Source organism: Biomphalaria glabrata, chromosome 9 (assembly GCF_947242115.1).
Source record: "Biomphalaria glabrata chromosome 9, xgBioGlab47.1, whole genome shotgun sequence".
NCBI lineage: Eukaryota > Metazoa > Mollusca > Gastropoda > Planorbidae > Biomphalaria > Biomphalaria glabrata.
This window is the reverse complement of record NC_074719.1, coordinates 7,116,788-7,228,655: the sequence shown is the minus strand read 5'-3', so window position 1 is coordinate 7,228,655 and position 111,868 is coordinate 7,116,788. Positions and strand designations below refer to the sequence as shown.

Genomic DNA, 111,868 nt, shown 5'->3' with positions numbered 1-111,868 from the left:
CTTTACTTCAGAATTCCATGAAGGATTGAAAAAAAAAAGAAACCAAAATCTGTTGTGTCTTTTCAATGGTAGGGATATTTTTTTTTCTTTTAAAACTTGTAAAACGAATTGCGTATCGTGTGTGTGTGTGGGGTATGCAATATACATAACATGCTCCTTTAACCCTCATAAAAACTTTATTTTAGATATGGATCTCTAACCCTCCCTTTCCGGCAATCTGTTGTATGTCAATTCTATATTCGCCACTGTTGCTTCTTTCTCGTCACTTTCCTGTGTGAAGTCAAGGTGTGCTGGGTTATCATGACCCCTTTTCTAGCACTTCTCCTGAGATAAAGTTCCAGAGGTTTTTTTTTGTTTTTTTTTTATAGGGTTGTAATATAAAGAAGAAAAAACAAATCCAAACACAGAGGTACATCTTGACCTTTGGCCAGTCCAGTTGAAATGCTTTAAAAAAATATTAATTCAAACCAAATGACCTTTCCGAAGACTGCTACTGTAGTTATTACCTTAACAAAGTGAGTTAGTATACACTAGCGGTCACTTTAACAGGGTGAGTTGGTATGCACTAGCATTCACCTTAACAAAGTGAGTTAGTAAGCCTACACTAGCAGTAACCTTTACAGGGTGAGTTAGTATAGACTAGCAGTAACCTTAACAAAGTGAGTTAGTATAAGCCTACACTAGCAGTAACCTTTACAGGGTGAGTTAGTATACACTAGCAGCCACCTTAACCGGCACCTTCGATATGGGATCGCGGAGGTCACGCCTTAACAACTTAAAAAAGTGAGTATAAGCCTACATTAGCAGTAACTTTTACTAAGTAAGTTACTTATAGACCAGCTGTCACCATAACAAAATAAGTTAGTTATAGACCAGCTGTCACCATAACAAAGTAAGTTAGTTATAGACCAGCTGTCACCATAACAAAGTAAGTTAGTTATAGACCAGCTGTCACTGTGACAGGTGGGGAAATGTGACGTGTGTTTGGCACGTTTTATGTCTAGGGGATGATTATTTTTAAAGCTATCACACCCCCCACTTATCAGCATATGAATCGGGAGCAGACACGCAACGAGACAAAGCAATGAAAGATAGATACAAAAGTTAAAATAAAGGATATTTATTTACATAAATATACATATAATAATAAAAAGGGGGAGGGTTTGCATCTATCTCTAGTATATTCTATGTTTAATCATCACTCTTACACATAATAAGAGAGTATGTCACTTTGTCCTCCGACTTAGCTGGTTTTCCTGTTGATGTCGCAGCTGGCTGTGTCCTGGCTTGAGGTTCTGCAGCTGGAGGTGGCGCTCTAGCGGATAGAGGGACGCCGGCGATATAGCTCTTGTGGAGTCTCAGTCCCAAGTTCTAGTATCTGTAGTGGGCACAGTATGGCGGGTGGCCGGATACCGTGGGCACAAGGTTACTGCGGGCAGAGCTGATCTGCCGTGGGCAGCGTAGTTGACAGGATATGTCCAGTGAGTTGCAGAGGGTTGGCGTAGCTATGACGTCTCACACAGAGCTGATCTATAGGGACGTCGCACCTAATAGCTTGACAGGTGGGCTGTCGAATAGGCGGGCAATGCCGATAGCGCCAAGTGGTAGAGTTGAGTAGATCTCCGCAGGCAAATGCAGCGCTGAATAGCACTAAGCACAACTGCAGGTAAATAGATCGTTGATCCAATAACTAGGCAATAGGTGATTCTTGATGGCAACTAGGCAAGTGCAGCGCTGATTAGCACTAAGCACATAGATAGGCCAGTAGGCAAATAGGCAGATAAGTAATCCGATAAATAGGCAGACACCTGAGGGAGGCTGCGGATAAATAAAGACAAGTTAGGACATGTCTCTCATACATCTTATCGATGCCCTCGACTGAGGTGCATTCGTCAGATTGGTAAAATTGCTTTAGAGCATAAAGGGGAGATGATGACAAAGGGGATTTGGAAAATAGATGGCTGATAGTAGCAATATAAAAGGGTACATAAAAGGTAAAGTAATAATATAAAAATGTACATAGCAGGGGAAATAATAATCTCAAATAAACACCACAGGTGGATAGAGAAAGAAAAGGGGGGGGGGGGTGAGTTGGGCGGTGGTCAGTGACCGAGACGCTTTGTTTGCATATGACCGTGGGTCGAGAACAATGGAGCGTGCTTGAATGTCCCTTCAAGCGGCGCAACTCTCCTTAGAGTAAAAGGAGTAAAGGGGAGATAATTCATATATCTTCTCTAAACGCAGTATCAGTGCGCTAGTAAAATTATCACGGTTGTCAGCCGAGATAAAGAAAATAAAATAAGATGTACAAATATATACATGGTTGCATCAATGATCAATTGAGCAACGTAGCATTAATAGATTAATGCAATACTAAAATATATACATAGCACATGTTTATGTTTTCTACTTACGCCAGTGAGAAATACACAATGCACTAATTAAATATAAATGAACTAAGCAAAATACACATGATAAAAATCCAATTGAAATATACACAGAGTAATTAAGATGGAACTTGTGATTAAGTTCGGCTTACCACCAGGTATTCCTCTAGGAGAAAGAATAAGTGATATAGTCCAGACTCGATAGCTCAGCTCGAATGCGAAAGAGAGGGTGATTTGAGTTGGTTTACTATATATATATGCCTGAAAAGTGTGGGCGGACACCGGAAACGTCCTAGGCTAAGAATTAGCTTACACGTGGGTGAAGTCCGACAAGCGACGCACCTTGGTGTATCACGCGGTATGTTGACCCGTGTAATCTCTTAGATCAAAGAGAGGCGTGAGAGAAGGGGGGGGGGGAGAAGGATTAGCTTGCATTCAAACCAAGGTGGGGTCAACCGCGACCGTCCTTCAGACATCCGGCGGGCAAGACAAAAGAGATTGTGTGTCTACCTTTCCCCGATCAAGGGCAGATAAATGAAAGGACGCGCCTTAGCTATCTCCAAGGTGGTCAACTAAGTCTAGCCTGGAGCGGAAAGGTGTGGCGGGTGAATAATTTAGGGGTAGGATGGGGAAATAATTAAAATAAAATAAATAAATAATGAAAAATAATAATTAATGCTGTGATAATTTTGAGTGACTCTGACAGCGAGTTTTTGACTTGTCACATACGCCGCCGCCAAGATGGATCTATCGCAGAAAGATCCATAAAGTGCGAGCAGACTGATGTCACTCTAACTTTAAGATCAGTTGTTATCACAGCATTAGAAAAAAAAATCCGGAAAAATAAGGGGTAGCCATGCCAGGAGGAGAGTCTGTCCAAGTCTGTCCGTGGTCTACTTTCCGTCCCTGAATATGTAGTCACCTGGGTGAAACATGTGGGGCTGCTCGGGAGAGTAGATTGGGCGATTGGATGAGTTATATTTTCTTCCTGGGGCGGATTGGGGAGGGTGATTGGGGCTTAGGCGGGGTGCCCAAGGCACGTGTGCCCGTTGGGGCTTACCTCCGAAGCCGCTGTGAGGCGCTCCTTCACAAGAGTAAGTGGTCAGCTTACCTCGGTATCGTCTGACGCGATCAATGTCAGGGAAGAGTGGCCTGATAAAGAATGTGGAGTTCTGCCGGAGAACGTCCCCACGAGTGCGATAAGTCGGCTTACATCGTGGCTTCCTGACACAGTCAATGCCAGGGGAGGGTTGATTTCGCATGGGGGCTGAGGAGCCATAGTGAGAAGTGTTTTCACGAGCGCGATGGTTCGGCTTACCTCGTGACTTCCTGACACTATCAATGCCAGGGTGAGGTTGATTCGGAGTGGTGGCTGAGGAGCCATGAAAAGGAGTGAGACCACGAGAGCAAGGGTTCATCTTACCTCGGGGCATCCTGACACTGTCAATGTCAGAGGAATGTTGCTTAATTTTGGCTGAGTAGCCTGGGTCAAGTAGACCCTCACGAGTGCGCGGGCACACTTTAACTCGTGACTTCCTAGCAGTGTCAATGCCTGGGCGGAGTGGTTTGAGCTTCGCTGATGAGTCGGGACTAGGCGTATTAGTGTGGCGACCAGGGCTTCCAACCGGCTGGTTGCTGCCACGTTTCTGCTTCGTCGATCTACCGACGGGCAGAGAGAAGTATGGCTTGTTGACTACTCCAAGAGGAACATATTTTGAGCCTAGAATGAAGTCATACACTGGCGTGTCCATGACGGCTGCGTCAATGGTGCCATGCACGTACTTGCATTCTACGTGGACTCTAGCAATAGGAAGAATCTTTGGAGGAATCTCACGGTCAAGGGACTGAATCGTCACAGTTCTATCTGTAAGATCAGCCTGATCAACCAGTGCTTTGCAGATAACTGAACTTACCGCACAGCCTGTGTCAAATAAGGACCGGACGTACCGCCCGTTAACCAGAATGGTCTCTATCCCAGGGGAAGATGAGACAGGGTGAGGAAGTGCCGGTAGGACTCCCGTTTTCGTTGGACCAAGAGCAGTGTGTTCAGGGGCCACAGTCAGTATTGATATGACGTATGGGTCGCCCGCTGTTCTATCAGTACGTGTTTGCTGATTAGACACAGAGGGTTTGGGGACCGCGGTCATTACTGAAATGCGCTGTGAGGCCTGCTGCTTTTGGCGGTTGGGTTTGTGGCTACGCATGCTGTCGTTGCAGTCACGGTGGGCTTGGTTGTTCTGGTCATGACGAGGCTTACGTGCTGGGTAGTGGCAGTTTTTGTGCAAGGCTGGTTGTTGGGCTGGTGCCTTTCTATGTTGGGATTTGCTTGAGGGCAGGGGCTGGAATGGAGCGTCGCAGTTTGCAGAACTATTAGACTGAGCTGGAGGGTTGGGCTGGGTAGACAAGGTGGACTGGTCGAGAGAAGGGGCATCAGGTGTGGTAGTTTCACCTTTATTAGCAACGTCTGTGTCTGATGGGGCGGTGTGCTCTGTTTCGACATGAGTCATGATTCCACTCTCCTCTGCTTCCTGGTCTTGTCTTGCGGGTGTGCTGTTCAGCTCCAAATTCTGCGGTCTATAGCGCTGTCTGATTTCTAGTATTTCCTGCCTAATCGCATTCATTTTTAGTTCATGGGCTTTGTGCAATTCTTCCATTCTTTGTGCCCTTTCAATCTGTCTTCGTACGTAGTCTTCTAACTCGAGACCTTCAAATCCCAATAATATTCCTTCAGCCTCGAAATCGGAAGCTAATTCCGCTAAGTCCATGGTCATAGAGGCTGGATTAGGAAGAGGATGAGGTGGAAGATAGTGAGAGGTAAATTGTAGAAAGGAGCCGCTGAATGTAAGAAAAAGTAAAAAGGGGAATGTGGTGTCTGCCTACGTTAATCACAAAATTCCTGCAATGAAATATTACAAATTAAATACAGTTGTAATGATAATATAAAAATATGACAGAAGTGACACTCTTGATAATGCGAAGTGATGATACTTATAAATATTTTTAGAGAAAAAAAAATATTGATATGGAATTTAGTTATTGCTGCCTGTTCGTGCCTGCTGTACTAATGGGTTAAATCCAGGACGGGCTCGCCAAAATGTGACAGGTGGGGAAATGTGACGTGTGTTTGGCACGTTTTATGTCTAGGGGATGATTATTTTTAAAGCTATCACACCCCCCACTTATCAGCATATGAATCGGGAGCAGACACGCAACGAGACAAAGCAATGAAAGATAGATACAAAAGTTAAAATAAAGGATATTTATTTACATAAATATACATATAATAATAAAAAGGGGGAGGGTTTGCATCTATCTCTAGTATATTCTATGTTTAATCATCACTCTTACACATAATAAGAGAGTATGTCACTTTGTCCTCCGACTTAGCTGGTTTTCCTGTTGATGTCGCAGCTGGCTGTGTCCTGGCTTGAGGTTCTGCAGCTGGAGGTGGCGCTCTAGCGGATAGAGGGACGCCGGCGATATAGCTCTTGTGGAGTCTCAGTCCCAAGTTCTAGTATCTGTAGTGGGCACAGTATGGCGGGTGGCCGGATACCGTGGGCACAAGGTTACTGCGGGCAGAGCTGATCTGCCGTGGGCAGCGTGGTTGACAGGATATGTCCAGTGAGTTGCAGAGGGTTGGCGTAGCTATGACGTCTCACACAGAGCTGATCTATAGGGACGTCGCACCTAATAGCTTGACAGGTGGGCTGTCGAATAGGCGGGCAATGCCGATAGCGCCAAGTGGTAGAGTTGAGTAGATCTCCGCAGGCAAATGCAGCGCTGAATAGCACTAAGCACAACTGCAGGTAAATAGATCGTTGATCCAATAACTAGGCAATAGGTGATTCTTGATGGCAACTAGGCAAGTGCAGCGCTGATTAGCACTAAGCACATAGATAGGCCAGTAGGCAAATAGGCAGATAAGTAATCCGATAAATAGGCAGACACCTGAGGGAGGCTGCGGATAAATAAAGACAAGTTAGGACATGTCTCTCATACATCTTATCGATGCCCTCGACTGAGGTGCATTCGTCAGATTGGTAAAATTGCTTTAGAGCATAAAGGGGAGATGATGACAAAGGGGATTTGGAAAATAGATGGCTGATAGTAGCAATATAAAAGGGTACATAAAAGGTAAAGTAATAATATAAAAATGTACATAGCAGGGGAAATAATAATCTCAAATAAACACCACAGGTGGATAGAGAAAGAAAAGGGGGGGGGGTGAGTTGGGCGGTGGTCAGTGACCGAGACGCTTTGTTTGCATATGACCGTGGGTCGAGAACAATGGAGCGTGCTTGAATGTCCCTTCAAGCGGCGCAACTCTCCTTAGAGTAAAAGGAGTAAAGGGGAGATAATTCATATATCTTCTCTAAACGCAGTATCAGTGCGCTAGTAAAATTATCACGGTTGTCAGCCGAGATAAAGAAAATAAAATAAGATGTACAAATATATACATGGTTGCATCAATGATCAATTGAGCAACGTAGCATTAATAGATTAATGCAATACTAAAATATATACATAGCACATGTTTATGTTTTCTACTTACGCCAGTGAGAAATACACAATGCACTAATTAAATATAAATGAACTAAGCAAAATACACATGATAAAAATCCAATTGAAATATACACAGAGTAATTAAGATGGAACTTGTGATTAAGTTCGGCTTACCACCAGGTATTCCTCTAGGAGAAAGAATAAGTGATATAGTCCAGACTCGATAGCTCAGCTCGAATGCGAAAGAGAGGGTGATTTGAGTTGGTTTACTATATATATATGCCTGAAAAGTGTGGGCGGACACCGGAAACGTCCTAGGCTAAGAATTAGCTTACACGTGGGTGAAGTCCGACAAGCGACGCACCTTGGTGTATCACGCGGTATGTTGACCCGTGTAATCTCTTAGATCAAAGAGAGGCGTGAGAGAAGGGGGGGGGGGAGAAGGATTAGCTTGCATTCAAACCAAGGTGGGGTCAACCGCGACCGTCCTTCAGACATCCGGCGGGCAAGACAAAAGAGATTGTGTGTCTACCTTTCCCCGATCAAGGGCAGATAAATGAAAGGACGCGCCTTAGCTATCTCCAAGGTGGTCAACTAAGTCTAGCCTGGAGCGGAAAGGTGTGGCGGGTGAATAATTTAGGGGTAGGATGGGGAAATAATTAAAATAAAATAAATAAATAATGAAAAATAATAATTAATGCTGTGATAATTTTGAGTGACTCTGACAGCGAGTTTTTGACTTGTCACAACCATAACAATGTAAGTTAGTATAGACCAGCTTTCACCATAACAAAGTAAGTTAGTATAGACCAGCTGTCACCATAACAAAGTGTCTGCTTCACTTTTAGTCATCACCTTAACATTGTAAAACTGAAAGTTGAAAATGGAAAGAAAGTGCAGATAACCGAATAACTTTTAGTTAGCAAATCTTCACTTGAATCTTGCACGGGCAATTGAACAAACGATTGTTTATATATGGCTCTAGCTGTACTGATGCCATGTACAAAACGTGACGTCACACTCTCACGTCTCAGAATGTTGAGTTGAAGACACTGGAAGTATCAGACAGACTTAGCAGTGGGGGTATAATAAACGCTGACATTGGAATGATTAGTTTGTTGGACGCATATTTTATCATCAACCAACTTTACATGTCACGGCCTCTCAGATGAGCGTCTTATCTCTTACAAGGCTCTAATCGTGATTGGCGCTGACAGGACGGTTCTAAATTTGTGTCAAGTAGTTTCAATTGTAGGGTGTTAGGGAAACACATTTTACTGGTACTTTCATACAGAATGCAGTACTGTAGTTTTATGTAATCTACTCAGTGTTGGATAATGTTTGATGATCCAAATAGTTGCCACCCTAGTCATCCTCTTGAAAACTTCAATTACACAATTCAACAGTTAAAAAAAAAAAGCTTAAACATGCATATACCTAAGACTTAATCTTTAAACGTGGCTATTTTGATGTTTGTTTTTTGATGGTATGCTAAAAAAAAAGATACATTCTGCTATTTAAAATACAAGAAACAAAGATCAGATATTGAACTTTGAAAGGTCCAATGTCTGTTTAACAGGCTGGCTCAATATTATTGGACAGGATCGGTCTAACACGAATAATGGGGAGTCGGCTTCGTGAATACATATATAGACTGTATAGATCTTGTTACTCTTCTAGTAACCTAATGTCTTTTTTTTAGCGGCCCCCGAAAGGGGAAAAGACGCTATTAGTTTTTTGTGGCCTGTCTGTCCGTCCGTCCGTCCCGTTTAGATCCCAAAAACTAGAAGAGAAAATGAAAATTAGACATCATGATATTTTAGATCATTCAAAATTCTGATGCAACGGCTACTCTTGACTTTTCCGAAAGTGAACCATCTAATTTTTAAAATTATATATGCAAGCAGATTTTTTAAAACAATTACACCACTTTTAAATGAAAAACTTCAGGGGAAGTAAGTCTTATTAAAAAGTTCACAGGCTTCTTCATTGATAAATCAAACTTCAGTCATAGATTCGCGCATTGGTACAAAAAAATTGCATCTAAGGTCACAATTGAAAAAGTATCAATGGATCATTATAAAATAGATTTTCCATTTATTAATTAATTCATAGAATAGAAAACTGATTCAAATGTTGTTTTTCAAAAGAATTTTAATACGAACTTCGTTTCAATAGTACGTTCAAAAAAAAAAAAAACGACCTACTCTTATAGCGCGCAGTTTTCACATATCCCCATTAGGCTATACACTTGACAACAATCTTAATTACAGTATATAGAGGCCAGACATAGATCTAGATTTAAATTTAATAGTATTAAACAATTTGAAAAAAATTACATTTATAATCCATTAAGAAAATAGTTTATGTCTCTTATAGCTTAGGGGTGCAGATTTATTTTTTATGTAAGCAGTAGTTTCACATCAAGAAGTGAATCTGATGCGAACAGCATAAGTGCACTGTAACCCAGTATAAGGCCTATTATCCTGATCATAAAATTGACCTAGGTCTAGCTCTAGATCTAGATCAATAACTAGTCTAGAGATCTAGTCTAGATGTAGACTAGATCTATATCATATCTAGAACTAGTCAAGAAATTTAGATTTTGTTTAGATCTATGTCTAGATTTCTAGATCTAGTCTAGATTGTAGACTGTAGTCTAGGCTATAGATTTAGTTATAGATCTTTATCTAGCGTCTATTTAGTCTAGACCTAAACCTAGTCTAGATCTAGTCTAGATCTAGCTTCAAGATCTAGAACTCTGTTATCTCAAAATAAAACATCGCCTCAGTCATTATCTGATAGTTCTGACACCCGTATTTCTTGGAAACATGGCTTCATTCAATAGAACACATAAAGATAAGGCCTACTCTATAAACATCTACAAATATCTTATTAAAATCCATGGGCATTTAATTTGTCCTTCCTTCTTAATACAGATATCTTTGATCACCGCCTGGGCTCTTGCTATGGTCTCGGCCATTCCTTATTCTAATTCCTCTCATTAGCGTTAGACTAGTGTCATGTGATGCCGGTCTTATATCTAGATGCTTTTTTTTTTTTTTAACTGATTAAAGGATTTACATTTCGGCATAAACAGTTCCAAAAAACTGGCCTACAGCCTGGCTAATAGATAATTACTGACTTGGAGTTTTTGAAGCCACGCGGAGATAGCTGGAAAAATGAAGCCAACAATTTTCTCTAATTAAAAGATGTAAACTAGATTTAGATGCGACACGAAAGTAGTATGCTAAATCTGGCTTCTTGCGGATGTGAAGATTGGCTTCGTTAACAAACCTGGTCGCTTGTCAAGTTTCTTTTTAAACTCGGTCAGTTATTACAGTAGTAATTAGTTTTTTTTTTCATCATCTCATTGATAAGTCTTGTATCACCCCAAGAGACAGTGCAATTAACACATTGGATCAACTTTCTGTGTTACTTTTTTTCTGTATGAATTCACTAGCATTGCCCACCGGCTACGCCCGTTGATTAGTTCCCAGGCTATATATTGTTGTCCCCTTCCGTTAGATTTGAACTGAATACAAAATGTTGTAGCCTTTGATGTTTAACAAAGATTGACTAACCCGGGGGCAATCGAGTCGACATGGCCAGGCAGTCAACCAGGTTTCATCCAATGGTACTTTGTTTCGGTTGATCTTTGGATTACACTTAAATAGTCAATAGAGTATGTCCCACGTCTAGAACTCGTACATTAAGTTTTACGGGCATGAACCTGATTTTTTTAGCGGCCCCCGAAATGGGAAAAGACGCTATTAGTTTTGTGTGGAATGTCTGTCCGTCCCGTTTAGATCTCGTAATCTAGAAAAGATATTTAAAATCTGATATCATGATATTTTAGACCTTTCAAAGTTCTGATGCAACGGCTACTTTTTTCTTTTCTGAAAGTGAAAAATTAAATTTTGTAAATCAACTATGCAAGCAGTTTTTTTTTTTCATAAAAATAGACAATTTTTTACAACTATTCACTATTAATAGTAACAAACACAGGAGGATATTTAGTAAGGGAGATGGTTATTCACAATATTTTAAACACATTTATGCAAACGGTTTTAGATTTTTTGTCAAATTTTTTTTTTTTTTACAAATGTATTGCTACGTTATATAAGCGCTGTCATACTAACTACTACGTTTACAAATATATTTTTTTACTTTTTTTTTCAGAGAAAAATCTATTAAATATCAGTGGAACATGATTTAAAACAACAATTAATAAGTATTTTTTCATATAATCGCGTGAACTGCAGGGCAGTACAGCATTTATAAAACACCTAACTAAGGATTTTTAAAAATATTTTTTTTTTATGAGGCTTTGAATAAGAGATTGGCCCTCTACAAAACAATCAGATCATTATATGAAATCAGTTAAGCCAGGTTCACATCTAACTTCACCTTCACTTTCACCTATCCCTTGGTCTGCTGAATCGTTGGGGCACCACACAGGATCTGTCAACCTTCTTTCTCCATTCTTCTCTGTCATTTGCCTTTGATAGAATTTCATTCAGGTATTCTTTCTGAAAATATTGAAACCTGCCTTTTTTACCTGCCTGGATGGACCACTTCGGGGGCCGATTTTGAGTTTGTGTTTTGTTGAATAGTTCAATTCTTGATCTTCCCCCTCCTTTTTTTCCAAATGGATTTTCATCTCAAAGATATAAGAATATTTGCCATTGGTTGAAATAGCTCGTTGGATTACTCAAACATCGCTTGGGGTTACATTTTTTTTTAGGCCACCAAGTAGTCTTGATTGTTGGCATGCTTTTTGTTTTTTTTAAACTTACTCAACTTTGTCGTCATCAACTTTGTGTGTGTTCTATTTTCAGAGCGAGCAGTTTTAAAGCTTCAAGGAGACCGTGGCAACGTGTCTAGCAAGTGGAACACATATTTTGATGACGTAAGTATGGCTATTTATTCCGTTCGGAGTTTAACTGTAATGGACTTTTATAAGTTATCGACTATACCAAACATCACTTTACCTTCGAAGTTTGCTTACCGCTTTCTTGTCCATACAGACGTCTGTTTTGAACAGAAGATAATGACGTGTTACGCGTACTCAGGTGTCAGTCTAGTCAGGCTTGAGAATTAGAGATTTACACTCTGATATGATTGATTTTCGGGGCTGATTCAGGAAACCCGTACTACTGAAGAAGAAGCAGTTGTACGGATTCGTCCTAGCATATGGAAAAAGAAATGCGCTTTTATCTATGTCTCCTCTCTATTTTATTAGGTTGTGCTTCTGTATTTGTAAGTTATAGTTCAGTGTTTTATGTATTATTGCTAGTTTACTTTTAAGTCTTCTGTACTGAAGTGTCTCTAAATGTAACGATTCTACTAATGGTGTTATTCTAGTCAAATGTGATTATTTATTTAAAATATCACGGCTCTATTCTGCGTCTATTCTAGTTTCTTAAGTTTTCTAGAGTTGAGGGGTCCCATACAGACCCAAACATATTCTTATATTGGTCTAATCAGGTTAGCATTTTAGTTTTATGTTCATATTTGATTTGTAGAATTAAAAAAACAACAACACTGATGCTTTGTTTGATTTTATAATCATGTCATCAATATTGGGATTCTATAATTTTCATTTAACTTAAGTTTTTAGTTTGTGTATCTGGTTAACCATGAATAAAATAAGTAGTTTTTATTTGTTTAAAGTTTTTTTTTTGTTTACTCTTAATAACTGGATGTTTTTTTTTGTTGGAAAAAGATGCTTTAATTTGATTTCCATTTCTGTCATTCTTCTAATTCTCTTTGAAATTCCAGTATGTTGTTTTTATTGTTCGATAAATTATGCAACCCTCTGCTAATAATCTGACATTTGTTCAAAAACTAATGCAACTAGGTCATTTATGTAAATTAGAAACTTTAGTGTGCCCTCAGACTGTTCTTTCATGCCCTCAGACTGCCTCAGACTGTTCCTTCATGCCCTCAGACTGTTCCTTCATGTACATGTGATTTTACTATTATTAATATTGATATGGAGCTATTTGTTATTACGGTTTGTTCTATCTGTCAGGAAATCCTGACTCCATAGCTAAAGGTCTTTAATAAAGTTTTTTTTTTTTGTCGCATATAACATACAAATTGGATTCTTGTCATTGATTTGTTTCCATCATTCATGAAATATATGATATATATGTGCCTGAAAAAACTTAATTAGCGAGATCCTAATAAACTTTTTCAAAGGTTTTGTTTCAATTCTGTTCATCAATACTAAGATCTAGAAATCTTGATTGGTCTATGTAATGGTGTGTGTGTGTGTTTCAAAAATGATTCTGAAAAAAAGGGAGCATTAATTGTTAGATGCTGAAGAAAGGGAGCATTAATTGTTAGATGCTGAAGAAAGGGAGCATTAATTGTTAGATGATGAAGAAAGGGAGCATTAATTGTTAGATGATGAAGAAAGGGAGCATTAATTGTTTGTTTTGTTGAATCATGCAAGATAAGCGGCTCTGTCATAATCTCTGTTAAGATCGAGAGACCATTCCAGCATGCCATAGTGTAAGGATGTGTTTTGATAGTGAGTTATGTACATTTAAATATATCACTTTAGTTCATCTCAAGTGAATTTGTCTATATTGTTATAAAAGTTACATTTAGTTTTGTTTAAAAAAAAAAAAGAAGTTTGTTCAAGTTATTTGAAGTTCTATATTAAGAATTGTATACGTCTACATCGTTGTAGTTGTACTAGCAATCTGGTGCTACAGGTCAACGACCTTCAACAACACTTGGTTCACATGACCTTATCAGACATCTAGGAATGACATTTTATCCTGTTTGATAGTACTGCAACACAGTTTTTGAATTAGTTTAGTAGGTCATAATCTTTACGTCTAAAACAAGGCGCCGAAGCGACTTCATTGAACACTTATCTTATACCAACTTGAATTCTTGAGTGTAAGACTAGTTAGTACATTGGTTTAGATCTATTGACATAGACATAAATGTGTAGGATTGGCCAAAGTCTTATTTAGAGTCTAAGATTGTCTAAAGTTTCTTACTTTATAATGGTCATGTAGGTAACTGTTGTCCAATACTTTGTTAATGCTCCATGCGTACTGTCTCCACATGACCAAGGTCCCTCTATCCAACTCTAAATAAGGGTTCTCAAATATTTGAATTCTTTGAAGACATCGGAGTGGCTATTTTATGCAGGTGTTATGTCGTCGCTCAATAAAGACAAAAGTAAAAAAAAAAAAAAAAGTGATCTAGATGTTCAGGGAAAAAACAAAAACGAATGAATGAAGGAGCCGAGTTCTTTGTTGCGAAATGTCTTCCGAGTGTCGGTTTGACCGTGAACCTGGCAGTCTGGCGGCCAATGGTTCGGACTCATGCTGTGTATATTTACTTAGTGAAAGGAAAGCTTTTTGGTTTTTGATATGATGGGTGCTGACATGGGAAAAAGCGTTTCAAGTAAATGAAACGGGGGGGGGGGGGGGGAGATCGAATGGAGAGTCTCATGGAAAAATGGAACAAGGAACACAATATATGTAGTGTAGGCCATTTAAAAACAAATTCACATGATGAATACATTATTAATGTGACAGATCAGTCCGCTACAACATTTTCCCACCACATGGCCGTTCTAGTCTTCTTCATAGTGTTGAACATGTGTCAACCTTTCATCCCACTATATCACAAGCACTATAGCACGATTGACCAGTCTATGATTTTTATTGCACTGGACTTGTTGATTCCACGGTACCAATGCGACATACCAAATGACCGTTTAGTATTTGAAGCTTAACCTTTGCAGAACTCGCAGAACTATATATGTCTCAATGTCAGTGTTTTCTACATGAAGTATTTACTCTGTCTGGAACATTTTCAACGCAACGCTGGTTTCACTAGTCTCTGGCTTCACTAGTCTCTGGCTTCACTAGTCTCTTGCTTCACTAGTCTCTTGCTTCAATAGACTTTTGCTTCCATAGACTCTTGCTTCACTACTTTCTTGCTTCACTAGTCTCTGGCTTCAATAGTCTCTGGCCTCACTAGTCTCTGGCTTCACTAGTCTCTGGCTTCACTAGTCTCTGGCTTCACTACTTTCTTGCTTCACTAGTCTCTGGCTTCACTACTTTCTTGCTTCACTAGTCTCTGGCTTCACTAGTCTCTTACTTCACTAGTCTCTAGGTTCACTAGTCTCTGGCTTCACTAGTCTCTGGCTTCACTACTTTCTTGCTTCACTAGTCTCTGGCTTCACTACTTTCTTGCTTCACTAGTCTCTGGCTTCACTAGTCTCTTACTTCACTAGTCTCTAGGTTCACTAGTCTCTGGCTTCACTAGTCTCTGGCTTCAATAGTCTCTGGCTTCAATAGTCTCTGGCTTCACTAGTCTCTTGCTTCACTAGTCTCTGGCTTCAATAGACTCTTGCTTCCATAGACTCTTGCTTCACTACTTTCTTGCTTCACTAGTCTCTGGCCTCACTAGTCTCTGGCTTCACTAGTCTCTGGCTTCACTACTTTCTTGCTTCACTACTTTCTTGCTTCACTAGTCTCTGGCTTCACTACTTTCTTGCTTCACTAGTCTCTGGCTTCACTAGTCTCTGGCCTCACTAGTCTCTGGCTTTACTAGTCTCTGGCTTCACTACTTTCTTGCTTCACTAGTCTCTTGCTTCACTAGTCTCTAGGTTCACTAGTCTCTGGCTTCATTAGTCTCTGGCTTCACTAGTCTCTTGCTTCCCTAGTCTCTGGCTTCACTAGTCTCTGGCTTCACTACTTTCTTGCTTCACTAGTCTCTTGCTTCACTAGTCTCTGGCTTCACTACTTTCTGGCTTCACTAGTCTCTGGCTTCACTAGTCTCTGGCTTCACTAGTCTCTGGCTTCACTAGTCTCTGGCTTCACTACTTTCTGGCTTCACTACTTTCTGGCTTCACTAGTCTCTGGCTTCACTAGTCTCGGCTTCACTAGTCTCTGGCTTCACTACTTTCTTGCTTCACTAGTCTCTTGCTTCACTAGTCTCTTGCTTCACTAGTCTCTTGCTTCACTACTTTCTGGCTTCACTACTTTCTGGCTTCACTAGTCTCTGGCTTCACTACTTTCTTGCTTCACTACTTTCTTGCTTCACTACTTTCTGGCTTTACAAGTCTCTGGCTTCACTAGTCTCTGGCTTCACCAGTCTCTAGCTTCCTGACACGACATGTCAATCTAGACTTGGCCGTAGACTTGCTGTTAGTACAAGTAGCATCCATTATGTGTTGGGCAGACGATAGGTAGAGTTACCGCTAGGCATCCAAGCAGGGACAGGCAACTCTCTACAGTCAGTACTCACTAAGCAGTAGACGTTAATCACTCTTCTGTGTAGAGTGTAGAGTCTAACAACGGGCTTGCTTAGAGTACATCACTTACATAGGTCTCTAATACTTTCCCGGCTAGTACGTACGACACTGGCGAATAAAATGGTTGTTTATAGTGATTGATGCTTTATACTTGGCTTCAGTACATTTTTGTTTGGGCCTAGATCGTCTCTCTATGCTCTGTTTTTCCATATCTCTATCAATTTATTCCAACAGCCTCAAAGTTTCACACAGTCAACTATCATATTAAAACTAGGTTATTCTTGGGAAACTTTAAAGTATAATCTATCTTTAAAAAATGAAAGGCGGTAGATTTATTCAATTTATTATATATATATATATATATATATATATATATATATATATATATATATATATATATATATATATATATATATATATATATATATATATATATATATATATATATATATATATATATATATATATATATACACAATTTTAAAGAGAGTGCTTTGTTCAGAATGTAACTACAGACCTTTTATATCATTGGATATACACGACGTTTTGAGTAACGTAGGTTGAAATATGACATATCTTTTATATATTAGATGGCGGATTTGATTAATATAAAAGTTATCTAAATATATTGGGAATCAATGAAGTAGAACATGACTTATTGATAGAATGGAATAATGTAGAATATGCATGATTTATTGATAGCGTGGGATAGTATTGATGTAAGATACATGACTTATTGATAGAATGGAATAAGTCAGAAGTAATGCTACTACGAGACTTTACATCTTCTTGAGGATTGCATTGAATGATGAAATGTGAGGTATCCTCTCCACCTGGTTCGTAATGTTCGCATCACCTGTCATGACCTGATAACTTCGTAGCTAAGACCTATCATGAATGTTGTCAACGACGAGGGAAGGGGAGAGAACAGAAAATCAGTAGTCTCCTGCCATGAGTTGTGAACAAGATTTGTCGGACCTGTTTCCCTTGCTAGATATTCTACATGCTTAATTTTTTAAATTATTTTTTAATACTCTTATTAAAGGAACAGACACACAATAAAGCAGTGAGATTCATAACAAACGAATATTCACATGTGATTAGACTAACACCATTCGTAAAATCGTTAATGTTAAAGGTACCCTTCAGGAAAGAAGACTTTAAAGTAGCAATGGAACATAAAACACTGAACCATAATCTTCAAATACAAAAACAAAACCTAATAAAATACTCAGAAAGACACAAAGATAAAGGCACATTTCTCGTTCCATGTGCTAGGACAAATGTATACAAATGCTCCTTCTTCCCTAGTGTTATTAGAGCATGGAATGGGTTGCCTAAGTCAACCAGGAAAACTAATGACTTGGCAGAATCGAACTCATTGATTAACATGCATGACTAGATCGACCTACGGACACGTCTTCTTTTGAAGCAACGTCTGTATTTTATAAGATAAGATATGAATGTCGGACATTTTAATACCGAACAATTAGAGTTTGATCATACAGATAACCAAAAAAAAAAAAAAATAAATAAAAAAATTGAGTTTTCCACATGTAGACTATATTGTCCAAGTTTCTTGCTCCTATTCTGACAAGCCTCTTGCTATTGTATACATCAGTTCTCATTCGGTTATTTCATCTTCATACTATAGAACTAGGTTGTTACTGAGCCCATGAGCTAGGAATGAGAAGAAGTATACAGTGCTGCTAAATTAGGTCATCCGCCCCCCCCCCCAGTCATTGAGTGAAAAATCCTGCGCCATTACTTTTTGCTTTATTTACGATTCCGAATAAATAAAAGCGTTGGGTCACTCTGGAAATAAATCGTGCAAATGACGTCATGCCTTTGTGAGCGTAAACAAATGAGCTGGTGAAGTTCACGCTATTCCCGTTGGACCTGTTCGTGAGGCTTACATTCCTAACGACATTCGTGATTAGTCAATAGAAGTCAAATTATAGTCACTTTCAGTATGTGGTTGTAGAAAATCGTTGGACTAGTATTTATTATCCCGAAGAAAACTTTGTTTTACAGTACCGTTGTGTGTTATAATGGACCTCATTCACCAATCGTAAACAAACACCATTTAGCCACGTGGTGCTTTATCTCTTCTATATAATTTACGATCTCATGTTTAATTCATGATGGTTGTCACGTGACAGTTTTTCCCCCCATTGTTTTATCAATAAGATCACGTGACTAAATGTTGTTTGTTTACGATTGGTGAATGAGGTCCATTGTCAGTTCAACATTACAAGAAGAAAACAAAATGAAAGACGGTACTTTATAAAAAAAAAAAAAACAAAGCTTATAAGTATAATTGTATCAGTTTGTTTGGATCAGTCATTTAATGAAATGTGCACTAGATCTAGACCAGTGGTCTTCAACGGGGGCGATATCGCCCCCTAGGGGGCGTTTTCGAGATTTTGGGGGGCGCTGAGAGCCAAAGGGGCGGTAGGGGGGCGCTGGGCACACAATGGGGCGGTAAGGGGGCGCTGGGCATAAAGGCGGAAAGAAGAATCTAAAGGTGCTCTGAAACAAAACAAATTTAAAAGTTCTTGAACATTATAGCTGGGAAACTAAATATAGACAAATTATAGTTAACTTGCTTTTAATTTAAGAACAGAAACAGCGTTAGAAATTGAGTTCGGGAATCCCATTTTCTATTTTTAGCGGCCCCCGAAAGGGGAAAAGACGCTATTAGTTTTGTGCGAAATGTCTGTCCGTCTGTCCGTCCGTCCCGTTTAGATCTCGTAAACTAGAAAAGATATTGAAAATCCGACATCACAATATTTGAGACCATTCAAAGTTCTGATGCAACGGCTACTTTTTTTTTTCTGAAAGCGAAAAATCTAATTTTTAAAATCAGTTATGCAAGCAGTTTTTTTTAAAGAGAAAAAGCTAATTAGTATGCATGATAAGTTAGACCTAACTTAAAACGAATAGTAATCTTGTAAACTTCATTTTTGTGGATTTTTATTCTCCATCGCGAATTTTCATCATTCGAATAAGAGATTCGGCCTTTTCAAAACAATTACATCAATTATAAGACTTCAGTTAGGCCACAAAAACAGATGAACTTTACATCATCTGCCCTATAGACCACAAGGTCTGAAAGGGGAAGTAGTTAGGCCAGGTTCACATCTAACTTTGCATTCACTTGTACCTATCCTTTTATCTGCTGTACCGTTGGGGCACTACACAAGATCTGTCAACCTTCTTTCTCCATTCTTATCTCTCATTTGTCTTTGATATAATTTCATTTGGATGTTCTTTCTGAAAATATTGAAGCCTGCCTGGGTGGACCACTTCGGCGGCCGATTTTGAGTTTGTGTTTCCACACAAACTGTCTTTGTAATCTTGTTAAATTCTTACTCTTTTGCTGTGATTAGTGAATATTTATTGTCCTAGGATTTCGCGCGTATAAACATTTAAGATTTGAGAAACAAAGTAGGTAATACGCCTTTTAGATTATATTTTATTTTATCTACATATGTTAATATATTGATATGTAAATGTTATTTGCAAAAAAAAAAACATTAAAGGTAACATTTAACAGAATAACTTAACTTTTTAAAAACAAAAAACATTGATAAAATGTTGTTACGAAAACTCACTGGTATGTCATGTAATATTTCCTTGAGATTTAGTGAATTGCCACTAGAATAAAAGTAAGTTCTACTTTGATGGCATTTTCAGATGAGGTTATGAAACCAAGTCGACTTCACGAACTTATAGCGATATCCAAAAATAATTTAAGAATATTCCTGAACAATTATAAAAATCTACAATTAAAACAATATTAAAAACAAAAAAAAAACCGGTAAAGCAGGATATGTTTTAATGGCTTCTTATAGCTTTTAAAAATTTTTATGACATTGTTGAAAAATTGATTAAAACTAAATTTATTTTAAAACATATGTAACACAAATAGACTTTTTTTTCTGTTAGAGATGAAATATTATTTCAAAATTGTCTAGTTATGTAGCTTATGAGGACATATAGAAAACCATCAGTGGTTGGATGCTACAATGACTTCATAGGTAATATAGAATAAAGAACAAATCTATTCACTATTCACATTGTGAGTTATGATACACAAGAAAAGTTTAGCCCGCAATTTCATTTCTATTTGAATCTAATTATACAACTGTAAATAAAATACAAATCCATGCCTAAAATAAGCGCATCTTTCAATAGTTTTATGAAACAAATGATAAAAAAGGTGTTAGACTCTTGTTGTAAAATGAAGTTCGCTGGATTTCGAAATGGGTTTGTTAATTGTTATGGCTCGTTTTTTTAAGCTCTTAAATAATTATTTTGTTTTTGAGAAACGGGAAGATTCAATGGATGGCGATGACTTAAAGCAGGCTAAAAAAAAAATTGTTTTACATGGTAGGCATCTAACGCAAATGAATGAAACGAACCTCCGACTGCTAGGAAAGAGATTGACTTTTATTGATAATATCATTTTCTCTTTTATCGTGATATTAAATCTATTTTACAGAGTTTTACAATCTCACATAACTTGTTTGTTGACAAATGAATTACTGCCTAATGACACCGATATCTATGCAATTCACATAACAATGCTCTATGAAAAATAAGATTCGCTTCTAAAAATTAAACATATATATATATATATATATATATATATATATATATATATATATATATATATATATATATATATATATATATATATAAATGACAATTATTAAACATCTGTTACTGATGTTCAAATTGAGTTGCATGAAAAATTAGATTTACAAAACTATGTCTTCAGTAAAAAGAATGTAAACATAGGAGGCACACTGTGGCGTAGCTCGGGTGGGGGAAGTTTAAAAATCCCCCGGGCCCCCATTTAAGGAAGGGGGCCAAATATAAAGCAAAATGCAGCGGCTCCCAAAGATGTCAAGCCCCCTAGCCCCAAACGATGAAAATTCCTTGTTACGCCCCTGGAGGCACAACAAAGATGTGGCTGCATTTAAATGTTTCAGTAAAATTCCAAAACTGTGGTCGAAATTGGAATTATGTTTTAGCTTTTCAGTAAACCTAGATTTAGTACGTTACAAAGTTAATGAATAAGCAAAGAAATAGACTGGATGTAGCCACTAGAAGAGACCTTTGCCTTACTTTGGCAAATTTAAAGCTTAAAATTCCTAATATTGTCAGATTGCATGGGGCACAAGGTATCCATTAGCTTGATTTCTTTTTGTAGTGAATTCAGCAATAATAATATTTATATTAAAAAATAAAACTAAATTTACTATTAAACCTAAAAACAGTAGGCCCTAATATTCAAAAAATTAAACGGAGACTATTCTTAGGATTTTAAAGAAAGTCTTTACAATTTTTGTGTGTAATCACTGCAAATTATTTGATATAATTTTTGTATAATGATAATATTGGCTGTTTTTGCCTTTAATTCCGAAGATTACGGCTGAGTCCAGTGTTTTACATAACTACACAAACCCAACTGCGACCTACATATTTTCCCGAATATTATGCAGACAAAGCCGTTGTATGCTGGTGTTCTATTTAAGTTTTCTTTCCGTCTTTTGTCTTCAATAATGGCTTTTCTTTGAGTTTCAAATGTTTGTCCCGCAGTTTTTGTAAGAGCTCTCCAACTGTTTCTCTCAGAGGCTATCTCCTGCCAGAGAATGCTGCCAGGTACTTTCCTCTATGCCAGTGAGAGCGAAATGGCGCCTGAATAAATCTTTATGGCGCTCACGGGGGAGGGGGGCACCTCTGTAACTCAGTCCTCCTCAAAGTTCGTCAGTCATAGGCCAAGGAGTTCACAACAATCGCCTTTGGCATGCGGTCGTCTTTCAAGCGGGATAAGTGACAGCATAAAATTAATAAATAGATGATATTTTGTTCAAATTTGCCTTCTCACGCTTCTTTATAAGTGTTTTTCTTAGAGGGGGGCGCTTGCGGATTTTTTTAAAGAAATAATTCGAAAAAGGGGGCGGTAGGCCAAAAAAGGTTGAAGACCACTGATCTAGACCAACAATAACATATCTGTGTGATTAGAAATAGTTTTACCAATAGTTTTTTGTTTAGCGCAATTTCATGCCTTTAGCTTTCTGAATGCGCTATGATCCTACCACTTAACATATCTGTGTGATTAGAAATAGTTTTACCAATAGTTTTTTGTTTAGCGCAATTTCATGCCTTTAGCTTTCTGAATGCGCTATGATCCTACCACTTAACATATCTGTGTGATTAGAAATAGTTTTACCAATAGTTTTTTGTTTAGCTCAATTTCATGCCTTTAGCTTTCTGAATGCGCTATGATCCTACCACTTAACATATCTGTGTGATTAGAAATAGTTTTACCAATAGTTTTTTGTTTAGCTCAATTTCATGCCTTTAGCTTTCTGAATGCGCTATGATCCTACCACTTAACATATCTGTGTGATTAGAAATAGTTTTACCAATAGTTTTTTGTTTAGCTCAATTTCATGCCTTTAGCTTTCTGAATGCGCTATGATCCTACCACTTAACATATCTGTGTGATTAGAAATAGTTTTACCAATAGTTTTTTGTTTAGCTCAATTTCATGCCTTTAGCTTTCTGAATGCGCTATGATCCTACCACTTAACATATCTGTGTGATTAGAAATAGTTTTACCAATAGTTTTTTGTTTAGCGCAATTTCATGCCTTTAGCTTTCTGAATGCGCTATGATCCTACCACTTAACATATCTGTGTGATTAGAAATAGTTTTACCAATAGTTTTTTGTTTAGCTCAATTTCATGCCTTTAGCTTTCTGAATGCGCTATGATCCTACCACTTAACATATCTGTGTGATTAGAAATAGTTTTACCAATAGTTTTTTGTTTAGCTCAATTTCATGCCTTTAGCTTTCTGAATGCGCTATGATCCTACCACTTAACATATCTGTGTGATTAGAAATAGTTTTACCAATAGTTTTTTGTTTAGCGCAATTTCATGCCTTTAGCTTTCTGAATGCGCTATGATCCTACCACTTAACATATCTGTGTGATTAGAAATAGTTTTACCAATAGTTTTTTGTTTAGCGCAATTTCATGCCTTTAGCTTTCTGAATGCGCTATGATCCAACCACTTAACATATCTGTGTGATTAGAAATAGTTTTACCAATAGTTTTTTGTTTAGCGCAATTTCATGCTTTTAGCTTTCTGAATGCGCTATGATCCAACCACTTAACATATCTGTGTGATTAGAAATAGTTTTACCAATAGTTTTTTGTTTAGCGCAATTTCATGCTTTTAGCTTTCTGAATGCGCTATGATCCAACCACTTAACATATCTGTGTGATTAGAAATAGTTTTACCAATAGTTTTTTGTTTAGCGCAATTTCATGCTTTTAGCTTTCTGAATGCGCTATGATCCAACCACTTAACATATCTGTGTGATTAGAAATAGTTTTACCAATAGTTTTTTGTTTAGCTCAATTTCATGCTTTTAGCTTTCTGAATGCGCTATGATCCAACCACTTAACATATCTGTGTGATTAGAAATAGTTTTACCAATAGTTTTTTGTTTAGCGCAATTTCATGCTTTTAGCTTTCTGAATGCGCTATGATCCAACCACTTAACATATCTGTGTGATTAGAAATAGTTTTACCAATAGTTTTTTGTTTAGCTCAATTTCATGCTTTTAGCTTTCTGAATGCGCTATGATCCAACCACTTAACATATCTGTGTGATTAGAAATAGTTTTACCAATAGTTTTTTGTTTAGCGCAATTTCATGCTTTTAGCTTTCTGAATGCGCTATGATCCAACCACTTAACATATCTGTGTGATTAGAAATAGTTTTACCAATAGTTTTTTGTTTAGCGCAATTTCATGCTTTTAGCTTTCTGAATGCGCTATGATCCAACCACTTAACATATCTGTGTGATTAGAAATAGTTTTACCAATAGTTTTTTGTTTAGCTCAATTTCATGCTTTTAGCTTTCTGAATGCGCTATGATCCAACCACTTAACATATCTGTGTGATTAGAAATAGTTTTACCAATAGTTTTTTGTTTAGCGCAATTTCATGCTTTTAGCTTTCTGAATGCGCTATGATCCTACCACTTAACATATCTGTGTGATTAGAAATAGTTTTACCAATAGTTTTTTGTTTAACGCAATTTCATGCTTTTAGCTTTCTGAATGCGCTATGATCCTAGCACTTAACATATCTGTGTGATTAGAAATAGTTTTACCAATAGTTTTTTGTTTAGCTCAATTTCATGCCTTTAGCTTTCTGAATGCGCTATGATCCAACCACTTAACATATCTGTGTGATTAGAAATAGTTTTACCAATAGTTTTTTGTTTAGCGCAATTTCATGCTTTTAGCTTTCTGAATGCGCTATGATCCTACCACTTAACATATCTGTGTGATTAGAAATAGTTTTACCAATAGTTTTTTGTTTAGCGCAATTTCATGCTTTTAGCTTTCTGAATGCGCTATGATCCTACCACTTAACATATCTGTGTGATTAGAAATAGTTTTACCAATAGTTTTTTGTTTAGCGCAATTTCATGCTTTTAGCTTTCTGAATGCGCTATGATCCTACCACTTATCAGAATCAGTTGGGGAAAAGGGATGGGATGTGAATGATTCCTTGATCGCTTTTTAAATGCACGACTTGAATTCGAATTCGAGGGCTCAAGCCACCTCAAGCCAAAACACTAACCACTGCGCCAGCAAAGTGATTATGAAGTAGGTTTTATAGTGATCTAGTGTTAGTTTCAAACTATTAAGCGACGACCTAATTCTCTACACAAAGTAAAATTGGGAATGATTCTGTCGAGTACAATTTCTTTCCCTTGTTCGCTACCAAACACACTAATTAATTACCAATAGTTAATTAACTATTTTTTTAATATTGTTTCTCGTTTTGTCAGAGAAGAATGTGAATGATAGCTTGATCGCTTTTTAAATGCACGACTTGAATTCGAATTCGAGGGCTCAAGCCACCTCAAGCCAAAACACTAACCACTGTGCCAGCAAAGTGATTATGAAAATAAGTTTTATAGTTATCTATCGTTAGTTTCAAACTATTAAGCGACGACCTAATTCTCTACATAAAGTAAAAATGGGAATGATTCTGTCGAGTACAATTTCTTTCCCCTGTTCGCTACCAAACACTCTAATTAATTACCAATAGTTAATTAACTATTTTTTTTATATTGTTTCTCGTTTTGTCAGTGCCAAGAAATAATTGTGCAAAGTCTCAACTTGATGCGAGATTGGGTCTGGAAGAAATCATGTGCACCAACTGTTTACCAGACAGACATACAGACAGACAAAATGAGTTGATACAAGCTTTGTTAAAATACAATGACATGTTCATCTCACATTTCTCCCAACACCAAGCGAACTCATGTCAAAGTCTTCAATAAACTGAGTTCTTGGCCCTGTCAATTTGAGATGTTTTTTTTGTTGTTGATTGTTGAGATGTGCAAGTCACTGGGTATTGAAGTAAAAATTGTGCCTCAAAACAATGTTGGCGGTATCTGCTTAATGTGATATTAAGACTCTAAGTATTCTCCACGCCACTGACCGTCCGATCTGAGTTGCTGTTGGCCCCATTCTAATGTTGGCTTACTGTTTCAGTCAAGCCTGAAGGAGGACGAGGTCGTCCTGATCTACAACCGTGTGCCCAAAACTGGGAGCACCTCCTTCGCTGGCATCGCCTACGACCTGTGTACCATCAACAAGTTCCATGTGATACACGTCAACATCTCAAAGAACCAGAGAGTTCTGGGATTATCAGACCAGGTGAGTCCACGATGGTGATGTACTATAAAACTATTGGCTCGTTTATTTGATTCCATTTGACACTTAGATCTAGACTAGTTATGTACTTATGTGTCCAAGAAAGTGCAGACTGCAATCTTGTAAGCCAGGGGTTTGCTTTCTTCTCACACGTGACAGAAATAAGCTCAAGGGATTGGACAGTGTTCTGGCCAAATAAAAATGTTTACATTTATTTTGGAGATTCTCATCTATAGCGGAAAGACTATAAATAGCTAGCACTTTGGTATATCCGGTGCCAGAAGAAAGAACGTGATGTGTTAAGGTTTCTTTAAGTTCTATGAGAATTTTGTTGCACTTTTTAGAACTGCACTCGCCGATTTCTAAGCTCATTTATTTATAGCTCATTTTTTTTTTAAAGTTGGCAAAATTAAAATTCAGGTTTACGCCTTTGAATCGTTTAGTTTATTTTTTAAATCCCCCAATATTACAATTATCGAGACAGGATATATATACAGAAAAAAAAAGGCGTAGAAAAAAAAAAGGGGTCAGGGGTTCACACTATTGGTCAGTTGTATAACATTACCTTTCGTGAGCATTAAAGCTACGAGTCCTTTCTACAACATTTGGTCTATTTAACCAACAAGGTCCAGAGAACGTTTGTACCTTAGACTTGAGTTTTAAAAATACGTTTATATAATTGTGTCATTAACACGCTCTGTAATCACTTGAGCCCAGTTAAAAGTCACGTGATCGCCGCTCCAAAAAGTATTGTTCAGAATCCCGAAACGAACTCGTAAGACATGTTTCAATGATCGAGTCCTGTATTCTGAAAGTACTATTTCAAAAAGAACCAAGTACTTTTGACGAAGTCTGTGTCTTATTAAGAAGAAAGAGAGAGACTCTTCAAGCCTTGTCTGGCTCCAAGACTAGCCCGAGTACAATCATCATAAACTTGACATTTACGGCCCGGTCTTTGTCCGGCCTAGCACGTGATCAGATTGACTAGCGACGTTGTTCGCGTTCAAATCACTGGCGGGTTTGGTCTATGTACTGGGCTGACCTCTTAGGATCGTCTCCTCGTGCAAGCCGTTTTTATGTTAGTAGCCCTTAAACTCACACCACAGCAAGCACCTGAGACTGGAAAAACAATCACAGTTTAAAACTGTGCGCTAGACATAGTAAGGTGGTGGCTGGGTAGCTGGATGCTATACATTAAAACTTTAAAGCAGCGGTTCTCAACCTTTTATGCTCGGCGACCCCTTTTTACAATCCACCTTGTGCCGCGACCCCCCCCCCCCCCAACACACACACATACAGCAATAGAATAGTAGACCCCTGGCAAATCGTCATTCGACCCCCAAGGGGGTCGCGACCAACAGGTTGAGAACCCCTGCTTTAAAGGCTATGCATGCTTTATTTGGTTCGCGCGCACTTTAACAAAGACGATCAACACAAGGTTATCAGAAGACAAGAATCCCTGAACAAATACTTTCCCCCCAAGCGTAAACGGGCCAGTTTTTGGTGCGCAACTTGCTATGTTGAGATTTATTGTGTCTCAGTTGCCTTTTTTAAAAAAATATAATAGTAATCATCCGAAGCTACAGTGTAGGTTTTTTTTTTCTATTAATTTACACAATAAATAAATAAATATTTTTTTAATAAATGAGCGTTCTCATTCTGGTATCACTTCGAGACGAGAAGTAGTTCTCTTGTTGGTATCACTTCGAGACGAGAAGTAGTTCCCTTGTTGGTATCACTTCGAGACGAGAAGTAGTTCTCTTGTTGGTATCACTTCGAGACGAGAAGTAGTTCTCTTGTTGGTATCACTTCGAGTAGTTCTCTTGTTGGTATCACTTCGAGACGAGAAGTAGTTCTCTTGTTGGTATCACTTCGAGACGAGAAGTAGTTCTCTTGTTGGTATCACTTCGAAACGAGAAGTAGTTCTCTTGTTGGTATCACTTCGAGACGAGAAGTAGTTCCCTTGTTGGTATCACTTCGAGACGAGAAGTAGTTCCCTTGTTGGTATCACTTCGAGACGAGAAGTAGTTCTCTTGTTGGTATTACTTCGAGACGAGAAGTAGTTCCCTTGTTGGTATCACTTCGAGACGAGAAGTAGTTCTCTTGTTGGTATCACTTCGAGACGAGAAGTAGTTCTCTTGTTGGTATCACTTCGAGACGAGAAGTAGTTCCCTTGTTGGTATTACATCGACCCTGTCCTTCCTCGTTAGTAAAATATCTGATTGACGTCATACAATGGAAAAATAGTGCAAAAGGAAACAGGAAAAGATGTGCTTTTTTTTCTTTTTCTTTTTCTTTTTTTTGTGTTCAGCGTTTTCCTACCTGAGAACGACTCAAAACTCACATGAGTAGATGTTAAAGGCTGAACAAGGGAAGATAAAGCGGGGGGATGTGGGCAGAAGACCGATCCACGTGTGATTCTAGGAGATTGAAAGCTGAAATTCATTGAAGTATCATGTTAAAATCATTAGGCATCCCGCAATTTTATTTCTTTTCATACTTTTTCTACATTGCAATAGAAGGTTGTATATATCGATATATCTGTTAATCAGTGATGCCCAAACTACGGCCCGCGGGTCAAATCCGGCCCGCGACGTGGCTCCATCCGGCCCGCCGAAACATCGGCACAAAGTGAAGAAAATTTTTAAAAAGGTTGAAAAATGTATTTTTGATACGTTAGGACTTTTTCTTGGATGGATTTCATTCTAATCAAATATATTCTAATATTCATATTATTTTTTTTATAATGAACACAACTTTTATTTTGTTCGGTGACAAGTGTTGACAGTTGTTTTAGGTTCTTGGATAATTCCGCTGCTGTCTTGAGCTAGTCGTGCTCTAAACATGTTGTGTGTAATATAGGGCATCAATTCGGTATCAATTTTGGTAACGTTCATTTGATATCAAAGAGAATAATACGTACCATTTAATATTTGTGAGTTAATGGTAGAGCCGTAGGAACAAAAACTAGATTATGAATGTAGATTGTTGGTTTGAGCCTCAAAGAAAAAAATCGCCAAATTACGCCTAGTTGAGTGAGTTGAGCGACTGACGAGAAAAGAGATAAGATTTGTGCCCACGGTAAGGGCAAACTACAGAGTTGTTTTAACTTATGAGAAATGAAGCGTTAAAAAATTGTTTTCTAGCAGTGATGAAAGAATTTGTCCTGGGAAGAAAAACAGTTAAAGCATTGCAAACGATTGGACGATATTGGTACGAATTTCCATTCAAAACTAAACGACAGAGCAGCAGATTTTGAACTGTTTTCTGTTGCCACTGAGGACTGCCCCGACAGATCTGCAAATGGAGCTGATTGACTTACACAGCCAGACATTCCTGCTTGAGAAATTTAGAGCAATGCAAACAAGAGATTTCTTCAATGATGTGTATGAAGGAACTTTTCAAATTTCCGAAATCAAGTGTTAAGGACATTCAGACAATTGAAATGTTTACAAGCACTTCATTGATTAGACATCATTAGACAAACTTTTCATTGATAAAACAGATGAAAGCGATCTTACATAATTGTCTAGAACTGCTACGGGTTTGTAATTATAGTTTGTAATAAAACTATTTAAAATGGATTATTCGCTATTTCATTTTTAAAAATTTATTCCATGATGTGGCCCGGGACACGAGTGTCGAAAATTAAAATGGCCCGCCGGTCGAAAAAGGTTGGGCATCACTGTGTTAAATAAAGGCCATTTATGTTGTTAGAAAATAAGTTTTGGAACTTTATCCAAGTTTTTCTATATGAAATGAAGTGCTACACCATTAAGGTTAAGACGAGAGCTACAACTGAACACACAACCACAATCAGAAAGTAGTTTGAGACGCGCTGATTTATGACATGCTTATTGAATGGGCTGCAATGTAAAGTGATGGCATTGAGAGAGACGGGGGGAGTAAGGAAAACAGCGAGTTTTTTTTCTTCTATTGCACAACTTCCGCTCTCTAGACGTCTGCTTCTGCTGTCTATGGATTTTAAAAATACGGACGGGAAATGTTCGTGATGAATGGTGTTTAAATTAAATTTGCGGTTTACGTCACGTGTGACCATTTAAACGCAGCACGCGCGCGCACAGACCCACGGCTACATATACTTTTATGTCTACCCACGTCCTTAAGCAAGGTAATTAAGTGTTTTAGAAAATGCCATTTGTCTGAATGCCAACTCTAATCATGCACGCCATTTTCGTCCAGAGTTTGGGAATGGATGAATGGAACACGTTTGTTTCTTGCAAAGTTAGCCTTTGCTAAATCGTGTAAGTTGGCCGCGCCCCAACGTTGGCCTTTGTAATGTCATCTTTTTTTTTTTTGTTGCTTTGGCATTAAAAAAAATACTCCCCAAGTTCTACAGGTTAATGATTAGGCTTATTAGCTGCTGTGGGAAATCTATCAGTCTTGGTGTGGCTGCAGTTGACTGGCATGTTTTTTTAAATATCATTTTGTGTGCGCTATAAAAACTTCATAAATCTTTGACTTGCTAGTTGGTTAGTAGCCCTCAGCTAGAAGCCAGCAAGTCTGATACGAATATTCCACTTGGAATCAATGTACTAGAACATAAAAGTTCCCCTTTCAGACCTTCCGGTCTATAGAGCAGATGATGTTAAGGTCGTCTGTTTCTTTGGCCAACGGTAAACGAGCAGGGTGTCATGTGGCCAGCACAACGACCAACCGTCTTTACTTTCCCCAACTAAAGTCAGGTACCCATTACAGTTAGATGAACTCAGGGGGTGCCCTAAAAATCCCCAAATTCAAAATCCCAGTTTTCATCGAGATTTGAACCCAGGACCTCAGGTTCAGAAGTCAAGCGCTTAACCACTCAGCCATCGCGCCCTTTTTTTTTAAGCCACGTACTACAGGTTTCTGTCTGTACAGAGACGTGGAAACCCTAATAAAACATGGCCGTCTTCCTGGATCGTGCTCAAGAGACTTAAGTCTTATTTCGAAGCCTTAGAGAATGACCAGTGCTCTAAAAATAAATGAAGATAAAGAAATTAAATCTTAATTTGATTGATAAGTACGCCTAATGTCCAGTTGATATTTTCTTAAATCTCGTTCTTCTGACACCTTCAAAGAAACAGAAAAATCTCACCAGACCCTCGAACTGTAAACAAAATGAAATAGAAGCCAATAATGTTTAAACTGCTGAAATTGTTGTGCTCTCACAAATTTTGTGGCGTAGTTTCTGTTTTGACAATGTCCTTGGGGGCTAGTTCAGGGCTTGACCTTCTCTGGCAGCTCCGCTCACACGTAAATGTTCATAATTACCGTAAGTTCGCCTTGCCATTCCATCACTCACTGTCCGTGTATCGTAGAACATCTCCCTGCTTGCTGCAGGTGCATCTATATTGGACATTTTTTTTGGTTTCCCTGTCTGATGAAGCAGGTGTAGTGTGTATGGGGGAGGGGAGAAGGTGTGTGATAGTCTTCATTTCCTTTATGTTCAGCTGTCTGAGCATCTCTTGGATTATCTTTTGTCTTCACTTTGTCATAGTCTCTTTTAAGTTTTACTTGCCGCCGTGAAGAGGATGAATACACAAGAGAAATATGCAAACAAAATATCTCTAGAGCTTCCATAGCATGAGGGATCATTTGAAGCAAAACAATATCTCTAGAGCTTCCATGGCATGAATCAAGAATCATTTGAAGCAAAACAACATCTCTATAGCTTCCATGGCATGAATCAGGAATCATTTGAAGCAAAACAATATCTCCATAGCTTCCATGGCATGAATCAGGAATCATTTGAAGCAAAACAATATCTCTATAGCTTCCATGGCAATGAATCAGGAATCATTTGAAGCAAAACAACATCTCTATAGCTTCCATGGCAATGAATCAGGAATCATTTGAAGCAAAACAATATCTCTATAGCTTCCATGGCAATGAATCAGGAATCATTTGAAGCAAAACAATTATCTCTATAGCTTCGATGGCATGAATCAGGAATCATTTGAAGCAAAACAATATCTCTATAGCTTCCATGGCAATGAATCAGGAATCATTTGAAACAAAAAAATATCTCTATAGCTTCGATGGCAATGAATCAGGAATCATTTGAAGCAAAACAATATCTTTATAGCTTCCATGGCAATGAATCAGGAATCATTTGAAGCAAAACAATATCTCTATAGCTTCCATAACATGAATCAGAAATAATTTGAAACAAAGCAATATATCGATGGCTTCCATAGAGTGAGTCAGGTATCAACACACCGTTTAGATCAGCCTGAACATGTCGTGTTGACAGGATTTATTTTATGCATATTATACAATGAAACACAACGTAAATTTGGACTTTAGGTAAAACTTGCATTCTTTAAAAAGGGGGGGGGGAGACAGGTATTCTGAATAAGGGGAAAAAATCTATTAGTCAAAAACAGTTTATTTGACTAGTTTAACCTCTTAGGAATGGGTCTATATTCTGTTTAATACATTATGGCTATAATTACATTATAATTGAATAAAATGAGCGCCTGAAGGCAGCACGGAAAACCAACTCCTAGATACCCCCTACCCCCCACTGGTCCACAACTGAGATTGGACCAAAGCGCTCTGAGCATGCTTTAAGCGTGAAAGTAGCGCTATATAAAAGCCATAATTTATTTATTTTATTTAAAATGAACTTTTTTCAGACATTTGTTAGATGTAAATAATCTAAAATGTATCTTTTTTTTAACGATAAAATTTTGCATTTGTTTGCCCTGAACACCAACCCTGTTTCAATGTTAATGAAGGGATCGAAAATGTGTACAATGATTGACCTCTTTTGATTGCTATGTACCACTTTATGGCCAACCATTACAATCACATTATGGCCAACCATTACAATCACTTTATGGCCAACCATTACAATCACTTAATGGCCAACCATTACAATCACTTTATGGTCAACTATTACAATCACTTAATGGCCAACCCAACCATTACAATCACATTATGGCCAACCATTACAATCACTTTATGGCCAACCATTACAATCACTTAATGGCCAACCATTACAATCACTTTATGGTCAACCATTACAATCACTTTATGGCCAACCATTACAATCACTTTATGGCCAACCACTACAATCACTTTATGGCCAACCATTACAATCACTTTATGGCCAACCATTACAATCTCTTTATGGTCAACCATTACAATCACTTTATGGCCAACCATTACAATCACTTAATGGTCAACCATTACAATCACGTTATGGCCAACCATTACAATCTCTTAATGGCCAACCATTACAATCACTTTATGGTCAACCATTACAATCACTTTATGGCCAACCATTACAATCACTTTATGGCCAACCACTACAATCTCTTAATGGCCAACCACTACAATCACGTTATGGCCAACCACTACAATCTCTTTATGGCCAACCATTACAATCTCTTGTCTTTGGCCTCGAACTCTTGACATTCAGGAGAATCCCTGTCACGTCACATTCTTTCAACTTTAAAACGAAACATGTGTCAAGGTTAGGGTCAAGGTCCTTAACGGCTACCTTGTTACCTGATGTATGGGTTAAGTCTGTGCCCAGAAGAGTGAGCACGTTATTAGATACACCTTCATGTTGTCAGCACATGCAGTGTGGCCTGTCATCACTTAAGCTAAAGTTGTCCAGGACCCACAGTCCAGACTGGTCCTCACCAGACGGAAACGTCACTTGTAGAGCAGACGTACCCGAGCCATGGTTGGGGGGGGGGCAAGAGCGAGCTGATCTCTCCACTGACGAGTGAGTCGTTTTTCTACGTTTGAGCATCTGTCATTGGAAGCAAACAGTTGTGTGGATATGGGGCAGGTATGGGGCTAATAGGCCGTGGACAGGTGGACTCTACAGGTGCAGGTGATTTAAAGCATAGAACTTATCTGGCACAGTGTTACGAGAAAGACAGGAGCACATCTTCCTTCTTAGTGTCTCATTTCGTTTCTAACCCGATTCTCAAACTTTTACTTGCGACGAATGCGATTACGCTTGCGCCCTCTCGCCGTTTAGTCAGCTATGGGGGCCCGGAGGAGCCCTGCAAAGTCCCCATCGGAGCCCCAGCGCCAAGCGCTGGCATGCATTCTGCGCTGCAGTAATGCATTCTCCTATAGAGAAATTAGATACCATTTTAACACAGCACCAAAAACTGTTTCGAAATTCATCAAAGCTCAAACACAAATTAATGTCTTTTATTTCATGTTCACTTTCATTAAGGCTCATTCTCATTTAGTTTTCTTTCCATCTCTCTATTCGCCCTTGTCTGTTTGTCTCTGTCTATTTTCTCCATTACGTTTGTCTCAGTCTATTTTCTCCAGTCTGTTTGTCTCAGTCTGTTTGTCTCAGTCTGTTTTCTTCAATCTGTTTGTCTCAGTCTATATTTTCTCCAGTCTGTTTGTCTCAGTCTGTTTTTTCTAGTCTGTTTGTCTAAGTCTGTTTTCTCCAATCTGTTTATCTCATTCTGTTTTCTCCAGTCTGTTTGTCTCAGTCTGTTTTCTCGTCTGTTTGTCTCAGTCTGTTTTCTCCAGTCTGTTTGTCTCTGTTTTTTCTAGTCTGTTTGTCTCAGTCTGTTTTCTCCAGTCTGTTTGTCTCAGTCTGTTTTCTCTAGTCTGTTTTCTCCAGTCTGTTTGTCTCAGTCTGTTTTCTCCAGTCTGTTTGTCTCACTCTGTTTTCTCTAGTCTGTTTGTCTCAGTCTGTTTTCTCTAGTCTGTTTGTCTCAGTCTGTTTTCTCCAGTCTGTTTGTCTCAGTCTGTTTTCTCCAGTCTGTTTGTCTCAGTCTGTTTTCTCTAGTCTGTTTGTCTCAGTCTGTTTTCTCTAATCTGTTTGTCTCAGTCTGTTTGTCTCAGTCTATTTATCTCAGTCTATTTTTTTCCAGTCTTTTTGTCTCAGTCTGTTTGTCTCAGTCTGTTTATCTCAGTTTGTTTTCTCCAGTTTGTTTTCTCCAGTCTGTTTATCTCAGTTTGTTTTCTCCAGTCTGTTTTCTCCAGTCTGTTTATCTCAGTTTGTTTTCTCCAGTCTGTTTTCTCCAGTCTGTTTTCTCCAGTCTGTTTTCTCCAGTCTGTTTATCTCAGTTTGTTTTCTCCAGTCTGTTTATCTCAGTTTGTTTTCTCCAGTCTGTTTATCTCACTCTATTTCTCCAGTCTGTTTATCTCAGTTTGTTTTCTCCAGTCTGTTTTCTCCCGTCTGTTTATCTCACTCTATTTCTCCTGTCTGTTTTCTCCAGTCTGTTTATATCAGTTTGTTTTCTCCAGTCTGTTTTCTCCAGTTTGTTTTCTCCAGTCTGTTTTCTCGAGTCTGTTTATCTCCCTCTATTTCTCCAGTCTGTTGCAGCATTTTGAACCAATTTTCTGATATAAAGGCTAAAAATACAAAAATAAAAAAAAAACGAATCACTGATTCAAATGGATAGCCTAATGACATGTCAGCATTCTTTGTCCAGTTACTCATTTACTGTCATTGACCACTGGGGATTAATCATGTAGGTCCCTGTCCAGTGTCCACTCGGGGTCAGTTATTTAAGTCAATGTCCTATCGAGGTCAAAGATTTAGACTCTAGTTCTCGCTATTGCAATGTCTCTTCAATCAGGTCTTTGTCTTCTTTTTCCTCTTTCTATACCCCCCCCCCCCCCTCACAAAAGTTAATCTCCAGTGAGAGCGCTGCCTAGGAGACGTCATTGCGTGAGATACAGTGATGTATTCTATTAGGAAATCATTTCTTTGACACAGTCGCTAGGGAAGATAACTCGATACAGACTTCACAGATTTCTGTTACCTCATTTTCGCTTACTTTCTCTTCCCGCATTAATTCCCCTTTCCCACATCTCTATCGTATAACGATTCCTCCTTACCCCCACCCCCTTCTCTCTTTCACTTCAAATGAAACTCGCTTTTTTTTTTTTCTTGCATGAAAAAAAAAATTTGCATATTTCCAGTAATTACGTTTGTGTCTAACTGAATGTTGTCTGCAAAGATCCATAATTCACCGGCTCCGTGCTCCTGAATTCTCTCCCTTTCATTTACTTTAGAAATATCAACTCACGAAAACCTCTCGCCGCCCCCCCACACACAGGGGTATGCACTTTCTTATGCTCCAAATATCTGACCTACCTTAGCCTTTGTGTTGATATTTAGGAGGAAAGTAGAAAAACAAAATGGATGCACTAAGTGTTTTTGTTTGAACTCAAGGCATCAACTAGAATAGATCAAGGTTAAGTTAGAAAATAACGAGATCTCGGCATTTGCACATGTGTGTACGCGCTCACAGGCTGGGTGTTAAAGGTCATGTTTGATTTAGCATAAGCACCACGTGCTTGTGATCTGATCCTTTGACTTATTAAAAAAAATAGCTCAAATGTTCTCTGAAAATGTCAACATTTTATATTCTGGGTTGAAACACGATTTTAGTGTTGTAATGACCAGAGGAACAGATTTGACCTGCCGGGATATTTTTGCTAGTAGCCAAATATTTTGTTGATAATAATATTTGTGTAGGCGTGGGCACTTGTTTTTAAGAGAGAAGTTTCTATTCACAGCTTATACCACGAAGTACTCAATTGTCTCCATGTTCGTTATTTAGTGGACACTTCAATTGTCATCGGCCTCCTTCAGTCGTAGAACGACTATGGTTCATCTCGAACACTTTTTCATGTGGCTGTGGAGCCCTGATTTGGAGAGACACTCCCGTCCACATATATTGCATGTCAAGGTGGCTTTCGCATTTGTGGTAGAGGAGTTGGCCATTTTTTGTTTGGCACCATTTTCTTAACCGGTAACTGCCACTTCCCGTGTTTAGCCGAAGCTGGAGTGTCCTCCAGTTTTTTTGGTTTGAGTTTTAAGTAAGCGAGATGAAAGCCTGTGCATTGCTTATGGTCGGAACGATTTCGCCCACACAGCAGTTCCCCCCTCTCGTCGCAGCTGATGAGACCAAAGGAACGGAATATCCGAAACAGTTTGGGGTCAGTAGCGCCGCAGGCTCTGCCAGGCTGTAGCACAGTGTGCCACAATCTGCCTAAGGGTCACCAGCTCCTGATTTTTCATCAGGGTTGTCTCCCGAAGCCTTTCCCGTGTTTGGATATAGCCGCAAGGCAGCGGAGCTTTGGATTCAGTTGAAAGGACCAACAACCGTTTAGAGAGTCTAACTGTGGTCTAATGTTATGCCTGTGATCGATTCAATGTAACTCACTTTGGCTCTGATAGTATTGAATTGACTCGTTTGGTGAGGCGCTTTCACCATCATTCTGAGTCACTCAACTTGTGGGCTATTTATAACTACACCCGTGTTGTTAGTTTGTCACGAAGGTCAATCAGGCTAATATTATTGACCTTGGAAACTTCAGGTCCAAGTCAAAACTTCCGGCCAAGATCTAAGCGAAATGTTTTGGAAAATATAGAAAAACAAAAGTCACATCGTCACAATATAACACTTGTCGCCATGTCTGGTGCTACTTAAAGTGACCGGATGTATTAGCTCAACGGATTTCATCATTTTATCTTGTATACCTATTGCAGTTTTGTCAATGGCTTATCACTATGGGTGTTTATAAAACCATAGCCTGACCCTTCAAACATAACTATTTCTGACGAATACGCTTTTATGACGCTTACTATTCGACTAATGCCAAGTTTTCTGTGAGTCATCAACTCCTTAAGTAATGGGCTAGATGGGCACTTTGTAAATAAAACAATTTTTGTTAGTAGATTTTGCGTTTCAATCGAAGACATCAGCCTAAAAATGAAATATCTACTTTAAAGATTAAATAGCTACAAAGTTTGAAACTAGTTTCTTCACATAGTTCAAGCTATGTTCAACTTGTATCAACCTACTCTGTAAGTGGAATCTTGAACGCGTTATTTCTCCCACTTCCCATTCTCGGATCTGGTTGAAAGTTTGCAATTTTTTCATTGTGGATGACTACACAAGAATCAATGAAAAAGATAATCAATTAGTTACTTAGTTAAAATAGAGACTCTAGACTCTAGGCCACTCGAGGGCCTATTTAAGCTAAGGGGAAGATAAGCCTAGAGTAGAGAATTAAGTCATTCCCTAAAATTTGTTAACTAACAATCCTCTAAAAAACCTACTTTTATAAGTACTTGGATAGCTCAGTGGCTAACAAGTCGGCCTTGCATCGTGGAAGCTCCAGTTCGAATTTAGACTCGAACTACTTTTAAAAAAAATGTTTTTGAATAGGCAGCACGCAAACCGTCTTCCAGATACCATTTTAAATATTTTGTTTTTATTTTTACTAATACTATTTTTAGAGGACTTTGTAACATTCTGAAGTATGAACGGTTTCACAACCTAACAAGTAGCAGGCATTCGTAGTTACCATTGTTGTTAGAACACCGATTGAGTGTGTACAAAAATGTATAAATGTAAACAGAAATAACAATTGAATTAAACTACCAGCAGCCTCGGTGGAACCTACTTCTTTAATTCTTTATTTCGGCTCTCCCAAATAAAATCAGAGGCGACGGTTTAGTTTCGGAGTTGATATACTATATACAAGCTTGAAACGTTCATTCAAAGATATAGTCACGTGATCTATTTCATTATAAAGGTTTTGCAATTTAAATCGCATGGAAGCTTGTCTGAGAGGTCAAGAGCGTTGCTTGTAAGCCTCATTTGTTTTGGCGTGTGTTTGAATCCTGTCTAAACATTTGGACTGACGAAATTTCAGTGAAGAATTCCAGAAAAAAGATTTCTCAGCCACGCATTTTTTACCCTTCCTATTTTGATGAACAATTCAAGCCTGTCTTCTTACATTGACTTGTTATAATTCAAGAAGTGGTCCTCAGTCTTTGTCTCTGGGAGAAAAAGTTAAGCTCTATGGCTGTAACCAAAGTACCAGAGCAGCAACACTTTAGGAAACATTGTTCCTTCTGGCCTGGTTGTTTGAGGACCACATAGAAATATGTCAGGTAATATCGACGAGTCGGGAACTTGTCTAAACATTGCATTCTTGTCTAGCCTAACAACAGATGCAAGTACAGCATGGCATTGAACTCGGATCAACTGGCGCTGGTCTATTTTCCCTACAAGTTTATGTTGGATAGGTGAGATGCTTGAAGTCGAGACAAAGGTTTGAATTTGTAATCACTGTAAGGTGTTGTTAATGTTGATGGGAGACAAGGTCAACATTGAAAATACTTTTTAAAAAAAAGACAAGACCTTCTTTATACAACTTATAGAGCGATTGTTTTTCTCGAAATAAAAACAGTGGGGACATTTGTACCCCGCCTCCTCTACCTCTAGAAAGACTCCTGGTTTAGAAAGAATCCTGGTTAAGCGAATGTATAGACCTACTAGACCATATTATGTTCCAATGATAAGCCTTAAGATATAGAATAGACCTCATTCGCCAATCGTAAACAAACAACATTTAGCCACGTGATTCTCTATCTCTTCTATACAAATTACGCAATACACCATGGCTATCACGTGACAGTTTTTTTTTCCGTTGTTTTTTACAATATTATCACGTGGCTAAATGTTGTTTGTTTACGATTGGTGAATGAGGTCCATTAGAAAGCAATGCTCTAAATTGTGTTAAACGTTAATGTGTTAAACTCTTGAATAAATAATGCCTAACATTTGGGAAATCCCGAACGCGATAGTCCCGCCAAGAACGCATAGTCCTTTCAAGCCGATGTTGGATCTGGATCTAGATCTAGATGTAATTCTCAAGCCAAAATTAAATTTATTGATTGATTTATTATTTTAAATTATAACTGTCAAACTAGAGTTTTCCCCGTGTGACCAATGACCTAGTAATTCTTTTCTCAGCGGTATACATCAACTGTTAAATTTCTAGACAGATCATTAGAGCCGTTTTTGACTCCAGCGTCCAGGTTCCTCCTCCCACCCTCCAGGATCTAGGAAGAAGTTCTGACTTGAATAGAGGTATTGAAAAAAACAGTGAAGCTCATCTGTAGTCTTAAATGCGAACTATATTTCTGTTAGAACTGCTGGTACTCACGTAAGTCACTAGTAACACGGTATTTCTGATGTAGCATAAAGACGATATAAACTAAATGAATGACAAAGTGGAGCTGTATTGAATGAATGAACTGACGTGAACTGACTCTCATCTGCGACTTGGTCTTTCTTTTATAGTATACAAATGAACTTTCGAGCCTATCTTTCATGCTGGCCAGTTAGACTTATTTGCATAACGACTCGTCAAGGTCTTTACTGGAAGTTTCTTTTGTAATGTCAAATACAAATAGTGTCTCCTTGACTGGTGATTACAAAGTCAAGTAGCAATTGGAACTGCATGACTGATTGAACTACACTTAATATAGGCTTTTTTTTTTGGTTAAAGTATTTTGTGTATTTTGCTTGTTTTTATTGAATGAACTTTCTTTAAATAAATGAATGGTGAAAATTGCTAAGTCTTTTTGTAATGGTCTTCCTTCTGTAACGTTCAACTTCAGCTGGAATTTAATTGTCAGTTATTAACAAGTGACATTTTCTTTCCATGGATGGCTTATAATTATTTGGCCTTTATAGTTATTTGCGTACAATTTGAGACAGCAGTGTCCACTCCTTCTACTGTGTGTTAAGTTACAGTTCAGACGGCTGTCCATCTCTTCAACTTTGTTGTCTGTGAATTGGAAGGCCAGTAATTGTGTGATCTCAAAGGTCACTTGCCCATCGATTAGTTCCCCCTGGCAGGCATTAAGAAGATCGCCATGTCATTAAATACAACCCCTTGACCTCCAGGGACCACTGGTGCCCTAATCTGGACACTGTAGTGGGGGAAGTCTGTTGTTTGATATTCTTCTATCTGGCACTGTTTTCTTAACTTCAACAACATGTGCGTCTGTGCAGCAGAGAAGGGAGAGAAGCAAACACTCTGTTGACTGTGTGACTGTTAGGATATCTCATCACTACGTAATCATAACTGCTATTCTATGTTCTTCTTGTCTTACTGCCAACATCATCTCCCCCCCCTGGTTTGTTGTTAAACTGTTGTTGTTGTTGTTTCTTTTATTTCTTGAACCGACTTTGCTAATGTTGTTATTGTCTTGTAATGACCTGCACTAAGTTATCTTCACTGTTACTGTCACGCTTAGCGAATTGGTGGATGAAAGGGAGTGTATGGAAGATCTTCCCAATCCTACACAAGGATACATTGATTAAGTTAGAGGAAGGTTGATATGTGATATAAGATTCTTTTAACTTTAACACTGCTTCTACTTCCCTAGAGTCAGAATACCGATGACTTAGCAGAGTTGGAGTCTCTGAAGAACAAGAATAACACATGAATAATAATAATTTAATAATAATAATAATTTTATTTATAAAGCGCTGTTAACAAACAAAATGTAGGCTCAAGGCGCTGTAACAACATTACAAACATAAACACAACTGCTAGAATAACAGTTAATCTAAAAAAGTTTTAAACAAGTAGGTCTTAATGTTCTTCTTAAAAGTGGTATAGCATGTTGTCTGTCTGAGATCAATGGGGAGTGAGTTCCAAACCTTTGGTCCGTGAACTGAAAAAGCACGCAGACCGTAGCTTTTGAGGGAGAAACGTGGCACTACTAAAAGCGTTGAGTCCATTGAGCGCAGGGTTCTCTGGGGGACATATGGAGTAATCAGTTCGCTAAGGTACAAGGGCATCTCATTGTTATAAATACACTGATGACAAAGTGTGGCGACCTTGTAATCGATTCTCGCTTTCACGGGAAGCCAATGGAGCGTGCGCAAGAGCGTAGTAGCAGAATCTTGTCTAGTTTTTTTAAGGACTATTCGAGCGGCGTTGTTCTGTATACGTTGCAGCTTGGCTATTTTGTCATCAGGTATACCTGCTAGCACGGCGTTGCAGTAGTCAAGGCGGGAGAGTATGAATGCCACAGCTAGCGTTTTTGTTGACTCTGTTGTTAAATATGGTCGGATCTGGCCTAATCTGCGCAGCTGCAGATAAAGACCTTTGCAGAGCTGATTTATGTGTGGGTCGAAAGATAGTGTTGAGTCGAAGAAAACTCCAAGATTCCGCACTACATGGACAAAAGGAACATGGCAGTTCGTGATAAAGAGAGAATCTGTGCTTTCTGTGCTGAATACACGTAGGGCGTAATGCTATTCTCTATTGTGAACGAACGTCTGTAACTTATAAGATAAGAATAAACGTTTATTCCCAATTCTCATGTCATAGAAATTCCGGAACTAGGAACACGATCAATTTGGACATGTCATCAAGCCGAAATGGACAAAGCAATGCTAAGCTCGATAGTCTCACTAGATACACCAGCGATTGGTTTCAAAGGCAAGGCGATAAACATGAAGCTTAAAGTAAGGGGATTTTTTGTAATGTGAATAGTTTGTAGTCTTGAAATTGTTCAAAGACGTTAGTTCTAAGGAGTATAAATAGCCTGAGAAAGTAGAGGTCAGTGTTAGTTTCATTAGACAAACATCTTTGTGAGTGACCAGCCTGTACATTCAGGACAGAATTTGTCACTTTTTTAAAGGAAAGGGATGACTGTACCGAGAATTAGAAACAATTGAGGATTTTGTGACAGATGTATATATGCAAGAGCCCACTGAGCTATTGAATAACATTGATTTCCTTTTCATCTAGTTGAAAATGTGGTTTATATGTGCAAGTGTATTTTATACTTCCTTAATTAAAAAGTAAATGGTGTTTTTTTTAAATAAAATCCTAAGTAAGCGTTATCTTACTACACTTATCCTGTTACACCTATCTTATTACACTTGTTAAATCTTATTACACTTATCTTGTTAAATCTATCTTATTACACTTATCTTATTAAATCTATCTTATTACACTTATCTTGTTAAATTTATCATGAGCACGATTGTGAATAAAGCGCTTGTAGTTTTTGAGCTCTAAATTTGACAGACGGACAGCACAAAAACAAAAACGTGTTCAATAGAGTACTGTCAGACTTTGTCATCTAGTCAAATGAACTACATGTATGAGGACCAGACAACTACAGAACTACTTTCAAACAATGGGCAGACGTCATGCAGCTACAGAACTACTTTCAAACAATGGGCAGACGTCATGCAGCTACAGAACTACTTTCAAACAATGGGCAGACGTCATGCAGCTACAGAACTACTTTCAAACAATGGGCAGACGTCATGCAGCTACAGAACTACTTTCAAACAATGGGCAGACGTCATGCAGCTACAGAACTACTTTCAAACAATGGGCAGACGTCATGCAGCTACAGAACTACTTTCAAACAATGGGCAGACGTCATGCAGCTACAGAACTACTTTCAAACAATGGGCAGACGTCATGCAGCTACAGAACTACTTTTAAACAATGGGCAGACGTCATGCAGCTACAGAACTACTTTCAAACAATGGGCAGACGTCATGCAGCTACAGAACTACTTTTAAACAATGGGCAGACGTCATGCAGCTACAGAACTACTTTCAAACAATGGGCAGACGTTATGCAGCTACAGAACTACTTTTAAACAATGGGCAGACGTTATGCAGCTACAGAACTACTTTTAAACAATGGGCAGACGTCATGCAGCTACAGAACTACTTTCAAACAATGGGCAGACGTCATGCAGCTACAGAACTACTTTCAAACAATGGGCAGACGTCATGCAGCTACAGAACTACTTTCAAACAATGGGCAGACGTCAGGCAGCTACAGAACTACTTTCAAACAATGGGCAGACGTCAGGCAGCTACAGAACTACTTTCAAACAATGGGCAGACGTCAGGCAGCTACAGAACTACTTTCAAACAATGGGCAGACGTCATGCAGCTACAGAACTACTTTCAAACAATGGGCAGACGTCATGCAGCTACAGAACTACTTTCAAACAATGGGCAGACGTCATGCAGCTACAGAACTACTTTCAAACAATGGGCAGACGTCATGCAGCTACAGAACTACTTTCAAACAATGGGCAGACGTCATGCAGCTACAGAACTACTTTCAAACAATGGGCAGACGTCATGCAGCTACAGAACTACTTTCAAACAATGGGCAGACGTCATGCAGCTACAGAACTACTTTCAAACAATGGGCAGACGTCATGCAGCTACAGAACTACTTTTAAACAATGGGCAGACGTCATGCAGCTACAGAACTACTTTTAAACAATGGGCAGACGTCAGGCAGCTACAGAACTACTTTCAAACAATGGGCAGACGTCAGGCAGCTACAGAACTACTTTCAAACAATGGGCAGACGTCAGGCAGCTACAGAACTACTTTTAAACAATGGGCAGACGTCAGGCAGCTACAGAACTACTTTTAAACAATGGGCAGACGTCAGGCAGCTACAGAACTACTTTCAAACAATGGGCAGACGTCATGCAGCTACAGAACTACTTTCAAACAATGGGCAGACGTCATGCAGCTACAGAACTACTTTCAAACAATGGGCAGACGTCATGCAGCTACAGAACTACTTTCAAACAATGGGCAGACGTCAGGCAGCTACAGAACTACTTTCAAACAATGGGCAGACGTCAGGCAGCTACAGAACTACTTTCAAACAATGGGCAGACGTCAGGCAGCTACAGAACTACTTTCAAACAATGGGCAGACGTCAGGCAGCTACAGAACTACTTTCAAACAATGGGCAGACGTCAGGCAGCTACAGAACTACTTTCAAACAATGGGCAGACGTCAGGCAGCTACAGAACTACTTTCAAACAATGGGCAGACGTCAGGGAGCTACAGAACTACTTTCAAACAATGGGCAGACGTCATGCAGCTACAGAACTACTTTTAAACAATGGGCAGACGTCATGCAGCTACAGAACTACTTTCAACAATGGGCAGACGTCAGGCAGCTACTGAACTACTTTCAAACAATGGGCAGACGTCATGCAGCTACAGAACTACTTTTAAACAATGGGCAGACGTCATGCAGCTACAGAACTACTTTCAAACAATGGGCAGACGTTATGCAGCTACAGAACTACTTTTAAACAATGGGCAGACGTTATGCAGCTACAGAACTACTTTTAAACAATGGGCAGACGTCATGCAGCTACAGAACTACTTTCAAACAATGGGCAGACGTTATGCAGCTACAGAACTACTTTCAAACAATGGGCAGACGTCATGCAGCTACAGAACTACTTTCAAACAATGGGCAGACGTCATGCAGCTACAGAACTACTTTCAAACAATGGGCAGACGTCAGGCAGCTACAGAACTACTTTCAAACAATGGGCAGACGTCAGGCAGCTACAGAACTACTTTCAAACAATGGGCAGACGTCAGGCAGCTACAGAACTACTTTCAAACAATGGGCAGACGTCATGCAGCTACAGAACTACTTTCAAACAATGGGCATACGTCATGCAGCTACAGAACTACTTTCAAACAATGGGCAGACGTCATGCAGCTACAGAACTACTTTCAAACAATGGGCAGACGTCATGCAGCTACAGAACTACTTTCAAACAATGGGCAGACGTCATGCAGCTACAGAACTACTTTCAAACAATGGGCAGACGTCATGCAGCTACAGAACTACTTTCAAACAATGGGCAGACGTCATGCAGCTACAGAACTACTTTCAAACAATGGGCAGACGTCATGCAGCTACAGAACTACTTTTAAACAATGGGCAGACGTCATGCAGCTACAGAACTACTTTTAAACAATGGGCAGACGTCAGGCAGCTACAGAACTACTTTCAAACAATGGGCAGACGTCAGGCAGCTACAGAACTACTTTCAAACAATGGGCAGACGTCAGGCAGCTACAGAACTACTTTTAAACAATGGGCAGACGTCAGGCAGCTACAGAACTACTTTTAAACAATGGGCAGACGTCAGGCAGCTACAGAACTACTTTCAAACAATGGGCAGACGTCATGCAGCTACAGAACTACTTTCAAACAATGGGCAGACGTCATGCAGCTACAGAACTACTTTCAAACAATGGGCAGACGTCATGCAGCTACAGAACTACTTTCAAACAATGGGCAGACGTCAGGCAGCTACAGAACTACTTTCAAACAATGGGCAGACGTCAGGCAGCTACAGAACTACTTTCAAACAATGGGCAGACGTCAGGCAGCTACAGAACTACTTTCAAACAATGGGCAGACGTCAGGCAGCTACAGAACTACTTTCAAACAATGGGCAGACGTCAGGCAGCTACAGAACTACTTTCAAACAATGGGCAGACGTCAGGCAGCTACAGAACTACTTTCAAACAATGGGCAGACGTCAGGGAGCTACAGAACTACTTTCAAACAATGGGCAGACGTCATGCAGCTACAGAACTACTTTTAAACAATGGGCAGACGTCATGCAGCTACAGAACTACTTTCAACAATGGGCAGACGTCAGGCAGCTACTGAACTACTTTCAAACAATGGGCAGACGTCATGCAGCTACAGAACTACTTTCAAACAATGGGCAGACGTCAGGCAGCTACAGAACTACTTTCAAACAATGGGCAGACGTCAGGCAGCTACAGAACTACTGTCAAACAATGGGCAGACGTCAGGCAGTGGTTAACCAAAAAAAAAAAAGTTCGAGCAGGGTTTTTAAAAATGTTAAGGTATTTCAATGTTTTTGAGTTGTCTCCCCTGCTCCAAACGTTCGCCGTGTCAGAAATAGTTTCTGCTTCTGTTTTTCTCTCTTGCCTTCCCTCATTGTTTTACCTGCAAGCACTTTGGGAATACATTGCACCAGGCATCCATGGGTTTGTGCGCTGTGTCAGTAACAACAAATAACTCATACACCTGCTCATTAAATACTCGTACATCATTCAAGTACCAGCTATATCGATACCGACACGGAATATTCGATCATTGTGATACATTATCTCTTTTATCTCAGTTTAATTGATTCTGTTTTAAGATAACTATTTATTCATGCACTGGTAAAGAGAACTAAGGCTGTTTCAAGGTTCAATATTATAGATCACTTGTATTTTAACCGCACGTGTAATACTTTTCATGTTTCACTTTTTATTTACATGGCTGTAACCGATTCTCTATGAAATGAAATGGGATCGATTCTTATTCAAATGTATTTCTCATGTGCACAGCGTTTATGTCATCATTGAGCGAGTCGCTGTTGAATTGATTTCAAAAAACAAGTTTTTGTCTTACTTTGTTGTTATCTGCTTGTATATATCCCATTTTGGGGTGGCCGAGTGGTATAAACGCACGAGTTCGAATCCCCATTCAAGGTTTTTATTTTTTCTGGGGTGTGTGGTTAGTCTGCTCTCATATATCATTCTCTCGCCCCACTTTCCCGGAAGCAATATGCTCCAGTGTCTAAAGCTAAGTGTACTTGCTAAAAGCCAATGATGATAGAATGAAGAGACGCACTGTACACAACAGCACCCTCATCAATTAGCTGTATTAATGGCGCAGTGCTTGGGGGGGGGGTAGAGTGAAGGAGGTTCTGGACAATGTAAGATTTTATAATCCGAGCTTTAATGTCACATTAATGACACAAGTCTACTAGGTATTAGATCTAGACTCAGCAACGCAACACATGTCATGAATTTAAAAAAAAAACAACAGTTTTGAAGTCTTGTGTACACTGGTTTTAATGTCTAGTTATAATGTCTGTTGTTTTGCGATCTTTGGAAAGTGAAGCGGGATGTGAACCATCGATAACAAACAGTTATGTACAGGGACAATAGAATCCTGCCATCTTCTGACTGGAAGTCCATGTGAACTATTGGCGTCCTTAATTATAGATTGTTCTACACTGTGTTTATTTATCCAGCTGTTGTCTGTCCAGTATGACTCGTGTGTCCACAACTCAATATAGTTAGATCAGCATTTCCTTCTCTTGTCATCTAGGCTGCTCTGGTGTACGTCGCTCAAATTGAGTTCATTTCATACATATAAAGAAATGAAACAGGGGCATTAAGCAGTCAGTACAAAAATTATCGTTCCTAGCATTTACCACAGCATAGCGTTTGTCATCATTTGTGCATCATAAATTGTCTCCCTTGGGGCTGCATTGAGTGCTGGGCCATCTCTGAGATGTCACTTAGTGTAAAATAAAGTACACTGAATATGCTGTATAAAAAAAAAAAGATAAGTGTTTACTGCAGTAGCATGGCCATACATCATATTTTGTACTGTTGACTTAGAGAAAGGCGGACATGGCATATTAGCTGATGGCCACTTACCGAAACAAAGCATTAGATCTCTAGGGAATCTGATTGAATCAAAGAGCAATGAATTAGGATTGAATGGTTTCCGTGATAACTAGGAATCATTTCGTTACAAACGCTGTCTTAATGATCATAATCACCTAGTGCTGCACAGATTTCTTTTGTTCTAGCTATTGGAACAGCAGATCTGGTCGTTGCAACACTAAGGTCAAGGAGTCACTGTCAGTCACACATAAGCTTTGAATTTCTCTTAGTGTTACATAGTGGAAATAATTTCTACATTAATTAGCGGCAGAACTCTATACAGACAACTCACTAAATTCAGTTTGGTTCATAAGGTTAGCTTAGCATTCGTAATAAAAGGTCAGTCAGCCGTTCAGTACTGTGTTGATAACTAGGTCAAGGTCATGCAGACCATATGTACTCTTGCTCGTGAGTTCATTGACCAACGTAACGATTTAGTTGCGTTGAGAATTCTTTTTGACGACTTTAGGTCAGTGCTTCTTAGCTTTATGTAACGGTGCCCATATCTAAATGTGGTAAAACAAAAATGTCTATCTGTAATCCAGTAGAGACCGAGGGGGCGCGCTTCGGGGACGCCCTCGGGGCTTCTCTGGGGGCGTTCGGCGTGGACCCGCCCGCCTGGGGAACGGGAGCGTCGTGGCGTCGCGCTGTGGGGGCTGGCGCGCGGGTTGCTGGGGAGGGGGGGGGGCGCCAGAGAGGAAAAACAAGGCCCGCGACGCTAGCTTCAGCTGGAATGGCCTGCCCAGTGTGCAGCCGAACGTTCTGGGCTCGCATGGGTCTCACCAGCCACATGAGGAGGCATAAAACCCCAATGCAAAGCCCTCAGCCCCCTGGATGACAAAGTGGTCATCATGGAACCACGACGGATGAGCTATACAGAGACCGGAATGTGTTGGGAAACGCTGTAGCAGAGACTCCAACTGGCCTCTAGTGTTATTCTTAACTCTCTTCAACTAAAACGAGCAAGACGTTGTTGCAGTTGGTAATCTCTGGTTGATTGGCAGGGCCGCTTCCCTCAACTGGAGCTTAGGTGACCTTCTAGGAGCTGTGACCTTAGAACTGACATTTTGGCAGCTGCATTGGGGTGGTCTGGCAAGGTTGTACATCTTCTGGAATGTTTGTTTCCCCTTGATTTGTACAACACTACGTCAGTCTAGGGACTAACGGAGCATTGTTTGTGCAATACTCTGCCCTCACAAAAGTAACAACATACATGTCCACTACGATACGTGCATTTCCTGCCATGTTGATGGAAGAACAAGCATGGAATACTTTTTTAAAATCAAAGCTTATCTAGAGGAATGAACAACTAATTACTGCCTTAATAGAAAATTACAGGGTTTAGCTCCCTGTCTGCTATATGAAACAAAATTAATTAATTAGTACTAAATAATTAACGAATTGGTTACTTTTTGGATTTATTCGTGTATAGTCCTTGAGTAAGAATAATTATGCAAAATGTGGACTTGATCCGAGAATGGGAAGGGGGAGATAATCGTGTCAAAATGTAATAAGACGATTAAATCTATTTATACATCTAAATCTCTTCTTAGTAGCATTTGTTTCCCTTATTTCGATATCAAGCGAAAGAATTAATCACCAACAATTAATGAACCAATTGGTTATATTTCTATTGATTCATGTTTTGTCAGGTACAATGAATGCGCGTGCAACGCTATAACTTGATCCAAGAATGGGAGAAAACTCATGTTCAAACTTTGTTACCAGACAGACAGAAGTCAGTTGCTATAAGTTTTATAAAAAGTCGCCGGTTTTTATACTCTCCCGCTACAAATGATTTTGTATCATCTAGTCTTTGAACATCGGTACAGTGTCACTGATCTAATCAACACGTTTCTGATTCCTTTTCATCGACTTTATTATTATTGGAGGCGAGTGGTAAAGCATTTGGCTTCCGAACCGGAGGGTCCCGTGTTCGAATCCTTGTGATGACTGGAATTTTTTATTTTGGGTGATACCTGACATTAGTTGGGGAAAAGTAAAGATGGTTGGTCTTTATGCTGGCCACATCACACCCGCGTTAACCGTGGGCTTGCCCTTTTCACAAAGTTTACATGGTCTGAAAGGGGAACTTAGCTAACTTATTATTATAATTTTTTTGGTAACTTATTTATGAATACGAGCAGTAAATAAAGGACAAGCTAATTCTTTGTGCTTCTTGGAGGACGTTGTGATGGGTGCTTGAAGCTATTAAAACTCTTCACTTTTATCTGCTTAACGCAGAAATGTGGAGTATCACTAAGTCAATAGTGGAGTGTCACTAAGTCAATACTAGCTTGTTCCCTAGTCTACATCTTTAAGGATAATTGTGAGTTCCAACCTGACTTTTGTTTCTGTTTCCAAGTATGGGCTAAATGTCGTGTCCAGAATGCCTCACAATGTCCAGACTTTATCCAAATATATCCAGAACGTCCTAGCGTTTTTAAACTTTTTTTTTCCACCTCTGATATCGCTTGACCAGCACTCTTCAAAGCCTTGGACCTTTTAGATTCATCTTTGAGCCTTCGCGTCCCAGCCTTTCACAAGCATAAAGATAACAAATGAACACGCAATAATTGGACTGGGAAGCGAATGTTACATGTATCAATTCTCTTAGGGTTTCCCCATGACGGCAGAGGCCAAGCTAAAAATTGTTTGTATTGTAGGTTCCGGAAATAAATACAGCAATGGACCTCATTCACCAATCGTAAACAAACAACATTTAGTCACGTGATCATATTGATAAAACAACGGAAAACAAACTGTCATGTGACAGCCACTGTGTATTAAAATTAGATCGTAATTTATATAGAAGAGATAGAGAACCACGTGGCAAAATATTGTTTGTTTACGATTGGTGAATGAGGTCCATTGAACTTGTGTTTAATGTCTGTAGCTTGTGTCTGTCTGTGTTCGTCCTAAACGCTTGTAATTCTAACTTTGTATTATTGTTGTTTTTTTTAACTCTAGATGCGGTTCATTAAAAACATCACTGGTTGGATGGAGAAGAAACCAGCCTTATATCACGGACATATCTCTTTCATAGACTTCTCCAGGTAAGGCCATGTCATGGAAGTCTACTTTGCTTGGAGCACATTCTTACGTTCCATCATTTTGTCTTGTCTATACATTGCACGTCTTGTACATACAATGTTTGCATCTAAAAGTCATCACTTGATATGTTCTTATATAGAATCAACACAATATAGGTTCACTGTTGGTGTGGCCTGTACATTGTGCCGATGTGCCAACAATCCCAAGCATCAAAAGATCAGATATCACTCTTTCTGACTTTTGGTGAAATGAAAAGGGGGGATGATACACCTGGGTTCTAAATGCTACTATTCCTCCTAAAACTGTATAGGACTTCAGTTTCTCCAGTGTACAGTACATTATATAGGATTTGATAGTAGGGTTTTTATTATGAACAATAGCTTAAAAATGTCTTTGAAATGTTTTATTTAATATCTTATTATAAATCTAATATAAGATAGAAAGACGTTACATTATTTTTAGTGTTCTTATAAAACTCGTCATTATTGTCTCACTTCACTAATTAAGTATCTTTGTTCCAAACAGTTTTTACAAAATGTTTATCTCTGAAATCTTCGTGCTGTCATTGTCTCGTATTTTCTCTCCCTTTTTTTTATTCTCTCCCCTTCCTCTGCTATACGTAAAACATTTCTCAAAATTAAAAAAATATATATATAACAAGGATGTTGAGATTTTTTTTTAAAACTCTGATGAGTACCTGGCATTAATTGGGGAAAGTAAAGCCGTGGGTCGTTTACCGCCGGCCATAGAAACAGATAAACTTTACATCATCTGCCAAATAAATCGCAATGTCGGAAAGGGGTACTTTGCTTTTTTCTATCAAAATATCTTTCGCAATTTTTATAACCTATCTTTAACTGTCTCTCTGTACCAAACACCAGTGTTTCCCTAGCTATGTTCCGATGATTCCTTGTGTTTCGCCAGGCTTGAATAGGTGTTTCGCTAACTACTGGAATAATTAACCAGTAGGCCGCCACGTGAATTAAACCTCTCTTTAAAAATACTCAGAATGTGCGACGTGTTCTATTAAGGATAAGGTTTGGGGAAACACTGCCATACACAATAGCAAACTTGATGGATTCACTCTGCTGTTGTCTGACTGTTTTATTAATTAATTTTGTGTACAAATCTCCCCCCCCCTCTCGCGTCCCCGAGAACTCGCTGAAGTGAAGCATCGTTTTAGTTTCACTTGAACGAGTCTCACGATCTCGTGCCATGGCGCGTGCTCGTTGTTCCGTCCAACGTGCAGGTCTACATGGCCGGTCACTGATCACCGCATCTCATGCGCACGTCCAATCCATTGGGTTTGGGCTATTGATACGCCAGAGAAAAATCCCCTCAGCGTTGTGATCAGCCGATCGATCTCTCTTCCCAGTGGAGCAAACTCCCAGCGTCCCCGTGGCGTGTCTAAAACACCCAAATAAATAGTCTAGCTTGTCTTAATACACCTAAATAAATAGTCTAGCTTGTCTTAATACACCTAAATAAATAGTCTAGCTTGTCTTAATACACCTAAATAAATAGTCTAGCTTGTCTTAATACACCTAAATAAATAGTCTAGCTTGTCTTAATACACCTAAATAAATAGTCTAGCTTGTCTTAATACACCTAAATAAATAGTCTAGCTTGTCTTAATACACCTAAATAAATAGTCTAGCTTGTCTTAATACACCTAAATAAATAGTCTAGCTTTTTCTAAAACAAAGCTTCATAGAGTCGATAAAATCTTGCTTTTAAATCTAGGACGCTTCTTCACAAGTCATTGTCAAATGGAAGCCTAAATGTCTACAATTATAATAGTATATTATTCAAGAAGTATAACAGTCTAATTGACTACAATTATAATGGAATAGTAGTCTAGCATATGGTTATCTAATAGACTACAAGTATAAAGGTATAATAGTTTAGACTTAACAGAAAACTATTATAGTCTAATTGTCAAAAGTCCTATAATCCCTAAGTCTAATCATAGTGGCTTCAAACAGCTAGTACAATCACATTTGTAGGCGTATGCATTTACTTGACACACACACATTTAAATAGGAAATCTTTCAATACCTAGAGAATAACAAAAAACCACTTGATTTTATTTACAAATATCTACATACTTTCTGTAACAGTGTAAGAGTGTACATTATACAAATAAATAAAAGATGTTAAAGAATGTTCATCATCTCTCTCTCTCCACTCTGTTCAATCTACAAAGTTTCTTCTCTTCGCTCTCGATCCTTTATACACTGCACACAGATTTCCAAAGTAGCAACTTATCCCAAGTACAGAGACATTTTCGACACGCCTTCAGGGATCACATCTTTAGGAGTCACATCTTCAGGGGTCACGTCTTTAGGATCACATCTTCAGGGGTCACGTCTTTAGGAGTCACATCTTCAGGGGGTCACGTCTTTAGGATCACATCTTCAGGGGTCACGTCTTTAGGATCACATCTTCAGGGGTCACGTCATCGCAGAAGTTCAACGGAAACGAGTAGCTGCTGCTTCACTATGCACTGTGGGTAGAAATTTCGAGGGGGCCGGACGGGACCTCTTCATAGGAAGGATATGACACTCAGGTCGTGGTTTGGGCATCATGTGTCAGTACAATTGTCTAAAATGTATTAGTTTAATAGAAAATATTCTAGTCGATTAGTCTAATAATCTCTAAGTATTTTTAACTTAAGATTTCAACACAGGTTGCGATGGTCTCTGGTTTACATAGTGTCAAGGATTAGACAGGCAGAAGAAGACTGCAGGCATTAGCTGCTCATTTGTTATTGCGCTCATTTGTTCTTGCGCTCATTTGTTCTCGCATGTTCTTTCCGTTACGTCCACCGTCAGTGCGTAACGCGTGCGAAGTATGGCATGCAGACCAGAGACTCAACAAGAAAGGTCAGCCAGTCTATCAGCTGTTCAAATGAGCGCTGTTGTAAAGTATGGTGAAAGATACTATGAATCCAACATCGCGAGCTCACTTGGTAAATAAATAAAACAAGATTCATACCCTGAACAGACGAAGCAGTTTGAAAAGTATCTACCTTTTAAAATAATGATCAGTCGAATGGAAATCAGTAAATACTTCACTAACCTTACAAGCCCCTTCCCTCCCCTTGTCTGTAATCGCTCATTGTACTTTTTAGCTTCAGAAGCTCTAATTGCCACTAATGAATATTTCTTTCCAGTCCACCGAGCGCCCCCACCAATTTGTGGAGTGCACCACCAGTAGGTCGAGTGCACCACCAGTCTGGTCGAGTGCACCAGAGGTTCCCCCCCCCCCCATCCCCGTTGCTCAAGTTTAGAAATGTTAATCTAGCCGACAGCGCCGTGGTAATCCGACTACCGCATAGCGTGATGTGTCAAACCATGGCCGGTATGGTGTTACTTCTGGCAGCGTCAGTCTACACGTGTGCCTCGCGAGTGTGAGGGTGGGGGGAGTCAATGGAAGCAGTTCATGCTTGACCTGTACTCACACTTTACGCTCCCACGCCGTCCCCCTTACCTTCTCGGTGTTGACTTTACAAAGTTTGACATTGACTTGGTGTGCACAGTCTGCTAGTTAATGGCTTAATAATACAGTCTTGCTGGGTGTTACTTAAGGGAGTTCTTCTCAGAAGTATTGCACTATTGTTAACGTCCACGACTCTTTTTGGTTTCCCTTAAGTTGTGTAGTTCGCTAGTATTGGCTTTTGTTGCTTTTCATTAAATAAACAATGTTTTATTTGGTTGTTGTTGTGTTCTTTTGGGGGTGTGTGTGTGTGTGGGGGGGTCTTTTGGTCTCATTTATTTTTGAGAAAAAAAAGTATTGTATCATCTCAGTAAAGGAATTTTCTTTATGACTACCCGTAATAGTATTTAATTAGATTCCATCCAGCGATTGTGAGGATCTACTTGAACCATTCAGTAATGTAGTCTGTTTAAAACCCAGCTTAGAATACCTTCAAACAGTGATGTACAAGTTCTTGGTCTCGACCAACTCAAACATTGACAAATGTTGCAAAATAGAAAATTTGGTTTTGGTCAACGCCAAAGAAATAAATGTGTGTTCAGTTTTTGATTTTTGTTTGTTTGTTTGGTTGAGGACAAACAACTTGCAATCAAACTACGTTACAGTACTTTGAATGTTTGCTAATCAAACTACGTTACAGTACTTTGCATGTTTGCTAATCAAACTACGTTACAGTACTTTGAATGTTTGCTAATCAAACTACGTTACAGTACTTTGAATGTTTGCTAATCAAACTACGTTACAGTACTTTGAATGTTTGCTAATCAAACTACGTTACAGTACTTTGAATGTTTGCTAATCAAACTACGTTACAGTACTTTGAATGTTTGCTAATCAAACTACGTTACAGTACTTTGAATGTTTGCTAATCAAACTACGTTACAGTACTTTGAATGTTTGCTAATCAAACTACGTTACAGTACTTTGAATGTTTGCTAATCAAACTACGTATTTTATTACTTTGAATGATTCCAAGTGGCTATGAAAACAACGCGATCTAAGTTCTTCTGACACGCTTCCTGTTCATTTCACTTTATAACACTTCCACGTGGTTGAAACATATCATATAGATATCTCTGTGTTGTGGTGGCCAAAACAACTCCCGAGCAGTCTCTAACCTACATTATTAGTTGTGTGGGGTTTAGAGGCTATTTACTTTATCAATGGCACGATTAAGCCACACCCCTTCTGTTTCTCTGTTTTATCCAAATATGGTCAAACTAATAAAATGTCTGTCCTAAATATCATTGGAAGAAGACAATAATAGTTCAACAGAGACAACATCAACAACTTGACTGATAGCCACTTGACTTGACGAATGGCTGGCATTCTGGAGTGAATGTTCATTAAGTTTAAAAGTACATCCGCATAGTGTTGAGTTCATTGTTTAAAGGCAGACGTTTCAGTATTAGGCCATATGACAACCCTACGAATGTTTACAAACTGAAGCGGCCATGTAGGAGCCGACATAGCTTGTGAAATCTCAACACTCTCCTTTTTCTACTGTCAGCTCACGGAATCTGATCTGGCCTATACAACTTCCGATTTCGTCAGTGTTGTCTTACTCATCAAGTACTGTCAAAACTTACTTGTGACTAGAAACATTATACTTCTGGATTTTATAAAAAAAAAAATTTTTTTATAAAACTTATATCAACTCACTTCTGTCTGTCATTCTGGTGGAATTTTTGTAAATGTCATTTCTGTCGCTTCCCACTCTTGGATGATGTTCAAATTTTACATAATTATTTACTGTACTTAATAAAACATGAATCAATCAAAAAGTTAATTAATTAATTAGGGGTAATTGATTATTTTGGTTGATATCGATAAATGGAAATAAATCATACAGTTTTGAGATTTTTTTTTCATTTTCAATTTTTTTTTTTATATTTTGCTTGTTTTTATTTATAATTTAGCGCCAAAATTGTTTGCCTCATAGTAATACAAGTTCATTTGAGTTAAACTCATTAAATTCGCTGATGATACTGCCATAGTCGGTCTTATTTCAGGAGACGAAACTCAGTATCGAAGCTCGATAGAAGAGTTTACAAACTGGTGCACCGACAACTTTCTAGAACTGAATGTAACAAAAACTAAAGAACTTATAATAGATTTTAGAAAGAAAAAACAAACTATACGTGAACTGCAAATAAACACTACATCTATAGAACAAGTAAAGGCATATAAATATCTAGGCATTATCATCAACAATAAGCTTTCATGGGAAGACCACCTTGGAACTCTGACAAAGAAAACAGCCCAGCGACTCTTTTTTCTATACAAACTCAACAGTTTTAAATTAAATAAGAAGATCCTTGAGACATTTTACGGCGCGACTGTACAAAATCTGCTAACATACGGAATAAGTTGTTGGCAAGGCAACGCCTCATCTAAACTGTTGCAACGTCTAGAAAACATCATTAAAAAAGCATCAAAAATTACACTCACAACATTACCACATTTAAAGGAACTTTTTGAACAAACGTGCCTAAGAAAAATCGAAAAAATCTTGGAAGACAACGGCCACCCGCTCCATCAGAACTACGCCAGGTCGTCGCGAAGTGGGCGACTGCTGTCAATCAAAACAAGAACGGAGCGGTACAAAAACTCGTTCGTACCTCACTCGGTCAGACTCTATCACCGCCACTCATTGATCAGGGAACATGAAATGCACCAAGATACCTGTGTGTAGTCGCTGAATGAACTCTTTATGTTGTCTGTTGTATTTATGTGTATTTTTCTGTTGTGTTGTCTTTATATGAGAAACGAGTCCTTGTAATCACAACAAATTTCCGTAAGGATCAATAAAGCAGTCTTAGTCTTAGTCTTAGTCTCTTTAATAGAAGAGTTGTTTCCCTTGTTATTTCCAACCTTTCCCCTTGATTGTGTAATGTATAATCTAATTGGCAGAGCATGAAAGCCTGCAGGCTTACCCTGGTCTGTGGAGCAGCTTTTAACTTGGAGTCATTGATCCGATCTCATGTCTTATTAACTACAGACTTTGACTCGCCCGTCACGTGGATCAGTTGCGCTTATTTACTAGTTGATAAGAGTCTTTGTTCTGTTTAGACAGAGGAATACAAGAGTGGAGATTTATAAACACACTACTAAATAAACAGGAGTAGAGAGTAGAGCTCTCTTCTGATTACGTCACATCCTGACTACTAGCTGTCACAAACAACACAAAACAATGACGCAATACGTAAACTTAAAAGGGTTAATGTGTATGTATATATATATATATATATATATATATATATATATATATATATATATATATATATATATATATATATATATTACAATACCTTTATTCAAGTCACAACTTCATGAAGGAATCTGGGTGGAACTTGGACGCTGATGTCAAAAGCGGCTATAACGATTTTCCAAGAAATTTAACAGTTGATGTATATAGGACATCACCTTTAATACAACTTATAGAGCGATTGTTTTTCTGTTAATAACTAATGATTTTAAAAAAAAGAACAACAATGGAACATTTAGTCCTTTCGATACCGCTGATGGATCTAGATCTAGACCTAGTTCTCTAGCCAAATTTAAATTAATTTCTTTTTTTTTACTTTGAAAAATTATAACCGTCAAACTAGCGTTTTCCCAGTATGGTCAACAAGCTAGTAAAATCTATGTTTAATGTTTTTCTGGTTAAATTTGAATTTGATGTTTAATGCCTAAATGTCGGTCCTATTATGTTTGACTAAGTATCCTGGACGTAATTTTTTGTCTATAATTTTCTGATATACTTCAACATTTAACTAGACTGTAACTAGACAATGATCAGTCGAAAGTATTTTATATTTACCTGTTACCACCCCCTACACCAGTCCATCTCCCCCTCCCCATATTAAGTCCCAACAAGTTGGGTGGTTTTTTTAATGTTGTGTGATGTTGTGTGATGGTGCACTGTTTCCTCCGAGCTGTGTGTCTCGTGTCGGCTTATGTTCACGTGCACATCACGCTCCTGTGCACAGACAATATCCATCAGCCACGGATTTCAATGGACAGGTCGACGTAATCATCGTATTTGAAGCCAGGGCTCTGGTCTCCAGGGGTCCAACTTGTTTGATGTACAGACACGGCGACATTCTAAAAACTCAGGCTTGAACCAGGGGGTGGGAGTGCTCAGGGAGAGGGGTCCTTGGAAGAGGAGGGGGTGAACAGTGTTTCAGCACCAGGGCGTTATGAATTACGATTCTGGCTGGTGCATTTTATCTTGGCCTGGAGGGTCATGCTGACATTGTATGTGGAGATTGTAATTTAAAAGACAAATCATTTTGTCTTGATAATTCCCCTCTCCCCCCCCCCCCCCCCCCCCAAAATATCACATTCACATTGTGTGTCTGTGTGTTCGTCTGTATCATTCTTCGTCCTTTGGGCTTCCTATGAAACACTAAGACTGTGTACAATACTGCGACGTTTCCACGGAGTTCTGCCTCCATTCTGATATTTCTGCTTCATCTGTTATCTATCTCAGAGATGTGCCCCATTTAATTCGGTCTACCAGTAGATTTCTCTTAGCAAGTCTTAGGCTGATACACAAGCGCTTTCTAACGATACTGCAACTCTTCCGTTTGGTATATAATGAAATGGTTTCAAACATTGTTTTATAGGGAATGAACTTGTTCTCTGTCAGTGATTTTCAGTTGAACTTCAGCCCCTCTGTATACATCTTCGGACACATTCGTGATTAGTCATCAAGCAAGTTATTAGCTGGTACGCTATAGGGTTAGCATTCTACAAAAGAGAACTTACACACACACAAACAACAACAACACGAAATTTGACGTGAAAAACATTTGCCTTGTTTAAAACTTCTGATCCAATAGTTGCCTACAACTTGAGCAAGGTCATAGTGAAAACATCATTCGAGACTTGAAGACCTATAAGTATTGTAATACACATTTCATCCTTAATGATTTTCTTAATTAGTCTCTCCTCCACCTTCTCTTCCCCCTCCCCTCCCCCCCCCTCTCTCTCTCTCTTTCTCCCAAATTGTGTTAACATTTGTCTATATTACTCTATATCCTTGAAATGCCCAATCTACTAGACAAGAACGCAGTATTTCCTCGAATGCTCCTGACCTTTGACTCCAAAAAGTTTCCCGTCTTCATGGACATTATCTTAGCAAGGGCAGATAACATTTCTTTTATTCCCCCTGGGAGTGGAAGTTTGCATTCCTTAATGTGCTCTAATAGCGTACAACTCTGAGATATTATCTCCCCATGCGCTCATAATTGGTTTCGTGATAAATATTGCTGGATATAGTTGATAAAGGACGTGAGATTATTCGGGAGTCTGAGACTTCTAAGACTTGAGCTGGCACTGTGACTACGAGGCAAGCTGCTCAATGCTGGTACAACAGTTACCGACATCCCGCCGGTCAGTTCTTATGACAGTACAGAGTTTTTAAGGGAAAGAAAAAAAATAAACAACATTTGATGGCGTCCCAATATACTTGATGACTTGGCGTTTCGAACTTGTGTCCTTGTTATACATTACTTAAGTTAGCCTTGTCCATGCATAGTACAGGTGACGTGTGTAACTAGAACTTGTTAAGACTACTCCTACTTAGATCTTTTAGGCTTATTTGCAGAATTGAAGCGAACTGAGATCCATCGGTATACAAGGCCTGAGCACTGACCTGCGACGTCACAACCTGTGGGCAGTTTAGACCAAAAGCTCGTTGTCACGTCACAGGTTTAAATCGCCCACAGGTTGTGGCGTCGTAGGTTGGTGTTCAGGCCTTGTATACTGATTGGTCTCGAGCGATCTGGCCATTGTTTCAACAAGCAGAGGTCTTAAACTATGCAATGGTCATTTTTCATGCGCTCTTTAATTTACAACTGGTTCTAACCAGTTGGTTGAGACTAATGAGATACAATAATTAATGCTTAATGGTTTTATAATATGTATTTTTAAATGCTAGTAAGTTTGAGTAGAAACTCGAGAGCCCAGGTTTGTTCTTGGGATCACCGGTCTAATCAAAGTTCAGCTCTGAAGAATACAGATATCTATGCTTTCAGTCACAGAGTTTATATCATCCTGATAACAAGTGATACGAACATTCTTATGTGTGTAGATAAGCCAACATTTCTTCTGTCTTTAAATTATGTTTTATTGTTAGAAGCCCATATTATAGTGCAGACGAACAGTTGTCAGACGTTGCGTCTTGACTAAGCGAGGTAACTCCTCTACAGAATTCAATGGAATGGTGGCAGGTAACCCAAACAATTAAAAAGTTTCACAGATAAAACTGAGCGTGAATTAAGAAACGAAACAAGAAGTTGACATTGAATGGCGTTCAAATCACCCCAGCACACGCTCGGACACGTGTCAATGTCAGTAAATGAACAGCCTGGCACTTCATTACACAGATAGCACACGTGATACGGAGCTACTTCAACTCGGTCTCAAGTTTACTTTTGAACTGCTAGATCTTTTCTTGTTAGTTATTTTCAACTTGACATAGATACTTGTTTTTCTTTAATCTGAACTAGTCTTTAGCTCTTGGTAGAATAATTGGTCATTGCAGTGGCAGCAAGACACCCTCATTTCAAAGGTTGCCACGGAAACAGATGAGTGCTACATGATCTGGCATGACATCGTTGTCATTGTTTTACTTTCATTAAGTGATGGCATTCCTGAGCCGCTACTGAGACTCAACGCTCACCATCTAGAATGTGTCATTGACGAAACTGTCCTAGACATTAGCTTCAACGAAATGTTAGTGTAGGTCTCAACTCCTTAACTCCACATCAGACAAAATGGAATTGTGTTTTTTACATGACATACTAGACAAAGTATATGTGCACCTGACTAAACCCTACACTAATGTATGGATGTGACTCGTTGCCTAAACCCGACACTATATAAATAAAGTAGAAAGTGTGGCTCGTCTAAATCCTACACCAGATATAAAGTATGGAAGTGACTCGTAATCTAAATCCTACACCAGATATAAAGTATGGAAGTGACTCGTAATCTAAATCCTACACCAGATATAAAGTATGGAATTGATTCTCTTATCTAAACCTACACCAGACATAAAGTATGGAATTGATTCGTTATCTAAACCTACACCAGACATAAAGTATGGAATTGATTCGTTATCTAAACCTACACCAGACATAAAGTATGGAATTGATTCTTTAGCTAAATCCTACACCAGACATAAAGTATGGAATTGATTCGTTATCTAAACCTACACCAGACATAAAGTATGGAATTGATTCGTTATCTAAACGTACACCAGACATAAAGTATGGAATTGATTCTTTAGCTAAATCCTACACCAGACATAAAGTATGGAATTGATTCGTTATCTAAACCTACACCAGACATAAAGTATGGAATTGATTCGTTATCTAAACCTACACCAGACATAAAGTATGGAATTGATTCGTTATCTAAATCATATACCAGGCATAAAGTATGGAATTGATTCTTTAGCTAAATCCTACACCAGACATAAAGTATGGAATTGATTCGTTATCTAAACCTACACCAGACATAAAGTATGGAATTGATTCGTTATCTAAACCTACACCAGACATAAAGTATGGAATTGATTCGTTATCTAAACCTACACCAGACATAAAGTATGGAATTGATTCGTTATCTAAATCATATACCAGGCATAAAGGATGTTTAAACACATAAAGTATATGCCGGGTAACTCCACATTGTTTTACCTAAGCATAGCTGTGCAATTGTAGAGGCTAAAATACTACCTGTAAAACAATTGGTGGGTTATCTCTCCAGTTATGTATGTTAATAGACTCATTAATTAGAGAGGATCATTACACGGGTGTAAAGGGAAGCAAAGTCCTCCATGTAAACAGGCGGCTGGCCATGAAACAGGCATAATGTGATGTCATGCTTGCCTCCTGATTGGACTGTTTACACAAGCCGTGAACAAATAGTGCAAGAACATAGCGCTGGATCGATAGGGGGGACAACTCGGCTGGCTGCTGGCAGGAGCTGTAAGGTGAGTTCCCCTGAATGCTCTCCGTGAGCTCCGATTCAAACGATAGGATAGGACAACTCTTGTATGTCTAGTTACACTGGTTCAATCTTCTATACATGAAAGATTTCAATGGTATAATCACATGTAGTTTGCTATATATGTGTACGAAACAAAGATTTACATATTAAATACCGGTACGGTTTTTTTGGACCAATGTATGTTCAAAGTGTAGTGTTGTTGTACATACGTATGTTATGTGACGTCTTTATTGTACATCCGTCGTATGTTTACTGTGTGACGTCTTTAGTGTGCCTATGTATGTTATGTGACGTCTTTATTGTACATCCGTAGTATTTTTACTGTGTGACGTCTTTAGTGCGCCTATGTATGTTATGTAGCGTCTTTAGTGTGCCTATGTATGTTATGTGACGTCTTTATTGTACATCCGTCGTATGTTTACTGTGTGACGTCTTTAGTGTGCCTATGTATGTTATGTGACGTCTTTATTGTACATCCGTAGTATTTTTACTGTGTGACGTCTTTAGTGCGCCTATGTATGTTATGTAGCGTCTTTAGTGTGCCTATGTATGTTATGTGACGTCTTTATTGTACATCCGTCGTATGTTTACTGTGTGACGTCTTTAGTGTGCCTATGTATGTTATGTGACGTCTTTATTGTACATCCGTAGTATTTTTACTGTGTGACGTCTTTAGTGCGCCTATGTATGTTATGTAGCGTCTTTAGTGCGCCTATGTATGTAGTGTGACGTCTTTAGTGTGCCTATGTATGTTATGTGACGTCTTTAGTGTGCCTATGTATGTTATGTGACGTCTTTAATGTGCCTATGTATGTTATGTGACGTCTTTAGTGTGCCTATGTATGTTATGTGGCGTCTTTAATGTGCCTATGTATGTTATGTGACGTCTTTAGTGTGCCTATGTATGTTATGTGACGTCTTTAATGTGCCTATGTATGTTATGTGACGTCTTTATTTGATGTTAGTTATGTAACGTAAAAAGAAGAAGGTTTGATTGTTTAGTTTATTATTGCTGTTTCGTATCTACAATTTACAATTAAATGCACAATTGTTGATTCGAGTCCATCACTCGTGTCTCAGAGACACTCAAGGACTGAATAGATCGATGTATACAATGTTTAGATAACTAAAAACCAAGCTTTTAAACATTCACTTGTTATTCAATGTCCTGAATCCCAAACCTGACATTATCATTGACATCAAGGTATTGACACCCTAAATCTTTGAGTTACTTCTGGTAAGATACAAGAATAATGTTCTAGTGTTGTTTGTCTGTTTGTTTGAACATCAATGTTTTGTATATACTGTGTCGCCACCTAACAACAGCCGCGTATCAAAAATGCCAGAGTGAGAGAAAGAGAGAGAGAGTACCTGTCTAGTAGAGTTCCATCTGCGCCATGCCAGAATAATTTCATCTTTCCTCAGAATGTTGTGGATCTTCGAGATGTGCCAGTGGAATTCGGGAAGGTGAGAAGAGTTGCAAGAACTAAAGGACGTTGAGTGCAGCGTGTCCTGGAACTTTGGGACTGTGCTGTACTACCGTTACACTCTAGCACTGTTGGCCGCCCTTTGATTAGCGCGCCTCTAGGATTTAGTACAAAGACTATGTCATCGACTCTTACTGTCCCGGGGGCTATAGTTGAGTTGAGTTCTATGGCTAAGAGCACAAGGGGGTCTGCAAGAGCACATCATATTGTGCGATCAGTTGAAGCTACATCGAAATGTGTTTTAATAAATATCTAAAGTGAAAGATGGTGTGTGTAGGCCATATGTTTCTAAACAACACCAGGCCTCAAAGCAAATCTTCAAACAAGCAAATCCTTTGAGATCCATTAGAGTTGGAGACACAGTCACACAACCACGCTCACAGAGTCTACTGGTTGATGTGGGTACAGCATGTCTCCAGGCCGCTCACACAGTCTACTGGTTGATGTGGGTACAGCATGTCTCCAGGCCGCTCACACAGTCTACTGGTTGATGTGGGTACAGCATGTCTCCAGGCCGCTCACAGAGTCTACTGGTTGATGTTGGTACAGCATGTCTCCAGGCCGCTCACAGAGTCTACTGGTTGTTGTGGGTACAGCATGTCTCCAGGCCGCTCACACAGTCTACTGGTTGATGTGGGTACAGCATGTCTCCAGGCCGCTCACAGAGTCTACTGGTTGATGTGGGTACAGCATGTCTCCAGGCCGCTCACAGAGTCTACTGGTTGATGTGGGTACAGCATGTCTCCAGGCCGCTCACAGAGTCTACTGGTTGTTGTGGGTACAGCATGTCTCCAGGCCGCTCACACAGTCTACTGGTTGATGTGGGTACAGCATGTCTCCAGGCCGCTCACAGAGTCTACTGGTTGATGTGGGTACAGCATGTCTCCAGGCCGCTCACAGAGTCTACTGGTTGATGTGGGTACAGCATGTCTCCAGGCCGCTCACACAGTCTACTGGTTGATGTGGGTACAGCATGTCTCCAGGCCGCTCACAGAGTCTACTGGTTGATGTTGGTACAGCATGTCTCCAGGCCGCTCACAGAGTCTACTGGTTGATGTGGGTACAGCATGTCTCCAGGCCGCTCACAGAGTCTACTGGTTGATGTGGGTACAGCATGTCTCCAGGCCGCTCACACAGTCTACTGGTTGATGTGGGTACAGCATGTCTCCAGGCCGCTCACAGAGTCTACTGGTTGATGTGGGTACAGCATGTCTCTAGGCCGCTCACAGAGTCTACTGGTTGATGTGGGTACAGCATGTCTCCAGGCCGCTCACAGAGTCTACTGGTTGATGTGGGTACAGCATGTCTCCAGGCCGCTCACACAGTCTACTGGTTGATGTGGGTACAGCATGTCTCCAGGCCGCTCACAGAGTCTACTGGTTGATGTGGGTACAGCATGTCTCCAGGCCGCTCACAGAGTCTACTGGTTGATGTGGGTACAGCATGTCTCTAGGCCGCTCACAGAGTCTACTGGTTGATGTGGGTACAGCATGTCTCCAGGCCGCTCACAGAGTCTACTGGTTGATGTGGGTACAGCATGTCTCCAGGCCGCTCACACAGTCTACTGGTTGATGTGGGTACAGCATGTCTCCAGGCCGCTCACAGAGTCTACTGATTGATGTGGGTACAGCATGTCTCCAGGCCGCTCACAGAGTCTACTGGTTGATGTAGGTACAGCATGTCTCTAGGCCGCTCACAGAGTCTACTGGTTGATGTGGGTACAGCATGTCTCCAGGCCGCTCACAGAGTCTACTGGTTGATGTGGGTACAGCATGTCTCCAGGCCGCTCACAGAGTCTACTGGTTGATGTGGGTACAGCATGTCTCCAGGCCGCTCACAGAGTCTACTGGTTGATGTAGGTACAGCATGTCTCTAGGCCGCTCACAGAGTCTACTGGTTGATGTGGGTACAGCATGTCTCCAGGCCAAACAATCTGCTTCTTGTCTCCCAGTTTCTGTCTCATTAGACCCGACCCCCCCCCAAATTCTTTCCCACCACCCACTCTTTCCCATCCTCAGGGCATTGTTTGTCTCCCCTTTATTTACCGTTTGTGTCCCCCCCGAGGCTTCAGCGTTAGAGCGGTTTATGTCGTGGGTAGTTTCCCCCTGACAGCTCGACAGAATGTTTCTTTTCAATTGACAATTTCTCGGCATTCAATCGATGGGCAGTTTTTCATTCTCCCCTCTTTTTTTTTTTGTTGAGCAGGTTTAAGAAGGTCACCCTGTCTTCACGTTCTGTAGCCACACCCCACTCTTTCCCCTGCTCATGTCACCCACATCATTTTTGTTTTAAAGCCCACTTCCACGTCTTGAAGCCCACTTGTTATGGAGTGTTTCTCTGTGTGTGTGTGTGTGTGTGTGTTTCTATGGTGACGGTGGAAAGAAGTTAAAACTATGCAGTGTGAGTGATGCAAGAGAGCGACATATTGTCGTCAGCGGTCTTGGGTAGGGGCGACGATTCTAGATTGACAGAGTGAAAAGACGAGTTTTTATAGTGAGATTTAGTTCAAAGTGCTACTTTTATATTAGTTCTAAAGTCTACTACATCTATTTCATTTGATCTCAAGTTGAATGTGTTTATAGTGTAACACAAGTTCTATCTAGTTTTGTTCACAAAAGAAGCTATTTCAAGTTTTATAAGTTTTAGAAGTTAAGGTTATTTCGCTGTCTACCAACAGTTTAGTGCTACAAGTCAAAGACCGTCGACAACACCGCTAGCACGCAATTTTCTGTAGCCCACTATCACTATTCTGAGGTCTAGCACCACTTATCTGAAGACCGCTACCGATTTTTAGTGACTGGTACCGGTACGTTACCCCACCCCTTCAACATTACCATAGTTCCATTTGAATGTGACTAGCCAAACTTATGTTTGTGAGCCAGGAATTAGGGCCAGTCAATTAAACCGACTGTCGCGTGCAGCTAACAATGACATTGTTCAATGCTCCGTTGGTGTATTTATGGATAGGGGAGATAAGCGAGAACGCCAAGAGTTACTCTTTTATTTTCTAGCGACTAGGAAGATAACTCCTCATGCATAAGTTACTAGGGGAAATAACCCACTGCTACTTTGGTAGCGATTTGTTTAAAAAATATCGTTGTCATCGGTTGTCAACTAATAGATCTGATCCGAAGAGAGAGAGAGTACATAAATGGACGTAGTCTGTGATCCATCTTTTGATCAATAATTCTGTCGATGTATATACACGCTGAATAGAAAGCAAATAAAACAAAAAAACATTGGCTTTGAAAGTTGTATTCTTCAGTCTTCCTTCGGAAATATTGATTAGTTTTTTTTTTAATTATGCACATGTATATAACCTTACCACGGACACTAAATTGTCTGGATAATAGTTCGCCTGCAGTTATCTCTTATCCCTTTCATCTCTGATCCCAGAGCTTGATGTTATATCTCTCACTACCAGGTCGAGATCATAATGACCGCTGTCCGGAAGCTGTTGACCAGCGGCACGAGGACAGTCCAGAGAGAGATTGGATTTAACCACACGCAGTCAATCTTTCTGAGCTTATTGATTTTCAGTTTGGACAAAACAAACCGATTGGAATGTTGTGTTTGTGTTGTCTGTTAATAAACAAGTTCAATCAGTACAATTACCAGAACACAGTTTTCATCATAAATATTTTCCTATCACGATCCTTGCATTTAAAAAAAAAATGTTTTGCAAGGGGGAACAAAAAAGGGGGGGAGGGTGTCTTTTTACGTTTTTAATTAAATAATCTTTCTTTCTATGTTCTCTGTTTGGCGTCTTTTTTGTTTTTAATGGTCCTCTACTCTTTAATTATTCATCGTGATGGATTATCTTAAATTGTTCATGTACTGAAGAGAACAGCACACTATTTTTCCTTGGCACAGTCTGCAAAAGAGCTGACAGCTCAGCAGCAATAAAGCTGGCTAGAAGAAGAAGAAGAAGATCTTGTTCATGTAAAGTTCCCCTTTCAGACCTTGCGATCTAGGTTTCTGTGGCCCACGGTTAACGAGATTGTCATGCGGCCAGCACAACGACCCACCACCTTTAGTTTCCCGCCCCCCCCCCCCCCAAGTAATGTCATGGGACAAAGTCAATGTTCAGCTACGCATTTCTTATCTCTCGTCAAGGTGAAACCCTGGAACAAAAGTAAGGGTTCTCAAACTTCTCAGACCCAGAGACCCCCTAAAATTGTCAGAAATTGCCCATGGACCCGTAAGTGAAAAAGCTACATAAATGCATAGCATAGAAGTTACAAATGAAAAAAAAAAGCATTATGTCCAGCTGAAGGTGTGTAAGTAGCAACTGCAAATCTCAACGAGCACACATTTCCAGTGGGTTTCCTTTATTTGTGATGAGGTTCATGACAGCTATGAATCCACCTTCTAAAATTGGAATCTGTTTTTGTAGCAAACAATTTTTTTTTTGTTGTTGGTATCCTTGCTCAAACATTGGATATTTGTAGCTATTTCAAAAAGCTGCTCCTGTATTAGTATGGATTCGTCTGTGATTGGATTCTGAGTTTGCCATTCTGAGTTAGTTTCACCTTCTAAAGAGTTCACTACCCAGTCGGGAATATCCAAGTGAAGAATGTTTTCAGATCTTTGGTTTAGCAGCGATTCTCAACCTTTTATGCCCGGCGACCCCTTTTTACGATCCCCCACTCTGCCGCGACCCCACCCACCCACATACAGCAATAGACAATAACAATCCATATTTTGGATGGTCTTAGGCGACCCCTGGCAAATCGTCAATCGACCCCCAAGGGGGTCGCGACCCACAGGTTGAGAACCCCTGGTTTAGGTCGTCATGAAACAGTGCGTTATAGAAATATTTAAAGTTGATTAGTATTTAAATTATCCGATTGGATAAACTGACTGTTAGTGAAGACGCTATTTTATTGTCTATATTTTTAAACTTCCCTTATGTTCGTGTTGTGGACCCCCGGCAATCACTCACCATGCTAGCCCTGTATGTTTGGTACGTTAGCCTATGCGTGTCTAGCACTGAAAATAGAAATCTCCTTATGGTCTGTGCTGTCAAAACTGTCTGAGTGGTGCAGACATGTCAAGGATGTCAGAGTATGACACTGGCACGAGCCAGCTCAACACCCACAGCAGCCTGTCTCTACTGTCCTATGCGCTCAACGCCCTCAGTCTGTGCCTAAGTGTTTACATGAGGAAATGTTTGCACTCATGTCTTCAATATAATAAAAGTTGACTTGGGGCTAGGGCGTAGCGCATCAATGGCGCTCTGGAATACACTGAAACTTGAAGGGAAGTCAAATGGTGGGAATAGTGTACCTCAGTTTATACAACAGAAAGAAACCGGTTGTCTTTTTGTGGTGTACAATCTGTACTCACTAGAGATCAAAGAAGGTATGCTGGTACACTTTTGTTTCCATAGTGATGTGTACACTCGACATTGTCATCTGTCAGGTAAAAAATATATTTACATACAAGAGTTCGAATGCAATTGGAATTGATACATTTGCACAAAATTGTAATATTCTGTATTGATTGATTTAATTTTAGATCATTACAAAGCTTATATCAACTCACTCTGTCTTGACTTAAGGAAATAAAACAAATTATTGTGTACTAACCTAGGTCCGGTTGTATACATGTTGATTAGAACTTTTTGGTCATGACAAGTTTACACTTGTATGCTTACCTGAAGCTGCTGTCCAGCCTCTAGGGTCCTGATATATACTACAATTACAATAACTGTGCCATTCCCAGGATTGTACTTGATGTACTAATGTAGAGCTTGTGACATCAAATGAACTAAGTTAAATAAATTAAATATAAACTATCCCCCTAGGATGGTGTGACTCTACGCAAACATATAAGTAAAGTAGTAAAGTTCCCCTTTCAGACCTTGTGGTCTATAGGGCAGATGATGTAAAGGTCATCTGATTCTGTGGCCTACGGTTAACGAGGGTGTCATGTGCCCAGCACAACGACCAACCGCCTTTACTTTTCCCACAACTAATGTCAGGTACCCATAAGAGCTGGGTGGGCTCAGGGGCGCCTAAGGATCCCGAAATAAAAATCCCAGTCTTCACCGGGATTCAAACCCGGGACCCCCGGTTCAGAAGCCAAGCGCTTTACCGCTCAGCCACCGCGCCTCCCAAACATAAGAGTGAGTTTCAAAAGTGCCGGTGGGAAATAAATGTGAAAAGTACCAACACCAAACACACATCTAGCATCAAGGACCTTAATACAATTACTACTGCCATTACTCATGGATAACCTCCCTCTAACAATATGTTATGTCTATCTAATTACTGCCCCTTGAGGAACATTTCGTCAAGACTGTTGGCATCTATTGCTTTAACAATGTCCTCAAGTCTATCTGGTAGTGGAGACGAGAAGAAGCGCGTGTCAATGTCAAAAATAGAAAGTGTTTATTGTCCTGGAATAATTGAGCGTAACCTAGAAAGTTCACCGCGGTAAAGAGATTTCCTGTCGTAATAGGATACGGGTGGCTGACTGTGACACGCAAACAATTTCTGTGTGGTCAAGGAGTAGAGCTGACCTTTTCGTTAATTGAACAGTCGCATGTGCCAATGTACGGGTAAACCAAACATGTCTTCATTCTGTTAGAGCCTGTAGAGCGAGACTTAGTAGGGAGATGTAGAGAATCTGTAGAGTGAGACTTAGTATGGAGATGCTGAGAGTCTGGAGAGTGAGACTTAGTAGGGAGATGTAGAGAATCTGTAGAGTGAGACTTAGTATGGAGATGCAGAGAGTCTGGAGAGCGAGACTTAGTAGGGAGATGTAGAGAGTCTGGAGAGTGAGACTTAGTAGGGAGATGTAGAGAGTCTGTAGAGCGAGACTTAGTAGGGAGATGTAGAGAGTCTGGAGAGCGAGACTTAGTAGGGAGATGTAGAGAGTCTGGAGAGCGAGACTTAGTAGGGAGATGCAGAGAGTCTGGAGAGAGATGGAGACTAAAGCAAGTACTGTGTTGTAGAAATGTATTTGTATGATTAAACATTGAAACTGCTACACAATTAGAATAGACTTTTATTGAAGAATAAACTAAATCATCAACAATAAACGAACTGCCTGCAATAGTTATATTGCAATAATCTGTATTTATTGTTTTAACCATTTCTTAAAGTCTATTCAGTATTAATCTGTGTTTAAAGAACTAGTTGGTATTACTTCACTTGCGTCTAAATGGAATCCATAACGGACCCGGGGGAACACTAGGTCTGGGCTAAGAATAGAAACCATTAAAAACGCCCTCATACCAATGAGTTGTGTGAATGTGTCCTAGATCGATACAGACCTGTAATTGTTCATTGTTTGTCACCCTATCACTGGACTGCCCAAGGGTCCAACCCATGTGGCAATCATGGTGAATGGAGAGTCGCTGTGAGTAGATTAAGCAGATAAATCTTTGTCAAACAGTCTAACGCTAATCAGCTTACCCGTGCCGCAGTGTACAGACCATTGGATTCAGACTAGGGCACAATGAGATGATTCAGTGTACAGACCATTGGATTCAGACTAGGGCACAATGAGATGATTCAGTGTACAGACCATTGGATTCAGACTAGGGCTCAATGAGATGATTCAGTGTACAGATCATTTGATTCAGACTAAGGCTCAATGAGATGATTCAGTGTACAGACCATTTGATTCAGACCTAGCTCAATGAGATGATTCAGTGTACAGACCATTTGATTCAGACCTAGCTCAATGAGATGATTCAGTGTACAGACCATTTGATTCAGACCTAGCTCAATGAGATGATTCAGTGTACAGACCATTTGATTCAGACCTAGCTCAATGAGATGATTCAGTGTACAGACCATTGGATTCAGACTAAGGCTCAATGAGATGATTCAGTGTACAGACCATTGGATTCAGACTAAGGCTCAATGAGATGATTCAGTGTACAGACCATTGGATTCAGACTAAGGCTCAATGAGATGATTCAGTGTACAGACCATTGGATTCAGACCTAGCTCAATGAGATGATTCAGTGTACAGACCATTTGATTCAGACCTAGCTCAATGAGATGATTCAGTGTACAGACCATTTGATTCAGACCTAGCTCAATGAGATGATTTAGTGTACAGACCATTTGATTCAGACCTAGCTCAATGAGATGATTCAATCAAGTTTTTAGCTCCTTTTTTTTGTGTGCTCATAACCAAACTTAATGTTTATTCTTAAGCTCATCAACTCAACCTTTTTTTGTTTCATAAATGACTAAAGTCTACATCAACATGAACAAACCCAAACTTAGATGAACTATCTTTTCAACATTATTCTAGCTCCTTCTCCCAGTGTTCAAATCTTATTTCTGCTACATTCGGAGAAAAAAAAATGAACTTCTCGATACATTATTGAGAGAATGTAAACATTGACATTCGACAGTATCAGAAGTATGTAGGATGTATGTTGTTAAGAAAGAGAAAGGCATGCATTCTTACATAAAGACAGAATACCTTTATATCATCAAGCCACAACTTTAATCCGAGGTTGGATGAATGAAAAGTGGGGAAAATCCTGGGAGGAATCCGTTAAGGGCTGTGGTGTCTGGTAGCCACTCACTGCTCGAGACAATATTGATGACTGATTCGCTCGGAACAGCCCATATGATTGTTCAGTGCTTCCCGTTGGGGCATATTTATTCCGGTCCCGTTCAAACTATGATTCCAGGTGCCGCCACTGCTGGGTCAGAGGAAACGGTGTCGCATATCTTGCTTGAGTGTCCCCTGGGAGAATGAGGGCCACAAGGCACTATGCCGGACGGCCCAGTTTCTTACCAGAGAACTACGGGAGAAGTAGTCCTTTCTGCTCTGTTCCCGCTTGAGTGTCCCCTGGGAGAATGAGGGCCACAAGGCACTATGCCGGACGGCCCAGTTTCTTACCAGATAACTACGGGAGAAGTAGTCCTTTCTGCTCTGTTCCCGCTTGAGTGTCCCCTGGGAGAATGAGGGCCACAAGGCACTATGCCGGACGGCCCAGTTTCTTACCAGATAACTACGGGAGAAGTAGTCCTTTCTGCTCTGTTCCCGCTTGAGTGTCCCCTGGGAGAATGAGGGCCACAAGGCACTATGCCGGACGGCCCAGTTTCTTACCAGATAACTACGGGAGAAGTAGTCCTTTCTGCTCTGTTCCCGCTTGAGTGTCCCCTGGGAGAATGAGGGCCACAAGGCAATATGCCGGACGGTCCAGTTTCTTACCAGATAACTACGGGAGAAGTAGTCCTTTCTGCTCTGTTCCCGCTTGAGTGTCCCCTGGGAGAATGAGGGCCACAAGGCAATATGCCGGACGGTCCAGTTTCTTACCAGATAACTACGGGAGAAGTAGTCCTTTCTGCTCTGTTCCCGCTTGAGTGTCCCCTGGGAGAATGAGGGCCACAAGGCACTATGCCGGACGGTCCAGTTTCTTACCAGAGAACTACGGGAGAAGTAGTCCTTTCTGCTCTGTTCCCAATCGGAGTTTTGATCACGGTGCAGCCATCTGCACTCTCTTGTTAGTCAACTCTTGATTTTGTTTCTAGGTAGCAATGCGTTTATTTGTAGCTTACATGGTTAGTCAAACTCTCCTAGTTGAGCTACTCATGACGAATCATGACTGATTAAATGTACTGAGCATTTGGTATTTGGCCTATACTTGTGAAATAATCTCACCATATTCTCTTTGTTTTTTAATGATGGTTTCTTAAAATATGCATTGAAAACAAAAGTATCTTGCAATCATATTTTAAGGGAGATTTAAAAAAAAAACGTTTTGTATAAAGATATTTCAGCTTTTGAGTCAAGAAATCGTTTTTTAAAGTTTTCGGAGCATCAGTTTTCACAACTCTCTTTGTTCTTTAGCATCGAAATCTTTCTTGCCCAGGATTCGATGAGTCTAGTGATCTAACAGATGATGTCAACAAACTGCCTCATACAAAACCTTTCAGTGCAATGGACACGTATCACCTGGCGGGTAACGTAAACTCCCATAACGTCTGCTGGTGTAGAGTTCACAAATATTTCTCACTCCCTCACATACCAGGTACATCCCGCGCCCGGACCAACACACACACACAGTCCACGTGATGGCACCTGTTTTAGACGAGAGTCTCGGACTACTTTGGGCAGCTCCAATATTTTAGCCATGCCTTGTAGCTATATGAAACTCTTCACGTTAGTTCAGTTTAAAAAAAAAAAGGTCTCCATTACCCAGTCGAGCGTTGGGTTCAAAACGAGTTTAAAATGAACATTTTCTTTGAGACGTAATGTTCTACAGGCGAGTGGGGGGGGGGGGAAATATAGTTCCTGCCCAACTGTTTGTCGGGATATTCACTGTTGCTATGGCAACGGCCATACGTTTTTACTTTCCCTAATAGCTGGCGGATTTTGAATTTTAATACATTGCCGAGCAGCTGAGCAGGAAAAAAATGGAACCCAAGCTAGCCTTCAAACAGTATTTCTGACCAGGACAGGGTTTTTGTGCTCATTCTGTGGTGTATCCTAGTATTACATATTCATACTGCTCTAGCGACAACCTATTTAGATGTTTTCTAGAAGATTGTATTGATTGGTAGACACATTTGAACAGTTCTCCAGACCAGTCTTGAAGACTACTTAAATCCGCTCCCATTATTTCAAGTCCATTATTAAGAATTCCTGTCATCAGGATTATTGACTTTTTTCCCCCCCTGTATCACTGTTTCTCAAAATGTATTTACCAATGCCTGGTATTCTGTCATTATGACTGAAGTGACTAAGACAGTATTTCTAATATAACTTAAGACAATATTTTTAATATAACTTACTTCTTGTAACAGTTTAACGTAAATCTTAACTATTGTAACAAATTGTCCTATAACTTACGCTAACTTCTTTTAGAAGACTTGTACTACTTCTGTAGCTTCTATAACGGACATACTATTATTCAGTGTTTGTATCAGTTCTAGAACTTGACTCTTCCGACACATTTATTCTAGAACTTGACTCTTCTGACACATTTATACTAGAACTTGACTCTTCTGACACATTTATACTAGAACTTGACTCTTCTGACACATTTATACTAGAACTTCAATCTTGAAACAGACATCAACTTGAGCCTTGTTTTAAAATGAGTTCATTTAACGTAAAGCTTTGAATGAATACAATCTCTTAGCAACTTTCTCTTGTTACTAACCGTATTGTACACTTCGCAGTTCTTTCGAACTCTACTGACACATCACTGCTATCACTATCTTCTGACACATGACTGCTATCACTATCTACTGACACATGACTGCTTTCACTATCTACTGACACATGACTGCTATCACTATCTACTGACACATCACTGCTATCACTATCTACTGACACATGACTGCTATCACCATCTACTGACACATGACTGCTATCACTATCTTCTGACACATGACTGCTATCACTATCTACTGACACATGACTGCTATCACTATCTACTGACACATGACTGCTATCACTATCTACTGACACATGACTGCTATCACCATCTACTGACACATCACTGCTATCTTCACATAAACTACAATGTAAATTGCAATGTACACTTCAACGCTTAGTTGCTGCTTGATTTCAAATAAGTTTAGAAATGTGTGTGTGTGAGTGTTGACCTAGTTCACTGTGTCTTCTGGTCTTGTTTCAGTTTTCGTCTGCTTGATGTTCAGCTATTATGAAATAGGGGGGGGGGGAGGGTGTGGGCTGGGATGTGACAATTATCGACTTTCTTTTTTTTATATTTGATGACAGTAGTGTTGTGTGATGTGATGACAGTAGTGTTGTGTGATGTGATGACAGTAGTGTTGTGTGATGTGATGACAGTAGTGTTGTGTGATGTGATGACAGTAGTGTTGTGTGATGTGATGACAGTAGTGTTGTGTGATGTGATGACAGTAGTGTTGTGTGATGTGATGACAGTAGTGTTGTGTGATGTGATGACAGTAGTGTTGTGTGATGTGATGACAGTAGTGTTGTGTGATGTGATGACAGTAGTGTTGTGTGATGTGATGACAGTAGTGTTGTGTGATGTGATGACAGGAGTGTTGTGTGATGTGATGACAGTAGTGTTGTGTGATGTGATGACAGGAGTGTTGTGTGATGTGATGACAGTAGTGTTGTGTGATGTGATGACAGGAGTGTTGTGTGATGTGATGACAGTAGTGTTGTGTGATGTGATGACAGTAGTGTTGTGTGATGTGATGACAGTAGTGTTGTGTGATTTGATGACAGTAGTGTTGTGTGATGTAAAACAATTATAGGAGTGTAAGAAGTAGAACACTTGTTCTAATGTTCCATGACCTATTCAACTCTTCTTCTCCAACCATGTTAGAAACGATGGATGTGCAATAATAGATCACCAAATGAACTAGAGATCTGTATGAAAATAATAATGTAACAAAGTTTTCCTTAGCGAGTTAGTCAATGTTGAATGAAGTAGTCCACATTTCTCTTGACTAGACACTAGAATCGTTCACCAAACTTTAGAATTGCTATTCTCTTTGATATGTACAAGATGAAGAAAAAAAAAAGGCTGTGTCGTAAACCTTTTGTTTTAAATTTATACCATTTAAAAATATTTCACAAAGGTAGAGAAAATGGTTGTTGTTTTTTTTCCCGCTGTGTTCACATAGCTTCGACATAGCGCGTACATTTATTGTACTAGTGTAGAAACATGTGTTCATAGCGCTTACATTTATTGTAATAGTGTAGAAACATGTGTTCAAAGCGCTTACATTTATTGTAATAGTGTAGAAACATGTGTTCAAAGCGCTTACATTTATTGTAATAGTGTAGAAACATGTGTTCAAAGCGCTTACATTTATTGTAATAGTGTAGAAACATGTGTTCAAAGCGCTTACATTTATTGTAATAGTGTAGAAACATGTGTTCAAAGCTCTTACATTTATTGTACTAGTGTAGAAACATGTGTTCAAAGCGCTTACATTTCTTGTAATAGTGTAGAAACATGTGTTCAAAGCGCTTACATTTATTGTACCAGTGTAGAAACATGTGTTCAAAGCGCTTACATTTATTGTACTAGTGTAGAAACATGTGTTCAAAGCGCTTACATTTATTGTACTAGTGTAGAAACATGTGTTCAAAGCGCTTACATTTATTGTACTAGTGTAGAAACATGTGTTCAAAGCGCTTACATTTATTGTACTAGTGTAGAAACATGTGTTCAAAGCGCTTACATTTATTGTACTAGTGTAGAAACATGTGTTCAAAGCGCTTACATTTATTGTACTAGTGTAGAAACATGTGTTCAAAGCGCTTACATTTATTGTAATAGTGTAGAAACATGCCTTGAACACATCTTACACATAGGAGTTTTACTGTCTCTAGTTCTGTAGCCTAGGAGCTTGACATGTTTATCTCACTGACACCATTGTCCAAACTTCACACACGATCATGGAAGGAGCCAATTTGATTACCTTCAACCCATCGCCATGATACTTTCACAGAGCGTCCCAGCCTACCTTGCGGCCTAGTGTTTTGAAACCCTGGAACTTGTAATATTTGTTGTCTTTCCAGATGGTTTCCATCAGGCTGAGAGGCTCCGCCACCATTATCTGAAATTTAAGCTTTGATCTTTGTGGCCTCGCCGTGTATCTAAATCACTTCCTACTAGACCAACTTTAATGAGCTCTTTCTTGTCCTCCCGGTAGGACGTACTAGCCTTGATTAGGAAGGAGCTCAGTTTGACTTGGCTTCGCAGGCATTTAATGGGTAATTATCTCCCCTGTACCGAAGGCTTGACTAATGTGTGTTGTTCGAGTTACCCCTCTTTGATCTTATGAACCGTCAATACGTTTGTCCTCCTGATTTCAGTGAATTTTTTGTTGAAGTACTACTGTTTGTGCACCAAGCTTCACGTGCTGTGTACGTGCGTGCTTGTGTGTATGTGCGTGCTGTGTGTGTGTGTGTGCGCGCGTTTTCATTGTCTTATTCTATGTCAATGCTATTCAATCGTTGCATGAACATCCACGTCATAACTATGTGCGTCTTGAAGTCTCTGCAGCAGGGTCGGCTCAAACTATTGCGGGGCCCCTTTGCGAAACTGATTGCGCGGGGCCCAATCTGGGTAGGGATAATCATAATGTCACAATAGGATATCGTATTAGAAAATACGTTCGTTTTAGCAATAAATTTGTAATAAATGAAAGCTGACAATGTCGTGTTTTTTTTTTTTTAAATCGCGTTTAGGATTGGCACCCTAAAATGAAAATTTTGTTTATTTTAAAGAGATTTTAATTATGTCCGGAGATTTCCAAGACATTTTAAAAATATATTTTGCAATTACATGAGATGTCATGGAGGCCCTGGAAAATCAGTAGGCCGCGGAAACCCATTTATGATGGTTTAATTTAATAATTCAGACTTGGAATTATCGCGGGGCCTATGTAAGTGCAGTGGTCTAAGTCCAGCCCTGCTCTGGGGAATGGCAACATTAGTCATAGGACGTCACGATAGCGTTATCTCGCTTCTTCTTGTATAAAAACATTATTCATTTTTCCTTTCTTCTGATGTCTGTTTATATCATCAGAGTTTAGAAATATCTTGCAAATGAGAGAGCGTGCACCAAAGTTTATAAATATCTTGGAAGTGAGAGAGCGTGCACCAAAGTTTATAAATATCTTGAGATTGAGAGAGCGTGCACCAAAGTTTATAAATATCTTGCAAGTGAGAGAGCGTGCACCAAAGTTTATAAATATCTTGAGATTGAGAGAGCGTGCACCAAAGTTTATAAATATCTTGGAAGTGAGAGAGCGTGCACCAAAGTTTATAAATATCTTGGAAGTGAGAGAACGTGCACCAAAGTTTAGAAATATCTTGCAATTGAGAGAGCGTGCTCCAAAGTTTAGAAATATCTTGAGATTGAGAGAGCGTGCACCAAAGTTTAGAAATATCTTGCGATTGATTGAGCGTGCACCAAAGCTTAGAAATATCTTGCGATTGAGAGAGCGTGCACCAAAGTTTAGAAATATCTTGAGATTGAGAGAGCGTGCACCAAAGTTTAGAAATATCTTGCGATTGAGAGAGCGTGCACCAAAGTTTAGAAATATCTTGCGATTGATTGAGCGTGCACCAAAGTTTAGAAATATCTTGCGATTGAGAGAGTGTACACCAAAGTTTAGAAATATCTTGCAAGTTCTTATTCTTCTTCTTCATCGTTCTCATTGTTATGTTGGAGTGTGAGAGTGTGCACCAAAGTTTATAAATATCTTGCAAGTGAGAGAGCGTGCACCAAAGTTTATAAATATCTTGCAAGTGAGTGTGCACCAAAGTTTATAAGTTTATATGTTCTCGTAAAAAAAAATCCCCCACACTGCCCCCTCCCTTGGGGAAAATTGAACTGAGACAAGTGTAGCCTGACCGAATCGCCACTTTGACATCATTCACTGTCCTGGTTCACATCTTCTTGGAGTTAACTTCTTGATGCTGACATTTCAATTCTGGAGTACAACGCGTACGCAGACCCAGCCCAACCCCATAATCTGTGCCACTGTCGAGACAATGCTGAGTCTCAAGTCAACACAGAACACTGTCTTGTCAAGACAACCCGCTGACAGTTATTGTCTCTACACTCCACTAATAACTTCAAACAGGAATGCTGGGTTCATTGATTTCTGTCGGGCGCCATCCCGCCCCTGCTGTCTCACTTAGTGGATCTCATTCTGCTGACAATAGGGTCTCTATATTAACATAGGTGACGCTATTCTTAGCTCGTTGATATTCAGATAGAACAGCATGTACATTGGATTGTTTTGTTTTTTCTTCGGACACTTTGACAAGATTTGTAGACTGTATAGGAAAACATTAATCATGTCTAGATTAGTAGATTACTAAAGTTAGTCCTTAATCATGCTAGACTAGTAGACTTACTAATAGTTAGTACTGAATCAGGTCTAGATTAGTAGGTTTACTTAGTTAGTCCTTAATCAGGTATACATTGGTAAATTGCCAAAGTTAGTCCCTAATTAATCAGGTCTAGATTAATAGGCTTACTAAAAGATAGTCCTTAATTCAAGTCTAGATGGTTTAGCTCTTGTATTTTGAGGATTCTTTTATCGTGGACTTTGTCTTTCTCTGTTGACACAAGGCACCAGCTCCCAGTGTATTGACTTAATGTTCTTGGGATTGATCCTCTACTAGCGAGTCTGGGACACCGCTAGCCCTTTGCTTTATTATGGTCTAAAGATCTATACTCTTTGTTGTTAAATGTATGGTTTAGCGCTTGTGTGGTCTAAAGATCTATTCTGTTAGTTGTTTGGTGGATGGTTTAGTTCTTGTATGTTGATCTTTAGGTCAGTCGGTCTTTATTTTTCGGGATAAATCATTTAATTATCTTTCTTGACATAACGTTCTTAGTTCGTGTACAAACGTCAAACTGTTTTCAGTTGACAATTCTTTTTACCACTTACATGAATCTAGAATTATTGGTTGGATCTAAACATTTCTCTGTGTATTCTTCTTTTAAAAAAATATTTTTATAGTGTTACGAAAATATTTGCTGGTAAAATTTATTTTTTTTTATTATTCTCTGCCCCCCCCCCTTTCCTCATTTTTTTGTTCTCTTCACGTGCTGCTGTACGGTTAAGATCCAGAGTACTATGACGATTGGTCTTGGTAGCGTTCCTTTGGTTTGATCTCATCTGTTCTGATGTGTACCGGCGTATTATGTGTCATGAATTTCAGAAGTAGGATGTACCATTCACTCTAAGTCCGGCCGTTTCTATAATCACATAGCAAGTTCATTTATTTACATTCCAAAAGTGCACTTCGAAAACACGCAAAGATACTTCCATAGTTGTCAGATTTACACACACACAGAGAAACTTTCACAAAGTTAAATTGTATGCAATGTCACTTACAAACCCCACCAGGGGCTTGTTTCCGTACATTGGCAATATAGCGGCAAGACTACTATAGTGCTTATATTGCTGCTGCACATGCACCTTGTTTCTTCACTTCCGGTACATATTATTTTTTCCTTTTCCTTGTAAAGGCAAAGCTCATGGTAAGGTCAAACTATGTCTATGTAGCATCATCCAGACAGATTGTGGCGGATGTCAGGTGGCGGCCCACATCTAAGGGTCTGACAAGGCGTGGAAGCACGACCATGTCCAGACTTAAGATTGGCCACACCTACATCATGCACTCCTTTGTGCTGAAGTGAGAGGAGCCCCCACTTGGTGAGTACTGTGACTCTCGCCTCACCGTGGAACATATCCTCATTGATTGCCCCAGATACCAGGATATTAGGGGACAATTTTTCAGAGCGCACAACTTAAAAACAGTGTTCGACAGTGTCGACCCTGGGAAGGTACTGGGCTTTGTCCGGGAGGTGGGGTTGTCTACGAAGTTTTGATTTGTGATATTGTGAACATATAATATTTACATAAGATTTTTACTAAATTATTAAATTTTCACTACCTTTAGTATTTTAACTTTGAATAGACCTTGTTTTTTAATAACTTAACTCAATAAAATTTAGGTCTTGTGGTATGAAGGGAGCGTAACCTTTTAGGGATTACGGGCACGACATGGCCTAAAGTGTGCCAATGTGCCAAAAACTCAACCTCTATTAAGTTGGTGGTACTTTGTCTGGCTTGCAGCTCTACTCCGTTCTCCAGCATTGTAGCTCAGAATCTTGTTCTCAGTGTTCTCCGAGGAAGTGATTAACTTGTAGACATTGGAGTGATGACCGACAATAGATAGCTAATAACATGATAACATCACTCCACTGAATAGTTTGTTCCAGTAATAGATAGCTAATAACATGATAACATCACTCCACTGAATAGTTTGTTCCAGTAATAGATAGCTAATAACATGATAACATCACTCCACTGAATAGTTTGTTCCTGTAATAGATAGCTAATAACATGATAACATCACTCCACTGAATAGTTTGTTCCAGTAATAGATAGCTAATAACATGATAACATCACTCCACTGAATAGTTTGTTCCAGTAATAGATAGCTAATAACATGATAACATCACTCCACTGAATAGTTTGTTCCTGTAATAGATAGCTAATAACATGATAACATCACTCCACTGAATAGTTTGTTCCAGTAATAGATAGCTAATAACATGATAACATCACCCCACTGAATAGTTTGTTCCAGTAATAGATTGCTAATAACATGATAACATCACCCCACTGAATAGTTTGTTCCAGTAATAGATAGCTAATAACATGATAACATCACCCCACTGAATAGTTTGTTCCAGTAATAGATAGCTAATAACATGATAACATCACCCCACTGAATAGTTTGTTCCAGTAATAGATAGCTAATAACATGATAACATCACCCCACTGAATAGTTTGTTCCAGTAATAGATAGCTAATAACATGATAACATCACTCCACTGAATAGTTTGTTCCTGTAATAGATAGCTAATAACATGATAACATCACTCAACTGAATAGTTTGTTCCAGTAATAGATAGCTAATAACATGATAACATCACCCCACTGAATAGTTTGTTCCAGTAATAGATAGCTAATAACATGATAACATCACCCCACTGAATAGTTTGTTCCAGTACTAGATAGCTAATAACATGATAACATCACCCCACTGAATAGTTTGTTCCAGTAATAGATAGCTAATAACATGATAACATCACCCCACTGAATAGTTTGTTCCAGTAATAGATAGCTAATAACATGATAACATCACCCCACTGAATAGTTTGTTCCAGTAATAGATAGCTAATAACATGATAACATCACCCCACTGAATAGTTTGTTCCAGTAATAGATAGCTAATAACATGATAACATCACCCCACTGAATAGTTTGTTCCAGTAATAGATAGCTAATAACATGATAACATCACCCCACTGAATAGTTTGTTCCAGTAATAGATAGCTAATAACATGATAACATCACTCAACTGTTTGTTCTTGTACTCGATCTCTTACATTCCATAATGCTATCGGGAATCTTGGAGTCAATCTGCGGTGTTTGTCTCTGGCATCCAATGTAGTTGTCCTCTTAAAGAGTCCTGCAAATTTCCTACAACATCTGGCCGAGCATCATTTAGTTCTTGGAAGATAGTATGTACATCGGCAGGTGGAACAAATGAGATTTGGCGAGATAAGAAAAGTGATCGCCAGCTTAACTACTCCTGACACACCCTAAGGTTGCCAACGTTGCGGCAAGAGACGCCCTGGTTTGATCAAAGAGAGATGCTGCAGATAATCAAGATTTCTGATTATACTATAACACAAATGCCATAACACACATCATCATCATATACCTCTTTTTTTTTTTCTTTTTTTTGCCAAGCTATGCATTTTTAAACATTGGTGAAATAGGAGAATGAGATAACATTTTAAAGTACTTTCTTTCTTAACTTATCTTTATCTTATATAATACAGACGTTACTTCAAAAAAGAATATGATTACGCCCTACGCGTCATGCATGTTAATCAATGATTTAAATTCTGCCAAGTCACTGTTTTTTCCTGGCTGGCTCAGGCAATCCATTCCATGCTCTAATAGCACTTGACTTTGTATACATACACTAGTTATTAAGCTCAATTCTTTGCAATTATGGCATAATTTCACATCTATTGATATTATACAAAATTGTGCTGCCCAGGAATTTCGTTTACTAAAATATGGAAATTTCGCTCTATTTGGTCGGGTCACTCTTTATTAGCACTGAACGTCGGTTGACTCCAGTAAGACCGTGTTGGTACTAACTATAATAGAGTATGGTTTTTTAGTTCCACAGTAATGAGATTTAGTCCTTAGTACCGGCTGAACTAACGTCAACACAAAAGTCCAGCAGTAAATGTGGTCATCTGTCTAGTAATGGCGTTGATCTGATGTGGTCAGTTCCGTGCCCTTAAGTGAACTCTTCTGCCTGCTAGAAGGAGGATAGAGTTACAAAGGGACAGGGCAATTACTTCCCACGTCCAGTGAAAGACTTGGTCAGTGATCCAGTTGACCAGCCTTATTCCACATTTCACACAGTAGACAGTCTCAGTTATGGGGCTCAATTCTCTTTCTCTAATGCACTGGGTCTCAAACATTTTCTGATAGTCGTCCATGAGAATGATTAGATTCAAATGTTCAGTCTCGTCTTAGTTTAAAAAGTGAGCACTACCATCACCAACAACAAAAACAACAACAAAAGAAATGTAAATTGTTGTTGTGGTGTACTGTGTTCTTTGGTAAGTGGTAAATAAATACAAAATAAATATAAAAAAAACACGCTTTTATTAGGAAATAATCATTTTTGAGAGGTAATTACCAAATCCATTACAGTTTTCTTTTTAATCTTCTTATAAACTATAAAGTAGAAAGTAAGGCGTATGTATGTATGTGTGTGTGTGTCGGAGTATATCAGAGATATACCGGTTTCTTTTTAGAGATGTACAGGTTTCTTTTTAGAGATGTACAGGTTTCTTTTTAGAGATGTACAGGTTTCTTTTTAGAGATGTACAGGTTTCTTTTTAGAGATGTACAGGTTTCTTTTTAGAGATGTACAGGTTTCTTTTTAGAGATGTACAGGTTTCTTTTTAGAGATGTACAGGTTTCTTTTTAGAGATGTACAGGTTTCTTTTTAGAGATGTACACGTTTCTTTTTAGAGATGTACAGGTTTCTTTTTAGAGATGTACAGGTTTCTTTTTAGAGATGTACAGGTTTCTTTTTAGAGATGTACAGGTTTCTTTTTAGAGATGTACAGGTTTCTTTTTAGAGATGTACCGGTTTCTTTTTAGAGATGTACCGGTTTCTTTTTAGAGATGTACCGGTTTCTTTTTAGAGATGTACCGGTTTCTTTTTAGAGATGTACAGGTTTCTTTTTAGAGATGTACAGGTTTCTTTTTAGAGATGTACAGGTTTCTTTTTAGAGATGTACCGGTTTCTTTTTAGAGATGCACAGGTTTCTTTTTAGAGATGTACCGGTTTCTTTTTAGAGATGTACCGGTTTCTTTTTAGAGATGTACCGGTTTCTTTTTAGAGATGTACAGGTTTCTTTTTAGAGATGTACCGGTTTCTTTTTAGAGATGTACAGGTTTCTTTTTAGAGATGTACAGGTTTCTTTTTAGAGATGTACCGGTTTCTTTTTAGAGATGTACCGGTTTCTTTTTAGAGATGTACCGGTTTCTTTTTAGAGATGTACAGGTTTCTTTTTAGAGATGTACAGGTTTCTTTTTAGAGATGTACCGGTTTCTTTTTAGAGATGCGCATGTTTATTTTCAGAGATGCACAGGTTTCTTTTCAGAGATGCACAGGTTTCTTTTCAGAGATGCACAGGTTTCTTTTTAGAGATGTACACGTTTCTTTTTAGAGATGTACACGTTTCTTTTTAGAGATGTACACGTTTCTTTTTAAGAGCTACACGTTTCTTTTCCTATATTCGCATGTTTGTATATTAAAGATGTACACATGTTTTACATGATCAGATTAAAGATCTGTGAACATTTTTTTTAAAGTATTTTTTTTTACATTTTAAACTGAAGATTCATTAAGATAATGAATGAGGATATGGATGTCAAACGATGTGGGACAGTCTGATGAAGTAATGATTTGTCTACATGCACATATATAAGAAAATAGACTGTGTTTACACTAGTTTACATACATAGGCTGCCTGGTGTGATTGTGTTTTGTTTCCTATTGAGTCTACACATTATGAACTCTTGAGGGGGTTATGTTTTATTGCATTCAGTCACACGTATGTTGAAATCGTGATAACTGTCACACAAAACAAATGTAATGACCAACATGTCGAAATGAGTTGTGTACTTTTGTTTAAACTTTATTAAGAAATATATTTTCAGAAATTCTGCTTTTGACTGACACTGGTTGACTCTATCTCATTTATTTACCAGTCAAGTCTAGTAAACAGTTTGATTTTACAACAATAGATCTGTGTATATCATTTTATCTTATCTTTTAAAAAATGGCTTCGGTCTTTGACAACTTAAGTCTTACTCGTCAATAAAGGTTTCTACTGTCACCTGACCTCTCCTACACTCTCTGTATTTTTTTTTATCACTCTTTCTCTGATCCACTCTTCCTCTCTTTGTCTCTCCCTCTCTCTGTCGCTTTCTTTATCTCTAATTCTTTGATTCTTTCTCTCCCTTTTTTTTATTTTCTGTATAACTTGATAAGAAAAATGTTTGTTGGAACTTATAGGGCATATGTGTATTTCAAGATTTGAGAACCATTGTAGATCTGTGTGTTGTTCGAAATGACAATAAAGCATCAAGTCAAAGTTTACTTAGGAACTAGATCAGAACTTTTCATTATTATGGCATTATGTCTTCGCGCAAGGTTCAAGTATATCTCTGTTCCTCTCTATTTTTCTCTCTCTCTCTTTCTTTATCTCTCTCCCTCAATCTCTCTCTCTCTGGCTCATCCCAAAAAACTTCACTTGAGGCATTCATTAAGCATTACCCTAGGGCCCTCATTAGCTAGTGGCTATGCCAAATACTTAACAGTTAAGGGAGTCCGTAAATACTATTTGGATCTACTAATGAGGCTGGAATGAAAGACCTGTTTTAGTTCAAGAACTTAATAAAGGGAGCAATTTGTCAAGTTGATTGTGTTGTATGTCTTAGTAAAATGTTTTATTTTTAGTTTCATCTACCAAGAAACTCTATAAACCAAGACACCTCTAATGTTTAGTCTTATTATCAAGAAACTCTATAAACCAAGACACCTCCAATGTTTAGTCTTATTATCAAGACAATCTATAAACCAAGACACCTCCAATGTTTAGTCTTATTATCAAGACAATCTATAAACCAAGACACCTCCAATGTTTAGTCTTATTATCAAGACACTCTATAAACCAAGACACCTCCAATGTTTAGTCTTATTATCAAGACAATCTATAAACCAAGACACCTCTAATGTTTAGTCTTATTATCAAGACAATCTATAAACCAAGACACCTCTAATGTTTAGTCTTATTATCAAGACAATCTATAAACCAAGACACCTCTAATGTTTAGTCTTATTATCAAGACACTCTATAAACCAAAACACCTCTAATGTTTAGTCTTATTATCAAGACACTCTATAAACCAAGACACCTCTAATGTTTAGTCTTATTATCAAGACAATCTATAAACCAAGACACCTCTAATGTTTAGTCTTATTATCAAGACACTCTATAAACCAAGACACCGCCAATGTTTAGTCTTATTATCAAGACACTCTATAAACCAAGACACCTCCAATGTTTAGTCTTATTATCAAGACACTCTATAAACCAAGACACCTCCAATGTTTAGTCTTATTATCAAGACACTCTATAAACCAAAACACCTCTAATGTTTAGTCTTATTATCAAGACACTCTATAAACCAAGACACCTCTAATGTTTAGTCTTATTATTAAGACAATCTATAAACCAAGACACCTCTAATGTTTAGTCTTATTATCAAGACAATCTATAAACCAAGACACCTCTAATGTTTAGTCTTATTATCAAGACACTCTATAAACCAAGACACCTCCAATGTTTAGTCTTATTATCAAGACACTCTATAAACCAAGACACCTCCAATGTTTAGTCTTATTATCAAGACACTCTATAAACCAAGACACCTCCAATGTTTAGTCTTATTATCAAGACTCTCTATAAACCAAGACACCTCTAATGTTTAGTCTTATTATCAAGACACTCTATAAACCAAGACACCTCTAATGTTTAGTCTTATTATCAAGACACTCTATAAACCAAGACACCTCCAATGTTTAGTCTTATTCTGCTCACTGTTGCTTTGTTTTAGGTTTTGTGTAATGTTTAGTCTTATTATCAAGACACTCTATAAGCCAAGACACCTCCAATTTTTAGTCTTATTATCAAGACACTCTATAAACCAAGACACCTCCAATGTTTAGTCTTATTATCAAGACTTTCTATAAACCAAGACACCTCTAATGTTTAGTCTTATTATCAAGACACTCTATAAACCAAGACACCTCTAATGTTTAGTCTTATTATCAAGACACTCTATAAACCAAAACACCTCTAATGTTTAGTCTTATTATCAAGACACTCTATAAACCAAGACACCTCCAATGTTTAGTCTTATTATCAAGACACTATAAACCAAGACACCTCCAATGTTTAGTCTTATTCTGCTCACTGTTGCTTTGTTTTAGGTTTGGTGTAATGTTTAGTCTTATTATCAAGACACTCTATAAACCAAGACACCTCCAATGTTTAGTCTTATTATCAAGACACTCTATAAACCAAGACACCTCCAATGTTTAGTCTTATTATCAAGACTCTCTATAAACCAAGACACCTCTAATGTTTAGTCTTATTATCAAGACACTCTATAAACCAAGACACCTCTAATGTTTAGTCTTATTATCAAGACACTCTATAAACCAAGACACCTCTAATGTTTAGTCTTATTATCAAGACACTCTATAAACCAAGACACCTCCAATGTTTAGTCTTATTATCAAGACACTATAAAACAAGACACCTCCAATGTTTAGTCTTATTCTGCTCACTGTTGCTTTGTTTTAGGTTTGGTGTCCAGAAACTTCCCATCTACATCAACATGGTCAGAGAGCCGCTGGACAGGCTGATATCCTACTACTATTTTGTCCGCTTTGGTGACGACTTCCGGCCTACTTTGAGGAGGAAGAAGTCTTGGGATAACGAGGTCAGTTTGGACGTGACTGTGTCACATTGTCTACGAGTGTGTGTGTTTTGTTCTAAACATTTGATTAACACACGTCCTGATGATGTCATTGTTTGAGTTCCACACCTACTTGTCATACACTTTGAAGCTCCAGGATTCGTCCTCTTATATTTTCTTGTTTGTAAAGTGTAGCGTGGGACGCTCTACAGACGTCCTATTGATAATATTTTCTTGTTGTGTACCATGACATGCACTACAGACGTCCTGTTAATATTTTCTTGTGTACCATGACATGCTCTACAGACGTCCTGTTGATAATATTTTCTTGTTGTGTACCATGACATGCACTACAGACGTCCTGTTAATATTTTCTTGTGTACCATGACATGCTCTACAGACGTCCTGTTGATAATATTTTCTTGTTGTGTACCATGACGTGCTCTACAGACGTCCTGTTGATAATATTTTCTTGTTGTGTACCATGAGATGCTCTACTGACGTCCTGTTGATAATATTTTCTTGTTGTGTACCATGAGATGCTCTACAGACGTCCTGTTGATAATATTTTCTTGTTGTGTACCATGAGATGCTCTACAGACGTCCTGTTGATAATATTTTCTTGTTTGTAAAGTGTACCGTGAGACGCTTTACAGACGTTCTTTAAAATAATGTTCCTCTCGCCTATCCCGTACATGAGGTATTGACCATCTTTCTCTATTCCTCACTGTCTTTTGGCCTTGGGTATCATCAATGGCAGAACCGTCCATTCTTTTATGTTGTCTTCCCATCGCTTTCTCTTGTCTTTTTTTCTTCTTCCTGGTACTGCTCCCTGAAGGAAGGTCTTTGTGAGTCCTTAATACCTTGTGATAGGGCCATAAAGTTTTAGTTTAAGTGTTTTACGACAGTAGTTAGCAGATCATCGTGGAGCCCAATACCGGTTGTAATCCAGTTTCTAATATTTTTGTATGTGATGAGGTATTTGTGAAACTTAGGATCTTCTTGTAGCCTCTCCATTGCTTAGATCTTCCTGTCTAGTTCTGCAGTGAGCGCCCAAGACTCACTAATACACGAATGTAGTCATGACCAGGGAGCACATCAGTCAGGTTTTAGTGTCGAGGGCTATGCCTTTGTCTTTCCATAGTGTTTGGAGTTTTGCAAGTGCTGCTGTGGACTGTGCTATTCTAGCCAGTAGTTCAGGTTTGGTTCCTTCATCTAAAACGAGAGCTTCGATGCATATAAAACTACTGACACGTCTTTGTTTCTCTCCTCTAATACTGATGTCAATTTTAAAGCCCTGTAGGCTTTTGTGGATAATTTGTGTGTTGCTGTTTTGTTTTTGTTTTGTTGTCATTGATTTAAATACCATATTTTATCTTATAAAATACAGACGTTACTTCAAAAAAGAAGATGATTACGTCCTATGCGTCATGCATCTAGTCATACATGTTAACCAATGAATTAAATTCTGCCAAGTCACTGGTTTTCCTGGCTAAATCAGGCAACCCATTCCATGCTCTAATAGCACTTGGGAAGAAGGAGATTTTGTACACATTTGTCCTAGTATATGGTATGAGGAATGTGCCTTTATCTTTGTGTCTTTCTGAGTATTTTATTAAATTTTGTTTTTTGTATTTGAAGATTATGGTTCCGTGTTTTATGTCTAATTGCTACTTGACCATATACTGAGGAAGTCTTGTCTTTGCGCACCACCAAGTCTGCTAACTCCTCTTCCTGCTAGACTATCTCCTATTGTCTGCAAAGCGCAATTCCGTCATTCGTCTTCCTCCTCCAGTGCTCCCATTTACCTTTCAAGGAAGATTTTGAAATAGAGTTTTGTGAAAGTGGGCAGCCTTGTCTCTCACTCTGTAATTCTTACTCACATTTAATGCACTGCGCTACACAGGCTTTATATATATATATATGTGTGTGTGTGTGTGTCTGTGTGTGTCTATGTGTGTTTGTGTGTGTCTATGTGCTGAATGGCCATTTATAAATTGCTTAATGTCAGCTACTTCCTCTAAAAATCGTGGCATGAAATAAATAACACAAAAATGTTTTCATTAGCCTGATCAAGTTAGAAGTGACTAAGACTGCTTTATTGATCCTTACGGAAATTTGTTGTGATTACAAGGACTCTTTTCTCATATAAAGACAACACAACAGAAAAAATACACATACATACAACAGACACAACATAAAGAGTTCATTCAGCGACTACACACAGGTATCTTGGTGCATTTCATGTTCCCTGATCAATGAGTGGCGGTGATAGAGTCTGACCGAGTGAGGTACGAACGAGTTTTTTGTACCGCTCCGTTCTTGTTTGGATTGACAGCAGTCGCCCACTTCGCGACGACCTAAACTGTGTGTCTAGAAAATATCTGTTTTAGTCTAATTTTTTATACCAAAGTGTTACGTATTTTTCTTTCTTCTTGCTAAATGTATTAGTAGACACACACACATAAAAAAGAACTTGCCAACTCAACTTCATAGAACTTCCATTGACTATAAACTCTAGCAATTCGTCACTGCAACAAGTACGTAGAACACTGTACAATATCTGGTTGTTTACAGTTCACTGTACTTCGTTGCAGTGGACCTCATTCGCCAATCGTAAACAAACATTTAGCCACGTGATACTATTGATAAAACAATGGAAAAAAAAACTGTCAGGTGACAGCCTGTGTGTATTATGTAATTTGTATAGAAGAGATAGAGAACCACGTGGCTAAATTAGTTAGTTTACGATTGGTGAATGAGGTCCATTCATCTCTTCTCAACTTGCATCGAGCGTTTTCCGCTTTACTCAGCTGTTCCGAGTCTACTCAACTTTACCGAATCATAGCCGTACACGTCTTACTTCGACGGTATCAGCTGTTAGGCTCAAGTCCCCTGTAGTTCGCTGTATAGACTTTAACGACTCTAGTCCACTCCAGTTAACTCTACCCTAGTTAACTTGCATCGAGTCGTACACATCTCTCTTCTACTGTCTCGTACAGTAGACGACAGTAACGACAACTCTACCGACGACTGACTTTAAAATACACTCACTGGTTATATAGATCTAGAGTCCCTAATCGCTTCTCCAATGTTGTAAAAACACTGCTAGTACCTTCTGGAACATCGCGTGAGGACACGTCACTTCCCGTCTTTCTTTATACACGTAGATTCCAGAGAACACTCGCTGTTGTGTCATCTCGCCGGGGTCACACGTAGTGACCTCTACCTGTCACTGTTCATTAGTAACAATATGTTGGACAATATCAGCAACATAAATAAAGACACAGCTATAGGGCATGAGCCATGACATTGAAGTGTACACACGTGGCTAGACAGGCAAGTTTAGGTCTAGATCTATAAAGTTGTCATTAGATCCGCTACTGGATCTATCCTCTCCATTGAAACATCAACTTTAGACTATACTAAATAGGAACATTCCCTCTAACTTATTGGATACTTTTGTTGAGAGGTGTGCTTTGTCTGCTGTGATTTGAGATGGTGCTGTTTGTAGTCGAGAGTTCTTATTATTCCATATACTACTCAAAAGGAATACAACTTCAACAGATAAATCAAGTAAAACGGCCTCTTTAGAAATAGAACAATTTATTCATAAATGAAGGACACAGTCCGCTGTCGTCAGATCTAGAAAAACACATCTTAAGACATAATAACCTAAGTCCTAAGCAATAATGGAGTGGGTCCCTTGTCCTTTAATGTCTCGAAGCTATATCTGTTCCAACTTTTTAAATGTCCCTACGCGTCACTAAGGAAATCCCCGATTAGTCCCAAACTTCTACGCGTCTAAACTATTGAGTCAATACACTTAGATCAATCTAGGCCATTAGATCTACCATTTTATGCTGTTTTTTTTAACTGGCACTAACGTTTTTTTTTTCACTTGGTTGAAATGTTTGATAATTATTGATTTTTAAAGTGCTTTTTGTTGTCTTCATCTTAAGTGAATCATTTTCCCATCATGACTTCATCTAGTTTGAGCTCTAAGCTTCACATTTTCTGTGTGTTGATGGTGGTGTCATCAATTAATGAGTCAGCCTTGCATTCGATTGTTTCAATTGTCTCTTCGTGATGCTATTTGTCTTTCTTGTTTCATGAGTTTTAACTTTTTATCGTCTGCCAACTTGGGGTTTTCAACATAAACCTTGAGATGAGTGGGATGGATAATGAATGAAGGAAATGTTTGTTCTATGAGGTATTGAGATTGGCTTCTATGATATTGCTAGAACAATAATAATCTTTATTATCTGTGAGGACATTTGTTTGACAATTGTTCATTACAAAAAAACAATACATAATTAGAGTAAACAATGTGTACAGCCTGTATAGCTAAAAGGGATAATTTGATAATGAACCACACAAGATCTGTTGACCCTCTTTCTTCATTTCTCTCTTTCTTTTACTTCAGAATTTCATTCAATGACAGGCTTGTCCATTCTTTTGTCTCCTCTTCGTTTTCTTTGTCTTCTTGTTCTTCTTTTTCCTGGTACTGTTCCCAGAAGGAAGATCTTAGTGAGCCCTGAGGACCTTGTGATGTGGCCATAGAGTTTAAATTTGCATTTTTGACATTAGTTAACAGTAGTTTGGGTTATACTCTTGTTTCTAATATCTTCATTTGTGATGGGGTCTTACTAGTTGATACCTAGGATCTTTCTGTAGCATTATTTAACAACTGGAATTTATTCAGTCATAAATAGATCTGAAATATTAACATATAGATCTATCAGCTGCTGGAATACATAAAGAATTTACAATCATGCTAGTCCAAAGGCAGCTGTTCTATTCACACCTTTGCTGTCAGCTGTTTTAGTACATATATCTGGTAATCTTATATCTGGGGAGTGGAAAACTTGTAATGAACTGCAGCAAGGGAAAGAAGCACTGATAACTCTGCTTAGATTCCTGCCTGGTATCATGCTGGAGTTATCTAGAACATGAAGAAGTGAAAATATTTGTGGGGGTGGGGAGTCTTAAGAAATATTTCCAGCATGGCTAGTGTGTGTTCAGTCACAGCCCCATGATATACACACACAATCTTACATATAAGTTCAGCATGGCTAGTGTGTGTTCAGCCCACAGCCCCATGATACACACACAATCTTACATATAAGTTCAGCATGGCTAGTGTGTGTTCAGCCCACAGCCCCATGATACACACACACACACACACACACACACAATCTTACATATAAGTTCAGCATGGCTAGTGTGTGTTCAGCCCACAGCCCCATGATACACACACACACAATCTTACATATAAGTTCAGCATGACTAGTGTGTGTTCAGCCCACAGCCTCATGATACACACACACACAATCTTACATATAAGTTCAGCATGGCTAGTGTGTGTTCAGCCCACAGCCCCATGATACACACACACACACAATCTTACATACAAGTTCAGCATGACTAGTGGGTGTTCAGTCCACAGCCCCATGATACACACACACACAATCTTACATATAATTTCAGCATGGCTAGTGTGTGTTCAGCCCACAGCCCCATGATACACACACACACAATCTTACATATAATTTCAGCATGGCTAGTGTGTGTTCAGCCCACAGCCCCATGATACACACACACACAATCCTACATATACTTTTATAATAATCTTTCATTAAATCTCTAGTACTTCTAGTCATCAATATGCTTGTAGTCAACAAACAAATATCCTGTAATTAGGTCACTTTCAGACTACAGTTAGGAACACATAGAAATTGTATTGCAATAGGCCTAGGATTACATGGCCCAGTTTAGGCTGTAGGCGAGAGTTCATTGGCCTTTGTCTCTTTGTTGAAAAATCTGTAATCAAAACTATAAGTGTTTTTGAATAATAATTTGTTTCAGAATTATCTGTTCTGGAAACTTTTAAAACTACCCAAATCTTGACTTTTTAAAAAACTATATGGAGTCTCAATGGATGAACCTTTTCTTGAATAACTATTTAATTTTTCTGCATTGTAAGTTCAACATATTATTTTATGTTATTTTCTATTCAGTCATTTGACGAGTGTGTGGCCAGGGATGGCAAAGACTGTGATCCTGAAAACCTGTGGGTTCAAATCCCTTACTTTTGTGGTCACCATGCAGACTGTTGGTAAGTTTATTAACTATGATTAGTCTAGTGGGACTTCATTATTATATATCATTACACTTTTTAACTTTTGTTTGAAAATATATTTTACCATTTTAGACAAATGTAAATATTTTTTTTATTAGTTATGTTTTTAAATTTATAAAAATAGCATCATTTTTTCATCATTTAGTTAGTTGTTTTTGCTTTTTTTTTGTTTTTTTAGTTTTTTGGTTATAATGACTTTTTAATCATGGAATGAAATCAATGATTTAAATTCTGATATTTCTGTCCATACTACTTTCAAAATGCTTATCACCATATTTATATATATATATATATGTTTTCTTAACTAAATGACCAATTTAAGTAAATGACCACTGTATAAATATAAGTAAATGGCCACTGAATACACTTAACTAGATGACCACTGTTAAGATTCAATGACATGAAGACTGTATATATAAACTGATGTTGTTGTCTTTGTCCTATCAGGGAGCCGGGCAGTTCATGGGCACTTGAAGAGGCAAAGAGAAACTTACTCCATCATTATCTCCTAGTGGGCATCACAGAGGAGCTTAGGGACTTTATCGCTATACTTGAGGCAACATTGCCCAGGTTTTTCAAAGGGGCAACTAGACTGTATGCTGAAGGTAACGTGTAGCTAAATCTGGCATAGAAATACAAAAATCAAAAACTAATTTTTAAATTCAAAAAGTTTTTTTAAGTTTCTCAAACACAAGACTAGGATAGATCTATGGGAATGGGTCAGTGTCCAGTACAAGTTCTGCTGTGCTCAAACTGCCATCAGACCAAAGGGAGTGTCCTTTCCTTAAGTAACCTGACTGTTTGGTCATCTCCAGGTCATGATGTCAAGCGAAGAAAGAAGAAGCGGACTGCTCAGGCCACACCCACCACACTAACCAAACTAAATAAATCTTTGGTCTGGAAGCTAGAAAAAGATTTTTTTGAATTTGCTGCCAAACTCTTCCGATATCATAAGCGGCTGGTGTTTGAAAATGGCACTGGTGGTCGGTGGAGAGAAAAAAGATTCCATTTTGGGAAAGTAAGACCCAAGGAGAATGAAGGCCTCACTTTGGTGACTTGATGGCTTTTAGTGGACTTTTTGACCTTAATGCTTGGTTGGTTGTATATTTTTGCATTATTTTCCTATGTTGTTAGCTTGTTTTTTATGTGAACATTATACAGTTTAAAAAAAAAACTTTTTTTTTTAATCATTTTTTTTCAGTGATGATTTCTTAAATAAATTCTTTTGACATGTTTTTTAAAGTAAATTGTTTGAGTTAAAAAAAATGCTTTATTAGGAGTTGTCACTAACAGCTCAGACCATTTTAATGTGTCATGTTGTTATACATGTTTGCCATTAGTCTAAACTTCATTACACTCTTAAATTTTGTTTGAAACACAATGTAAAGGTCATCTACGTCTGTTGTCAACAGTTCATAAGTTTGTGATGTGACTAAAGAAATAGCCTAATACTTTTTCTTTATTTAAGGAAAGGTGGTCAGGAACATTCTACAATCCTAGAATTGTGGACATCATTGTGTTTTGTTCTTAAGACTCCTGCTTTAGAAGATAATCATTCAATCTTTTTACCTCCTAAATATGATTTAGTCTTGTTCAGATTTGTTGATTGCAGTAAAGTACCTTTTAGGGAAACTCGATGGTTTTGACAATTTTTGATATTATATGTGTTTTGATTTAAAGATAATGAATTTATTATTTTTATTTTGTTTAAAAAGAAACATTGTAATTGATGTTTTTCTGACATAATTTTTCTGCGCATCGAACAGTCAGATTTTAACAGGGTTTCTATGTGGTATCAGAAGTGTTGATTACACACTATAGTAGACTACATTTGGCCCACAAGGTTATTACAATCCCTCGGATACACAGCTTTTTTACTTTTTTAGGGCGGGGCAGAGATCTAGTATAATAGATTTTAAAAAATGATGATGAAACTATACCAATGTTTATAATGTGCTCTAGGTCTGGCAGGCACTGTAAAAATGAAGTGATTGTAACCTTCATGACTTATTACAAAGATGCCGAAGCGATGCAATTAGTTAGATCTAGAGGGGAGTGATGCCTGCAATGTCTGAAAACAAAAATCTCATTTTATCCCTTTTGTTTTTATATGGGAAGAAATTAGTCTAATTTATCTAATATTAATGTCATCTAAATAAATAATAGTTTAATGTTTACTATTACAAATTTTAATGCAGAATTTAAATATGTCAATAAGTCAAATTTGAGAAACCATCTGAGTTTTCCTTCAACCATTTAAGTTTAGGTAAATTACCTTCAGCTCTGTTTAGTCAAAACACTTACAAATCATCCATAAGATTGTTCTAAATTGTCTTTTGACTTATGTAATTATAATTTCTAGTTTCAATTTGTATATATTTTTAAAAAATGATGTCATGAATAGTTGTATATCTAAGTTTTGTACTAAACTGTTAGATGGGAAGTAATTGAAATAAATCCTTTCAACCTTATTTCATTGATGATAATCTTTCCTTACCTTCTTTAACTATCTACTTTCTATTTTTTTGTTCTAAGAATTTTTCTACTTTAACTAACCATCTACTTTGTTCTCTTGGCAGGTCACAAATCTCACTTGAGGAAAACTGCAAAGAAGATTCCAGCCAAGTCTCAGACCATAGAGAAAATACAAATGTCTCAAATTTGGAGGATGGAGAATGAGTTCTATGAGTTTGCTCTGGACCACTTCCACTACATCAAACATCAAATGTTTGAGAACCTCAATGGAGAGCTGCTGGTTAGGGATGGGAAGTTTATGTTTGAGAAACTCAGGCCCAAGGTGTCAACTCCAGATCTGGAGAATTGAAGCAAAGAGAGGAGACTACAATCTTCACAAGCTACAGATGGTCATGAGTGATGAGTTACAGTACAGTATCACAGCGCTGTCTTTTGAAGCGATGGGATGCAGAATATCACAGCTCTCTCCAATGAAGTGATGTAATATGTGATGTGCCACATAAAATCACTGTTGGGTCTTATGAAGTGGTGTGATGTGACCACTTGTAACATCATCACAGTACAGTCTTATGAAGTGATGTGACACAGATCAACATCACAGTACAGTCTTATGAAGTGATATGTTGTACACAGATCAACATCACAGTACAGTCTGGTGACGTGACACTTGGTGACCCTTGTGAAATGTGCCATGCACTGAGATAACTAAAAGCTCCTACACAATCAACTGGCTTGTAATAATCATGTTACGGTGTCACTCACCTCAGAAAGGAAGTTAAACTATCTTTGTTCACACAGTGAAACATCACTGCGCTGGCTCTGAAGATGGAGATCATTCACAGGATACATCGAGAGTGGAGTTTTTAAAAAATAGATTCCCTCTAGATTGGATAAAATACAAAGCTAAGCATTTACATTTTTTTTTATTTGAAAATGTTTTTGGAGGGAACAATTTGAGCTGCACAAATATTGTATGCATTTAATTTTGTATCTACCAGTCTTTAGGAGTTTAACTGCCTTTTGAATAGCACCTAGTGTATACTTGCTAGGTGTAACATTGCCTTCTAAACACAACCAATCAAATGAAGCCTCCCTCAGTTTCATCCCAACTGTACCTCAGTGATATACTACATTAGAATTGTCATTGTAATGCTTCAAGTGTGTTCAGTAGACTGACCCCCACCTCAGGATACCTCCTAACCCCGCCTCAGGAAACCCATGATTTCATTGGTTGTTGGGTGATTAAAAACTCTCTTAATTGTGCAATACTTTACTTTTTATTAACATTGAAAGGACTTGGTGATGTATACATATATCGAGGGGACACGATTATTCGTTCACTGACATTTCATTCACCCAACTATTCGTTCACGTGACATATCGCTCACCAACTATTTGCTCACAGACAACTTGTTCACCGACAGTTGGTTCATGACAAATCGTTCACTGGATAGTAACATATTGTTAATATTATATGATCTCATCATGTGTTTTATTTGTTCTTATTTCTTAGTGAAAGTTTACCAAGAACATAAAATCACAGAGAAAAAAATGCACATACACTTTCAATCATGATAAGCTAAATAATTGTTTTCTTTATTTGCTTGCTCAAGTATTTTGGTTTCAAAGAAAAATAAAATTATGTAAATTATATTTTAACAAACATTACAATTAAAATAATTAATAGCAAAAGCACATATCATATAGAAATAAATAATTAAATAATATATGATTTCTTTTAATGTGAAAAAGAATCCTAGAGATAACATTATATAAAACAAAACATCTGAGTAAAAAGTTCATAGAGATAGCTAGCACTGCTACAAAGGAAAAATTTTAAATGGCCACCGTTATAGAAGTTATGACTAATTCCTTTCAAAAAACTCTCCAAGTTAATTCTAACTTGCCATGTAGCAGTGATGTTGGCAATCCTTGCTGCAAGTCAAATATACGTTGGACGTTTTTTTCGGCCAACGACTCCTGCATTCATTTCCTGCATTAATTTTTGTTTAATCTTACAAGCGTTGTAGTCCTTTAATGAGAAATTTCCATAAATTTGGATACTGAGCCCCAAACGTGTGGACCACTTTTAAGTGAAACCCCTCGACTTCATTGTCTGTCCTCTTAAATTTCTCTAATGTGCGTGATCACACTTTCCACATTTCAATGGCTGCAACTCTAGGTGCGCACCTGACACCTGCAATGTTGTGCCCAATGTAATTTATTTCAAAGTAGGTTAATAAATTGTCAAGCTTCTGCTGTATGTTCTGTTGCTGCAGCAGTATCCAGGGCTGGAGGATAATCAGAAGCTCTTCCCAACTGTTAATAACTTCCTCGGGAGGGACGAAAGCCATTGCAGCTATCATCTTTAGTCGGGTTGCATTTTCAACACTCTGGCCCTAAAAAGTTGACAACCCAGTGTCTGTAGCAAACAGCAATGGGGGCTGATTAATGTTACCTGTTCATTGATATTGTTCTAGGATTTGTATTTCATCTCGTGATTGTGGCAGTGGCACCTGAGATCTGTTTCTACTTCTCTGTATATTTCACGTCACTTTATGTGATCAACTACAGGTAATCTTGCTTTTGCAGCTGCATAAGTTACCATCAAAGAAGTTTGCAAAATGTTAGTAGTAGTGTCACATCCTATGGCATCAGCAGCAAGTTGTTTCTAATTATTTTTGACCTGACAAATTTCACATCTTAACGCATCTGGAAGATGGTTATGTTGTTTTGTCTGTTCAATCGTTTCTGGTGATTCAACATGCTGGGCAAGCTGGTCGTTCAACATGCTGGGCAAGCTGGTCGTTCAACATGCTGGGCAAGCTGGTGATTCAACATGCTGGGCAAGCTGGTGATTCAACATGCTGGGCAAGCTGGTGATTCAACATGCTGGGCAAGCTGGTGATTCAACATGCTGGGCAAGCTGGTCGTTCAACATGCTGGGCAAGCTGGTGATTCAACATGCTGGGCAAGCTGGTCGTTCAACATGCTGGGCAAGCTGGTGATTCAACATGCTGGGCAAGCTGGTCGTTCAACATGCTGGGCAAGCTGGTGATTCAACATGCTGGGCAAGCTGGTCGTTCAACATGCTGGGCAAGCTGGTGATTCAACATGCTGGGCAAGCTGGTCGTTCAACATGCTGGGCAAGCTGGTCGTTCAACATGCTGGGCAAGCTGGTCGTTCAACATGCTGGGCAAGCTGGTCGTTCAACATGCTGGGCAAGCTGGTGATTCAACATGCTGGGCAAGCTGGTGATTCAACATGCTGGGCAAGCTGGTGATTCAACATGCTGGGCAAGCTGGTCGTTCAACATGCTGGGCAAGCTGGTCGTTCAACATGCTGGGCAAGCTGGTCGTTCAACATGCTGGGCAAGCTGGTGATTCAACATGCTGGGCAAGCTGGTGATTCAACATGCTGGGCAAGCTGGTCGTTCAACATGCTGGGCAAGCTGGTCGTTCAACATGCTGGGCAAGCTGGTCGTTCAACATGCTGGGCAAGCTGGTCGTTCAACATGCTGGGCAAGCTGGTGATTCAACATGCTGGGCAAGCTGGTCGTTCAACATGCTGGGCAAGCTGGTCGTTCAACATGCTGGGCAAGCTGGTCGTTCAACATGCTGGGCAAGCTGGTCGTTCAACATGCTGGGCAAGCTGGTGATTCAACATGCTGGGCAAGCTGGTGATTCAACATGCTGGGCAAGCTGGTCGTTCAACATGCTGGGCAAGCTGGTCGTTCAACATGCTGGGCAAGCTGGTCGTTCAACATGCTGGGCAAGCTGGTGATTCAACATGCTGGGCAAGCTGGTCGTTCAACATGCTGGGCAAGCTGGTGATTCAACATGCTGGGCAAGCTGGTGATTCAACATGCTGGGCAAGCTGGTCGTTCAACATGCTGGGCAAGCTGGTCGTTCAACATGCTGGGCAAGCTGGTGATTCAACATGCTGGGCAAGCTGGTCGTTCAACATGCTGGGCAAGCTGGTCGTTCAACATGCTGGGCAAGCTGGTCGTTCAACATGCTGGGCAAGCTGGTCGTTCAACATGCTGGGCAAGCTGGTCGTAGCTCACAAGTCCAATATTCAGTTCCTTGTTTACTTGCCGCTCTGTGCATTAAGTAGCATCTTGAGTATTTAAAATCACGCCATTTCGTTGAGTTGATTGAAAGTGTGACTTTGTTACTTTTTGCACTTTACATGATTGTATTAGCATGATTTGTATAGAAACTTGGTTTTAAGATATTATTGATTATATTATTAGATGTTTGGGTGTAATAGATTGGATGTTTCGGTACAGATATAAGATACTGTTTTTGTACTATAGTTATTGTTGTTAAAGGCCTTATTTGTTGTAAGGAATTATATACCTATATATAGATCTTTTTTCTTTTAAGCATAATTTTTATCACATACTGTCCTCATTAACAAAATATTAACAACCACAAAAAAATTAAAGAAGTCGGATTAGGCCAGATCTCTAGCACCTTTTTTTTTAGATATAATAGCTATCAAAGTTTGAATGTAAACAAAGTAAACACATGAGGAGAATATATAATATTAACAATAGGTTACTATCCAGTGAACGATTTGTCGTGAACCAACTCTCTGTGAACAAGCAGTCGGTGAGCAATATGTCGCGTAAATGAAATCTCAGTGAACGAATTGTCATGGAACCATATATCGATGTGCTTATAGAATGGAATGAGAATAAAATCATTTAGTTTTTCCATTTACTTATTAAAGCATTGTTTTAGTACAAAGTATTATCAATCAAATTGTTTTTTAAAATTCTGGTCTAATGTCATATTGACATTATATTATTTAAGTCAATTATTTCATCCATATCAACATTTCTCATTGTATACACCATCATTTTACCTGTTATCTTAAGTGTACAACATCAGGTTACCTGTTATCTTAGTGTACAACATCAGGTTACCTGTTATCTTAGTGTACAACATCAGGTTACCTGTTATCTTATAATACAACATCAGGTTACCTGTTATCTTAGTGTACAACATCAGGTTACCTGTTATCTTAGTGTACAACATCAGGTTACCTGTTATCTTAGTGTACAACATCAGGTTACCTGTTATCTTAGTGTAGAACATCAGGTTACCTGTTATCATTCTGTACAGCATCAGATTACCTGTTATCATTATTTACAGCATCAGATTACCTGTTATCATTGTGTACAGCGTCAGGTTACCTGTTATCTTAGTGTACAACATCAGGTTACCTGTTATCTTAGTGTACAACATCAGGTTACCTGTTATCTTAGTGTACAACATCAGGTTACCTGTTATCTTAGTGTAGAACATCAGGTTACCTGTTATCATTCTGTACAGCATCAGATTACCTGTTATCATTATTTACAGCATCAGATTACCTGTTATCATTGTGTACAGCGTCAGGTTACCTGTTATCTTAGTGTAGAACATCAGGTTACCTGTTATCATTATTTACAGCATCAGATTACCTGTTATCATTGTGTACAGCGTCAGGTTACCTGTATCACAGTTTTGTACACATGAATCTAGTCTTGTATGTCAAAGTAGAATTTGTCTTTGAAATTTCAGAAACAATTTTCTTTTTTGTGAAGGTGTTTCAATTAGTGGTAGCACATTATTTATTTCAACTGATTTCAAGGTGTATGTGTTCCTGTAAAAACAGAAATCTCATAGAATATTTTAAAAAGTGTTTCATGTTTAGTTTGTGGTAAAGATTTTTAAAAGGTTACTTATTGAATTTTATTGCTGTTGTGCAAGTTTTATGTTAAAAAAAAACAACAATTGCTATTTTTAATTTTGATTTTTTTTTTTTTATGCTCAGGGTTTTTGTTTTGATTGAATATATGTGTTGTGTTCTGTTCATTTATTTCCAATATTTTAGACATTCATCATTTGAAATGTTTGCTCTAACACTTGTTTGGTTGTTACTGTAGTGCTTCAGGCCATGTTTGGGGTTATAGATTTAACCAGTGATGGGAACTAACTTTGAAAAATTTTCGGACATTTTCTACTCCAGCATTTGTAAACCTTTGACATATTGCATTTAGTCCAGTAAGGAGCGGAAGAATATTTTTTACGGCTACAATCAAGTTTACACAACAAAGTTCTAGTGAGAATTTTAAAATAGAATAAAAAATATTTCAGTCTTTGTGCTCTGACATTAAAGACTTTATTTCACCTTCATTGTATCCACATTGGAAACTAGAAATGAAATAATAATAGGTGTCTTATTTTTCTTGATTAGAGTTCAAATATCAGCCTCTCTCTTTCTAAACAATAGCTCTTGCTTTGAATTTTTTGAAATTCAAATATCAGCCTTTTTTTTCTTTCTAAACATAGCTCTTGCTTTGAATTTTTTGAAATTCAAATATCAGCCTTTTTTTTCTTTCTAAACAATAGTTCTTGCTATGAATTTTTTAAAATTCAAATATCAGCCTTTTTTTTTTCTAAACATAGCTCTTGCTTTGAATTTTTTGAAATTCAAATATCAGCCTTTTTTTTCTTTCTAAACAATAGTTCTTGCTATGAATTTTTTAAAATTCAAATATTAGCCTTTTTCTTTCTACACATAAAAGCTCTTGCTTTGAATTTTTTGAAATTCAAATATCAACCTTTTTTTTTTTCAACACATAGTTCTTGCTTTGAATTTTTTGAAATTCAATTGTCAGCCATCCTCTTTCTGGACATATTTCCTGCTTTGAATTTTTTTGAAGTTAAAATATCAGCCTTTTTTTTTTCTTTCTAAACTTAGCTCTTGCTTTGAATTTTTTTGAAGTTCAAATATCAGCCTTTTTCTTTCTAAACATAGTTCTTGCTTTGAATTTGTTAAAGTTCAAATATCAGCCATCCTCTTTCTAGACATAGCTCTTGTTCATAAATTCTTAGTTTTCTTTGAGTGTCCTGCAAGGGTTGAAGTTTTACTTTTCAAAGGAACCAAATCCTGGCCAGAAGCAGCTTTCATAGTTTTCAACATAATGAGGGCAAACTCTCCCTAAGCTATCTTGCCTCAGTGGGGTGTCTCCTATCATGACCATCATGGCATCCATTACAAACATAGGCAAATTTCCTTTATGTTAGTCTATCCAGTCAAAGATGCCTTGATCAGTGGTTTCTTCTTTGACCTCTCCTGAAGCTTCCTGCCTTTTCCAGTCCTGTTTCTGAGGTGAGCCCTAGTGTAGTGGAGGCAGCCATGGTAATTTGTTTGGCGTAGCTGCCACAAAGAAGGATAGAGTTAGAATGTGGAATAGCATTCAAACCTCGTTTGCCTTTTTGTCCAATTAGCAACCCAGCCAGATACGTGTAGAGATTTGGACTGCATGTAGCTGAGAAATGGGATCGGTCTATAATGCTCATTGATCTGCCATAAGCTAAGTAGGAATCTGCTTTTCCAATCTCCTCTCCCTGGGTTAACATAAGAACAAGTTCTTCTGTTGATTAAAGATCATAAATAAACCCAACAATGTCTCCTTTCTTTTGGAAGCCATATGCTTGTGGCCCATACCCAATCTTGTATGAGTACACAGTGTTCATTGGACGTGGTTAGGGTTCCATACCTCATACCAGCTAATTGGTGTTTGGGGAATTTTTTGAAAAACATATCATATGCTGAAACCACTTTCTTGAAGTCCTTATTATTCCACCAGTTTGCCCAGGAGGCTGCATTGGCTCCAAGATTGACCAAAAGGTTTCTCCCACACCAGGGCTTCTCAGAAAAAAAAAAACAATAGCCCTTGATGTCACCCGATTCACAATATAAAAAAAATAGCACTTTCACTGCAAGCTGGCACAACTTCATTGTTTGGGAGTGTCAAACTGTCATAACACCTTTCATTGTTTGGGAGTGTCAAACTGTCACAATACCTTTCATTGTTTGGGAGTGTCAAACTGTCATAACACCTTTCATTGTTTGGGAGTGTCAAACTGTCACAACACCTTTCATTGTTTGGGAGTGTCAAACTGTCACAACACCTTTCATTGTTTGGGAGTGTCAAACTGTCACAACACCTTTCATTGTTTGGGAGTGTCAAACTGTCACAACACCTTTCATTGTTTGGGAGTGTCAAACTGTCACAACACCTTTCATTGTTTGGGAGTGTCAAACTGTCACAACACCTTTCATTGTTTGGGAGTGTCAAACTGTCACAACACCTTTCATTGTTTGGGAGTGTCAAACTGTCATAACACCTTTCATTGTTTGGGAGTGTCAAACTGTCACAACACCTTTCATTGTTTGGGAGTGTCAAACTGTCATAACACCTTTCATTGTTTGGGAGTGTCAAACTGTCACAACACCTTTCATTGTTTGGGAGTGTCAAACTGTCACAAATCCTTTCATTGTTTGGGAGTGTCAAACTGTCACAAATCCTTTCATTGTTTGGGAGTGTCAAACTGTCACAACACCTTTCATTGTTTGGGAGTGTCAAACTGTCACAACACCTTTCATTGTTTGGGAGAGCTTATTGCTCTTTGTAATCTAAGACTTTTGTTTTTGAAAGCAAACTTTTATTTGGCACTGTATTTCTATATCACTAAAAAGCTCACTGAGGAACTTTATGAAACACTTCCTTTAGATTCTCCTGTTAAGAATTGGTTGAAATCAATAGTTGCTATTTTGGATGAATCTAAATCTCTTACTTTCTCTGGCTTTACAAAACAAATTAATTGTGTTTATAAGTTGAACTTTCTCATCAAAAAGGAGATGTGCGGTCATAGCTCTTCGGATTCAAATATTAGAATAAATCTCTTACTTTCTCTGGCTTTACAAAACAAATTAATTGTGTTTATAAGTTGAACTTTCTCATCAAAAAGGAGATTGCAGTCATGGCTCTTTGGATTCAAATATTAGAATAAATCTCTTACTTTCTCTGGCTTTACAAAACAAATTAATTGTGTTTATAAGTTGAACTTTCTCATCAAAAAGGAGATGTGCAGTCATGGCTCTTTGGATTCAAATATTAGAATAAATCTCTTACTTTCCCTGGCTTTACAAAACAAATTAATTGTGTTTATAAGTTGAACTTTCTCATCAAAAAGGAGATGTGCAGTCATGGCTCTTTGGATTCAAATATTAGAATAAATCTCTTACTTTCCCTGGCTTTACAAAACAAATTAATTGTGTTTATAAGTTGAACTTTCTCATCAAAAAGGAGATGCAGTCATGGCTCTTTGGATTCAAATATTAGAATAAATCTCTTACTTTCTCTGGCTTTACAAAACAAATTAATTGTGTTTATAAGTTGAACTTTCTCATCAAAAAGGAGATGCAGTCATGGCTCTTTGGATTCAAATATTAGAATAAATCTCTTACTTTCCCTGGCTTTACAAAACAAATTAATTGTGTTTATAAGTTGAACTTTCTCATCAAAAAGGAGATGCAGTCATGGCTCTTTGGATTCAAATATTAGAATAAATCTCTTACTTTCCCTGGCTTTACAAAACAAATTAATTGTGTTTATAAGTTGAACTTTCTCATCAAAAAGGAGATGCAGTCATGGCTCTTTGGATTCAAATATTAGAATAAATCTCTTACTTTCTCTGGCTTTACAAAACAAATTAATTGTGTTTATAAGTTGAACTTTCTCATCAAAAAGGAGATGCAGTCATGGCTCTTTAGATTCAAATATTAGAATAAATCTCTTACTTTCCCTGGCTTTACAAAACAAATTAATTGTGTTTATAAGTTGAACTTTCTCATCAAAAAGGAGATGCAGTCATGGCTCTTTGGATTCAAATATTAGAATAAATCTCTTACTTTCTCTGGCTTTACCAAACAAATTAATTGTGTTTATAAGTTGAACTTTCTCATCAAAAAGGAGATGCAGTCATGGCTCTTTGGATTCAAATATTAGAATAAATCTCTTACTTTCTCTGGCTTTACCAAACAAATTAATTGTGTTTATAAGTTGAACTTTCTCATCAAAAAGGAGATGTGCGGTCATAGCTCTTCGGATTCAAATATTAGAATAAATCTCTTACTTTCTCTGGCTTTACCAAACAAATTAATTGTGTTTATAAGTTGAACTTTCTCATCAAAAATGAGATGTGCAGTCATAGCTCTTCGGATTCAAATATTAGAATGAACTATTTAGACATTGGCAGGACTTCCAAATTACAAATAGAAAAGCTGGTCTAGTTTATGTCCAATAATATAGTGTTCATAAATTCTTAGTTTTCTTGAGTATCCTGCAAGGGTTAAAGTTGTACTTTTCAAAGGAACCAAAATTGAATATAAATAATTACACCCAAAAGGCAGTTTATCATCAGCTAGTTCTCAGGCATAGCAGACTACAGTTAGTGGTTCAAGTTTATCAACAAGATATCTACTCAACAATTTTAAACAGGCATTTACGTGGAACAATTTCCTTTACCTAACCCTTATGCTGTCTTTTAAATGCTTCCATTTACCATCTGGGCCTACTGCCTTTCCACTTTTTGCACTTTTGATGGCTTTGATGATTTCCATGTTAAACTCCATTAATTCTGCTACTGGAGGTACTCTGGAATAGATTCTAGAGGTTGTCCATTCGAAATTTCCTGAAAACCCATCTCTCTCTCTCTCTCTGTGTCCAACATCACTGGTGATGATCTTTCCTTGTTTGTCTTTCCTTATCTTGTTGGTGTTGATATTTCTTCCTGATTCTTGTCATTTCATACAGCAACCTTTTCATGTCTCTTAGCCTGGCTGCCCTCTCTGGCTGTCATGGCATGTAAAAGTGTTTTTTTTTTTTTTTAATCCTCTCATGCATTCTTCCTTACTGACTTTTGGTTTCTTAGATTTTGATTTCTGCTCTTCATTCTGGCATTTCGTTGATCTCTCTCTTAGCTCTTCCTCCTAGAACTTCTGTGCATGTCCAAATCTCTTGCAGTGTTACTCACTGGGCTTGTCTGTCTCTAGTCCAGCAGGGACTGCACATTTAGTTTTTGATTGGAGCTTGATCCTTGCAACAATGAAGAATTCCTTCTTTTCTATCAGTCTTCAAATACTGGCTTTTAAAATTGTAGTGAAGGATCCTTGATTTGAGCTTGATCCTTGCTGTTACACTTAAAAGATGGTGGTTGGAGGTCACGTCTGCTTCTCTTTTCACTCTGACTTCAAGTAGGCTTCTCCTCCATTTTTAAAAATTATGCAATGGTCTATTTGATTTTTTGTGTTACCATCTGGGCAAGTCCAGGTTTGTCTTGTTACTTTGTATGGACAAATGGTTCCTTCTATGCTGATAACATTGAATGCTTAGAAATCAGCAAAAAGGTTCCCATTTTCATTGCATAGCCTGCACCATGTTTTCCCTCTACCAGTATTATTTGGATCTACTTGTGCATTCAAGTCACCCATACTAATTATGGACTGTGAAACATTTTATAGTTCTTTTTTCCTCCTCTAGTGCTTCATTTGTGGATGTGTAACATTGGATGATAGTTTATCTCCCTTTGCATTTAACTTGGCTTACTAAAAAAAGCTGACATCAATTTTTTTGTTCTATTTCTCTGAGAACTAGAAGGTAATACACCTACTGAATGTTGAGTCCAAGTAGTGAAGAATTTGATTACATTTCAGTTACTTCAAGTTGTAGGGCTCAGAAGATAAAAACAATGGACTACCCATCAAGGAGGTTCTAGTTTGAAACTTGAGCTGTGTTGTATTTGCTGAGTGCTTAAAGGCATTGCTGAAACTTTCTCCAAGCTACCCCCCACTGGAATAGTGTTCATTACTGAAAGTAATTTGCAAGGGGCAGTCTGTCTTTTGGATTATAGGAACTATGGCAAACTAAACTAGCAGTATTGGTTCATAGCTGGTACCAGCTAGACTAGCAGTATTGGATTGGATAAATATATAAGTATGTACTAAAATCTGTTCAAAGTGTTTTATTTAGCTCAGACTATTTAGTATGGTTTCAATATTTTATACAAATCAACTTATTTCTAGAGCTTGCTCAATGAAACAAAAAATCCTCTAAATGTTATTATAACATTACTTGTATATGTTGTACTAGGTTTCTATAGCCTGGACCTCTTTGTTTTAGTGTAATTGAAGACTTTCCACAAGAGTACCTCATCAAAAGTAAGTGAACATCACAATGAGTTTTTAATTATGTAGACTAGCTTTTTTTTTGTGTCTATATATTTGTGTGCAAGTTAATCCAATGCTATTTGTTCTATGTTTGTATTTCAAACAAGTTTCAGTTCCAAACAAAATGTTAGCCAAGGACACCTGATTGTACACCAAGGTAAATGGAAACTGTAGGCAGCAGATACATTTCAATGTAGAGTTGTTGTTCTTATTCCTAAAGACAAATATTTGGTGGATAAAATAATGAATTTTGAAAGTTCTATTCATTTACTTCTTCCTCTGTTAAGTCTGGTTGGCAGTCACAGTGGATCGACCTAAAGAACAACTGGTCTCTTAGCCTGTGATAGACAACTGACAACAAAAAAAAGTCAGTGTTGGCTTGCATGGGCCCAATACTAATGACTACATGATCTAAGCAGTCATATTGGCTCACATAGACAGCTTAGCCAGAATATAGCTTTTCTAAGCAACATTGTTGGTTAAATAAACCTAAATTAAACCCAACACACATCTTCCCTGTTTGATGTATCACAGAATACCAACCTTAAAAAACTTTTCAAAATGTGTTCATTGTGTTTAGAATAAAGTGTATAATTGTTTTGTTCATTGTGTATTTCAATTATTTCCATGGCATGTACAACACAATGAAACTTTTTTGTCATTTCATTGAGTTTCAAATGAGGAATTGAACTCAACTCTACAAAGTCCAGAGAAAGTATTTTTTTTGTTTTTTTCTAACCCTAATCTTACTTGATCATTGGCCATGTCCTACGATTGAGTAGTGAATTCTGAAAAGCTTTAAGATGTTTATTTATGTCAAATGTTTTGTATCCTGATCTGTTCATTACATATTTGAAACAAGTTGCTTAAGGCTTTTGATATTATTTATAATTATGTAACATTATTTGATAATAATTTTATAATTGAACATAGATTGAGGTATTCCTGTGAGTTGTAATGAGCAATAGGTCCAATAGCTTTACTATCTATCATTTTCATTTGTCCATTCTAAGATGTTCAATTGTTTTCTTGTTCAGTCAGCCTGGTGAGTCATTTATATTTATTATCCTTTGAGGTGCCCCAAAAAATTTTTTGTTTATCATATCTAGTTGACATATAGTCTGGTAATACTTTAGACATGTCATGCAGATACAGCAATACCTAACTTATTTGCCTGATGTATATTTTATCCATATCATAATGTAACCAATATTTCATGTGCTACACCAGATAAACATGTGTGTATGGTTGTGAACTTGGTGATGATGATTTCGAATGTAATTTGATTCAATGTTATCTGTTGTCCTGGCAATATTGGAATCTGTATATTATGCTCAAAAACTTAATTGTGATAAATACAAAATTGAAGTCAATTCAGTGTCCTATATTTTATTTCCTTGATTTGTGGGGTCACACATTCAACACTTTGACATTCAAGTTTCATAGAGAGACTCTTCTGTTCTTGATGCTGATTCTCTTTTGTTTTTCATCATAAGCCAGTGATGCCCAAAGTACGGCCCGCGGGCCAGAACCGGCCCGCGACGTGGTTCCATCCGGCCCGCCGAAACATCGGCACAAAAAGTAGAAAATCCTCCTCCCTTTAAAAAAGTTGAAAATGTATATATATCTTCGTTAGGGCCTCACTTTTTCTCTGATGGATTGGTCACCGTGACGTTTAACGAGTGTGCGTTTATGAGTTTATGAAATGGAACTCTGAATGTAGAGTCTACCAGAAAAAGTGAATGGATCTTTTTGTGGAACATAAGCCAACATAATTGTTTTGTAAAGAAAGTCTGACTGTTTCAGAAACAACAACATATACAGCGGCAATATAAAACAAATATGAAGGTCTTCTTGGTTTGAGCTGCGTATAAAAGATTGGTTAAACCACCATGGTTAAACTACGCCAAGAGATTGGAGGGTCGATGGGAATATTTACCAAAAAGAGACAAGAAAATAAGTTGGTGATAAAGTTAACTAAAATGTTGCTCACATTTTAAGAAGAGAAATGTAGCCTTTTTAGATGTGTAAAAAGTGATATACTTTAAATATCCCACTAAATTAATGTAAGTTCTAGATCCAATAGTTTTAAATCGTTTCAGGTGAATTTCGATTTCATTTTTTTTTTTTACCTTTTTGTTGATGTGGCCCACGACACGCGTGTCGAAAGTTAAAATGGCCCGCAGGTCGAATTAGGTTGAGCATCACTGTCATAAGCAATGGAAGAATCAGGTCAGTCAGTGAGCTACAGCTTGGGCTAGAAATCGGACAGTTTATGTATAACATTGGAAAAAGAATTGCCAGCTATTTGGCCAGACTGGGAAAATTCTAGTTTGGTGCCATGTAATTTTTCAAGTATAAAAAGAAAATATTTCAATTTGGCTAGAGGACTAGAAAATCTTTAACTTGAACAGATTA

The 111,868-nt window shown here is 38.4% G+C and overlaps 2 protein-coding genes across 2 annotated transcripts; one reads left to right on the top strand and one right to left on the bottom strand.

Moving 5' to 3' along the window:
• Nucleotides 1–4,148: 4,148 nt before the first annotated feature.
• On the bottom strand, nucleotides 4,149–7,301 carry LOC129928167 (uncharacterized). Its single transcript, XM_056041181.1, has 3 exons — nucleotides 7,065–7,301; nucleotides 4,301–6,345; nucleotides 4,149–4,187 (listed from the first exon to the last, which is right to left on the bottom strand). The coding sequence occupies exons 2-3, from the start codon at nucleotides 5,156–5,158 to the stop codon at nucleotides 4,149–4,151; spliced, it is 897 nt and encodes a 298-aa protein (XP_055897156.1). The 5' UTR covers nucleotides 5,159–6,345; nucleotides 7,065–7,301.
• An 18,328-nt stretch (nucleotides 7,302–25,629) lies between these two features.
• Nucleotides 25,630–98,721, top strand: LOC106072077 (heparan sulfate 2-O-sulfotransferase 1-like). Its single transcript, XM_056041180.1, has 7 exons — nucleotides 25,630–25,677; nucleotides 25,789–25,953; nucleotides 51,042–51,127; nucleotides 88,647–88,785; nucleotides 94,782–94,879; nucleotides 95,351–95,508; nucleotides 97,483–98,721. Exons 1-7 carry the CDS (start codon nucleotides 25,630–25,632, stop codon nucleotides 97,725–97,727), a joined length of 939 nt encoding a protein of 312 aa, XP_055897155.1. The 3' UTR covers nucleotides 97,728–98,721.
• The last annotated feature ends 13,147 nt before the right edge of the window (nucleotides 98,722–111,868 follow it).

Coding starts and splice junctions, on each gene's coding strand:
- LOC106072077 (XM_056041180.1), top strand. CDS start 25,630: ATGTGCAAGTCACTGGGTATTGAAGTAAAAATTGTGCCTCAAAACAAT. Junction 25,954..51,041: donor TTCTGGGATTATCAGACCAG/GTGAGTCCACGA, acceptor TTTTAACTCTAG/ATGCGGTTCATTAAAAACAT. Junction 94,880..95,350: donor GGTCACCATGCAGACTGTTG/GTAAGTTTATTA, acceptor TTGTCCTATCAG/GGAGCCGGGCAGTTCATGGG.
- LOC129928167 (XM_056041181.1), bottom strand. CDS start 5,158: ATGACCATGGACTTAGCGGAATTAGCTTCCGATTTCGAGGCTGAAGGA. Junction 4,188..4,300: donor TATTTGACACAGGCTGTGCG/GTAAGTTCAGTT, acceptor TCCTATTGCTAG/AGTCCACGTAGAATGCAAGT.